General features: G+C 46.1%; 1 long non-coding RNA gene across 1 annotated transcript; it reads left to right on the forward strand.

The window, feature by feature from the left end:
* The first annotated feature begins 44,915 nt into the window (after window positions 1–44,915).
* On the forward strand, window positions 44,916–102,492 carry LOC138570457 (uncharacterized). The gene is made up of 3 exons (XR_011303549.1): window positions 44,916–44,988; window positions 99,008–99,057; window positions 99,301–102,492. It is a non-coding gene; the product is annotated as an uncharacterized lncRNA (long non-coding RNA).
* Window positions 102,493–144,179: the final 41,687 nt, after the last annotated feature.

A 144,179-nucleotide genomic window follows, 5' to 3' on the forward strand; every position in this document is an offset into this window, starting at 1 on the left:
AAGCTCTCCATCAACTAGCACAGGTTTTGGTGGTGTTAAGACTCGGGTTGCTGGTTGTACAGATTTTACAAGTGACACATGGAACACCGGATGAATTTGCATGGTTTGTGGTAAGGCTAACTTGAGGGCCACCGGACTTATCACTGATTCGATGGTATAGGGTCCTAGATATCTTGGACGAAAGGTCCGGGCACCTTTTGTGGGCACATGTTTTGATGCCAACCAGACTTCATCTCCAACTTGGTAATCGGGAGCTTTCTTTTTATGCCGATCCGAGAATGTTTTTTGTCTGTCTTTGGCTTGCAGTAAATGTTCATTTGCCCTTTTGAAGGCTTGGGTTATGCTTGTGTGTAGAGTCTTTACCGCTGGCATTTCCAAGGTCATGGTGGGGTCTAGTTCAGCGGTACCTGGATGTCTTCCGTATATTGTGTAGAATGGGCTTTGTCCCGTGCTGGTGTATGGAGTTATTGTATGCGTATTCCGCTATCCATAACAAGTCTTTCCAATTCTCTTCCACTTGATGCAGCATGCAACGTAGATACTGTTCTAATGTCTGGTTTGTTCTAACTGTTTGTCCATCTGTTTGGGGGTGATGGCTAGTGGATAATCGAACATCGATTTGGGCCATGGTACAACATTTCCTCCAGAAGTTGGATACAAATTGGCTTCCATGATCTGAGATTAGGACTGAGGGGAAACCATGCAGTTTTATAATCTGTTCAAGAAATGCTTTTGCCAGACCGGTAGCATTAGGAAGTCCTTTGAATGGAATGAAATGTGCCATTTTGGAGAACAGGTCTACAACCACCAGAATGGTATTAAAACCTTGACAGGGAGGTAAATACGTAATAAAATCAAGAGAAAGAATATGACAGGGAGCTGGTGTAATATTCAGTGGTTGTAGGAGGCCAGCTGGTTTCTGTTTTTGTGATTTATTCTGTGCACATATCCCACAGGATAGAAAGAATCGAGCAATGTCCTTACGCCAGGTTGGCCACCAATAATTCAGTTTAACCTTGGCTAGAGTCTTAGCAATTCCGGATGGCCTTCGATCAGGGAATCGTGATAACCAGACATGACCAATTCTTGCAGATCTTTACTTGGTAGATATAGTCGTTCCGTGAAGTAGGGTAATCCATCCAGAACCGTGTGATGTTCATTTTGGGAATTCCATTTCTGCAAGATCTCGGGGCTCATTAAGGTTCGAATCTTATCTTGAAGTTCACTCAGAGTCAATGTGGTGGTGAGTCCCAGTAGTTTATCACTTGGGATGATGGCAACAGGGTCCAGGGTACTGTTTGTTTTCTCTTCAACACCCATACGAGAGAAGGCATCGGCCTTCCCATTCCGAGCTCCTGGTCGGTATGATATTACGTAATCGTATTCTGTGAAGAATAGAGCCCACCGCAACTGTCGTGACGATTGTGTTTTTGCTGACTTTATTGAAGGTTTCAGTGATCTGTGGTTACTGTGATGGTATGTCTGGCACCTAATATATACTGCCGCCAGGCTTTGAAGGCAGATTTTGTTGCCAACAATTCTTTGTTTGTAATTGCATAGTTAAGTTCTGGTGGCGAGAATTTACATGAACAAAAGGCAGCGGGGTATAATTGGCCTGTCTCTGGATCTCTTTGAGAGAGAACTGCTCCCATAGCTACGCTGGAAGCATCCGTTTCCACTACATAGGGGAGATCAGGCCGAGGATGTCGTAAAATTGGCGCAGAGGTGGATCTTTTCTTGAGTTCTTGAAAAGCCTGTTCCGCCTCTTCAGTCCATTGGAATCTTTTTTTTTTTTTTCTCAGTACCAATGTGATTGGGTGGACTATCCGTGAGAAATCTGGAATAAATCGGCGATACAAATTTGCAAAGCTGAGCATGCTTTGGGTTCCTTTAAGTGAAGAAGGTGACAGCCAATTAAGGATAGCATCTACTTTGTGTAAATCCATCTTGACTCCCTTTGGCGAGAGAACAAAACCGAGGAACTCAACTTCGGTGACATGGAAGGAGAATTTCTCGAGTTTAGCGTACAGTTTGTGCTGGCAAGGTTTTGCAAGGACTGAGCGAACATGTTCCACATACTCTCTTTCAGAGGGGGAATACACCAGGATGTTGTCAGTATAGACCAGGGCACAGACATCGATTAATTCCTGTAATACATAATTCATGAAGTATTGGAACGCTGCGTGAGCGTTGCAGAGCCCGAAAGGCATTACCTGATATTTGTACATGCCATACTTGGTGCGAAACATGGTTTTCCATTCATTCCCTTTCTTAACACGTAGAAGGTGGTATGCTCCTCTGAGGTCTAGTTTGGTGTAGATTCGGGCATCCTTGACTTGGTCCAATAGTTCTGGGATAAGGGGCAAAGGGTAGCGTTTTTTTACTGTGATTTGATTAAGTGTGCGGTAATCGATGCAAGTCCTCAAATCTCCTTCCTTCTTGGGTACGAAGAATAAGGGAGAGGCTGCCGGTGACTTTGACAGGCGGATTAACCCATTAGCCAGGTATTGATCCAGATAGGACTTCAAGTGGAGATTTTCAGTTTCCGTAAGTGCATAAAATCGACCACAAGGAACCTGTGCGCCAGGTATCAGGTCGATCTGACAGTCATAGGGCCTATGTGGCGGTAATGTGTTAGCCTGTTCCTTCTGAAAAACATCTTGATAATCCTGATATTCTTTTGGTGAGGTGTCCATTGGTTCCGCGATCCCCGATGCTATTCCTTGAACAGATTTCAGGTTTGGCTGTGGCATAGATTTCAGGTAGCAAGCGTGGGCGCACTGGTCGGAAAAGGTCAGTCTCTTTGCACGCAATTCTATGTGGGGATTGTAAGTTACTAACCATGGCATCCCTAAGATCAACCGGAACTGAGGAGCTTTGATGAGGTCAAACGTGATTGCTTCTTGATGTCCATCCTGACACAGAAGGGTTAACTCTGTTGTGCATTGGGTTACTGGTCCCAAAGCAATTTCTGTACTGTCAACAGTAGTTACCTTTTCAGTTGTTGGTTTTGTGCATAAGGGAAGTCCCATTTCTGTTGGCAGATCTCGATCTATGTAGTTACCAACTGCTCCGGTCTATACATGCCTCTATGGCATGCATCCGTGACGGTCGTTGGTGATTGATCAAGGTTACTGGTAAGGCGAAATGTGAGGTCTGTGACTCATCCTTCTTGCTCGACAAGCGGACCTCTACGTAGTTTTTATTTTTTATTTTATTGCATCAATTTGTTTCCAAAAAAACTTTAAATGCATCATAAGAAAAAAAAACATTACAACAACTATATAGGGAGAAAAAGAATGAAACAAAGAAAGAAAAAAAGACCTAGTAACTAAATATCCAATTTTGTAAAAATTTCTCTCACAAAGTTCACCAAGGCCAAAGTTGTGGAAACATTTCCTCCCCATCTTAAGATTGACCACCTCTCCTGCATAGATGTAGTGCTTAAATTTTGGAAGTGTGTTCCCAACCATCTTTCTCTGGAACCCGCTAGTGGAGCACAGTTCATCACCAAGTGCTGTAGGGTTTCAACCTCCTGTCCACAGCAGCGACACGACAGACTTCGTAGCTCCCCTTTTTTAGTTCTCCTCCCTAAAACTTCTCTTGTATGGAGGAGATTTAAACAGAATTTTAAGAATTGATGCCGTTCTTTGCTTGAGGGAAATTTGTCCAGATACGGAAGCACAGTACCTCTACAGTAATGCTTGTCCATACCCTGGGTTATAGACGGGAAAGCACTAAGCCTGTCCAAAGTGACTACCCAGTCCCAGTCCAAGAGTTTCTTCTTTGCCCTAAGTGGATTTTGTATAAGGTTATCAGTGTTTAAGGCTATGTTGTTCATAATTTCTGTGCAAGTTGACTGCCATGTGTTTAACGCCGGGATCTGTTTTCTGGTCAGAGCTTCATCAATTGCCAGAAACCCGCTTCTTTCCTAGGGGTACAGACATTTGCCATAGAGGGTCAGTGATTTCCAGACCATGGAGTGAAGACAGACCCAATTCTTTCCGCACACTTTCAATCGGGATAGATGTTGGTAGACTCAACACTCTTTTCAAAAATAGGCCCTCCAACAAATTCCAGACCTCTGGGGCAAGAAAGAAATTTGCCTCAGCGGCATAGGACAAAATAGGCGATACTTTCAATTTAGAAAAGTCTATGAGAGGTCAGAGGGAAAAAGAGCAGTAGCGTCGCTTGATTAGTAGTGACTTTACTTCTAAGTCTTTCAACACCTGGACCATCTTGGATACTGTTGTTTAAAGTTATTCCCAAGTAGAGCATGGCCAGGACCACAGGTACAGCTTCTCCCGACAGGTACCACCTAAGATTCTTGACACTAGTAATTGGACCTAGTCTCAGAATCTTTGATTTCTTCGGATTAATTTGGAGACCATTTTCTTGTATATACAGCTCTAGTGTATTTAATTGTCGCTGGAGACCTACTGCAGTCTGATCTAATAGCAAAAGGTTGTCTGCGAACAGCAGCCTTCCCACGGAGGTCCCCGCGATTTTAGGGGGAAAACATCTCACCGTTCCGAAGGCTTCCTGCATGTCGGATATGAAAAGACAAAATACCGCCGGGGCCAGCCGACATCCCTGTTTCAGCCCGTTCTGGGCCTCCACACTGCTTGAAAGGGTACCCTGTCTGTCCATCCTGACTTTGAGAGTTGTACCATTGTGAAGTGCCTCCAAGGGTTCTCTCAAATTATCAGGGCAACCCCATTTCCTCAATGTATGCCACAGGATACTACGATCGACAGAGTCAAACGACTGTTCCAAATCTATGGACGCAATATAGATGGTCTTGTATTTTATTTTATTATTATTTTTTTTTTTTGCGTCCATAGATTTGGAACAGGCGTTCGGCCCTGTCGATCGTAGTATCCTGTGGCATTCCTTTCCATCATCTTCTTTCTCTGTAGCGCCTACCACTTTCCTTGGAGGTTTCACTGGGCATTCTTTGAGGTAGTGACATCATTTACTGCAGTATAGGCATAACTGTAGCTGTCTCCTCTTGTCTCTTTCAACCTTGGTTAAAGAGGGTCGTACTCCTCCAACCTGCATGGGTTCTGTGGTATTTTCTGATGGATGTTGAACATTATCTTTTGAACGTACGTACATGGCATGATTTTTGAGTCTACTTTGGTCTGTTGTTCGATCCTATAATCTGTGATCCAACTGAACCACCAGGTTAATAAACTCTGCACAGTCTTTAGGTGGGTCTACCACTTGAACAAGGACATCCTTCAGGTCTCCTTGTAGGCCCAGATGAAACAACGTGGTTCTTTTATCTTCTGGCCACCCCGTTTCTACAACCGGTCTATTAAAGGTGACAATATAAGTCAGTAAATCTTGATTCCCTTGGTGGAGGGACAGGAGTTCGTTAGCACTTGATTGTGAATGTATTATCCTCGATACAGCAGGTTTAGGCACCACAAACAGCTACATTACCCCTGCATAGCGGCTGCTACTCTGTTGTAATTTGTTGTACCCGCCTGACATTACAATGATTGCTACAAAAACAGAATAGCTGAGCCATATACTCATGGTACCCATGGCACACTATCTTTGTATGCCCTTAGTCTGTTAGTATCAATACTAGTATTGGGCTACTTGCCATACTATCTTATGGTAACCTGTTGTAGCCTGTTGCCAGACTTAACCTCATGCCTACTATTACTAAAACTTTACTAGCTCTAACCTGTTGGTGTCACACTGCAATTGCATGACCCTTCGCTTACCATCACCACACTACACTAACTAACTCTCAGGCTACACACCTGCCCTCTAGAGCCCAACCCCATACCAACACTTACTGCCTTATCGATTATGGCAGCCTCCCACCACAATCTGCCCACAGGTAACCAACTAGAAAGCTACACACACAGTTGGCACTCCAACAGCCTGCTCCCCCCACCCAGACTCAACTGAATCAGGCTTGTCCTACTGATCTAAGGAACTATAGACTAGGCACAAGACTACCTAAACCACCACAAGCCCACCCGCCTCACGGCCTACCCAAGACAGAGTCAACACACGCCAGGAGTAACACCAACAAAAGGAAACTCAGCCACAACCAAACACCCCGTACCAAATCCTCTGAAACCCTGCCCAACATGGTCCTCACTAGCGATAGTCCTAAAGCAACACACAACCTCAAGGGAGGTATCATCAATGTCAGATCTCTAATAGCCCACGCCTCTGAAATTGCTGACATCATCACCTGTAACCAACTCAACTTCCTAGCAGTCACTGAAACATGGTTGCACAAAGCTGCTGGCCCTGCCCTAATGCTTGCCATACCCCCCAACTTTACCATCTTTAGAAAAGATAGAGACACTTCCAAAGGAGGTGGCATAGCTTTTATTTGCAGAGCCAACCTTACCATCAAAGAAATAGATAGTATCACCATGCCATCAGCTGAACTACTCTCCTTAAAACTAGAAATCTCTGCCTCTCGCACCATCACGGTGCACCTTATCTACAGACCCCCTGGTCCACTAGGCACCTTTGAAGAAGACTTAACCACCCTCGTAAACACCAATGCCAAACCAGGAACACAAATAATTCTACTAGGTGATTTCAATTTAGGATACAATGACCTAAAAGACACTAATGCCTCCACCATAGTCAACACTATTTTGGAAGCAGGCCTCACTATACGGAATAACGGCCCCACGCACTCTAAAGGTCGCACACTGGACTGGGTTGCAGACATCAATTGCTTCTCCCTTATAACGGCAATTGAACCATGCATATGGACTGATCACCATCTGATCTCCTTGACCATCTCAGACCTGCCCCAACCTAAATCTACCAAACCTCATGCTCCTCCTGCCCTCACCCGCTGCAAAAAAAAAACACTATCAAACCTCCTTCCTCTGATCCAACCTATCACTAATCACTCCAGCCTGATCACTAACCCTAACAATCTAGCTGACCTGTATAACAATACCATCAACTCAGCGATAGACGCCATTGCGCCGCTGAAGCTCACCAAATCCAAACCACTTGCACATCTTAATACCTGGTTCAGCCCTACATAAAGAGAAACGACATGCTGAAGCCTGCTGGAGAAAAAAATCCTTCTCCTCACAATAAAAACCTCCTTACTGCCCTCACTAACAGCTACAAAAAACAAATCATTCAGGCAAAAAAAGAGACCTTCAACGACAGAATCAAAAAAACGAACTCCAATACCAGGGAAATCTTCTCCATCCTGAGAGAATTAGAATCCCCAATTGCACCCATATACTCTTGTATCAAAGACAAAGCCTGGTGCACAAACATTCAAAATGCCTTATGCAACAAAATTACAATGTTACAAGACAAAATATCAGCCAAAAAATCCTCCCTCCACAACATTGCCCTCTCCACGCAAGAAGCAATCCTTCAAGAACTTGCTGCCAACCAAACCAAACCTCTTAACCAATTCAATTTCAGAGCCATCTCTGTTGTGGAAACTAAGAATATCATTAAATCTCTTAAACCCTCGCGTTGTCTCAGGGACACCTGTCCAGCTCTAATTATCAAAGAAGCTGCACACGAACTAGCCCCCTTCATCACATCATTTATCAACGCATCATTTAAATCATGCTCTGTGCCCACTGCCCTTAAAGATGCTTGGATATTACCACTCCTAAAAAAATCCGACTTGGACCCCAATGTCCCAACGAACTATAGGCCCATAACAACTGTCCCGTTCCTCCTCAAAATTCTAGATAAAGCTGCATATCTACAGATCCAATCCTACCTGGAGATCAACAACCTATTAGGGTCAAGACAATCAGGATTCAGACCCAGACATGGAACCGAAACAGCACTCCTTGATCTCAAAAACCAACCAGATGAGCGCAAAGACAGAGGAGACATTTCTATTCTCTTACTCTTAGACCTATCAGCTGCATTCGACCTGGTAGATCATAAGGTACTCTGTAACCACCTCAAATCGGCTGCCAACTTCTCCTCAAAAGCCACAGCGTGGATAAACTCTTTTTTGGATAAGAGAACTATAAGAGTCTTCTCACCAACATCAGCAGCGGATCCAGTCCCTATCACTTGTGGAGTCCCTCAAGGGTCATGTGTCTCCCCCACTTTGTATAACATTTTTACAAAGCCTCTCTTTGATATTTTGGAGAAACTAGGGGTTTCATATACCAACTACGCTGATGACACCCAAATTCTTATCCCAATCCAAGGAGACTTTAACAATGACACCAGCCTCATAAATAAAATCTACCAAATCATCCAAACATGGATGGCCACACATGGCCTATGTCTTAACAACGACAAGACCGAGCTCTTAATCATCGGGTCCACCAGTACACTTAACAAATTATCCCATCTATACAAGTCCATTACCATAGATGGCATTAAAATCAAGGTAGCCAAGGAAGTTAAAACCTTAGGTTTTTACCTTGATTCAGCCCTTACCCTCGACAAGCAAGTTAATGCCACTACCTCAGCAACTAGTTACACCTGCAAACTTATTCACGCCTGTAAACCACATCTCTCCACAGACAGCTGCACCACCATAGCGCGAGCCCTCATACTCTCCAAATTAGACTACTGCAATGCACTGTACCTGGGCACCAGCAAACACAACACCAACAAACTCCAAACATTGCAGAACAACGCCCTTAGAACAGCATTAGGCATTCCCAAAGGGCAACACATATCTGATCAAAGAAGAGCCGCCAACTGGCTGGCCATCAATGACCGTATCAAACTTAAAACCCTGAATATTACACACAACTGTCTGAACAATAAAGCACCTGTATACCTCACAGAGAAATTTACAAAGTACTCCTCTGAACGACCCATCAGAAAGGCCCAATCAAATAGTATCAAAATCCCCAACTTCAAACTGAAAAGAACTGGAGGATCCAGCTTCCCAGTACTAGCAGCTCATCTTTGGAACTCCATCCCAGACTCACTTAGAGCTACTCCTTCCTTCCATGTGTTCAAAGCTAATGTCAAACTCTGGCTTCACACCAATGACTGCTAAAGGCAGAGCTCCACTAAATACTGTGTATATTTAATGTAAAATATTTAAAACTGTAACATATCCTAACTGTAATCATGTGACTTTGCAACATAAGTAATGTTTGATATGTGACCATGCAACATAAGAAATGTAATTATTTATGTAGCTGTAACCTAAGATTTATTTCTTGTAAGCGCCCAGTTGCTTAACGGCCCGGTGTGCTCTATAAATAAATAAACAATACAATACAATCAAGAGCTTGTCCATGCAAGTGTCTAGCAAATCACTTTCCCATCTCCTGTTGAAAACCCCGGAAGTTCTGCAGTAAAGGGTCATCCCGGCTCACTAAAGGTACCGACCAGTCTGCGGCACTTCCACTCAAATATAATAACACATGGCCACCCTCGCCTCGTCGTTTGGGAAAGCCCCTGGGCTACAAAGAAAAGGAAGGTGGCACTGGTTCATGAATGCTGCATACCTTCTGGGGTCTCCATTAAACCGTTCTGGTGATGCCAGGAGTACTGCTCCTGGCAACATTATCTGTACTGGATTGACTGATGATGATGTATCGACGGATGGGGCAAATCCGGGCAATGGAACCTGCCCCGCCTGTGTTTGCAGTAGCTGTTTGCTTAGTTCATCAGTACGGTCTTTTTTGACTATTAACTCTCGTCTTAAGGCATTGGTTTCCCACCGGGCTGCGTGTACCTCGGCGCGTAATTGTCCCAAAAGCTGGGCTAACTGATCAGTTTCAGATGTCTCCATGATGCCCAGGTGGATAAGGTTTAAAGGCTTCGGGTTCTGCTATGCTCACCTGATATCCCCGGGGGCGTCTGGAAGGCTCTGAGATCTGGAACCCTGGATGCGTAGTTGCCCAGTGCTAGTTATTTGTAGGGTGAGCTATCCGTCCTGCGTTTCTTGTGCAGGGGTGCTTGACATTTGTTGGTGAGCTGCCTGAGTTGCTTCACTGGTGCAGTATGCCTTCCTTGGGCCCAGGCCTGCTGTGACCCCAAATCTGCTGGTAGGCAGGTAGGTTTGTTATTTGTAAGTCTTTGTTCTGTTTATGGTGGGAGTTCGTTAATGTCTTTATCTCCTTCTTTTCAGGTACAAAGGTCTTGATGCTGGCGTGCCGGATGGAGAGGCACATTTTGTTACTCTCACCTGGTTCCCACAGGGGCGTCGATCGAACCCGGACAGCAGCAGCCTCCACCAACGTGAAGCGTAGGGCAAAGATGGCTGTCTGGACGGACCCGCCTAGTCTCGTGTACTTGACTCGTAGGAATATTCTCCTGTAGATGGAGAAAGGAATTTAGTCCCGTGGATTTGAGTGCAGACCCCTCCCCACTGCTCCCGCTCTCCCCGCTGGCCACCTCCGATATTCACACTTAGTGTCCTCACCTTATGTTTTTAATGGATGAGCTCTCCATCCTGCGTGGCTTGCAGGGGCGCGTAGATGCCAGTTACTTCACTGGTTTGGGGTATTGGAGTTCTGGAAGATTATTGACTCCGGAGTTTACCAAGTTTAAAGTGTTCAATATGTCCAATGCTCACTCTTGTACCCCTTGGTGATTTTGCGGCGACAAATACTGTCTGGAGGTTGCTGGTGGCGTTCAGGTAAGAGTCTGTATTACCCAACACTATCCGGTAAAGTTGCGTGAGTTTATCTTGTTGTTTTGTCCTCCCTTCATAGATGCAGCGTAAGAAGATGCGGCTTATTGAAGGATAATGCCTCCGGTGGTAAATCAGGTAAACCTTGTGGTAAAATGATTGTCTTTGTAGTCTCTCTAGGCTCACCTCACTATTCCTTTGTCTTTTTTCCCCAGGTGTTGAAGATCGCCGAAGAAAATGATGGAGGCAGCGCTGAGTCAAAGATGCTGTGGACTGGTGAGAATGGAGCGGTGCTGCAGCTGCAAAGCGACGCGTGTCGAAGTAATGTCCCCTCAGGCTCGGAATGGTGCAAGATCCTGAATCAGGTAAGGAATTAGATTAATGTCCGTAACCTAACCTCTTCTCCTATTTTCTCCTTTCTTCTAGGAGCTCCGGATGTGAGGCGGGCGTGGCAGAAGACTGGATGCAGGTTTGCAGGCACTGTGAATAACGCGAAGCGTGTGTTGTAGATCGGGCATGGTTTAAATAGCCTCAAAAGTAGTCCCAGGTAAAAAGTCCCTAGAACCACACCCGAGTAAAAAATAGTCCTTGCAGAAAAATAGTCCCTTCCAGGTCTCACGTTGGCCTGGATGCATGTGCAGCATGGTCTGCCTCAGGTAAGTGATGACTATGAGCCTGGCGCCTTAGGCGCCAGGACTGATTCCTACTATGAGCCTGGCGCGTAAGGCGCCAGGACTGGACCCAGATAGCCCCTAGCCGGGGCTTCTGAGGTTTTATTAAATGTCTGGATGCCTGCTTCCGGGGCAGATGGGCTTGGTCCCGATGCCCGGGGGTAGGCATCATGACAGCACTCCCCCCAAGGCCCCTCCTAAGGTCATTCTTCCTCTGGGCCCTGGTTTGTTTGGGAAGTTCCGATGGAATTTCTTCACTAACCAGGGTGCATGGATGTGGTCAATGGGTTTCCGTGACCTTTCCTGCGGTCCGTAACCTTTCCAATCGATTAAATAAAAAAGTTTAGATTTAACCATCTTAGAGTCTAGGATATTTTTTACCTCGAAATCAGGTTCTCCATCTATTAGGGTGGGGTCAGGTGGTTTGGTTAATCTTGTTCTGGGTTGAACTGGTTTTAGAAGTGAAACATGGAAGACAGGATGGATCCACATATTAGAGGGTAATTCTAATTTAACTGCTACCGGGTTGATAATGTTTTTAATGGTATAAGGTCCCAAATATCTAGGATTAAATGTTCGAGTCCCTTTTAGAGGTATGTGTCTAGTAGCCAGCCATACTTGATCTCCAATCTGGTATTGGGGAGTGTCACTCCTATGCTGATCTCTATTCTTCTTCTATTTCTCTTTTGCTTGTTTCAAATGTTCAGTTGCTTCCTTAAAGGCTTGAGTAATAGTAGAGTGCAGATAGGTCACTGCCGGCATTTCCAAGTGCTGAGGTGAATCAAGTTCTGAGGTTCGAGGATGATGACCATATATGGTATAAAAGGGGCTTTGTCCAGTTCCTGAATGTACTGAGTTATTGTATGCGTATTCAGCAATCCATAATATATCCTTCCAATTGCCTTCGGTCTGGTGTAACATGCAACGTAGGTATTGTTCAAGAGTCTGGTTGGTCCTCTCCGTCTGACCATCGGTCTGGGGATGGTGACTAGTAGATAACCTTACGTCGATTTGTGCTAGTTGACAACATTTCTTCCAGAATTGCGAAATTAATTGACTACCTCGATCAGAAACCAATACAGAAGAAAATCCATGTATTTGAACAATGTTTTCGAGAAATTTCTCGGCCAAAATTGATGCGGAAGGTAATTTCTTTAAAGGAATAAAGTGAGACATCTTGGAAAAAAGGTCTACAACAACTAGAATGGTGTTAAACCCATTACATGGAGGTAGATCGGTAATAAAGTCTAGGGACAAAGTGTGCCATGGTGCAGGTGGAACATCCAAAGGTTGTAAAAGGCTGGCTGGTTTTTTCTTCTGACTTTTGTTTTGGGCGCAAATACCACAAGACAGCACAAATGACTTTACGTCTTTTCGCCAGGTGGGCCAGAATTGTCTTTTAATTTTAGCTTCAGTCTTGGCAAAACCTGGGTGTCCTTCCATCAGAGCATCATGGTAATTGGAGATTACTAGTTCTTGTAGATCTTTGTGTGGGAGAAATAGACGCCCTTGATAGTAGGGTAACTTACTGATGACTGAATAATCTGGGCCCTTTTTCACCCAGTCCTGCAGGGCTGCTATATCGAAAAGTTGTTGGATCCTTAAGTAAATATCTTCCAAAGTCTGTAGAGTAGTTATGCCAAGGATTCTTTGACCTGGAATTATAGGCACTGGTTCTGGGTTCGAAAAGGCATCTCCCATCCCTATTGGGGATAAGGCATCTGCTTTAGCATTCTTGCAACCTGGTCGATAAGTAATCACAAAGTCGAATTCGGCGAAGAACAATGCCCATCGAAGTTGACGGGATGATTGGGCCTTGGCTGTTTTTAAATACTGCCGGTTCCTGTGATCGGTGATTACAGTAATGGTGTGCCTAGCACAGAGAAGATAATGTCACCAAGCATTGAAGGCGGATTTGATGGCTAACAACTCCTTATTGGTAACCACATCATTTAACTCGGGGGCCGAAAACTTTCTGGACCAAAAGGCCACAGGATGAAGTTGACCGGTTTCGGGATTCTTCTGGGACAGGACAGCTCCCATGGCTAAACTGGATGCATCGGTTTCGACTATGTATGGGAGCTCGGGGCGTGGATGCTTCAAGACAGGTGCCGACGTGAATCTCAACTTCAGCTCTTGGAAGGCCTTTTCGGCATCTTCGGTCCACAAGAAGCGTTTGTTTTTTTGCAAAAGTGCAGTGACGGGGTGTACGACCTTTGAGAAGTCTGGAATAAATCTACGGTAGAAATTAGCAAATCCGAGCATTCTTTGAACTCCTTTAACTGAATTGGGTGATGGCCATTTGAGAATTGCATCCACTTTTCGAGAGTCCATTCGGACTCCTTTTGGAGTCAGGATAAATCCCAGGAATTCAACTTCAGTAGTATGAAAAACACATTTTTCCAATTTCGCATATAACTTGTGCTGACGTAGTTTCTGAAGGACTACATGAACGTGCTTAACATGATCTGATTCTGAGGAAGAGTACACTACAATACCGTCGATGTATACGACGGCACAGACGTCGATGTGTTCACGAAGGCCATCGTTCATAAAATACTGGAAGGCTGCTGGTGCATTGCACAACCCGAAGGGCATCACCTAATATTCGAACAACCCGTATTTGGTACGAAAGGCAGTCTTCCATTTGTCGCCTTTCTTTACACGTACCAAATGATACACCCCTCTGAGATCTAATTTAGTGTAGATGCAAGCATCTTTTACTTGGTATAGTAACTCGGGGATCAAAGGCAATGGGTATCGGTTCTTCACAGTAATCTGATTTAATGCGCGGTAGTCTATACATGTTCTAAGGTCACCTTCCTTTTTAGGTACGAAGAACAAAGCTGAGGAAACAGGGGACTTGGATGGGTGAATGAAGCCATTAGCAAGGTATTGGTCTAAGTATTGTCGTAGGTGCAGGTTTTCGGGTTCCGTAAGGGCGTAGATCCTGCTGCATGGAGGTTGTGCACGGGTATGAGGTCGATTTGACAATCGTATGATCTGTGTGGCGGTAAGGTGTTTGCCTGTTCTTTTTGGAAAACGTCCTGGAATTCTTGGTATTCCTGAGGTAACTGCACGATGGGATTAGTGACTGTGGCCAGGCCTTTGTTCAAGGTCTTTTCCAGATAACAGGTGTGTGCACACTCCGGGAAGGTTATTCTCTTCTCTCGCCAATCAATACAAGGATTATGTGTTTCTAACCAAGCTATCCCCAGTATTATTTGGAACTGCGGGGCTTTGATTAAATCAAACACAATAGTCTCTCGATGCCCATTCTGACCCAGCAGTGTCATCTCTGTAGTGGAATGAGTTACAGGCCCAGAGGCAATTTCAGTTCCGTCGACAGTGGTGATGACATCCGAAGTGGTCTTTTTACAGAGAGGTAGATTCATCCTAGAAGCCAATTTATGGTCCAAATAGTTTCCTACGGCCCCGCTATCGATGTATGCCCTTGCTGCGTGCATATGTGATGGGAGCCTTGGGTCAATAAGGACCATTGGTATGATTAAATGCAAGGTCTGAGTGTCCTTCTTCAAGCTCGGCAAGCGGACCTCTATGCTTGTCGGGCGTGGTAGTTTCCCGATTCAGGCTCTGTTTGATTTTTAACAGCTACTCCGGCCACCTTCTTGGATGGTTTTATAGGACAATACCGTAGAAAATGTCCTGAAGCCCCACAGTAAAGACACAATTGCATCTGTCGTCTTTTTTCTCTTTCCTTTTGCGTTAAAGGTCCCTTAACCCCCCCGATCTGCATAGGTTCTGATGCGTCTGTTCCTTTGGAGCTAACATTTGGTTTAACCAATACTCGATTCTCGAATTTAGCTTGATCAGCCTTTCTATTCTGAAGTCGGTGGTCTAACTGGACTACTAAGTCTATATATTCTGCGCAATCCTGGGGTGGGTTCACAACCTGGGCCAAAACATCTTTGAGCTCACCCCGCAGCCCACAGTGAAATAATGTAATTCGTTTTTCCTCTGCCCAGCCGGTTTCCACCACTAAGCTATTGAAGATTGCGATATAGGTCAGCAGATCCTGAGTGCCTTGTCACAGGGATAAAAGTTTGTTATCCAGGGCCTGACCCTGTGAATGTCTGGCAAATAGTTTTTCCATGCTCAGTTGAAAACCTTGAAAATCCCGAAGAAGAGGGTCATCCTGGTTGACCAGCGGGATGGACCAATCTGCTGCGCTGCCACTAAGGTATGATAGTACAAAGGCTACTTTGGCTTGGTCGTTTGGGAAAGCCCCAGGTCTGCATAGAAAGTGCAATTGGCACTGGTTCATGAACACTGCAAACCTTTTCAGGTCCCCAGCAAAACATTCGGGTGGAGCTAAAGGAATGCTCCCGGGTAGCACCACTTGCACAGGATTGCTCGATGAGACAGGAGTTGGATTCCCCCCCGAGTCCAGGTAGTGGTGTTTGGCCAGCTTGGCTTTGCAGCAGTTGTCTAGCAAGACCATCAGTGCGTTCCTTTGACATAATCAGTTCTCTCCTGAGGGCATTAGTTTCTTGGCGTGCGGAGTGCACCTCTGCCCTAAGTTCCCCTAACAATTGGGCTAGTTGGTCGGTTTCAGAGGTTTCCATTACGCCCGGGTGGGGATTTGGAGGTAGGCTTTGCATTCTGTTACGCTCACCTGGTTCCCACAGGGGCGTCGATCGAACCCGGACAGCAGCGGCCTCCACCAACGTGAAGCGTAGGGCAAAGATGGCTGTCTGGACGGACCCGCCTAGTCTCGTGTACTTGACTCGTAGGAATATTTTCCTGTAGATGGAGAAAGGAATTTAGTCACATGGATTTCAGTGCAGACCCCTCCCCACTGCTCCCGCTCTCCCCGCTGGTCACCTCCGATATTCCCACTTAGTGTCCGCACCTTATGTTTTTAATGGATGAGCTCTCCATCCTGCGTGGCTTGCAGGGGCGCGTAAATACCAGTTACTTCACTGGTTTGGGGTATTGGAGTTCTGGAAGATTATTGACTCCGGTGTTTACCAAGTTTAAAGAGTTCAATATGTCCAATGTTCACTCTTGTACCCCTTGGTGATTTTGCAGCGACAAATACTGTCTGGAGGTTGCTGGTGGCGTTCAGGTAAGAGGCTGTATTACCCAACACTATCCGGTAAAGTTGCGTGAGTTTAATTTGTTGTTTTGTCCTCCCTTCATAGATGCGGCGTAAGAAGATGCGGCGTATTGAAGGATAATGCCTCCGGTGGTAAATCAGGTAAGCCTTGTGGTAAAATGATTGTCTTTGTAGTCTCTCTAGGCTCACCTCACTATTCCTTTGTCTTTTTTCCCCAGGTGTTGAAGATCGCCGAAGAAAATGATGGAGGCAGCGCCGAGTCGAAGATGCTGTGGACTGGTGAGAATGGAGTGGCGCTGCAGCTGCGAAACGACGCATGTCGAACTAATGTCCCTCCAGGCTCGGAATGGTGCAAGATCCTCAATCAGGTAAGGAATTAGATTAATGTCCGTAACCTAACCTCTTCTCCTATTTTCCCCTTTCTTCTAGGAGCTCCGGATGCGAGGCGGGCGTGGCAGAAGACTGGATGCAGGTTCGCAGGCACGGTGAGCGTTACGCTGCAGAATGCAGAATAACGCGAAGTGTGTGTTATAGATCGGGCCTGGTTTAAATAGCCTCAAAAGTAGTCCCAGGTAAGAAGTTCCTAGAACCACACCCGAGAAAAAAATAGTCCTTGCAGAAAAATAGTCCCTTCCAGGTCTCACGTTGGCCTGGATGCATGTGCAGCATGGTCTGCCTGAGGTAAGTGACGACTATGAGCCTGGCGCCTTAGGCGCCAGGACTGATTCCTACTGTGAGCCTGGCGCCTAAGGCGCCAGGACTGGACCCAGATAGCCCCTAGCCGGGGCTTCTGAGGTATTATTAAATGTCTGGATGCCTGCTTCCGGGGCGGATGGGCTTGGTCCCGATGCCCGGGGTAGGCATCATGACACATTTCTAGGTAAGAGAAAGCGCGAAGCACAGTGCCTTTATTGTCTATTGAAGCTAACCTGTGTTTTCTTCTTCTTCTCCTCACAGGCCACTGTGGTGCTGCAAGTGGATGAGAGCGCGATGAAAAACAAGGCCTGGATTCCGTTAAGGTAGGACAGTGCTGTGCGGTTGTTTAATATAGAAAGCAAACCTGAATATGTCTCTTTTCCTTTGCAGGTGTTGGTTTGGTGCTCCGGATGGAAGCGTGGCGTAGCGCAATGGAATTCAGGTAAGACTGTTGGAATTTGATGTTTTGGAAGCACGCGTTCTAACATTGTTTTTCCCTTTCTCGTTATTGCAAGTCGCAAAGTTCGAACAGCAGCTGTGGTAGCGGTTCACCAGAAGTCCTTAAGCTAGTACTCACAGGTGAGTGATGTTTCTTCTTCTCTCGGTTTCCACAGATTGCAGCCCAGTTGAGATGCTGAGTGCTGGATGGTGTTTTCTCATGTAAGACAGAATAATCTTGTTCTTGTTCTTGCAGGATTACAGGAAGATGCTGAAGACCAGGAGCTGGACACGGTGAGCGCCAAGCTGCTGGTTGCAGAATAACACGAAGCATGTTCTGCATTCAGGGTGTGGTTTATATAGCCCAGGTAAAGTAGTACCAGGGAAAGTAGTTCCAGGCCTGCCACACCCAAATCACTACACCACATGGCTTGGTTCTTAGAACTAGACTGTGTGAGTGCTTCCATGTGGGATTTAAAGGGCCATGTACATAAATGGGTCCTAGTTTGAACAGCCTTTCCTTCCTACATATGAGCCTGGTGCCAAAGGCGCCAGGACTGTCTCCAGGAGCCCTTTTGCAGTGGTTTTAAGGCCCTCAGGGTTCTGGTGGGAGCCTGCTTGTGGCACAACTGGTCATGACACCTAGGCAATTCTCAATCTGTGTCCTATCTCCCTTTTGCACCGTGTGTTCCTTCTGCACTGGGTGGTCTATGCCTGTTTTCTGATTCCCTAAATGGTTGTTATGGATCTCCACTGTCTTTAAGTGGTATTACCCAAATTGACCTTTTACAATTGACCTTGATATTATTTTAGTTATTTGATATATGTATTGGGTTGGTTTTGGATTATAAATAAAATAAGGGGATTGGGTGGGGGATTGCAGGGGTTTTTGGATTGGGTGGAGTGTTGCAGTGTGTTTCCCCCCGCATATATGTCCTATTTGATCTTTAAAATTAGGTCAATTCTTCCAAAGTCAATTGTGAAAAATGTATTTAGTATACATCCCTTTAAGTCGTTGCAATGCATGTCTTTACAATATGAGGATGTATTTCCTGGTGGGATGCAGTGTATGCAGCCCAGGTGGGTACCCTGTGCAGGTAAGTGAAGGGCACTCAGGGTGTCACTGGTGGTGTGGTGTTTAGCAGGGAGTCTGGCACTGTGTGCATTCACTTTTGTTTAACTTGTTTTATGGGGCACGGGTCCAAGTTGGTGGGTGCATGTGTCACATGGTGTTCTTATGGTCATGTGTCTGTGTATGCTGTTTTCACACTGATTTCATGGTGCCACAAGTTGCGAGATCGTAGTTGTGGGAGGGCGATCTCTGTAGGGCCTTTCTTGTTGAGTTGTCAAGAGGGTGCAATGGCCAGCTGTTTGTGGGATGTGGCACGTGTTGGTGAAGATGGTGTGTGTTTCATTGTACTTTTCAGATGTGTATTGTCTGACACATAGCATCCCATTCAATGATTCACTAATATTGATTCATGAACACAGAAGACACTATTTAGCCTTTCTTGCTCAGGGTTCAACATTCCAGTTGTACAGTCCTAAGAATAATCCACATACATGACACCATTGATGCACATGTTTGGGATGCTATGTTGTCAACAGACATCAGGCACACTATATTCAGCATGGCTTGTTATTTAAAATGCTTGTGCCATGTATGGTGCACCTTGGGGACTAAAGCGGCATGTTGACAGCTGCTGGATGCATGCCAATGCTACGTTTGATTCAATGCACATTTGACCCAATGCAATTGAGTTGCTGTGAAGTCTGCATTACCTTGCACTTTCCAGTTGCCTGTTCCCTTTTGTGTGCATGTTCCTTTTTTCTCTGTTTCTCATTGCTTTGTCATGTCTGCTTGTGTGTTTCGTGCCAGTTACCTCGGTGTATAGCCTTTCAGGCGGACATCTGCCTCTGTGAAGTGCTGCCTTCTGCAAGATCCTGTCTTCAGTGCAATAGGTGAGTATTTGCTTTCAGATGTTCTTGGGCTTTGCATCATCGGCTCCCATGCCAGTGTTCACTGCACTGTCCCAGTGCTACACTGATGATGGCATGCTATGTCATGGCATGGGAAATATTGCCAGGGTGATCCAGCCTTTTATTGATCTTATTGATGTACTTTGGTGGGTCCAATCGTTGAAATGCTGACTGTTTCCAGATGCATGTGTTGAGTATGTGCCATCTGCTTGATAATGGGGTAGGTGTGACATGGACATTCACTGCATGGCACTTGGAGGTTCAGGCAGTGTGTGGGTTGTGGGTGGGTGTTTGTCAGTGTGTGCGTATTGTGTGTTGGATTTACATGCTCTGTCTGGACACATGCTTTTGGTGGGCATGTGAGTTGTTTGCATTGTTTGCATGTCACTCTGGGGGGGCACATATTGCTGTGTGTTTGGGTGCATGGATGTGTTGGCTGCACTCACATTGATTTGTCTTTCTCTGTGGATTAATTCATCATGATGTGATGGGTGATGGGATTGATGGGATACTTGCAGTCATATGCATGCATGGGAAACATGTAAGTGCATTTCTTTTGCTGTGCACTTTTGTTACTCTTTGGTTGTTAATATTCAAAATGACTACTTTGATGCCACTAAGTATTGTGTGCATTGTTGTGGTCAGGGAATGGGTGGACCAGTGTATGTGTTTTTTGTTGTTTAACGTGCATTGTGGTGCAGGGCTTTCCTTGCATGGGTTAATTGGCTTGCGGATAGTAATGTGCCTTACTACTTGTGGTCTCATGTGTGTGGTTTGGTGTCTACATGCATTACAGTTGTTGTCCACGTGACAGTCGTCAGGTAGTTAGTCTATTGTGATGTGTTGTTTGTGGTGTACTACATGTACACTGTTATTTGCAGTTGCTGTGACTGTGCTGGTTAATGGTGCAGTGCCATGCTGCTTATGGTCATGACTCACTGTTGATTTTGCTGTGGAAGGGCTATGTTACTTGCTGCATCTGTGACGGTAGCCATTTAGGTGTGTCAACCACTTTGTCTCACTTGTCAATTGTGTCCTGTTCAGTGCGTTTTTTGAGATGAGGTGCATTGTCTCCATATTGGATGCATGTATGTCACAAGTGGATCCTGACACCACTGCTTTTGCGCTCACAGCAACAAGAATACATTTGTGCCTGTCATGCACAATCTCACACAGGTGTGCAACACTATTGCATTGGCCTTATGGGGATTAGTGGAAATGATACTTTTGGAGTCCATGAATGCCTAGCTGCTCATAATTGATAGTTAGCAAGTTGATGAATTTATCGGTGGCAACAAATATTCTGGGTGATCATTTCTTGGACATTAGTGATGTTTTTGTGCCTCAGGATTGGTTTCACTCCATGCTTACCATGGGGATGCCGGTATACTCCCACATATGTGTCTTTCATTTGGCCACACCTTGTGCATGTTGTTTTATGTCATATGGATGCACACAATTTTGCCCTCCCAGGGGCACATTCTCAGGCTGTTTTAGTGTGCACGATGGATTGATCCATGGTCATCATTGAATGGCACCTGGGATGTGGCTTGATCTTGTGCACTCCACAGCGACAGGATTTTAGGTAAAGTAGGATTGCACCAGCTGGGCACATGCAGCATCTCCACGTGGCCTTTGTCCAGCCATGCGCAAGGTTCGTGCCTGTGGGGGCGGGCGGTGGCCCACCAGCTTGTCCACTGGGACACCGCACAGTGTGGCGACATTGTGCAGGACACATGCTGCCACAATGATCCTGCCCACAACTGATGGTGCATATAGCAACACACCACCAGAGTGGTGAAGGGTATCTGAAATGTGATTTAAGCACTCCGAATGGGCTCTCCACTATGCCCCTTAGTCGCTACATGGGCAATATTGTACCTTACCTCAGGTGGTGTTGTCGGATTCCGTATGGGCGTCCTCATGAATGAGCTCAGCGGGTAGGCACTGTCCCCTGTAAATGTATACATTGTTGTCATTATCATTTGTTGCCAGTGTCTATTGGTAAGTGTGCAACGTGCATGCATGTGCATGTCCATTCATACTCACTAGTGAGCCATGCGTTCCCATGCTTGCCAACTAGCAGTTTGCGGTGTAGTGGTGACATCCGGAATATATAACTGTCGTGTGTGCTTCCGGGATAGTTGGCCTACACTTCAGTTATGATGCCCTTGGCATTGCACACAACCTGAACATTGATTGACTGACAATGTTTGAGGTTGCGGTATATGTGCTCTGTCGCTCTGGAGGGACATAGCGTAACAGGTGTGCAATCTATTGCACCAAGCACTTGTGGGAAGTGCGCCACAGCATGAAAGTCCTGCATGACTATTTGCCTTTCTGCCAGTGTTCTTGGCATATAAATGTGGTGGCACACAGAAGGTTGTGCAGTTAGCCACCATGACTGTGTGGCCTGGGAGATGCTGCCTACTATGGCAGTGGTCCGCTGGAAGGATCCAGTTGGCAGGAAATGTACGACAGTGAGCACTTTATGTAGGGGGCTAAGGGCCTGAGAGCACATGGTGGGTGATGCTAGCCCATCTTCACACTCCCTGACCAGGTTTAGGATGATATGGGGGGGGGGGTGAACCTGTACCTGCCATAGACCTGGTCATCCAGCATCCCGAAGAGGGTGGTTCTTGGGTTGAAGATTCGGGCCCTGGCCATCCTCCTCCTCCTGCGGTGTCCATGCACGATTGCTCTGACAAATGCTGGATTCATTATGGCTGGATCCGTTATGTTTAGTGTGTATTTCGTGCTTTATAGAGGCTTGTTGATATTTACGCCTCCTATCAGTTGGCGGGAGTGTACCAGGATTTGCGTGATCAAGGCGTTTCTCCGCTCGCAGCGATGTGCCAGGCCTGCGCGAAATCCACGCAAGTCCAGGAAAAGTACTGTGCATTCGATTTCATGAATCGACAAAGGTGGATTTGCGCACAGTTGCGCATGCAGGTCCCGCCTTTTCCGTGCAAATAATTCCATGAATTGGGCCCTTTATTTGTAAACACATTTTACCAGCAAGGCTCCCCTTTGGTAGTAATTAGTCTGTTCTGAAAAGTATCAAATTGTAATATGTGATTGTTGGCCACATTTTCATTGCTGCCTGGACCGATTTTATGTCCCTGCCTAACCCCGTCTGTGTGCGCAAAAGCCACAGGGTGTGACCGAACCCAGCACCACAGGCTGTTCCATATGTAACAGTAACCAGCACTGCACACATGTGCCTCAGCGCACTCCATTCAGAAAAAGGTGTAACTGGGGTATTGCAAACGTTTGGAACCCGTTATAAACTGTATCCAACTTGAACCTCATTAAATATAATTACATCAGGCATTGTTCGCATCCATTAGCGGTTGGTCTGCTATGCGAGTATGCCAGATGGCACCCAGAGGGTGCCACTGGGTTATGTGTCCCTGTCAGCAGAAAGGTCAAGCATCTTGTTCAAAATGTCAAGTAGATACTTTGCTCCGCGCAGTTAGACCTGGAGAAGCTGCAGCAGCGCCCGCTTCTCACACACAAAACGTTGCCAACAACAACCCAGGCACAAGTGCGTTTTTTCACAAAATAGATCATTATTGTTCAGCTCTCAACGTTCAGGAGATTTAATAGGACCTCAAAGGGCCAGGATTTTGATGGAAAAGTAAGTCCTGACACTCCCTTCCTCAACCGCCAACAATCAACAACGATGCAACCCTCAATGACTGCGGGGGAAGGAGTGTTTCAGGGACAGGGTGGATGTTTTTTGTTGACTTAGGTGATAACATGTCATGGAGCCTGAAGACAGCGAATTTTACCAGGTGCTCTTATTTGATTCTATGGTTGCCTTTTAAAGAGTTACCCATGACTCATAGGGCCCGATTTATGGAAAAGCATTCATTTATCCCGCAATGCGTGCGCACTGAGAACGACCCCGCGTTAGCCGGCGCGCAGAAGTTACACTGCGTGCTGTGCGTATTCATTGAATCCCTCACGAAAATGAACCGTATTCGCAAGTCGCGGCCGGAACGCCCCTGACATGACCCCACGTAAAGCCAAAACAGCCAGAAACAGCTACATTTGCGGGCTCGCCAGATGCGCATATATGCACCCTGAAAACATTGCATGGGTCCCCTACAAGCAGGCCTGCCCCTCGGGTACCTTTTGCAGGGTCCCCCGCAACTGTCATCGGCACCCCGTCAGCATGTGTAAGAGTTATCGTAACTCGGTTATCACGCAGGAAAATCTGTGTGTGTACCCCTGTAAACCATTCCTGCACCCCACTACGCTGCATACACGCACCCCTAACTACGATCGGGACCCCGTCTGCGTGCACACACCCCTAAATCCGACATGCAACCCCACCTTGCAAATCCTCTGGGCAAGTCTGTATGCCTACTTCTGGATGGCGGAGAGATCGAGGGGTTTGCATGGGTATTTTGCAAGCGAGAGATTGAACACGCTTTGTCGTGCGCACTTGTGGGCGTGCCATGGACTGCCTGCGCGCCGTCCCTTGTAACGCCGACTTTTTGGCATGTTGTTCCCCATTTTCTGTGTTGCGCCCAGAAGTCCGCCCTCTGCGTAGGCCTCACCCACGCCCTGCCTGGTCTCTTGAGCAAGGCACTTGGCCGCTCGCAAAGAAGCGCAGAGCATGTTGGCAATCCACACAAGTTGGCAAAATATCCCGTGCAGTCGATTCCATGAATCGACGGATGGGATTCGCATGCATTTCGTCACGCAAATCTGGACTTTTACAGGCAAATAATTCCATGAATCTGGACCTTAATCTGTTTGTAGCTATATTTTCAACATTCGTTCGGTGATAGGGCTATAACACACCATTTGCGTGGGTCTGTAATATAAGCTATTGGATCTTTGGAGGTTGGCTTGTGTGACGCCGAAGGCACTGCTGATAGCACTAATATAAGGCAGTCTGCAGAAAAATAACTGCACGGCAGACTTTCTTTCTATGAGCACTCTCATTTATTTTCTGATTTGCTAGTTTATCATCTCTTTTGATTGATAAGTAGGTTTTATTTAATCTCTTTTGCCAAGTTGTCCAACACTCATTTCACTGTGGAGAAAAGAATCTACCGATTTGAATCCGCGGGGTTTACTGAGAGATTATCCAGTTTGTATGCATTCTGTTCTGCTCCTTTCTCCCGCCAGAGTGCAACGTGCTTGTTCTTCCAAACATCTTTTCCTAGAGATTTCTTATAGCTGGAATTGCCATGTTTTTTGGTGTTTTGTCATGCAATTCTATTTTTTTGAGTACTGCATGAGCCCTTGAAAGACAACAATGCCGAAAGTATTATGCAATGGCTTAAGTCTTAAGACAATGGATCACGGGTCACTCACGTCATAAAATATTATCTTGGTAAAAAATCAATTTACTTCACAGTGTCGCTAAAACTGTGAGCACCCACACGCCATTTTGTTAAGTGTGCATTATAAAAACTCCTCCATTTGTCATTGTTACTCCATATATGGAGAAAGTGCAGAGTGCTGGTCTCTTAGCCCACTCATGGCAACTTGCGAGTCAGAGTTCTCTCACAGAAAGGTCAGGTATATGATATGATGATATGGTATGATAGTGTAGTTATATAGCGCCTATACACAATATGATGGAGCACTAGAACCCGTTGTGCGTGGGGGAGAGGGATCGGCAAGACTCAACAAACATAACAAACATAATTGAAAGAGATGTTGCAGTCTGCCCTCAGAGTAAACAAAGAACATATTATCAATGATTTCTAATGATTTGAGAGTGTGGGGTGGGTGGGTGGGTTGGTATTGAGCTTACTTTCTATGACTTTTGAATTTTATGTAAAACTCTTGTAGGATGATATATATATAAGCACAGCTTACCCACTTAAACAAGTGTGTGATCCTGGGCAAATCACCATTTGGAAATGGAGTGGTGCATTTGGGCTCATTACACCATGCGCTGGTGTTGTTGAATCGTGTCCATGGGCCACTTAATTGTAATTGCCCCCCGGCCCGAAAGTTGCCAGGCCTCTCCCACCAGTAAAGCTTTTTTCTGACTATGGTATATCTCACGTTGAACCGTCGTGCTTCATTCAAACGACCAGGATACACCCACTCCTAATATGGATTACCACATTGCAAAAATGGTTGCTTTTTGTTAGATACATTTAATACATGACATGGATTAGTAATCAAAATAAAACATATTACAGGAAACTCAATCATTTACAGACAATGACATGCTGGAAAAAGAAAGCTGAAGAATAAAGGACACAAGAAAACAAGGACATATGTATTAAGAACGTATAAGACTATTGGGGAAAAGTAACACAAATAGCATGAGACACGATTCAAAGCTAAATATAGCCATAGAATCTTTGGTGATATTCCCTTTCAGTGTAATTCCCCATCTTCTCCCTTTCTCCTCCTCTCTTCCTAAAATAGGATTGAAAACAAGAGAAGCATTTTTTCTATCTATCTTGGTATTTTTTCTTAACATTGATTTCTTGTCCACCTTAATCTCACTCAGATGTTTATTTAGTTGTTGAACACCTTCCACTAATTAGTTAATTGAAAGGGAATATTTTCTAATAATATAATCATTTGCAATGTGCTTTTTCTTTCCATTGGTGAAAAAGGCCACAATGCGAGTTCATTTCTACATGTTGCCGATTTCCCAAGCAGTAATGTTAGGAAATATAGGACACTATTTGAAAACTTTGTTTTAAGGAATTTTTTTATTATGAACAGTTTGCAATGTTATAACATACAATTGGATCCCACAACATGAAGGACCCACACACCACAGTCATGTTAGGATTTCCATTACAAATAAGGCAAAAGCACGAGGATCAAGACCCTCCTGGATGCTCACTTCCCAAAAATGTGTGTGTGTGTGTGTGTAGGGGGTGGGGGGAGTCGGAAACAAAAGAGAGATAGCGCACGCCTATAAACTCTTCATAAATCTACAATACAAGGATGGGGAGGGAGACATAAGGTGGGCCAAGGAGAAAGCCCCAACCCCGGCCCCAGAAGGTACACTGCCCTCCCTTAACAGAGGCCACAAACATAATAGGCCCAACTCAAACCCACCCCAGCAAAGCCCGGACCCTCAGGGAACTACTGATTGGGAACTGTATTAAAACTCTGATATTTATAGGCAGTCCACTCCGAGGTCGCAGTCTTCTACAGATTCAGCCATCCTCCGCTGACCACTCTGGTATCGCTTTAAGGAGCCCTTCCGCCTTCTCAGCATCCCAGAAAATGTACTCATTGCCCTTCCACGTGACCTCGAGTTTGGCAGGATGCACAAACGCTCATGTAAGATTAAAATGTTACCTTTTCCTATTTTAAATGGCTGGTGGGAGTGGTTTAGATCAACTACCGTGATTTTTTGCCACCGCTACCAACGGTAGCTCAAAATCAAGGGTAGCCATGTTTTTCAATATGGCGCCTCAGACTTATCTGTACAAACAGACACCGGTCATCTTTTTTCGCCATTTCTTTTAGGAAAAGTCCTTCTTGTGTGTAACTCTGTGCACCAAACCAGGTTTGATCCCTTTGTTCATGTCCTTTGGCGGGCTTCTGTGCTGAAGCTCACCTCTGGTGCCAGAGTGTCTGGGGTGGACAGGATGTGAGGGAGGTGCCCAAAACTCCCTGTGCTTAGTCTCCTAGGAGACCTGAATGCACTCTGATGTGATTGGCTGGCTGACTGTCCGGCAAGGACAGCCACCCTGCTGGGTGAGTGACAGCCAGGCTGAATGAATGGGGGGGGAAACTGTTTAAAAGCAGGTCTCTGGGACTTGGAAAGCAGAGTCAACCACTGGAATGAAAGAACCTAAGAGAAGAGGAAGGAAGAGGACTGCTGCAACTCCTGGACGACCGGTGAAGCCAGGTCCGAATTGCCTGAAACTCCGACAACAGAGAAGCCCTTCAAGGTTAACTGCTTCCCTTGAGTTTGGTGGGACCAACCAACTCGCAAGCCACCTGGACACCGTACTATTCTGGTTGAATTTTCTTCAGAGTGCTGTTGAAAACCGGATAGCCAGAGGGAAGGAAACCAGGGGGACTTTAAGACACTCACACCTTAAACTGACGTCTTGCTACAGCTTTTGGCCTCTTCCCTGGGCAGTGCAGGAACCTCCCGACGTACTCCTTCTTGTCCCCATGACTGAAGCACAGGAACAGTGAGATCTGCTCGAACTGCCAGGAACAACTGCCTCAGCTACAGCTTTCTTCATTTAAAAAGGTACTGTGCAAATGCGTTCCGGAAATCTTTTCTGCCATCGAGAAAGTGCGTAAAACTTTTCTGAACTACGAAGGCTTGTCCTTCCCTAAATATTCGTCAAACTTTTCGCCTAGCCAAATTCTTTGAAAATCTGTAGCTAAGACTTAACCGTTGTATACCAGAACTGTGCTATCCTATACTATAAAAGACTCTGAACCATTGACTTTGGCCCATGCCTATTGAGAAGAATTGCTGGTTGTATTTAACTGAAACTCTTTGGCCTGCCTACGAATGTATTTGGGCTGTCTATTCTCATAACCTTGTCTTTTCCTCCCTTTTCTAAGTATCTGAAGTGCCATTTTGCTCCTATGTCATTTTTGAGCTAAACTTGTTCAGTTACTTACCGGTTGGATTTTTTTGGTGTATTAGTGTGTGATACTGAGCTGCTTATGCTGGTGCAATGTTTTATAAATGATTGAGTAAATACATGTATATTCTTTTACTAAGAAACCTTGAGTAAGTGTTTACTTGAATCACTGTATTGGTTGGTCCTTTGTGTAACTACTGCTCACTTGAACTCTTGAGATAAGTCTGGCTGCTCAGCCATCGCTACCACTTTACTGTGTAGTACAGGCTTGTACCAAAGATGAAATTGTGCTTACACTTGTAGTCCCAATTGTCTGTAGTGTTCCCAAAGGGTACTGCAGGTGATTCTGCCTAACACATGGTCATCATTGAATGGCACCTGGGATGTGGCTTGATCTTGTGCACTCCAGAGGGGCAGGATTTTAGGTAAAGTAGGATTGCACCAGCTGGGTATGTGCAGCCTCTCCATGTGCCCTTTGGCCAGCCCTGCGGAAGGGCCGTGCCTGTGGGTGCGGGCAGTGGCCACCAGAATGTCCACTGGGACACCACAGTGTAGCAACATTGTGCAGGACACATGCTGGCACAATGATCCTGCACACAACTGGTGGTGCATATAGCAACACATCACCAGAGTGGTCAAGGGTGCTGGAAATGTGACTTAAGCACTGCGAATGTGCGCTCCGCTATGCCCCTAGTCGCTCCATGGGCAGTATTGTACCTTACCTCAGGTGGTGTTGTCGGATTCCGTATGGGTGTCCTCATGAATGTGCTCAGCGGGTAGGCACTGTCCCCTGTAAATGTATACAGGGTTGTCATTATCATTTGTTGCCAGTGTCTATTGGTAAGTGTGCAATATGCATGCATGTGCATGGCCGTCCATACTCACCAATGAGCCATGCCCTTCCATGCTTGCCAGATAGCAGGTTCCGGTGTAGTTGTGACATCCGGAATGTATAACTGTTGTGTGTGCTTCCGGGATAGTTGGCATACACTTCAGTTATGATGCCCTTGGCATTGCACACAACCTGAACATTGATTGACTGCCAAGGTTTGAGGTTGTGGTATATGTGCTCTGTCGCTCTGGGGGGACATTCCGTAACAGGTGTGCAATGTATTGCACCAAGCACTTGTGGGAAGCGCACCACAGCATAAAAGTCCTCTATGACTATTTGCCTTTCTGCCGGTGTTCTTGGCATATAAATGTGACGTGTACAGAAGGTTGTCCAGTTATACACGCCGGCACCCTGTGTAAGCAGCGCGACATGTTTGGCCTGCGGGATGCTGCCTACTAAGGCAGTGGTCCACTGGAAGGATCCAGTTGCCAGGAAATGTAAGGCATTGGGCACTTTATGTAGGGGACTAAGGGCCTGGGAGCACATGGTGGGTGATGTTAGCCCATCTTCCCACTCCATGACCAGGTCTATGATGATATGGGGGGGAACCTGTACCTGCCATAGACCTGGTCATACAGCTTCACGAAGGGGGTAGTTCGTGGGTTGAAGATTTGGGCCCTGGCCATCCTCCTCCTCCTGCGGTGTCCATGCACGATCACTCCGACAAATGTTGGATTAATCATGGCTGCATCCGTTATGTTGAGTGGGTATTGTGTGCTTTATAGAGGCACTTTGATGTTTCTGCCTCATATCAGGTGGCAGGAGTATGCCAGGATTTGTCTGAACTTTTTTGCGACCAGACGTTCAGAGTTCGAAACCATGAATACATTTTTATCTGTGCTGGTATGGGCATGTGATTGCTTGACCATGCTCCGTCCCTCAACATGCCCACATTTCCACGTCTTATTGCTCATTCTGCATTTTCTGCCCCTATTTTGCTTGCTTCATAGCCCCGGCCCACACTCTGCTTGGAGTCACGTGCAAGGCGTTCCTCCGCTCGCAGCGACGTGCCAGGCTAGCACAAAACCCACGCAAGTCCAGGAAAAGTACTGTGCATTCGATTCCATGAATCGACGAGGGCGGATTTGCGCACACAAGTCCCCTATTTTCCATGCAGATAATTACATGAATTGGGCCTTTTATTTGTAACACATTTTATTTGTAACCTCATTATATATAATGACACCAGGCATCGTTCGCATCCATTAGCGGTTGGTCTGCTATGCGAGTATGCCAGAGGGCACCCTGAGGGTGCCACTGGGTTATGTGTCCCTGTGTCAAATCCTGAGGGCCACGTGGATTAGTATACCTCCGTCCCCAAGCACCCGTCAGAGAGGGGCAAAGTACTCGCTGACCGGTTATTGGAGCCACAGGTGGGGAAAACAGGAAACTCCAGGTCCCGGGTGGCTGCAAAGAAAATACCAGGTTAGCTAATGGCTACACGGTATTCACAACAAGCATAAACAAATACTAAGAAAGACCTACCCTGGAGGTAAATGATGAATGACTTGAATCTAAGTGAGTTTTCCCCAAGGGTCAGATGAGTAGTGCAGAGGGGATAACGGGACCACGGGATCTAAAGGGAGAGGAGAGGGCTTGATTGTAGGTGCACAGTTCTTGACAAAGTTCCAAGAGGTAACTGAAGGTTTATCAAGCGCCAAATCCAAAGGTCAATCCACAAACAATCCAGGAAAACAGTTCAAAGTTCAGATAATCCAAAGTTCCAAGAGGTAACTGAAGGTTTATCAAGCGCCAAATCCAAAGGTCAATCCACAAACAATCCAGGAAAACAGTTCAAAGTTCAGATAATCCAGTAATACAGGTCAGAAGAAATCCAAGCGCCAAAATTTGAGGGTAATCCAGAAGAAAAAAACAAAGTCCAAAATCCAAGAAATTCGATAAGCATGAAGTTCAAAACACAGGAAACTGCTAAACGCCGAGAGATCAGCTGAGAAGCAATGTGTGCAAAGGCCAAGCCCCTTTTATTGCAGTCTTCCTGATTCGTTGGTCAATCAGGGACGGTTTCCTGGTCACATGATCTTTCACTTGGTCACATGATCCATTTTCCTGGTCACGTGATCTTTCACTTGGTCACATGATCCATATTCCTGGTCACGTGATCTTTCACTTGGTCACATGATCCAGTGGTTCATTTGATGCCTGTTTCCTGGAAGCCATGTCACATGACCCCTTCTTCATGACGAATCGCGTCGAGCGGGGGACCGCAGTATGGAGTGGTGATCTCCTCCGCGCTTGCAATCTCCAAGGCAATCCCCACTGCAGGCGTGGAAATCGACGCCAGGGATGCTACAGAGTGTAGTGTCCCACTAACGATCGAGCAGAGGTGATCGCGGGAGGGGTCCATGTTTCTCTCCGCCGCCTGCATATCACCCGGTCGTGATTGGATGAGTCTGAAAGCATGACACCCTGTCAGCAGAAAGGTAAAGCATCTTGTTCAAAATGGCAAGTAGATACTTTGCTCCGCGCAATTAGACCTGGAGAAGCTGCAGCAGCGCCCGCTTCCCACACACAAAACGTTGCCAACAACAACCCAGGCACAAGTGCGTTTTTTCCACAAAATAGATCATTATTGTTGAGCTCTCAGCGTTCAGAAGATTTAATATGACGTCAAAGGACCAGGATTTTGATGAATAACTAAGTCCTCGCACTCCCTTCCTCAACTGCCAACAATCAACAAAGATGCTACCCTCAATGACTGCGGGGGAAGGAGTGTTTCAGGGACAGGGTGGATGTTTTTTGTTGACTTGGGTGATAACATGTCATGGAGCCTGAAGTCAGCGAACTTTACCAGGTGCTCTTATTTGAGTCTATGGTTGTCTTTTAAAGAGTTACCCATGACACACATGGCCCGATTTATGGAAAAGCATTCATTTATCCCGCAATGCCTGCACACCGAGAATGACCCTGCGTGAGCCGGCACGCAGAAGTTACACTGCGTGCTGTGCGTATTCATGTAATCCCTCACGCAAATGAACCGTATTCGCAAGTCGTGGCCAGAATGACCTTGACACGCCCCCACGCAAAGCCAAAACATCCAGAAACAGCTACATTTGCGTGCTCCCCAGATGCACATATATGCACACTGTAAAAATTGCATGGGGTCCCCTGCAAGCAGGCCTGCACCTCGATTATCGGTCGCAGGGTCCCTCGCAACTGTCATCGGCACCCTGACAGCATGCATAAGAGTTATCGTAACTCGGTTATCACGCAGGAAAATCTGTGTGTGAACCCCTGCAAACCATTGCTGTACCCCGTTATGCTGCATACGCGCACCCCTAACTACGACCGGGACCCCGTCTGCGTGCACACACCCATAAATCCGACATGCAAACTCACCTCCAAAGTTGCAAATCCTCTGGGCAAGTCTGTATGCCTGCTTCTGGATGACAGAGAGATCGAGGGGTTTGCGTGGGCATTTAGCAAGTGAGAGATTGCGCGGTCACCTCCATGAATACGCTTTGTCATGCGCACTTGTGGGCGTGCCATGGACTGCCTGCGTGCCGTCCCTTGTAACGCCCACTTTTTGGCATGTTGTTCCCCATTTTCTGTGTTCCGCCCACAAGTCCGCCCTCTGCGTAGGCCTCACCCCTGCCCTGCCTGGTCTCTTGAGCAAGGCACTTGGCCGCTCGCATAGATGCGCAGAGCTTGTTGGCAAACCACGCAAGTTGGCAAAATATCCCGTCCGTCGTTTCTTTTACGCGCAAATAATTCCATGAATCGGGCCCTTAATCTGTTTGTAGCTATATTTTCAACATTGATTCAGTGATAGGCCGATAACACACCATTTGTGTGGGTCTGTAATATAAGCTATTGGATCTTTGGAGGTTGGCTTGTGTGACGCCGAAGGCACTGCTGATAGCACTAATATAAGCCAGTCTCATTTATTTCCTGATTTGCTAGTTTATCATCTCTTTTGATTGATAAGTAGGTTTTATTTAATCTCTTTTGCCAAGTTGTCCAACACTCATTTCACTGTGGAGAAAAGAATCTCCCGATTTGAATCCGCGGGGTTTACTGAGAGATTATCCAGTTTGTATGCATTCTGTTCTGCTCCTTTCTCCCGCCAGAGTGCAACGTGCTTGTTCTTCCAAACATCTTTTCCTAGAGATTTCGTATAGCTGGAATTGCCATGTTTTTTGGTGTTTTGTCATGCAATTCTATTTTTTTGAGTACTGCATGAGCCCTTGAAAGACAACAATGCCGAAAGTATTATGCAATGGCTTAAGTCTTAAGACAATGGATCACGGGTCACTCACGTCATAAAATATTATCTTGGTAAAAAATCAATTTACTTCACAGTGTCGCAAAAACTGTGAGCACCCACACGCCATTTTGTTAAGTGTGCATTATAAAAACTCCTCCATTTGTCATTGTTACTCCATATATGGAGAAAGTGCAGAGTGCTGGTCTCTTAGCCCACTCATGGCAACTTGCGAGTCAGAGTTCTCTCACAGAAAGGTCAGGTATATGATATGATGATATGGTATCATAGTGTAGTTATATAGCGCCTATACACAATATGATGGAGCACTAGAACCCGTTGTGCGTAGGGGAGAGGGATCGGCAAGACTCAACAAACATAACTGAAAGAGATGTTGCAACCTGCCCTCAGAGTAAACAAAGAACATATTATCAATGATTTTTAATGATTTGAGAGTGTGGGGTGGTTGGGTTGGTATTGAGCTTACTTTCTATGACTTTTGAATTTTATGTAAAACTCTTGTAGGATAAAATATATAAGCGCAGCTTACCCACTTAAACAAGTGTGTGATTCTGGGAAATCACCATTTGGAAATGGAATGGTGCATTTGGGACCCTTAGACCATGCGCTGGTGTTGTTGAACCATGTCCATGGGCCACTAAATTGTAATTGCCCCCCGGCCCGAAAGTTACCAGGCCTCTCCCACCAGTAAAGCTTTTTTGTGTGACTATGGCATATCTCACGTTGAACCGTCGTGCTTCATTCAAACGACCAGGATAGACATTTTCTGACACCGTGAAGAAGACAGACATTTTGTACAATTTCTCAGTTTCAGCTCTCAAGTTCCAGAAAAAAAGCACTCCACTTGGGACACTGCCGTCAAGTGAAGGTCATGTCAACTAACAAGCCCTGGTGGAGATTATTTTTTAATCTATACAGAACGTGTCCATAAACAGAGTAATCTCTGTAATAGTGCTCTGAGACCTTCGGGCATGTAGCGCTATACAAACATTAAAATAAATAAATAATCAATATACCAGAAGCTCAACACGTGAACATTTACACTCAGCACGTAGCATACGCCCATTGTGGCGGGCACCACGTTCACAAAACATAGTTTTAAAAAAAATGTATTTACATAAAACAAATATCTTCAGAACAACTCTTAGCAGTCTCCTTATGTGGAGCATTGTCCGCCCCCCTCTGGTCTATAAACTGTTCATAATTTAATCAAGAGAAAGCAAGACCAAATGTCCTCATCTAGTTCCAACTTCCTATGTCTTTGTGCAAAGCTCCTTCCATCAATGCGATTCTGTGTAGGTCAGACACCCATTCATGCGTAGACGGGCTCGCGCTGTCTTCCATCTTCCACACGGTTGTCTTCTGTCTATAAATTCAATACATCTAATGAGCAGGGTCACAGAACCCAATACACCCACTCCTAATATGGATTACCACATTGCAAAAATGGTTGCTTTTTGTTAGACACATTGAATACATGACATGGATTAGTAATCAAAATAAAACATATTACAGGAAGCTCAATCATTTACAGACAATGACATGCTGGAAAAGGAAAGCTGAAGAATAAAGGAGATATGTATTAAGAACGTATAAGACTATTGGGGAAAAGTAACACAAATAGCATGAGACACGATTCAAAGCTAAATATAACCATAGAATCTTTGGTGATATTCCCTTTCAGTGTAATTCCCCATCTTCTCCCTTTCTCCTCCTCTCTTCCTAAAATAGGATTGAAAACAAGAGAAGCATTTTTTCTATCTATCTTGGTATTTCTCCTAACATTGATTTCTTGTCCACCTTAATCTCACTCAGATGTTTATTTAGTTGTTGAACACCTTCCACTAATTAGTTAATTGAAAGGGAATATTTTCTAAAAATATAATCACTTGTGAAAAAGGCCACAATGCGAGTTCATTTCTACATGCTGCCGATTTCCCAAGCAATAATGTTAGGAAATAAAGGACACTAATTGAAAACTTTGTTTTAAGGATTTTTTTTTATTAACAGTTTACAATGTTATAACATACAATTGGAGCCCACAACATGAAGGACTCACAAACCACAGTCATGTTAAGATTTCCATTACAAATAAGGCAAAAGCACGAGGATCAAGGTCCTCCTGGATGCCCACTTCGGGGGTCACCAAAGTCGGAAACAAAAGAGAGATAGCGCACACCTATAAACTCTTCATAAATCTACAATACAAGGATGGGGAGGGAGACAAAAAGGTGGGCCAAGGAGAAAGCCCCAACCCCGGCCCCAGAAGGTACACTGCCCTCCCTTAACAGAGGCCACAAACATAATAGGCCCAACTCAAACCCACCCCAGCAAAGCCCGGACCCTCAGGGAACTACTGATTGGGAACTGTATTAAAACTCTGATATTTATAGGCATTCCACTCCGAGGTCGCAGTCTTCTACAGATTCAGCCATCCTCTGCTGACCACTCTCGTATCGCTTTAAGGACCTCTTCCGCCTTCTCAGCATCCCAGAAAATGTACTCATTGCCCTTCCACGTGACCTCGAGTTTGGCAGGACGCACAATGCCCACCTTTCCTCCAGGTGCAAGGAAACGTTTCTTCAGGGTACTCAATACTTTCCTTCTTTTTGCGGCCTCGGGGGCCAGATCGGGAAAAGAAGGATCCGTTTTTGTTGAAATTCCAGTTTCTCTTTAACGTTAGCTGCTTTCAGAATCCGTTCTTTGTTCCTAGAATCTGAGAGTTTGTTGATAAGTGCTGGCCCAACCTCTTAGTCTTTCGGTTTTCCCTCTAACCCTATTTGATTCTATGGCATTTCTCATTCCTCTATATTAAGACCCAATGCCTCAGAAAGCCACACGGTGGCGAACGCTATCGGGTCCTCCCCTGCAGTGCCTCCAGGCGTCCCAATCGCCGGTCCAGTGACTGGCTACACCGATGTACCGCCTCAAGCTCCTTACTCATCTGCTTCACAGATGGGGCTGTCTGAGAACATTGGTTTTATATTTCTGGGCTATTTTGTTCCAAGCGACGTTCTGATGTCCAGCTCTGCCACTTTCTCGCACAGGCGGTCAAATTTGTCCTCAAGTTGTGGCACTGTTTTATCGGTTATTATTATTATTTATTTTTTATAACGTGCCACATGTCCATGGGCCTCCGATGTGGCTCAGCATTGAAGCAAGACTTTCTTGGGTAGGTCAGGAAGCTCTAGAAGATTGATCAGGGGTGGACCGTTTGCTCCTTGCGAGGCCATCGTGGAGACGAGTCAATCCCAGGAGCAAGGTTGGACCTCCCCCAGCTGGCATGGACCCCACTTCTAAAGCGCTCACTCTCCCATGCCAATTTGGATCACATTGGTAGACACCGCCTCAAACAAGGTGACTGCCCAACGATTAGTAATACCATTAGTACTGTGGTTGGCTTGACCTGTTTATCGGTTCCAGTTGCTTCCCTTAAATAAAATTGGCCCCTAGAGAACAGTCCATCACCCTTTCATCTACCTCGTCCTCACCGCTGCACTGTTAATCACCCGGCTTCAGACGTCGCATGTTCGCCAGCCACTTCTTTGCTAGGAGCACTTTATACCATATGTACCTCAGTGTACTGCCTCCCATTGACTCCCCACTGTGTAACTGGCTGCTGAAAGGAATACACTGATCACTGTTCAGGACCCACCTGTTTAAACACAGTTTTAAGCATTGCCCCCATTAGGACTGCAGAGCTAGAGTACTTTAGCCCTCATTGCTTCTACGACCGCATCGGGAGAACCATCCTTTCTAGGCCCTTCAGGCGCTTTCTGCAGCCAGAAAGCTTGGGTCTTTACACTCCTGCCAGTTCGTTCCTCCTCTGGTCGCAGCCTGTGTCAGCACATGATCCCTGCTACCGATTATTGTCCTCTTTATCATTCGTGTATATGCTAGTCTTGGTCCCTTGCATCCCGACATCCATATCACACTGTCCAGGTGAGACCGTCCAGGAGAGTCACCTTCGAGACACACCACATCCACTCCAGGCTCCAGTGTGCGCTCAATTCTCTCTGAACCAACCAGCAATCAAGGCGGCATCATTCGGCCAATGCGGACCCGCTCAAGCTCGCCTCTCTATGTGCCACGACAAGTGAGCCTGCCACTTGGGTGTCCCTTCTCCAGAGAATTCCAACACCTCCGATCTGTTCTCGTCTATGTCTCAGCTGGGCGTCAGCCACAGAACTGTCCTTGATTCATCAGGCGCACTCCAGCTGTAGCATCCCTGCCTCGCTGTGCAGTTTGCCTGGGCGCCTTGCCATATACTTTATGGGTCCTGATATCTCAACCCCAGTGGGGCCAAAGATGTCCAGATCTGCACTGCCACTGCTTGCGATCATCAGCAGCCCACTGATCCACCAGGGAGATCATCCGGGGAAACACTCCCTTGTGCACCCTCTTCTTAAGAAACCTTCTGCCAACCCGTCCTGCCCAGCTAACTATCGTCCAATCTCCATCATTCCTTTCCTGGGCAAACTCCTGGAAAAGCTGGCCATCTCCCAGCTTAATCTTCACACTGAATCTGTTGGTTGTCTCCATGACCATCAGGTCGGCTTCAGAGCTGCCAGAAGCACGGAAACTGCTCTCCTGGACATCCTTAAAGACCTGCTCTCCAATCTTGATTCCAACATTCCCTTTGTCCTCATCTTACTTGATCTCTCTTCTACCGTTGACACCGTCAAACATGCCATCCTGCTCAACCGTCTCTGCGATAACCTGGATATCACTGATCAGGCCCTGGCTTGGCTGACTTCTTTCCTTTCTGATCGACCCTCCCAGGTCCAACTCGGGTCCTTCCTCTCCTCTATCTTTATCTCTACATGTGGTGTTCCCCAGGGATCTAACCTCTCCCTGGATGTTCAACCAATACCTGGCACTTCTTGCCCAACTAATTGCTGCTCTGCCCTAACTTTCAGTGCTGGATGATACTCAACTCATTTTCAAGCTCCCTTCCGCCACCTCTTCTCCTTCTCTCATCTCTGACTTCTGTCTTCTATCAGGAGTGGTGTGCCACCAATGATCTCTGTCTTAATGCCAGTAAGACTGAGATTCGCCTCATCGGCACACCTGCTGCCTCCTTTCCTCTCACTCTCTGGCCAGCCTCTCTTGGCCCTCTTCCTGCTCCCACCTGTGAGGCTAACAACCTTGGGGTCATCTTCGACTCCACACTCTCCTTCTCTCCTCACATCTCTGACGTCTCTAAGACGTCACACAACCAGCTGCACCTCTTCAGAGGTATTCTTCCTTCCCCCAGAAGCTCACTGTCTCCAGAGCTCTAGTTCTCTCTAGGCTGAACTACTGCAACAGCCTCTTTCTAAATCTACCTGCCTTAGGACTGTAAGACTTGTCCTTGGCCTCAAGCCCAGGGATCGTATCTCTCCAGGACTCAAAATATCTGCACATGCTCCCAGTGGCGGTGAGGATTAAGTTCAAACCCCTCTGCATTGTCCACAAGGCCTTCTGGGGTCTGGTGCCTCAATACCTTCAACTCTTTCTTCCTAAATATCTTCCTTCTCGAGCTCTTCGCTCATCCGCCTCCAACTATCCCAGGGTCAATCGCTTCTCCAAGCAACAAGGTGGTGGTAGATCTCTTTCTTCGGTTGGGGCCTCCCTCTGGAATAGCCTCCCTGCCTCTCTGAAACTTGAGGAGAACCATGTCCGGTTCCGGAAGCACCTCAAGGCCTTCCTCTTTGCTTCTACTTTCTCTCCGCCTCTCCCCTGCTGATCTCCTGGCTGAAACTGAAACTGCACTGGTTACCTGGCTACCCTGTGATCTCTGGCCCAGGTTCCCCCGCCAGTTGCACACCTGCACTACCCGCCTGGCAACCCTTGCACTTGGGGGCTGTTTCTGTATCCCTACAGCCCCCTACCAGCACTTGACACCCAATGACTGCTCTTACCCTTGCACTTGCCACCAGCTGGCTGTACTTTTATTTATTGTTTTATTGTTTTATCTATCGTTTTATACATTTTTTCATTTATTTATTGTTTTTATTTATTTTACTGTTTATCCTATGTACTGCACTGCCCCCTCACCCTTTCCCCCTGCACTTTTTCCCCTCCCCTGCACTTGCACAATCTCAATGTCAGCTGGCCTAGTAAGATCATTGTCTCTATCTTCCCTTTGTTCCCCCTCACTTGCCTCGGCGCGCCTTGAAACACTTGTGTATAGGCACGTTATAAGTGCCATATCGTATCATATCCAACGATCGGAAGTGGCCATAACTCGCATTGGCCATAGCTTTGTATCGGGAGTTTCACATTAAGGTGGCCATCTTCTTCGGGATCTTGAGTGCCCCCCTGCCATATGAACATTTGACCACTCCTACAAAGTGCTTATGCATTTTATTGTGGATGTCATTTTGTTATAAAATGCTCATTAAACGCTCCTATTTTTACATTTTGTATAAGTCTGGTACAATACATTATAACCAAAAAGTGATGGGTGAAAGGTTTTAAATACATTTAAACCCACTGGCACTGCTCTGGGCAACCTTCCACACCACCCGTGTTGGGGATGCATGTATGTGGTCTCGTGCATAAGGGATGCGACCAAGTAGTTAGGGCTGGGATGCTCTTTTTGGGGTGGGACCAAGATTTGCATATGCTCCTTCCCCCTTTTTAATGGCTTGGCAGGTGAAGAAGGATGGTCTCAAGGGTTGCCCAGAGCAATGCCAGAGGATAAGATTGATTCTAAACCTTCCAGTCATCACCTCTTTTGTTTTGCTATGCTACAATAAATTGACATTTTTAAAGCATTTTAATTTCGATGTGTATTTACAGTGTTATTTAAATAAATAAATAAATAAATAACTACATTTCTGTTAAAAAGCAACACCTGTGCAATATATTGTGCTCAACATGTTCTGTGCCTTCCTCAATGATGATGGATAATTTTATTGCACCATTCAACAATGCCTTTCATGCCAGTACCAAATTAATATAACAGATAAAGGTATGGCTTAATGCAGTAGAGACATTTCAGTTGCTACCTTATTCTTTGTATACAGAGTTTCAAATGCCACCACCTTGCTTATTAAGAAGCAGTGTCCAAAGTGTACGAAAAGAAGTAGTAGTACTATGTTCTCTGCTGGCCTGCCTCCGCTCCCCACAAATTGTGACCTGGCGGTAATTCCGCCAGACCAAATGGCAGTAACGGTAATTCCGCGTGGCCGTATTGCAGCAGAATACTACCCAACTATACTTGCTATCATGAATATAAAGACATAATGAGCACTGACTATGATGCACAGCATACTTGAAACGGATCCGCTAATAAGCTCTCTGGCCCACCTTCACCTCTCCCGAGTTCCAAATCAGGCAGAGGGTGAGGTCAGCATTCTGAACCCACCCTCAGCCTTACTCAGGCAGGGCATGGGAGTGGGGAAGAGATCTTCACTGTATTCAACTGGAAGCCATTTTCAGCAGCCATTACGCACAGGCCTCCGGGTCTCTCTGCGTAGGGTATGCCGCATGTGCCGCATGCAACAATCTTCATATGCGTCATATAAGAGGGGCTCATTCCCGCCAGTCAGCGTGCTGGCGAGGAGCAAACCTTTACAAAAAAAATCAAGTGCCAGTGGTTTAGAAGCGAGGCAAACCGTTCTGAGGAGGCGGCCATGTTCCAATATCTCCTCGATCATGGAGGACAAGGGCTGACGCCATGAGGCTGAATAATGTACAGGTCCAAGCAAGGGGGGGGGGTGCTTGGAGAGCTCAGTGGGCCGCATGTATATATGAGTTCATCACCAAAACTGTGGGCACTAACGTAGGGTCTCAGGTTGCAGAGGAAGTAACTATTCAAGACCTGCCTTGTCCCTCCATTGCAAGGGCCTTTCACACTGTTGTGGTGAGAGGGTGGGCTGCATCACGCTAAGCAGCATTCCCACAGTGTGCTGGAAAGTGACAGTGGCCACAAAGTGCAGCACCAACACAAGCTTCAGGAGTGCTGGGCTGGCTGCCCTAGTGCTGGATGGTGATCCTGCTCTCTTGCTCTGCCTGTATCAGGGTGAGTTTCTCAGCTATGGCCTCCCTGTGCAGGCGGTGCATTGCAATTTTAGCGGCCCTTCTGTAAGTGCCCAGGGTGATACCCTGACCCGGGGAATGGGTGCTTTTCTTGCCTGGGTGCATGTTGTGTGATGTGATGCTGTCTTTGCAGCTCAGCGGACATCAGGCAGGGTCGTTAGCTCAGACGATGCTTCTGCTGGTGGTTCGCCGATGTTTGGAAGTGTGTGTGGGTAAGTTGGGACCCGATATGCCCTTTCATTTTCATCACCTAAATGTGTTTACCTTTTCCTTTTGGGTTGGGGTAACTGCACGGTGTTTTTGGTGGAAGTACTGCGCTTTTTCACAGTAGTTCACCTCGTAATATGGTGGAATTTTCATTTTATGTTCTGCTGCTAATAGGGCGGTATTTACTTCCTTAGGAATGACCACTGGTTCCTGTCGATCCTGTCTCTAGTTCCAATTCCTCCAGCCAAATTAGCGCTGGAGAAATGACCCATATTCAGTTGCCTCTATTTCGCTGGAGCAGTAAAAGTGGGGGGAATTCCGTTTCCATACTTTTTGCCCGTACCACCATATTCATACTGAGGCCCACTGACCTAACACGGTTGTAGGTCAATTGGTTGAATCTAAATGGTCGACAGGACAAATGGTCGACACCAAAAGGTCGACAGGCCAAATGATTGCATCTTTATTTTTTTAAGTTTTTTCACATTTTCTTTTTTTGGGGGGTCACCCCTACCCCCTTTTTTTTTTTGCTAAAAACCCCCTTTTTCCCTAAACGAAAACCTAAAAAATATATATAGAAATAAAAAAAATTTGATCATTTGTCTTGTAGACCAAATTGTGTTGACCATGTGTCTGTCGACCATTTGACTAGACACCACCTAACACTACATGGAGCTACACACCACACCTTTATACTGTGTTTGGAAACCTGGGATGCAGTTTCATTGGAATAAGATTTGTTTTCTTAAATGGGAACTGTTTTCACACTTTTATGTGTGCTCCTTGCTTACATGCGGTTTTAAAAAAAAATAGTTTTAATAAATGTTCCATTACCACACCCAACAATAACCAAAAACAACAGTGCCATAATCATGTGATTCACCATTGCTTCAAACGGTTCCCTATTTAACTCCCCACCCCCCTCCCTCCTTGCCTATTCAGTCTATTAATTTTATTAATTCTGCCATAGTGTACCCAACTTCCGCTTGTGTGCCTTGGGTGGCACCGTCCATGTCCTGTTGATCAAACAATGTTACAGGTAAAGCAATCCACCTGAGAATAATGTCAGTTCCAAGTTCTTGTCTTTGTACCCCCAGCTCCCCCCCCCCCCCTCTGCTATTGACCACTACATCCGTTTTATGGTGTTTTAGATACACAGGAAATTCCGGACCTGCGTTCCATGCCTACTATTCCTTCAGCCAAAGATTTGTAAAATGCTCTTTTTTTCGCTTTTAGAATGAACTGTCCTGTGTGGTTTTTCTCTACCAGTCATTCCGCTCTGCACCATCCGATGAAGAAGCCTACGTGACTTGAAAACTCATGCATTTTATTATTATTTTACTTTTGCATTTATAGCAGCGCGTCAAGCTCTGAGGCATCTGGGCGCTAGTTACAATGAGTGTGGCGTTACAAGATTTGATAAGTAAAAGGCAGTTGCATGAGCAGCACCAGGCTGCAAAAGTCCTTATGGGTGAGTTACAAGTAGTTGCACACGCAGCAGAAGGCTACATAAGTCATAATAAGTGAGGTACATGTAGTTGCATTAACAGCACCAGGCTGCAAACGTCCTTATGGGTGAGTTACAAGTAGTTGCACACGCAGCAGAATGCTACACAAGTCATAATGGACGAGGTACATGTAGCTGCATGAGCGGCACCAGGCTGCAAAAGTCCTTATAGGTGAGTTACACGTTGTTGTGAACGCAGCAGAAGGCTACATAAGTCATAATAAGTGAGGTACATGCAGTTGCATGAGCAGCACCAGGCTGCAAACGTCCTTATGGGTGAGTTACAAGTAGTTGCACACGCAGCAGAATGCTACACAAGTCATAATGGACGAGGTACATGTAGCTGCATGAGCGGCACCAGGCTGCAAAAGTCCTTATAGGTGAGTTACACGTTGTTGTGAACGCAGCACAAGGCCACACAAGTCATAAGCTATGACTTACTCTATCAGAATTGTCCCTGGACCTAATATGATAGCAACCTTGTCTGTTTCCTCCACCCTCCCATTACTGTTTTTTTTCCTCCCTACCCCCCCCTCCAGCACTATCTGAAATGTCGTCAGGCCTAGTACGGTAGTTGCCTGTCTGTTTCCATTTCCTTCCCACTCTCCCCCTCCCTTCCTTATCTGTGTCTTAGCTCTTGCACTATCTGAAATGTCGTCAGGACGAGTACGATAGTCGCTTGTTTTGTTCCTCCCCACCCTTTAAGCACCCCTCTCCCTCACCTCTTATTTTTCTCCGGCTCTACCAGAAATGTCATCAGGCCTAGTACGGTAGTCGCCTGTCTGTTTCCATTTCCTTCCCACTCTCCCCCTCCCTTCCTTATCTGTGTCTTAGCTCTTGCACTATCTGAAATGTCTTCAGGCCGAGTACGATACTTAATTTCACATCCTTACTCATCATGGCCTATAGGAATGTCATTGTATTTTCGCTTGTTCCCTCCCTTGCCTTGAAGCACTTTGAAACACATTGTGTATAGGTGCTATATTAATAAACTATCATATATCATAATAGGTGAGGCACATGTAGCTGCATGACCGGCACCAGGCTGCAAAAGTCGTTATAGGTGAGTTTCAAGTAGTTGCACACGCAGCAGAGGGCTGCACGAGTCATGATTGGTAGGTTACGGGCCAATTGCAAGCAGTATAGCAATAGGTTTGCACATACCGGAAAAGCCTCACCCCATGAAGAAGGGGGCAACATCGGCCGCATTGGTGTAAAGTGAAGTGCTTCAAGTGCGATAGTTGTTATGAAGTTAGGGAATAGGTACCAATGCGTGAGGATAGTAATGAGCAAGGCTTAGGGCCACCCCAGCGTAAACACTTGGGTCGTAAGGAGTAAATAGTTGCAGTGATAGGAGAGTTAGTAGGTACTAAGGAGTCTGAGAGAGGACAGCTTTTGGAGGGAACAAAATGAGGCACAGATGGTGCAGATTAGGCACCTGTCGCAGCAAGTGGAGTAGGGACCTGCTAGGAATGGGCAGGTGGTTAATCAAAAAGTCAGGCTGAAGTAGGTAAGTGCGGTCTGCTTTTGGTGCATACGGCGCAGATAAAATAAGTGATTCAGTTAGCAGCGAATGGGGGAATATGACGAGGGACCAGAGCTGATTTGAAAGGGCAAGGAGGCTAGCCAATAGAAGTGACACAGTGGTAGAGGGGAGGCATAATAGTAGTGCAGGGAGAATGAGACAGGGGTTCTAATCCCCTTACCTCCCCAATGTGGACGATTGCACCGTGGTTAAAGCAGCATTGGTCGTGGATTCCGTTGTAGGCTGTCAGAGTCACGAAGGCATGGTAGTTGTAAGCACGTCTGAGAAGAGGGGAATTTTGCTCCAGAGCACTGTACGTACCACGACAGGTCCAGACAGGAATGTTGGCCGTTAGGTGTGGGCTTTGGAGGGGGAGGCAGCTTCTCCAGCCGCCGCCCTCCGATAGGCTCTTTCAGTTGTAGAGGCGTCCAATCCGCCATCGGTGCAGGTGGAAACAGGTCATCACAGGGCCCAGGGCTCACGGGGGATTCAAAGGCCGCCATTTTAGCAAGCCAACGATACGCCAAGCAGAGCGCTTTCCACTGCCTGGAACAGGTGATATTGTTATCGCAGTGAGTGAGGCACAGAGCGCTGCTTTATTTATTTTTGCATTTATAAAGCGCAGCTAACCCATAGGCATCTAGGCGCTTAACTAACATAGTAGTACACAAGTTACACAGAAAGGATCATTGCTAAGTGGTACTTTACATTACATTACAGTCTTTGTGTTGGTTACATTATTTGTTACAAGTACAGGTATACATATGTGGAGAGTATTCATTGGGTTACATAGCATGATTACATAGGTTGGTGTCAAGGGCCTTTGTGAAAAAGTGAGGCTTCAATTGTTTGCGGAATTTCCAGAATGATTTTTCAGATCTGAGATAAGGTGGTAGGGCATTCCAATGTTTTGCCGCTAGCGTGGGGAAACCGCTTCCACCTGCTTTGTGTAGGTTAAATCTGGGTGTGGCTAGCAGGTTCTGATTGGCTGATCGAGTGTGCCTGTTAGTCTGGGATCTAGCTCATTTGTCAGCGATATAGGTAGGTGCAGTTTTGTTTAAACGTTTGTGAGTGGGAGAGTTTTCAATTGAATACACTCCTGTATAGGTGGCCAGTGCGCATCTTGTCTAAAGTGAGAGATGTGGGAGGTTTTTGGAATGCTGAGAGCCGCCCGCAAGGCATTATTTTGAAGTACTTGGAGTTTTTTGATGTTTTGCATCTTGGAGCCGGCATACAAGGCGTTACAATAATGCAGTCTTTACATGGGCTCTGGCCAGTGAAATACGGCTGTCAGTAGTCAGGAAATGTTTGGCTGGCATTCCTGGCTATAATGTGTAGTCTTTCTCAGGGACGTCATTTGGGGGTCGCCAGAGGTCGCAACTGCGACCTCTGAGGTCTCCCTTGCGACCTCTGTGGTCACCCTTGCGACCTCTAGAAAAAAAAAAGAAAAAAAAATGATTTTTTTTTTAAAATAAATTTACAAACTTTTTTTTTTTTGCAATGCAAACTCATGGGCTGTGGCCAGCACCATGTGGCTCTTTAGTTTTGGAGTGGCTGGCTTTCTTGTTAAAGCACCTTAAAAAAAAGAAGAAAAAGAAGAAAAGGATTGACACAAGTCTAACGCTTTCAGCACTGACCCTAAATAAGAAAGATTAGGAATACCAAATAAAGTCTTTCTGGAATTCTATACAATAATTGATACTCATTAAAGGTTTATTTCAGGCACACTTCAGGCGGTGAGTCACCGATTTAGTCTGTTCTTAAGCGTAAGTGCTATATAACAACACATCATCATTTGGTCATGGTGCTTGCATTCACAGTAATTTGGTAATATGGACCTATACACACTGATCTTAACGATACATATGGCGATCCATTCTTGTATGAAATGTACATCACATTATAGTGATATCGTAACCATATTTTTTGTAGTGTACAATGCTATGCGATAGCACTTCCTGTTTTGTCAATGGGTGAAAGGTCGCGTTCCATCGCATCCCGCGATATCACTTCGGGGTGGGATCAAATTACATCACTTCCTGTGATGTCACCAGGGGGTCAAGGGTCGTGTGATGTCACTTCCGCTACCCCTGGCATTTTGGTGAAATGACGTCCCTGGTCTTTCTTCTCATTCTCTCCACTGAAATATGCTTCAGTTCATCTGCTGAGCCTCTGCTACAATGTAACAGTGTCCATCTTTTTAATTCATTCGGACTTATGCCTGCGGGCCAGGTGCGCAATGCAAATAAAATAAATAGAAATACAAATTATACAAAATATAGTGTACTTCTTTCCAATGGAAAACCCCCAATGCACTTCACGTTTCCATTAATAGTATTGCAATATCCCCTCATTGAATAAAATAGATTGGAACGTTTCACTGTTGGAAAGGATCAGTAGCTGAATGAACTGCAGCATATATCAGTGGAGAGAAAGCGGGGAGAGCGCATACATTATATCCAGTTGGACCGTCGTGGTATATAAGCTCAATAGAAGGCATCAAAACGTGGCTGCTTTTAACCAGGCTGATAGAGGATGAGCTTCACAGGCCCATCTGACCTGACAAGTTCCCTGCCTCATTTAATGACCTGGACTTTGTCTCCAGCTCATTCTTTACTCTTCCATTTTGATTACTAGGCGGGGTCTGCCCCAAGTATGGGCGTAATTTTAGGGGGGGACAAGGGTGTTTGTCCCCCCAACTTTAGTGGCAGACCATTCTGCCCCACTCATTTGGTATAGGGCCCCTTTCGTTTAGATGTCATGTCCCCCCCAACATTTTCAGCAAAGTTACTCCACTGCCCCAAGAGTTCTCAAATTCTGCTCCAGAATTTGCCGCTACCGCATGCTCGTGCTGGGAGTTGGCTCCAGACATTTACCAGTGTTTCTGTGAAGCCACTTACACCAACTTTGACTCTCTCCTGAGGAAGTTTTATGACCTGACTCCCGACAGCTCCTCAAACAAGAGTTTTTGGGTCGCAGTTCTGTTGGCAGGCGACAGATGTCCTCAGAAGAGATCACAATGAGAAAGATGCATTCATGTTAATTCCTTACTTGCAATCCCTCCTCCTCAGTACTACGGGCCTCATTACAAGTATGGCGGTGCAGTATAAAATGTCGTAATATGGCTGTAATTCCGTTACTGCCATTTTACCGCACTGCTGTACTACAGGTGTGATGGTGAGGTGCAGGATTTTCCTCCAGCAAGGACTGCCAAAAAATCTGCAGAATTACCGCTGGTGGTAATTCTGCCAAAATCCCCATGGAGCCCTATGGACTCCAAAAAATGGGGATTTACACCATTTGTGATATGGCAGTAATTCCCCAGGACCAAATGGCGGTAACAGTAATTCCGCGTGGCCGTATTGCGGCAGAATACTACCCAACTATACTTGTTATCATGAATATAAAGACATAATGAGCAGTGAATATGATGCAAAGCTTACTTAATATTTAAGGATACACAATTAACTACAAATTCCAATAAACACATGAGGCGATAAGAAAAACAAAAATGTGTTTATTCTTCCGAGAACACAACCGGGGCATGTCTGATTCCACAATGAACTGTGGGTATGCATTTATTGGCCAGAGCATTCTGTCTGCGAATCATGGGTATTTAGATATTGTGCCATGGAAAGAAAAACGTTCAGATGTTGTTTTGAGCCTGCGTGTGTATGTCTGTGTGTGGCTACATATCTGCTTGTGGATATGTAGTGGCCTATGTGAGTGTGAATACATTGTGGGTGTGTGGGCATGTTTGAGTACCCGCTAATGTATGCTATATGCGTGCATTTCTGCGTGTGTGTGTGTGTGTGTGTGTATATATACGAGCGTGCGTGCGTGCACGCCCTCATGTGTGTGTGTGCGCATTCACATGTGTGGGAGAGAGTGGGTACATCTGTATACATGGGCATTTCATGGCAATGTCTGCTAGATGAGGGGACTTCCTGGGAATAACATGAATTCCTGGGCATGTGAGTGGAGTATCAGTACCAGAAAAGAAATATCAGTATAGGGAGAGAGTACCTGTACATAAAATGGCAGTACTTGGTGTGTGGTGCTTGACATGGGCATCTGATGGAAATACCTGGCATAAAGCGTGAATACCAGGTGATATCATGAAATCACCCTACATGTGTAAGTAGCTAGGGGACGACCTTCCTTATATTGCCCTACATCTGGGATAATGTATGGCGGGAGTATCTGGACATTCAATGCATTTGGGCCCTAGGCATGTTATCCTTGCTTCTGGCATGTAAGAGGTTGCCCACAGAGAGCACAATGTGAGAATATAGTTCCGTTTGCACGCTGCAGCACTGAGTCCACATTCATAAAGCGCTCGACCAATACATACATCCACTCATGTCTAAATCATGCACCGAAAAATCCACGCACTGACACTCCAAAAGACATTCAAAAGCGCACACCTATCGACTCTCCATGATATGATATGATGAGGCATTTATAACGCGCCTATATACAAGTGTTTCGAGCCGTGACGATGCAAGGGAGGGGGAACAGAGGGAAGACAGACAGCGATCTTACTAGGCCAGGTGTCATTCAAACCGCACAAGTACATGGGTAGGGGGATGGACAGTGCAGTACATGGATAATAGAATAAATAAACAATGAGTAAAAGTACGGCCAGCAGGTGGCAAGTGCAGACAACAGGTGTCAAGTGCTGGTAGTGGGACTGTAGGGATACAGAAACAGTCCCCAAGTGCGGGGGTTGCCAGGAAGGCAGTGCAGGTGTGCGACTGGCGGGGGAGGAGACCTGGGCCCGAGATCAGAAGGTGGTCAGGTAAACAGTTCAGATTCAGCCAGGAAGTCAGCAGGGGAGAGGAGGAGAAAAAGCAGAAGCAAAGAGAAAGGTTTTGAGGTGCTTCCAGAACCGAAGATGATTCTCCTCAAGTTTCAGGGAGGCAAAGAGGCTGTTCCAGAGGGAGACCCCAGCCGAAGAAAGAGATCTACCACCAACTTGTTGCTTGGAGAAGCGACTGACCCTGAGGGAGTTGGAGGCGGATGAGCGAAGAGCTTGAGGTGGAAGATATTTAGGAAGAGAGAGTTGAAGGTATTGAGGCCCCAGATCCCAGAAGGCCTTGTGGACCATGCAGAGGATTTTGAACTTAATCCTCACTGCGACTGGGAGCCAATGGAGAGATTTCAGTCCTGAGAGATACAATCCCTTGGCTTGAGGCCAAGGATAAGCCTTGCAGTCCTGTTTTGGATGAGTTGCAGAGGGCTGAGAGTAGAAACAGGCAGATTTAGAAAGAGGCTGGTGCAGTAGTCCAGCCTAGAAGGAACCAAAGCTCTGGAGACAGTGAGCATCTGGGGGAAGGAGAGGGAGGGAATAATACCCCTGAGGAGGTGCAGCTGGTAGTGTGACTCTGGCCTATAGAATACAGGCCAGACATATTGGCTTTGGCAATGCTTTATAAATTGTCCCTGCAACAATGTTCCTTTCTTCTTTTGTTCCCTTTTCTTCACCCTTTATAGGGTGGCAAGTCTTCTCTGCTTTGCTTGCTCTTGGAGGGGGTGGGGTAATTATTAGAAGGATTTTCTTACACCCAATGTTTAGGGGCGAGGAAGACCTATTCACGCCTCAGTTGCAGGGCTTCTAGGTATGTAGTCTGACTCTCCAAAGTGTAGCTTTGACAGAGTAGTTAAGGCTGTGCTCCCAAGAGGGTTGCAGTGCGCAGAGAAGTTCCATGGTAGACAATAGCATCAGCTGTGGCTTCGGATAACATTTTAGAGGACACGATTCCCAATGGCTTCAGAATTGTGAGGTTTGGTCAGACCAATCAGCGATGAGGTGGGATTCTTTCATACACCCTGCTTCACTTAAGACCACAGTAAATAATGCACTTTCACCGTCGTTATGTGAATGTCTAGCGACTGAGGTCACCGCGTGCAGTGAATGCAGGATTGACATGTTGCTATCCCACAGCCCCCCATGGACGAAATTCTAAGTGCCTAACAACCTTGAATGAGTCTGGCCCGGAAAACTGTCTGAGCAGCAAACACTACATTTCGGTAGGAGACTTTGATGTTAGCACTGACGCTGGGCGAGACCAAATAGTCTCCAGCCTTCTTGACTTGTGTTATGCTCCTTATCAAGTGCAAAACACTCAAGGCCTCACCCACACGGGAGGTCATACAAGTGGCCTGCTTTTTGCCACCAACCAAATAGTCAGATTTCTTCTCAAGCGAGCCCGACCTTGCGTTAGGGCTGTTTCGTGTTTCAGATCCTACTTCCTAACGTGTGTCGACAACCTTTCCACTCTAATCAAATGTGAAACGGAACACCTGGATGCCAGATTGTTCATGATTGCTGGCCACTTTTGGAACCTAGCGTGGCCCACGGTGTGTTGTAATCTTCAGCTTGACCTCCTCACTGGTGTAGTCAATATAACAATTAAGAAGGATGCTCCAATGAGCCAGTGTCAGTCCCACTCAGCACCATGCTATACACTCAAACTGCTAAAACAGAAGTGCAGGCAGGCGAGCGAACATGGAGAAAAATCTATGATGCCCACTGTAAAAACATATTAAGAGCCACTGTAAAGCTATACCCTCAAGCCATTTAGACAGCAAAAGAAGTCGCAGACGGCAGCAAACGTCGACGTAAATTATTCCTAAACTTCTTCCTTCAAGTTTTTAGAACCTGACCCATTTGCTTCCTCGCAGCTTTTTCAAGAGCTGGCTGATAATTTGCTCAGAAAGGTCAGAAAGCAAGGGAGGGACTCTGTGTGCACGTTAAGCCTGATGCACACCCGAATGCATCACCCCATGGTGTGAACTTTGATGATGTTTCCTAGCACTTTCCATTCATTCAAGAGGCCGCTGTTGGTTAGGCTCTGCAGTCAAAGGATGGTTCTGTCCCTGAGTGGACACGAAAGGTCTATGCAGTGCACATGGACCCATTGTGCCGAGCAACACCGATGGCTCACTGCGGGCGGAGGTCCTTCCCAGGGCTTTTGAAATGGGATTAAGAAGACCAGTCTTGAAAAATCCCTCAAAAGACTCTGATATTCACAATACCTACCACCCTATTACTGTTCTCTTTCCCTTATCTAAAATGTTGGGGAGTGAGGATGTGAGACAGCGTCATGTCTCTTGGTGGATTTTAAACTCCTTCGCCCCTTCCAATCAAGGTTCATGCCTTGGCATGGCATGGGGTGCCCTGTAAGAGATCCAGGACAATCTATTGGCTCTGGCTGCTTTAGATGTTGCCAGAATATAGAAGTTGCTCAACTCAGCCTTTGCTTTCAATACAACTGATTTTTCCATCATACGGTCTTGCTTGTCAGAATGTTTGTCGGGATGTTGGCTTGGACACTCTCAAAGAGTTTACATAATTTCTGGATCACAGGGCGTCAGTGGTTAAACAGTGGGTCAATTATGGAGCCTCATCTGGTCTCGGCACACCTTTACTGGTGGGGTGTTTCAGGATTCCCCACTTCTCCCATCCGATTTAACATCTATAAATGCCCACTCGTTTCATTGTGGCATGTTGTTCGGTTCTATGTCATTTCATCACCCGTTTTTACGACAGGTGTTTTTTCGTTGAATTGTTGCAGAAAATCTTTTTGAATTTTTTTGTCACATTATTTTTGCGGGGTACCCCAGCCCCTGTCATCTACCTGTGTTTTATTCCTGCCCCCCCACCCTTTATATGCCCTTTGCCACCCCCAGTGGTGGAAATGGAAAAAATCTGGTGGGGGTCCCACAAGGGATGGGGTGGAGGTGGAGTTTCAGGGGGTGGGAAGGCAGTGTCCGAGGAGGCAGGGTTTTGAGGGGGCCAGAGCTGGAAGTTGACCTCTGATCAAAGGAAATGTCCAAAATAATAGTTTAAAATAGCAATATCAAACATTTGGGCACAAAAGGAATGAATAGCCATGTGCAACTCTGGCCCACTTTTGCATTGGAGCCGAGTATTTTATGCCCCAGTCCGACCCTGGCAGCCAGTATGCAGAAACATTTGCCCACAGCATTACTCACAAACCACACTTTCACTCCACGCACGAACCTAAACAAGACAAATTACACAGGGTCACCGGAGTCAGCACACATTAAAATCTGGGATCTAAGATATGCAGCACATTACATAATATATAACGTATCTGATGCACTGCATTTCTTAGAGAACAATTTGAATGTGTGCTGGCTCCATGTCTCTCTGGTGTTTGTTCTTAGTTGTATAACCAACTAAGAATAAACACCAGAGAGACAAAGAAAATGTGTGTACAATGAAAGTTAAAGCACCCGAGCGGAGAATACAACATAACAAAAGGGCTCTGTGCAGTGTGCACAGTCCGCTTGCACTGTGGGGCAGATTAGACTCCGAGCCCACCATCTAATCTGCCCTGTGCGAGAACTGTGCACAAAGAGAACAGAGCAGAATAGATCGTGGGGCTCGTCAAGGGGCTGCGCCGCCCCCTACTCATACCGTCGTGGGCCCTTTCTTCTTTTTTTTTTTAAGTAACCCAGCGCAGAGCATGGGTTTTTGCGGCTGACTCTGATCGGATCCCGAGATCCGGCTACACATCTGGGGCCGGATCTTGGATCCAGCAAGAGCCGGCCCAATGACCAGCACTGGCCACCCCCCCCCCAAAAAAAGCAGAAAGGTTTTTTCAGCAAAGATTCCGAGGAAAAACACCCATCGTAAAAACGGCTGTTGATGAAAGGACATCGTACCTGTTGTGAGAGTTTTACGCAACAGTTCCACTTTTTCGGGGGAGTGGATGTGGTGTAATTAGTTTCAACTAAACTCGAGTAAATGTGTGGTTTTTTGTGCGTTTGCCGAGGGTGCTCCAGCAACGTCAATCATGTGATAACTTTTAGGCCTTCTTTCCGAATGACATATCTAGTAAGACTACCCCAAATAATTCAGGGCTTATACTGGATGCAGGGATGCCCAGGGCTGGCCAGGACCCATCAGTGGTGAAAGCTGTCTTCAAAATTTCACAGGTTGAGACACATGCTTCAATGTAGTGCCAAATCCGACACAGCACACATGGTTGGAGCGTTTAGCAATTCGGTACTTGATTACTGCAACACTCATTATGCAAAAATAGGCCAAGGCCTTCTGGCGATGCCACAAATCGCCCAGAAGGGTGCAATAAGACTAGTGGGTTTGCTTAGCAGGAAATATCACATTTCCGCTGTCAGGGGGTTGCTGCATTTGGGCCCTAACGAAGCCTGAGGTAGTTAATTCCACAGGAGTATGCCTTACACATTTATTGCATTCATCAATTTGTTCATTCACAACAACACAATAAGGGAATATCCACATTGCAGCTATGTTAAAATAGACTCTTTATAGAGTCTTATGTGGTGAATCCTTGGATGTCGTCCCTACTCCCTGAGGGGTGCCCCTGTCCATGAGGTCAGGGTGGTGAGGCTGCTACCCAATAGTTCCCCTGGGGGTGGTACTCACCGGGAGGATCTCATGGGGAGGGACCACCCATATAGGACTAGGGACGACTATCCAGGTAGAACACAGTATACTTTCCATCAATCCCCCTCACCTAGCCCTCCTTTACCTTGCCATCCCATGTACATGTGTCAGGTACATGGTGGCGGCAGTACAGGAGACAAAGAAAAGTCAGGCCCACCTTAGAGAGACCTGTCAGGGAAATACTGGGATGAGGAGGAGGTACAGAGGTATGGAGAGTGATCCTCAAAGCACTATGTAGCAATCTAGTGTTTCAAAAGCCCAGATTGGCAAAAACCAATACAAAATAGAAGAGGAAAAACCAAGCAAGGAGTCAGAAGCTCCCAGGAGGATCTGTGATCCTGGAGGATATCCAGTGTGGAACAGAGAGGAAGCTGCTGACCGGGACGCGAGAACAGCAGAAGAGGTGTCCATACCTGGTCTGCAGTATCCCGGTCGACAAGAGTTCTGGAAGAGCGGAAGCCCGATGGAGTAGACGCGTCAGACAGCGTAGTCATGGAGAGACTCACCACTTGCCCAGCACCAAACCCTGCAGAACCGCTGTATTAGTCGTGCAAGCAGGGAGAGAGTGCATGGTAAGCCGAGCAGAGCAACAGTAGTGCTTGCAACCGCCGAACAAGACCCAATAGAGACCCAAAAGGTACAAGGGTTGTTGGCGGAAGGAAGCAGGGAAAGGGAAGCCTGGAAACCGGGGTCAGGGACCCATACATAACTTTAGAGACTGCCTTAAGTAATTTGAGACACAATAGTACCTTGCAGAGTAGTGAACCAGGTCTATCCCCAACATGTCATAAAGAGGAGAGAAGGATCTTGGACCCGCAACGCAACAGAGAGGTGGTCAGAACCACTCTTCCTAGTTGCAGTACCTGGCAAGGAAGTAAACCAGGTCTGCCAATACATGTCTGGGACCCGCAGCCAAAATAAGAGTGGAAAGGGCCGGTGGAAAGGAGTCATTCCCTCAGGCTTTGTGAACTGTGACAAAGAGCCTGGGAAGGGCCTGGGGAAGGGAGTCATTCCGCCAGCCTTTGTGAACGCTGCTAAAGAGCCTAAGAGACACTGCTGTAGCGGGGGCCCCTGCAGCCCCTGCAGTGGGGGGGCCACACCAGCACATGTTCTACAAGGGGGCCCCACTTGGAGAAAGAAAAGAATAACATTTTTTAAACATTTTTCTTTTTTTCTTTTTCTTTTTGAATTCACTCTGCATTCATAAAGAAATCATTTCTTTAACAGAAAATATTTTTTTATGACGGCAGAGTGACTACAAAAAGAAACTTTCTTTTTGACGTCCGAGGGCTCCCCCCAACCCATGCCATGGAAAAACCTAGGCTGTGGGCCTCCATGTCATGAGGTGAAGGGGAGCCCTATGACTTCAAATATAAATATTTTATTTTTGAAGTCACTCTGCCTTCAAAAAGAAATGATTTCCGTTATGGTTCGGTCCTTAACTGAAATAATTTCTTAATGAAATCAGAGTGACTTCAAAAAGAATCAATTTCTTTTTGAAGTAATAGGGCTCCCCTCAACTTCATGACGTGTGCATGGTGTATGGTGAAAGGGTGCACATTTAAATGTATAGGTGGCTGCCTGGGTGAGTGTATGGTGAAAGGGTGCACATAAATGTATAGATGGATGGGTGTGCTTGTGTGCGTACCGTGAAAGAGGTGCACACTTAAATGTATGGGTGGCTGCCTGAGTGTGCCTGTATGGTGAAAGGGTGAACACTTAAATGTATGGGTGGGTGCCTGGGTGTGTGTGTGCCTGTACAGTGAAATAATGCACACTTAAAGGTATGGATGGCTGGGTGTGCATGTGTGTTTATGCTGAATGGTGTGTGTGCTTGTGTTCAGGGGTGCAAGAAAAGCTACATTATTGGGGCTAACCCTTCAAATGTTGGTAGACGCGCTAACTTCACGGGCGGTGGGGGAGGGGCAAACTTATTTTTGTGGGGTCATTTAACTTCTTTACACATTTTAATGAGACTCATCTAGTGCAGCTTCAATGTAACAAGCAGTCAACTCTCTCCTTTAAGTCTGAAAGCACCCACTTATGGACTGCTGTGAGAATGAGTGGTCTCCTGTTCCCTCTCTAACTTTGCAATTACTCCCCTTTGCAATTACTCCCTTAGCATGCAAGTACTAAACCCACATCACAATTTCAATTGCCTAAAGAATGTGCCATTTGAATGCATGTACTACGAATGAAATGCTTTACGTTAGTAATTGCTGGGCCCTTGTTAACAGCGAAACCCAGGTGCTGTCTAACATCTGTGTCCTGTTCTGCCCAGCAACTGCTCTGAAGGTGAGCCTGGTTGAGTCAACATAGCCCAAAATATCAGGGGGTAGAGTGTTGAAGCCCAGTCAACTCAATAGTGTTGCGCGACTACTTGTGTTTAATGCCTTGATTATTTATTGGTACTCTTCATTACTCCTAGCCCTATTTGTCCTCGTCCCAGTACTTTTGTATTAGGCAGTACTTCTGTATGAGGCACTATGCCTCATACACAAGTACTAGGATGAGGCACATGGAGGTAATACCTGACCTAGCTACCTGTAATCTTCATTACTTCTAGTCCCACTCTTCCTCATCCCAGTACATACATGTGAGGCAAAGAGCCTCATACGTAAGCTCTGGGACAAGCAAGAGGGACATGAAGGGCCAAGGAGCTGATTTTGGAGGTTGGGGTAGGGGGTGGGAGGGAGAGGGGATGTGTGGGAGGAGGGAGGACAAGACAAACGATTTTACTAGGCCTTGTGTCATTCAGATCGTGCGAGAATGAGAAGTGCAAGGGGAAAGGGAGGGGGGAGTGCAAGGAAGAGGGGAGGGGAAGAAAGGGCAGTAATGCTCTGAGTAAGTGCAGCCAGGGCAGTGCGGTTCTGAGTAGTGCAAGCAGAACAAGGGACTGGAGGGTTACAGTTACAGCCCCTAAGTGTGTAGTAGGCCCGGAGGCAGTGCAAGGGTGACTGATCAAGAAAGAGCCTGGACTCAGTGAGACTCTGAGGGTAGCCAAGCAACCAGTCGGTACAGCAGATAGGTAGGTCAGGTAGGTCAACAGGGGAGAGAGAAAGAGAAAGCAGAGGAGAAGAGGAAAGTTTTCAGCTGCTTCCACAACGTCAGGTCGTCCGGCTCAAGTTGGACAGGGGCAGGGAGGCCATTCCAGATGGAGGAACCTGCAGCGGAGAGAGATCTATCCCCCACTCTCTGCCTGGAGAAGCGTCTAACCCTTAGAGAGTTGGAGGTAGCCGAGTGATGTGCTCGAGAAGGAAGGTATTTTGGAAGAGAGCGCTGGATGTAGTGCAAGCCTCGGCCCCAGAAAGCCTTGTGGACAATGCAAAGGATCTTGAACTTGATCCTTGCAGCCACCGGGAGCAAGTGGAGAGATTTCAGGGCTGGAGGGATATGATCCCTGGGCTTGAGGCCAAGGGTAAGTCTCGCAGTCCTGTTCTGGATTACTTGAAGAGGGTGGATAGTAGAGGAAGGCAGATTGAGAAAGAGGCTGTTGCAGTAATCCATCCTAGAGATAACCAGGGCTCTGGAGATAATGAGCTTCTGGGGGAAAGTGAGCTGGTAGTGGGACGTCTTGGCGATGTACGAGATCTGAGCTGAGAAAGAGAGAGTGGAGTCGAAGATGACACCAAGGTTTTCTGCCTCGCAGGAAGGTGAAGCAAGAGGGCCCAAGGCAGCCAGCCAGAGTGAGAGAGGGAAAGCAGGGGCAGGGTCCCAATGAGAAGGATCTTCATCCTACTGGCATTAAGGCAGAGATCATTGGAGGCGCACCAATCCTGAATCACAGATAGACAGTCAGGAATGAGCGAGAGAGGAGAGGAGCCTGAAGGAAAGCTGAGTGTCACCGGCATAACACTGAACGTTAGAGGAGCAGGTAGAGACCAGATGGGCCAAAGGGGCCAAGTAGAGGTGTGGAAACAGAGAAATTGATATGAGGCCGGGAAGCCCGAGAGGAAACACACCAACACAGGTTACAAAGGACATACAAAGCGCTTTATTTCAAAGTTACAAAGTTACCAAAGTCAATTGACACACGAATAGCTATTCGGCCCTCTGACTAACACAAGAACCTTCAACGTTAGGTTCGCACTGAAAGTGGGAGAGACCGATCATCGGAATGCTTGGGTTTTTATACGTTTTGTCCTGCATTGGCCAGCCCTCTCGCAAGTTAACCATTCTTTGAACTGTGGCTAGGGTTCGTAGCCAGGTCGAACACACAATTTACATAATTTGATCAGTTCCGCTGATACAGTTACATATTTACACATAGGTTAAAGAGAGGACAAGGTCTTAGTTCGTGACCCTAACAAGTGGCCTGCGGACATATTATTTATTCACGTGTGCGGAGGTCACCATGGCCGGAGTCTTACTCAAAATGTCATTCGGCCTCCATTTTGTGATTCAGGGTGACTTCCACACTGCAAGAGTACCTAAAATCGCGGCTAGATCCAAGATGGCGGCTTACACAATACAATAAGGTCAGGACCTTGCCGCGGAACCTATGTACATGGTATTCTTTAGACAACTTGGCGTAGGCCAACATACATTCAAACAATGCGATTGGGGTCACAATATTATATCGATTTCCACAGACCCTCCTTTTTGGCCTATGCCAAGTGCTAATACATCATTTCCTAATGCTTTCGAGAATAACTGAAGGCATCATCATCCATAGGTTCCGCATCATTGTCCGAAATGTCAATAGCCATAAAGTTGTTCATAAGAACGTCTTGCAACATGAACTCTTTAGATGCTGTCTTCGGGGTGTATATCTTATGCCCTATTGCGCTCATTACCTGAGCACAACATCCCCCCATCATTCCACATATACTCGGGAGGCATTGAAAACAACAACAAAGAACTAACAGAATCCCTAAAATACCTAAAATGACAGAAAGCACCTTCCACCCCCAAGATCGTAAGGAATCCCAAAACCAAGTACTAAGGTTCCAGTCTCCTACAGGGATATGGACTTCAGAACTGAGAGTGTGTAAATTCTGAATTGCTTTAAAAATTGTTGGCGAAGAATCTGGTACGAAAACACAACAAGCGGACCCCACTAATTTACATACTCCACCTCGTTCAGCTAAAATGACATCTAATGCCATTCGATTTTGAAGTGCTACCAATCTTATCGCTTTTTGCTCTAAGGTCATATTGTAAAGTATGTCCGTGGTCCGGTTGATCGTTTTCTCCAACACCCTCGCTAATCCCCTAATGTTTTCTGAATTTGCTATTTGTCCCCAAAAGGGCACTACTGATTTGGCTATATCCCCGAACACTTGTCCGGGGGTATCTCCATTACTATCCCGTCGCGGGCGAGCCTTAGATACCTCTAAGGTACTGACTATAAATACACCTGGTAACAATATCCCTAAATAACAAGTCCCCTGCCAATCCTTGGGCAACCAGGGAAAAGCTAAACTACCACAAACAAAATAAACGGGTCCCCCTACATACAAAGGCCTATTTTCCCCAGTCAAGTTTACAGTATTTACACAAGGCTCGAAGTCTCCCATTGGCCTAGTACCATTTCTTTGTACACAGAAGGGAACTGAATCAGGACTATGATTCACAGAATAAGAAGGAGGCATGGCATCCTTATTGCCTATCGGAGCCATCTTAAAAGAAACTAGATTTTGGAAAGGAAAAGATAGTTTATCAGATGGCCTAATAGAAGCGACGTTAGGTTTACTTCTATTTGCGAAAAGCGAGCATCCCAGGGGAGTCAATTCACGTTTTTCAAATTCATTCAAATTAGTCCCATCGAAATTCCCTGAGATGCTATCATTCCATCGGCCAAAGAAGAGTGCTCTAAGAGAGGCATAGCAAGAAGTTGTTAAAGGTAAGGGCTGTATATACCATCCCAGTCCCTTGTTCCCATGTTGTGGTAAGTGGGTGCAGATCCAACAATTACTCTTATTCAAAATAGCATGCGTAGCATTCATCACTATCATCAAAGTGTTATTATGATATTTCTGTCTATGCCGAGAGTCTCTAGGGGACAGAGTGTGAAGGTGTACAGAGGGAGTCAAAACAGTTGGTACAATTTTGGTCGGTAACAGAGGCTTCAAAGGATAAATTTCTTCAAAATACCAAAGCCCCACGGCAGCAGTTGCAAAAGTAACAATAATCAGAACGAGAACACAACAGTATGTTTTCGGGGCCCAGGCACATTGTTCATTGTTCGATTTGGTCACCTCCTTACCTAATAGTTCAATACGGGGAGCAGCGGTGAAGGCGGCAGGCATCATGGTCATCCCGATCGACGGCCCCAATGTTCGTTGCTGGCGGCACTTCGGCCGCGCGATTTCTTAGTCCTTCCCAACCCTAGCCAACAGAACCCTCCTTTCCTTCGTTCGAAAAAAAGGAAAGACAACAGTACTTCAATCACTCTTTTCCTTCCAGATGCACGACACTCGTGCCATAGTCCTATTTCCGTGGTCGAAGGTTGTACCTGATGGTACCCAAGTTTGTTGAATCCAAAAGCAAAGTATCGTCGTGTCGGTGGCGACGGAAGTCGCAGAGCTCGAAACAAGATTTTCCGGAAGTGATTGATCAAGAGAGTGCGGAGACAAAATGGACGGCTCCCCGAGCTCCTCAGGCTCAGAGAATTTCTCCGACGCACTCACAATGCTGCCTGCTACTCCGAGATCAGAGATTGTAGCACCAGCGAAAGGTTCTGTTTCTTCTGTAGCGTGTGGCGTCGGGTGAGGGATCTTCTTAACGTGTGTTGCATGTATCCAGTTCTTCTTTCCTGCCACCCGCACTGCCGTCCTGGTGACCAATTATACCTGGTAGGGTCCGCGCCAGCGAGGCGCAAGACAGGAAGACCTTTCGTAGGCCTTCACCAGGATCCAGCTACCGGGTAGTATATCGTGTCCTGGGCCTGTAAACCGTACAGGTAAGGCGGCATTCACCTGATGGTAAATGAAATACAGATTTTTAGTCAATTGATTACAGTAATCTATGAGCAATACATTATCCACATCCCTCAGGGCTTTAGGTTTAGGGAGACCCCAAATATTAGCAGGCCTTCCCATTACCACCTCGAACGGAGAGAGCCCAGTTCTAGTCTGGGGTGTGGTGCGCATAGCTAACAACACAATAGGTAAAGCGTCGGGCCATTTTAGCTTAGTGTCGGCACATGTTTTTGCAGGTTTGTTTTTCAAAATACCGTTGTGTCTCTCTACCAACCCCGCACTTTGAGGGTGCCTAGCTGAATGAAAACATTTCTCAATCCCTAGGGCAATACATATTTGCAACATTACGGCTGCGGTGAAATGGGGGCCGTTGTCCGACCAAATTATCCTCGGGAGCCCAAATCGAGGGAAGTACTCTTTCACCAGGATCTTTGCGTTGGTCATAGCGGTAGCATCTTTGACAGGGAAGGCCTCGACCCATTTGCTAAAAGCACAAATGATGACAAGAACATATTTCAAGTTATTACATCGCTCCATTTCAATAAAATCAAGGTGAATGGTTTCAAAGGGGACAGAGGGGGGCCCGAAACTTCCCCTTGGAGTCACTGTCCCTTTACCCACATTGTGCTGCAGGCAAATCATGCAATTCTGAACATGTCTCCTTGCAGTTTCCAAAATTTTATCATTCACCCAAACCTGCTGTAATATCTTCGTAATTTGCTGGGCACACACATGCGTTGGACCGTGTGCCATTGTAACCATTGCTAACACATAAGAATCAGGAAGCAACCATTTCCCGTTGGATGCGTCCACCCAACACCCTTCGTCATCCAATTTTCCCATGCCTTCAGCCCATTTCCGAGACTCTTCAACTGAGGCATCAGTCTGCATGTCTCGCACAGACCCAATGCCTTCATCTATTATACAAACATCTCTCACTTCCCTCGAGGTGTACATGTCTGTGCTAAGGTCTGTGGCTGTTTGTCTAGCTATCAAATCTGCAAAAGCATTTCCTCTGCCCACATTGTCTATGACCTTGCGATGTGCTGCACATTTCATGATCGCTAATTGTTCAGGGAGTGAGAGCGCTGAAAGTAGTTGTACTATTAAGGGACCATGCTGAATCTTGGTCCCATGTGAGGTCAGAAACCCTCTTTCCGACCACAGTTTTCCGAAGTTGTGAGCCACCTCAAAGGCGTACTGGCTATCCGTATAAATATTGACTCTATGCCCTTGGGAGAGCTCACAAGCGCGGGTCAACGCTATAATCTCCGCGGCCTGCGCGGAGTTATGCGGAATCCTTTTAGTTTCAACAATCTTGTTCAAAGTAGTAACTGCATAAGCAGCTGTAGATGTGCCATTCGGAAGTTTGAAGCAGGAGCCATCGCAAAACAGCTCCCCTTCCGCATTCTCTAAAGGAGTATCTGAGAGGTCTATCCTGCCCTTCGTTTCTTGTTCGGTGGCATACAGGCAGTCATGTGATCCTTCATCACCGCAAACGATATTTTGCGGGAGAGGTAAGAGTTCAGCCGGATTGAGAACACAACATCTTTTAATTTGGATATGAGGAGCAAATAGGACTAATTCGTACCTTGTCAACCGGGCAGAGGTAAGGTGTTGCGTTTGAGTTTTATTCAATAGAATATCAACATAGTGAGGTACCATCAAAATTAAATCGTGGCCTAAGACCATCCCCTCACTCTGTTTTACAGACGCAGCGGCAGAAGCAACAGCGCGCAGACATCGCGGCAAAGCGCATGCAACAGGATAGAGGGCGGAGGAATAATAGCCGCACGGCCTATTCTTCCCTCCATGTTCCAGTGTTAACACAGACAAAGAACATCCATCACATTCATGCACAAACAACACAAAGGCCTTATTGTAATTTGGTGTACCCAGAACCGGTACTGAACACAGCGCGGTTTTGAGAAGCTCAAATGATCGTTGATGTTCCGATTCCCATGGCAGTGGCAGAAAAATGCCCTTCTTCGTCAAAGCCAACATCGGTTTTACCACTAGGGCAAAATTCGGGATCCACAGTCTACAGTAGGATGCCATCCCTATCAGGGCTCTGACTTCCTTCTGTGTTTTTGGGACAGACATGGCAGAAATGTGTTTTATTCGTTCAGGTGTCAATCTTCTCCCCTCCTTTGACAGGAGGTAGCCTAAATAGGCAACCTCCTGGCAACAATATTGAAATTTTTTAAGTGAAGCTTGGTGACCATTTTCAGCTAAATGAACAAGCAACAATATAGTGCCTTCCTTACAAGCTTTCTCAGAGTCTGCAGCCAAGAGCAAATCGTCTACATATTGAAGCAGCGTGCAAGTAGGTGGCAATTCAAGGGTGTCGAGCTGCTCCTTTAAGGCTCTACTATAGATACTAGGACTTTCAGTATACCCTTGAGGTGCTCTTGTGAATGTAAACGAGCGTCCCCCCAAGGTGAACGCGAACAAATACCTGCTCTCCTCATGTATCGGAATACTAAAGAAGGCGTTTTTCAAATCTACTACACTAAAGTGTGTAGCAGGGATCATTGTTAAGATCGTTGTTACATCAGGCACGATTGGAAATTGTGGGGCTACCACCCGGTTAATAGCACGAAGATCTATTATAAACCGGTACGGAATTGCATTGTCGCCTTTCTTATATACTGGCAAGATCGGACTATTACATAAGCTACCTGTTATCTCTTCGATCACTCCACGATGTACAAAATCGGAGACAATGTATTTCAGAGCACGCTCACCTTCAATTGAAATTTTATATTGCGGAATGCGCGGTAGCTTAACCCCATGTTTCAAGACTATCTTAACAGGCTCGATGTGTAATATCCCGACATCATTGTCGTCTATTGCCCACAAACATTCCGGGACAATGTCAAACTCGGGAGGTAGAGGTCGGGTCAAGTACTGGGAGTTAAAGGGTTGCTGTGGTGAAACTGTTAATCTTATTCCGTCAGGGGAACAATGAATCACTGCATTTAGTTTCTTTAACAAATTCAACCCTAGCAAATTTTCTCCGCAGTTTGAAGTAAGAAGAAAAGGGCACTGGTCTGTGAAAGGACCCAAAGAAACAGATACCGGCGCAGAAACCGGACAAACAGTTGGTATACCAGAGAACCCTATAGAAACGTTTGTTTGCCCTGACAGTGGGATGTTTGGAACCCTTGAATGGTCAATGGAGCACTTTTGTGCTCCAGTGTCAATCAAGAACTGGTGTTTCCTATTCCCCACCAATAATTCAACGTAGGGGCCCTTCTGAATAACGGGAATAGGTAAAGGTTCCAAACGCTGCTTCGGGCAATCCTAGTAAGGCAGAACTTCGTCAAAGGGAAGTTCTTCGGAAAGATAGGCAGCAGAAGGGTGATCAAATATATTTCTCGAGTCCATACTTGGAGTCTGATTTTCCCGTGAAAAAGGTTGCTGTGGATCTTGTAGAAGCTGACCCCTATCAGGGCCCCCTGCTCCGAGGCGGCCCCTTGGTCGCCTACCCATACCTCCAAATGTGCCTCCTGACCTCTGACGAAGGGCAGGGCACTGTGCTCGCCAGTGACCTTCCTGGCGGCAATAAGCACACTGATTAATATTTATAGAATTCAGAGGAGTATTTCCTCTTGGAATGTACTGACCTCTAGTCTGTGTCGTACCTCCTCTGGGGTTTCTGACAATTTGCTGCAACAATACCTTAGTCTTTAAGTCGCCCCTTCTTTTTTCGATTTTCTCTTTTTCATTATTAACCCGATTCTCATAATACTGAGCCATATGCAAAACTTCTGACTGAGATTTTGCCTGCCAAGCGCTCTCTGAGGACATAATTTGTGACTGGATGTCGGGCAACAATCCACGTACAAATTTGTCCACAAACAACCTCTTCCCCGACTCTGTGCCTAAATCCTGTCCACTGAAGTCAGAGAACACCTGTTCAAATCTATTAAAGAATTCAGTAGTACCTTCAGTTTTCCCTTGGACGCAGGCCGTAAGCTTGTCCCAAATAATTCTTTTTTCTGGGATTATAGTTTTTAGTTTAGCAACTATTCTATCGGGTAAGGTAAGTATTACCTGGGGTGGTTTCTCACCAGCTGGCCGTTCCCCATCTATTCTAATCAGATTTACCCATGTATCCCCTAGCCCCGGCACATCATCTACTGTCCGTATCTGTTTCCATTTATCAACTGGTAAAAGCACTGGAAACAATAAGTCCATGTCACTTAAGGTGAACACAGAAGACTGTAGGACGGATTCTATCTCTTTATAAAACCCTGTCGGGTTTTTCCTAATATCAGGGACTGATTGTCTAATCGTGTTCACTTCCTGTCGAGAGAACGGGACGTGAACAAACTGCGATACGTAATGTGCAGGGATATCCACCGCGGGAGTACCAGCCGCCGCGTCGGCGGGGATTTCTGCTTTTGGGACAAGGGTTGGAGGGACCTCTCTCATAGGCAACTGAGATATAGGGACCTCCGACCGCTTACTGAGCAATAGGGCCAAATTGAGCGCTAAAGCAGCTGTAGAAGTGTCGGGTGAAAAAGCTCTTTTACAAATATCTAATAACTCTATGGGGCAACCAACCTTCTTCCTTATACATTCCTCCTGTAAGTGTTGTACCATCACTTGGATTACCTTTCTTTGCATCTCTACCGTGTATTGACTGTATGTGTCATACACCTCATCTGGCGGTATCGATGAATCCGAGATCCATCGAATCGCGTCTTTGGTACAAATTCGTACTTCCTCAGGTGCTGATCTCCGGCACGAAAGGAACCGTTTCTGTACATATATCCTATCGTCCTCATCATCCTTGTTTTGTAATCTTTCAAAATCCCTCCTAAACTCAAACAACCTATCAACATGTCCATATACTTTCTGCTCTGTGTCCCTCGAAAGTGCCAAAGCATTCAGATCTCTCACCCCTTGTGGGAGATCTGAAGTCTGCAATCTACCCCACATTACCCCTAAGTGAATCCCCAGTCCTTCAATAAAAACATTTTTCTCGGGAAAATCGAGCAAATTAGATAATGTTGAAAATGCATCAGTTTGATCATCTTTTTCCATGCAATGCTTAGCCCAAGCAAATAGTTCCTGTTTCCTGCCCGCAGGAACAGTACTACGAGTCACAATTGTTGACCCTGCACCGGGATCTGTTTTAACGAACACGGGGCTCCCCGGAATCGAAAGTGCAGGTGGACTTAACAAGGGTGCAGGGGAGAGAGGCAGAGTAATAGACAAAGGAGCGACAACCAAAGAACTAGGAGCAGTAGGCTGTGCAGGGGGAGTAGGAATAGCAACGGGAACAATAGCAGGAACGGGCAAAGTGCCCACAACAGGAGCATACGGAGGTGGCGCTGAAGAATCAGGCCTCCGTTCGTTCAATATTTTCTCAATAAACTCCTCGGAAACATGGAAATCTTTAGAGGGGTAAATTTTCTGGACCTCGAGCGAGAAAGCTCTATCCTTTTTCTGAGCTTCTTCTAATCGTTTTTCCTTGTCATACAACAATGCTTTTTCGGCATTTGTTTTATGACGACGTGTATGTTTATCCCTACTTTTAAGCTGCTGCAATGCTTCCTTTTTCCAATTTTGTAATACATCAAAGGCTGCTGGCCTAGACTTTTTCTTAAGCAAGATCGATTCTAAGTATTCAATACGGGGGATCTCAAAACTACCATTGATTGGCCACTGAAATTCGGAGGCATTTCTGGTCTGTCTGTGCCAAATGTCATTAAATACAATACTACCAATGCCATACTTACAGTACATAGTACACGCCGGCGACCCCTCCTGTGGTGCCGGACGGCTAAATTCCAAAGATTGTCGATCGCTGCGCAACAGAGCCCTAAGGCAGCTAGACAATTTCCCAGGCATTTCTCAAAGAATTGGTGCTACCTGGTCCAATAATTGTGTCTGCAGATACAATACGCCAAATTCAAATTGTCAGGGTTAAATTAAGAGCCGGGTCACGACTGCACCTGACCAAACCTAAGGAGGACCGTACGGTTTACAAAGGACTTCAACTAACAAATTTTACCTGCGTTCAGTGGTTTCGGCAAATCTGCCCGCCTCGGATTTGGACCCTCGTCAAGATGCCGTGTCAGACCGCATGACTATCGCCCAAGGATCGGATTGTGCAGCGCTGCCGAGGTATCGCGTCTCGATCGGTCGGGCCCGCAGAATCACACCGTCCGATCCCGATTCGATAGTCTGCGTCAACCTTCAATGATCCGGCATCAATCTTGAGGGTCCCTATTCGGGCGCCAACTGTGGAAACAGAGAAATTGATATGAGGCCGGGAAGCCCGAGAGGAAACACACCAACACAGGTTACAAAGGACATACAAAGCGCTTTATTTCAAAGTTACAAAGTTACCAAAGTCAATTGACACACGAATAGCTATTCGGCCCTCTGACTAACACAAGAACCTTCAACGTTAGGTTCGCACTGAAAGTGGGAGAGACCGATCATCGGGATGCTTGGGTTTTTATACGTTTTGTCCTGCATTGGCCAGCCCTCTCGCAAGTTAACCATTCTTTGAACTGTGGCTAGGGTTCGTAGCCAGGTCGAACACACAATTTACATAATTTGATCAGTTCCGCTGATACAGTTACATATTTACACATAGGTTAAAGAGAGGACAAGGTCTTAGTTCGTGACCCTAACAAGTGGCCTGCGGACATATTATTTATTCACGTGTGCGGAGGTCACCATGGCCGGAGTCTTACTCAAAATGTCATTCGGCCTCCATTTTGTGATTCAGGGTGACTTCCACACTGCAAGAGTACCTAAAATGGCGGCTAGATCCAAGATGGCGGCTTACACAATACAATAAGGTCAGGACCTTGCCGCGGAACCTATGTACATGGTATTCTTTAGACAACTTGGCGTAGGCCAACATACATTCAAACAATGCGATTGGGGTCACAATATTATATCGATTTCCACAGAGGTTGAAAAATCAGGGTGAGAGGCTAGAGCCCTGGGGGAGGCAGAGAGAGAGGTGGCGGACAGAAAGGGACCAAGTTGGACCTAGCAGTGGCAGTCCAGGAGGAAGGAGGTCAGCCACTCCAGGGCCTGATCCATGATGCCCAGGTTCTCAGGTAGTCGATTGATCAGGATGGCGTGGTTGACCGTGTCGAAAGCAGAGGAAAGATCAAGGAGGATGAGGACAGAAGGAATGCTGGAATCAAGTTTAGAGAGCAGATCTTTACAATTTCCGTGCCTCTGGCAGCTTTGAAGCCAGACTGATGCTCATGAAGACAACCAACAGGTTCAGTGTGGAGAGTACACTTGGATTGGTCTCTGCAATGGTGACAGTATTTAAATGGCAGCGCCAGGAGTGCAGCGACCGAGTGCAGCCCAAAGTCAGGCCAAAGTCTGGCCTGTCTGCGTTCGTCCGCGCTGAGTCTGTGCTCTGGGCACATAATGATATCAGTAAGTTTGTTACGCATAGGGAAATTCTCACTTTAGCACCATCTCAGACTGTTTTTCCAGCTGGATGTCAGGAAATGCAGGAGAAGATGTTGCCTGCCCCTGGTCCCTCCACCCACTTGTATGCATGCCCGATTAATGCACGATCACTTGTGGTGCATAGACTTGAGATGCATTCCTTTTTATAATCCCACTGCCCCGATTTTGTGTTGGTCACGGAAACGTGGCTGACGGAATGTTCTGGTCCTGATATTATTCAAATGCTTCCACTGGTCTATGCTATCCTTCAGGTGGACCGCGGGGCTAAATCCCCAGGAGGGGGTGGGGGTTGCGCTGGTTCATAACATGCAATATAAATGTTCGTTGCTGCCTAATATTATGGAGGCAGACATGGAACCTCCTACTGGTTAGAATCATAGTAAATGCATCCTGGGTGTGTCATCTCTTGCTAGGCTACATCTACTAATCTTGTCGCCTTCTCTAGAGCCTTTGTGGCTGATGCTTTAAATTGAGCATTTCACTTTAAAAACTTAATTATTCTAGGTGATTTCAATTTTTGGTGGTGGGGGAGCAGCCAAAGACAATAAAGCTCTTCTAAAAACTATGAAACAAGCACAATTAGTACAACAAGTTATGGGCCCCACGGACGTCAAAGGCCACACTTTGGACTTGATATTAACATCCTCTGCACTTGTGAGTGTTTTTCTGAGTCAACCCCTTACATAGTCAGACCACCTTGTGATCTCTTGCAGTAGGGAAACCCAAACAAGGTTCTAACCCCAATGTCCCCACTTTAATATGTAATTGGGCGAGAATAGATCCCGCACTGGTTTCTCTGAAGTTGCGTGGTGTTATACTAAGGTTTCTCTCTACCCGGGTCTTCTACCATCAGATATATCCAGATTGACAAGTACTATGGAGGCAGTGACAGATGAGTTAGCGCCTTTCCAAATGATAGCTAAATCGGTCTCACACGGTGCCCCCTGGTATATGCCTAAGGTACGTGCACTGCGCCTCGAGACCCGACAGATAAAGCGCATATGGAGGAAGCACTATGATGCTAAAATGCGAGAAGACTTTGAAAAACAACACCTAGTGAAAGAAAGAAGCTAAATCATTGTATTTTGCTGATACTATCCAATCAGCAATGAATGCCTAAAAAAGACCTTTTGAAATAATAAAAATCCTAACTAAACCTGGTGCTAATATTGATCGGTCTAACTAGCAATCTTTGTGTGATGATCTTTCCGGTTTCTGTATTGATAAAATTGAAACAATCAGAAAGGAGATTATGAATAGACTGGTGGCGGAACAAAATATAAATAAGGCTTTTGATAGTGGGATCTCAACATTTTCTATTCTAGGGAACATGGCCATTTGTTTCTCTGTTTTTAGTCCTACAAATAAAGAGGAAATGAGTGAGATAGTAACACATCTTAAACCAGCCTCCCCTCTTGATGACATTTCCCTGCACTTATTAAAACTGGCACCGCAGGATTTCTTTGGGACGTTGGCTGAAGCAGTAAATTCGTCTTTAGCCTGGGGTCAAATCCCCAAAAAAGTATAAGAGGCTCTGGTAATACTCCTATTGAAAAAAGCATCCTTGGACGCTTCAACTTTGGCGAATTATCGCCCTACCTCGCTGCTACCCTTCCTTATGAAGGTCCCGGAAGCAGTAGTCACTCCTCAATTGAGGGACTTTCTGGAAGGACAGAATATCCTGGATAGCTGCCAGATGGGCTTTCGGCTGATGATGAGCACTGAATAAATTCTCCTGTCAGTACTTGATTACCTTACATGATCAGAGACGAGGGGGGCACGGCAGGTCTTATTTTAATGGACCTGTCGGCTGCCTTTGACACTATTGATCATGGGATCTTGCTATCTTGGCTGAAGGAAGCAGGGTTCTCTGGGGCGGTTCTGGACTGTTTTGGAGATTTTTTGGTTTTTTGCCTTCAAACAGTTTCTCTTCCCCCCTGGTTGCAGTGATATGTGGGGTGCCACAGGGGCCAGCTTTGTCTCCTCTACTTTTCAATGTATATATTTGCTCTTTGATGGCACTTATCCGCTCATTTGCCTTCAGGGTTTTCTCCTACGCGGAAGACACCCACATTTTTTTTTAAGACTACAGTCGGACCCGCCAGAAATTGGTGAGAGTTCAAAAAATTGCCTGGATTTAATCCGTTGCTGAGTTTGCCCACTTCGGCCAGGTTACCATTTTCCCATAACGGTTGTACCAGGGTTACCCTATTATCCCAATCGATGTGCTTGTGTACCTCTCTCCATATTGCTGTGGTGTGCTTCGCCATTGTCTGTGGGGAAGATCTGGTTAAGGGTTGATAGAGGTTCATGAGTGGCGACATATCTTGTAATCCCAACAACTCTGCTCTGATATGCGTCAGTTCTCGGTCTCCATGTAGTATATTATTAATGACCATCATTTGGCTCGCTCAGTAGTACGATTGAAGACATGGAAGCCCTGTACCCCCTTCACAGACTGAGCGTTGTAATGTGCGGATGGCGAGTCACGGTTGTCCGCCCCCCCACAGGAGATTCCTGAGGATACCATCAATCCTGCAAAATTCAAAGTCAGGGATTCGCAAAGGGACATTTTGCAGGATGTATGAAAAGCATGATAGTGCAAGCATCTTAAAAAGGGCTGCCCTACCTAGTAGGGTCAATGGAAGTAGTGTCCAGTGGTGGGAATCAGTAGAGAACCGTTCAATAACTGAGTGTAGGTTATGAGTGAGATACTCCGAGAGCTCAGCCGAGATCCTGATCCCCAAATAGCAGAAATATTCTCGTTCAATAAGGTATGGGCTGTTTGATGGGATTGTGTGCTCTCCACCCTTAAGTGGGAAGAAGACAGATTTACCCCAGTTCACCCTCAGTCTGCTAAAAGCTCCATATTGTTCTAATATAAAGTGTATCTTCTCTGCCGTCAGGCCATCTAAATCCCAACCATGTTCCGATCTGGCGGAGCAGCTGACCAAGAGGCTCAATGGCAATTGCGAACAGAAAGGGAGATGGGGGGCATCCCTGGCGCATCTCCCTGCCCAGGGAGAAGATCTTGGAGGGCCACCCATTAACCCGAACCTCCGCCTGCAGGGCTTCATATAACAATCAAACCCAACTGAGAAAAGTCTCCCCGAAACCCATTTTTTGCATGATTCCCCAGAGACTCTGACATATCACTGAGTCAAATGCCTTCCCAATAAATCTGTTCAGCATAAAGCCACATTGATCCGGCTGAACTAGGGAGGAGATCACTGTCTGCAGTCTAGCTGCAAGCACCTTCGCCAAGATTTTCGCTTCCCCATGTATCAATGAGATTGGCCTGCATAATTCAGGAGGCTTCCCGGGTTTGGGAATAACCACGATGTTAGCTTTGTGTAAGTCCGGAGAAAAAACACCCTGTTCATTGCAGTGGACAAACATTTTGTGAAGAGGCGCCGCAATTTCTCCCCTCCCAGTTTTTTCCATGTTTCCGCAGGGAGACCATTAGGGCCAGGTGACTTGCCCAAGTGGAGTTGGGCAATAGCTTCAGCGATTTCCATTTCCGTAACATTTACATCCAGTTGTATGCGTTGCGCATCAGACAGACAGGGGAGCGTGACTTTCCCAAGTATAGCATCATCTATTGGGTAATCTGGACCCTTAAATAGTGCGACATAATACTCTGCAAAAGCCTCTGCAATCTCATAATCTGTCTGAGCCACCCTGTTCTGTGATTGCTTTATTTCCCTACACCTGACAGTGCCCTTTGTCTTTTCTTTCAAGCCAGGCCAACATCTTACCAGCCTTATCCCCATTTTGATAAATGTGCGCACGCGCTTCCCAGTGAGCACGTTTGGCGTTTTCTAGTGTAAGATTTTTAAGGCGTTCCCTGGCCGTGAGGCTATGTGTATCAGGAGTTCCACTAAGTACATATTTGGTTTCCCATTCATCTACCTCTTTCTCTTACTCCAATACCTTCTGTGAATGTGATTTTTTCTTTGCAGGAATCCAGGAGATCATTTCCCCTCAGAGCACTGTTTGTAGGGTTCCCATGTTATCGCTACACTGTCGACGGAAGTAGTGTTAATTTCAAAATATTAGGCAGTCTAACCCCGAATATGTTCTACGAACTCCAGAAAGCCAAGATAGTAACTGTTAAGTCGCCACGATGTGGGGGGAGCAGGTCTATTCATCTTGATCCCCATCAACAGGGGTGAGTGATCAGAGATGCCTCAGGAAAAAAGTGTCACTGCAATCGCCCTACATGCGTCTGGGTTCAGGAGAAAGAAATAGTCCAATCTATATAGAGAGGCATGAGCCCCAGAGTGAAATTAATAGCCACAGACCTGTGGGTGGAGCTCTCGCCACACGTCACACAGTCTGAGTGCGGATGCAAAGGTTGCTAACTTGGTGGGTCCATTAGGGTTTCTAGTTCGCATATGTGTGAGATCTAGTGTTACATACATGAAATTGTTAAAATCACCACCCAAGATCCATAAATCTGGTCAGTGTTAGGCAACTATCGTCACTGCTTCATCAAACAATTATGCAATGAGCGACGGTGGAGCGTATATAGCCAATATACCTATGGATTCCCCCAAAATCGTACCTTGTAGCATCACAAATCTGCCCTTGGGATCTTGTTCTACCGGAATTAGTGTGAGTGGGAGCCGTTTGTGTATTAAAACCAAGACACCTTGGGAACCCATGGAGAAGACAGCATGTAGTGCCGTTCGATAGTTTGTCCTACGAAAGAGGGTACATGGTGTACCTACCACATGTGTCTCAGTTAGAAGGGCAATATCAGGGGAGTACCTGTTAAGAAATTGGATAGCAAGACAGTGTTTGATCTCTGACCAAAATTTGTTGACATTCCATGTGATTAATCCCAGGGATTTATCATCATTACTATTCCTTGCTATAACCTAATTGTGAAGCCTGGGCACATCTGGGTGCTTGGCGGTGTGTAGGCAGCGTCAACTGCGCATGCATCTCTATATGGATCAGTGAATGTATACCTATTCCAATCAAACCAACAAGAAACCAAGAACCATAACAAAAAACCCTGCATCCCCCCACCCCATACTCCTTCCCAACACAAAGCATCTGTCCCCCAAACGTTTGCTTGCGGCTGGGAGAAAATGCCGAAAGCTTAAACCAAAAACACAATTCACCCCAGGGAATTGACCGGTGACATAGTATACATCAACCAGTTGACTAGTGTTTATTGATACTATCAAACCCTAGGTGGAGGGGGGGGCTGCACCGGGCTGCACAACAGGTGTTCAGGCCCTAGCAGCTCTGTGGGTCTTTCATTGCCAAGCCTCGAAGAGTGTCAGAGCGTTTGTCCACCTAGGTTGTGTTGCCACTACCCCTTCTTCCTCAAACTTGTTTTAAGTATCCAACTCAGGTATTTCCTACGGATTTGGCCATATCTGAGTCTTGCAGGGTTGGTATCTGCCCACAGGGGCCTTGGTTGGGGCATATCCCCCTTTTACCATTTGCTCCTTTTTTTCCGGTCTCCAGTCAACCTCTCTGTGTTGCTCGGCCCATCTCCAAGCCTCTTGGGGGTCGGTAAAGTGCACTATGGTGCCTTTGTGGTAGATCTTCAGCTGTGCTGGAAACAACAGAGCATATTTCACATTCATTGATTGAAGCCGTCGCTTCAGTTGATCAAAAGATTTCTGGCCCACTGCACCTCCCGGGTGTAGTCAGGAAAGAAGACGATTCAAGAACCAGTGTATGTGATCGATCCTTTCGCATGAGCCATATGGAGTAGTGCATCCCGGTCTGTGTAATTCAACAGTTTAGCAATAACTGTATAGGTTGATGCTCCTGGGGTAAACCTTCCCGATGGCATACGATGAGCTCTCTCCACCGAGAAAAATTTAGAAAATGTCTCGGGCGCGAAGACGTCCACCAGCCATTGTTCCTGGAAGAGCTCCATACTAGGTCTTTCCGCTTTCTCGGGGAGCCCTTGGATGCATACATTATTGCAGCACGACCTGCCCTCTCCCTCGTTGACGCAGGCTTCCATTGATTTAAATCATGTCAACACCCTTGAAATCTGATCTGCTGGTCCATATTTCTAAGTCCGTCTTCTGCCCCAGAGATGCGATGTTCGGCCTCTCCAGTACGGGAGGACAGTATTTGTAAATCGTGCCGGAGGAAAGACATCTCTGTGGTGATACTGTCCACTTTCTTCTCAATAGAGGAGCGGGAGTTGCCTATAGCGGCCATCACGTCCTTCATGGAGATGGGCTCCTCCGTTAAAGAAGTATCGGATTGTGTCATTTGCTCTACAGGGGGAGTGGTCACATTTGTCGCATACTGTTCCATTTTGCTTTGCGTGGTTGACTTCTTTTTTTTCTCTTTGACCATGTTGTGTGGATGAGACAGCAGAGCACAGCACCCCAACCTATGTATAGTGTGGGCGGAGTCACCCCAATCGATGTACAAATAAACACCTTTAATATGTAGTTGGACGATGGACTTTGTCAGTGGAGGACAGTTCAGAGAGCTCCAGAGATCGACAGCGCTCACAGCATTATGTTATGGTTAAGTTTCTCTGTTATCCATCCTACAGAAGAAGAGGTTTCACCATGAGGTGGGGTCCAGCCAGGTGTGTTGTCGGGTAGAGGTTTGTCGCAGGGGCGGTAAATTTAGGGTCATCCACCGCCTGCTCTCCGCGGTTATTGACTTAGGTTGCCTGCCCACTGCATTCCTGCTTTGCATTAGAGCCTTGTCCGAGAAGCGATTTTGTCTCTCAGTGCCTTCCTCTTCCGGGGTCTTGACTCCCCCTTGGGCCACCAGAGTGACCAGGCACTAAATGATCTGGTGTCACCGTGCAGGTCTTGCGTTGGGCAGAGCTGCACCCTTTATGGTCCTGCAGCGCCGGCGGGTTCCCCCTCCTACTGTAGCCGCAGTCAGGTAGCCAGAGGGCCTGCACCGGCCGCCCAGAGGGCCCCGCGGGCCCAGCCGTTATGGTTGGATGATCCGAGCACCCACTGCATGTGTCAGTAGCAGGCTGTGTAGCACATGCTCCAGTAACTGAAAATGCCAGGAGTTGAGCACTAGGCAATATGCGAGGAACAGAGTGTTGGAGCTGGGTACTATATTGAGGTCAGGAGGACGGATAGATGCTCCTTCTTCAGACCCTGGGCAGCGTTGTCACCAATGCAGTTCATATGCCTGCTGTGGGCCATACAATACGTCGAGGCTGTGCTGTGACCGGCTCTCCTTACCTCCAGACACCAAGACGGCTTAAAACCGCCTCCCCACCTATGTAGTATCTTTGCTGAAGCGTTAATTGGTTCCACACTGCAGTCCTGTTCCACCTTCACCGGGTCCGCGGAACGCCGTCTCCGCCGGCCAATGTGCCCACCCCCCAGCTGCGGCTCGGGAAGGCACATGTACAAAGCCCCGAGCCGCATCCCGTGCTGATTGGTTCTCCTGCTAGCTCGTTCAGAGATCCGGGAAATGGCCCCTCTGCACACGTCCACTGTGGGGAGAGTGCCGCTCCTACTGCAGTCACCGGGAAGTCTTCATTCTCCGCAGGTCTGACTTATGGAAGCCTGGTTGAGCCAGTTTGTTCCTTAACTTGGCGACGGTCGGAAATTCACCTGTAGAGATGCCCAGGCGGCAGCCGGCAGTGTTCCGGCTACCAAACCTGCAACACCGGAGTCACGGACCCGCCGGTGCCTCAGTTCAGTCTGCCATGCTGTGAGTCTCACCCCCTCCACGTTCAGGGGAAGACCTGCAGTTCGTAGTGTTGCGCCCTCCAGGCGAGCCCCAGCTCCAATACGCCTTACATAATGGCGGTGAAGCAGGCCGATCCTCCGTCTACTCGTTGCCAGCCATCTCCTTCTTACTTGACCTTAGTATATGCAGTACATGCTAGCCAATGTTTCTCCTGTTCAGCGCCCCCATTCCCCTCGCACCAGGTTGGCGACTACATGCAAATGCAGTCATATAACCGCTGGTGATGTCACTTCCTATATTTGGGCACACCCGGGAAATTCATAAATCGGCTTCCCTGCTACTAGGCCAGGTGACATTGAGATTGCGCAAGTGCAGGGGAAAGGGAAAAGTTCAGGGGGCAGTGCAGTACATAGGATAACAGTAAAATATATCAAGGCAATAAATAAGACAATAAATAAAGATGGCCAGGTAGTGGCAAGTGCAGGGGTAAGAGCGGACTTCAGGGGTCAGTGCTGGTAGGGGCTGAAGGGATACAGAACAGTCCCAAGTGCAAGGGTTGCCGGGGGGCAGTGCAGGTGTGCAACTGACGGGGAGGGGAACTGGGCCCGAGATCAGAGGGTAGCCAGGTAACCAGTGCCAATTCAGGTTCAGCCAGGAGATCAGCAGGGGAGAGGAAGAGAGAAAGCAGAAGCAAAGAGGAAGGTCTTGAGGTGCTTCCGGAACCAGAGATGGTTCTCCTCAAGTTCCAGAGGGAGGCCCCTGCAGAAGAAAGAGATCTACCTTCAACTCGCTGCTTGGAGAAACGACTGACCCTGAGGGAGTTGGAGGCGGATGAGCGAAGAGCTCGCAAAGGAAGATATTTAGGAAGAGAGAGTTTAAGGTATTGAGGTCCCAGGCCCCAGAAGGCCTTGTGGACAATGCAGAGGATTTTGAACTTTATCCTCACTGCCACTGGGAGCCAGTGAAGAGATTTCAGTCCTGGAGAGATACGATCCCTGTGCTTGAGGCCATGGACAAGTCTCGCAGTCCTGTTTTAGATGAGTTACAGAGGGCGGAGAGTAGAGGCAAGCAGATTTGGAAAGAGGCTGTTGCAGTAGTCCAGCCTAGAAAGAACCAGAGCTCTGGAGACAATGAGCTTCTGAGGGAAAGGAAGAATACCTCTGAGGAGGTGCAGCTGGTAGTGTGACTTCTTAGAGGCATCAGAGATGTGAGGAGAGAAGGAAAGTGTGGAGTCGATGACCCCAAGGTTTTTAGCCTCACAGGTGGGAGCAGGAAGAGGGCCAAGAGAGGAAAGGAGGGAGTGGGTGTGTCGATGAGGAAAATCTCAGTCTTACTAGCATTAAGGCAGAGATTGTTGGCGGCACACCACTACTGATACTAAACAGCAATAATAATGTTAGCACCGTAGAAAAGTAGACTCAGGAGATGAATAACAGTTTGTGGGGTGAAATAACCCTGAACGCCATAACTAAAGGCCGGAGTCAGTGGGGGGACATGCCCCTCAGTAAAAGGCCTGCTTTGAATTAACATGGAAATAAGGCCCTGCAATTTCCAAAACGAAAAGGTGAGCAATAAAGCAGAAAAATGTGGAGATGCCTAAACCTGTCCATCGCCTCACATGAGGGAAAGACCCGAGAAAACATTTGCAAACCGTTTTGGGAAGCTAAAGTCATATTGGCAGAAACGGCAGGATCCAGGATTTAAATAAAAGTGCCAAGATTGTGTGCAAGCCGGCACAGCAGAAAGGAGCTTTTCACTGTGACAGAACTAATTACATGTAAAAATCAATTCTACCTTTCAATTAAAGATATGCTCCTTAAACACGATGCAAGAGGTGCAACAAATGAACTGGAGTTCTGTTCATAAGGAGCTTATCACAGAAGAATTCTTTAAGTTACAAGAATCTACCAGGAAATTTGAAATTGCAACATAATGAAAGGTTTCACAGCTGGAACTTTCCCCAGTAACATTGTAATTATGCCTTTAACATTAACACTTTAAGCATTAAGCATTCAAAGGCCCAGCTAAAGTCTTTATACATATATATATATATATATATATATATGTATATATATATATATATATATATATATATATATATATATATATATATATATATATATATTGCCCTTCTGTAATCACTGTCTGCAGGTAACCACTGTGCAAGGGTTTTACATGTTGGAATTGTGCAAATCTAAGAGTTGATTTTAGAGTAAAATGCTTGCAGTGGGGAGAAATGGCAAAGTATTGGTTTCATTTCTGCTGTGGATTTCTCAAGTTTTAAACTAAGATTTCAAAGGCACCATTGTCATCGAGACGAGATGAGGAATTCTCCTGCTCCCCAAGTTTTATGGCTAAAACCACTTAGGCCGTCATAAAGCAGGCCCTCGCCCTTTGAAGCTTTGGGCTAACCTAAACAAAAGCCTCCCTCTTGACATCAGAGCTAAAACCAGATCTCTTCTATGTGTGGGGGCAGAGTTAAGGAGGAGTTTCACACCCTTTGCACAGAATAGCATATATGCTGTTTAAGGGATAACTTGGGAAATATTAATCACACAGCGATTCATGTTCAGATTTCTGAAAAGCTGTCAGTGAGCTGAATCTGGTGAGCCAAAAACGATTTTGGTGACACCAACATACCAAAAGGTAGGAGGAAAAATGTGATTGTGATCTCTGAATAAATGTGAGAATCATAAAAATTTGAGTAAATATGTAAAATGGTACCCATATTCCCCCCTTCCGAATGCCATTTTTTTCATTCATATAGTTCGGGCACAAACGAGAAAATACTGCAGCTTCACACCAGTAAGTCGCAAAGACATCAAACAAGGTTTATGTGATCCCCAGAATAATATAGTATTAGAAAATACTGGCATATGTGGCATAATATGATGAAAAAGGGCATTTGCCATACTGTGAGATTTCCATGTACAAAAACCAGAACCAACCCCCTGTCCCAGTTAGATGATGGATGGGGCATACTCCCTTGGCTTCCCAGAACCCTGCCATTTTCATTGGACCTATTGGCCCGCAGACAGGAGGGAACCCTTGAACATTGCCCTATCAATTTGCAAGAAAGATGACACATCGGTGATGTAATTTGCCTTATAAATAGGTCACTCTGCCTCAAATGAGGACTCGCCCTACCAAATGCGAGGTGTGCAGCTGACCAAATCTGAAACCATTCTTGCAGAAAGGGGCCTAAATCTTGGAGTAAAGCCAGGAGCTGTAGTGGCTGGAGCAGGTCCCTTTAGGAGGACAGAGAGAGGCCTTGACTGACCCCCTCTATTGTCCTTGCAGTGAGTCCCTGGCTCCCCTTGATGTCCATCAAGCCCTTTCCTTGTAAGTATATACATCACCAACAATAGATTGAATACGCCCTATATTCTTCAGCATTGCCATAGAGATTCCCCATGGAAAAACACCCTATTTTCTTTGTTTGTGTAATTCAGTCTTTTTCCCATTGAGAAATATTCCATTTGTTTGTGTATTGTAGTAATTGTTCCCATTGAAAATCCTTTATTTGTGTGTAATTCAGTCATTTTCCCATTGAGAAATATTTCTCTTGTTTGTGCATTGTAGTAATTGTTCCCATTGAAAATCCTTTGCTTGCCCATATATTTCTGCCATTTCCCATTGAAGAATCTCCCGTTGCTTGGGTAAATCCCTAGTATATTTTGTTCAGTAAATGAATTCATTTCCACATTATTTCATGGAATCGGGAAACTTAGAATTCAAAACAAACTCTCTCTTCCCAGTGTCTTATGAGTCACATAGTCATAAATTGCTTCCCCAAAGAATTTAGTTCATTGGGCCTCATTCCGAGTTCGGAGGTAACCACGCCGCTATTTGTGGCATGGCTGCCTCCGAACTCGTCCAAACTCTGGCCTGGTGAATGGAGTAATTACCGGTCCATTCTGAGGTCGGAGAGACCGGTAATTCTCCATTCACCAGGGCCATTCCCCATTCCCATTTGAGCCCCCATAGGGCTCAATGGGAAGGGGGAAGGCGACAATAACGGTACCGTAAATTACGGTACCGTTATTGACCCTGGAGTCCCTTTTCGGGTCCCATTCTTAACACCTGCTAAAAGCAAGCGTTAAGGAAGGACCCGCAAAGGGAACTCGTAGTAGGGCGGTAAGGGTTTAACGGCACCGGTCTCGTTACCCGTGACCGTTAACCCTTACCGCCCTACTCGGAATGAGGCCAATTATGAGCTAAAAGCAATTGTGTCTGTGTGTTTAAATGGGGTTTTACCAAACAAATTCCCATTTGAATCTGTCATTTTAAACCCAAACCGATTTTATTATTGTGAGTAATCCCTTTGCCCATCGTCTACCTGTTATGTGCCTTTGGCATTTCAACTGGAAACTGAGTTTCCTGTCGTCCTTTTCCCCTTGTTTAAAGCTTTCCTGTCAATTGCAGACGTAAGTGAAAACGAGTGTCATGTGCAGCCTTAATAAAAACGAGTGTCATTTGCATTTTCGTTTTCTAGGTAATTTCACTTAACCTTTTAAAACCTGTTTTTTCTACTCTATCCCTTTTCCCCTACTATATTTTGATAACGGATTTCCGATTGCATTCTCTTTTCATTTTTTGTTCATGTGTTGCATGTATTAAAACTGAGTTTCCTATTGTGTGTTAGCTAGCCTGTTCTGAAGCCCTATTTGCCTTCAAGTCCAAGCAGCATGAACTACCCTTGTGTGCTGTCCCATAGAAATTGTCCTAACTCAGTAAATACCAATTTCATCTGGTGTAGAAAACAAAGTGTCCCATTCATTGCTGTTCCCATTGTGTTTCTGAAAACCCCATTCAAAATCTGATTTTAACCTGGTGTCCCCAGTCCTTGCCACTGCCTTCCCTTCAAAGCTGACAAGCCTAGTGGAGGTCTGGGGGGTAGGGGGGAGGGTTGCTGGGACTCCAGAAACCTATTTGTGTGCATGCACTTTCCTGTGGGTTGCATTCATTTTTATGGTGTTTTGAACTGTTGATAGTAGCAGTGAAATCAGTAAAGGAAATCTGTGTGCCATCCATGTTTGAGTTGTCTTAGTGTGCCATTAGACTAAAAGTACTCTGAAGTCTGTGTTACCACACCTTGGTGGTTATTGTAACTGTTCATTCAATTTTCCATTAAATCACAAATTAATAAAATATCCATTGATAACACACCGGCCTGGTTCCTGGTCTGCTGTGATATAGGGTGCTGGTGGAGGTTGGGTGCGAGACGGGTTGGAGGCCTCCATAAAAAAATCTGGTTGTAAAAATAATAAGCAGTTTGATTGTTCGCCGCATTCATTTGCAAGGGAAAGAGATCCCTTGCTTGCTTGTGCCGCATAATATTGTGACAAACTTGGGGGCCCATAGTCCGGGATTAAGAAGTGTTTCCACCTGTGACAGTGTAGCACGGCAGACTAGCCCCTTGAAGGCATTGGGCCTCATTACGACCCAGGCGGTAAGCGGTTAATGGCGCCGTAAAAGTTGGTGGCGCCGTTTCACCCCTTACCGCCTAATTACGAGGTCCCTTTGCGGGTCCCCACCTTAACGGCTGGTTTTACCAGCCATTAAGGAAGGAACCCGCTAAGGGACTTTCGAGGTAATTACGGTACCGCAATTTGCGGTACCGTAATTACCGCCTTCCCCATTCCCATTGAGCCCTATGGGGGCAAAAATGGGAATGGGGAAGGGACAATGGTGAATGGGGAATTAACGCCCCGCCAACCTTGGAATGGGGCGGCATCCACCATGGCGCAATCGGTAAAATACCGGTGTCAACCATGGCGCTAACAGCGCCATGGTTAACGCCTGGGTCATAACGACCCCCATTGTTACATTTCGTGGATGGTAAGCTGTGTTACACTGTGAAGACGCCAGCCAAACTTGTACCCTGGGTGTCAGGGCGGTGTGTCTAAATAAAATATTGTAAACAAAAACTAGGCAGGAGCAGGGTTGAGATTTTGCCCTTGCATAGATAACCCACCAGGTGCAAAACACTTTCACAATGAGCGCAGTGGAAATTAACATGTCTAGGAAGCACTTTCTGTTCAAATTGTTCATTAAAGGGTAATGGGCAGAACAGAGACATGAAGCCTCGCAATCTAGAATGATGCAACAGGTGACCGCTATAAATATGGATGTGTGGCAAGACAGTGGACTGTTACATCAACCCCTGACAGATTTTTACATGATGCAGACCAGCAAAGATGAGCAAACTAAAATGGTCCAACTCACTGCAAATATGTACTTTCACATGATGAATATGGACGAAAGGTACCTGGAGAGTGTAGCCTCTGTTCAAAATCAATCTGAGTTATTGGAGCAAGCATAGAGAGATATAAGGCAAGCAATTTGCCCAAACCTCTAGACGAGTGCGCACAAATAGTAGAGAGTTTACTAATACCTATTTTCATGCCCTCCCTAAATACATCATGACACAGCTGGTTAGGGACTTCCACGATGAAAGGACAAACGAGAAGTAGAGAAGACCTTCTGACCAGTCCCAACTGGGTGGTTGCCAGGCAGGGTACCCCACATATGTGTCACCTGACTCTGCCACCTACATTAGCCTGAGGTACAAGTGGAACAGACCCATCTTCGGGTACATATGGACTCCCCCAGCTCAAGGATGGGAGCCAATCAGGTAAGCACAGCCCCAGGAAACTTTCCTCCAAACTTCCCACAAAACCTCCCTCAGGAGGTCAGTCATATTCCACCCTCCAATTTAAGTTCCTTCCCTAGGTACCACCCAAATCACAACCTTCATAACAATCCTTATCTCTCTCCCTACTTTCAGGATTCTAGATCACCAAATCAGGGAGAAAGGAGACCAAGAATGGAGGGCTCCCAGGTAAACCCTCAATACCCCGTCTACTTGGGGAGAAGGGACAGTTACCCTTCCCAAGAGCAGCAAAGGTTTGATCCTAGACCCCCATATCAACCATATAGGGTGTTACAACTGGAGTGCCAGGTCCAGAACTTGACCCAAGACCTAAGTGGAATGTTGAAGGCTCAGCAGAGCCCTCAAATGAACATGGCTGCCCAGAACTGCTCGAACCCAGGGTCTGCCACCACGGAGCAATGACAGGGAGAACGCCCCGACAACCAACAGGTTCCAGAGGAGGAGGCGCAGGGGGAAGGGGAATGCAAAGCCCTAGAGGAAACTTCCTTCCTCACCTGTGAAAAGCCCCTAGAAACCTCTGAACCCGAGCCTAAATCTCCTACCCCTGAAAAGCTGCAACCTAGGCAACAGAGGATAAGTAGGAGAAACAAAGGGACAAAGAAAACCCATTTTGTGGAGGAAGTCCGAATCCTCCAGTCTGAAGGGGAAGAATCCCTGTTGGATTTAGGGAAGAAAGTCTTCTCTTTAAAGGATGGGGGGATTCCTCCCAAAGAAAAATGGGTCCCAAAAGGACTCAGAAATCAGAGCGGGATCCTCCCCCCCAACTGGTTCAAGTGACTGTCCCCAGGAAAAGGGGGACAGAACAGAATCAGAGGAAAAAGGGGATTCCCAAATCCTCCAAATCTCAGCATGCCAAATCTTGTTTACCGGTTACCGAACTCCGACACAGAAAGCTGCCCAAGATTCCACAGTGTTGGAGTTCAACATAAAGAAATTAACTGCTCAGCTGGCCCAAAATGCACATTTCCTTTTCCTCCTTGAGGAGAAAGAAGGCTGGTGTTATGCCCCATTAAGATACAAGGCCAGTGCGCATTTTCAGCGCTGGTGGATACAGGATCCCAAGCCACCCTTCTGTCCAAAAAGGCATTTGATCAAATCAATTAAGGAAGGGGGGAGAGTCACCAAGTTCCCCTCACACCTCTTCTTGGGCAACTCCAGAACTTCGAGGGAAATTATATTCCTGTCGAAGGGACTGCGGATCTGGAGATCAAAATTGGGTGACATAGGGTGAAACACCCGGTCATAGTCATCACTCCAGAGGGCACACCCTGTCTCCTAGGGAATGACCGTCTTCGGAGGTTGTCACCCCTAATATACTGTGTGAACAAAGTCCTCTGGATACAGACTAACCGGCCAATAACACTAAAACAGAGCACCAACCATGTAAGTCTAAATGGCACATGCCATATGGTTGAGCAGCGGTCTGACCAAATTGAATTCCACCTTAGGAACAGTCAAGTGCCCAACATAACTGTAGTCTCTGTAGGGGAACAAACTGGTGATGGGAACCCTTCTCCATTTCTGAAAATCAACCTTCCTCCCAGCTTCAAGTGGCATTCCACGCTGGAAGGAAATGCCCTGAAATTTCATACTGATCCACAATTTGAAGAGAACCCAAATCCCATGATAAAAGGTGATGAAAAGCCTACTCAAAGCTTGGCTGATATTCAGAAAAAGTGTGGACAGACGTACCTCCCCATTCAGGTAAATGAGGGGGGTGGGCCTGTTCTCACCAGAGTATGCCTGAATAGTGGAAAAAAAGCGTCATCAGCGAAGTGTTATTCAGGAAACTCCCAAAAGATCATACCGTTCCCACATTTAAGCTGGTTGAAAAGTGGGAAATGTGTCTGGAAATTCCCAATTCCATACATCTCCTGCCTAGCAGGTGCATGCTAAAAATGTCCATTGGTGTTAAAAGCATAGATCATAATTGTTGGGTTGCGTGAGATGTCCCCTCTGCCTTTTACTTAGGCAGTGACATTCTCAATCGATTCGCAAATTATTTTGGACCTCATTAATTACAAAGTCTGGTCCCGACTGGGGGATTACCCCATGGGCTTTGACAATTCTGAAAAAGCATTTTGGTCAGCTCTATTTCTGCCCTATGCAGTTGAAGTTCAAACTGGAGAAGAGGTCACCATCCCGGGACTGGTCCGACAATTCACCATCCCATGACAGGACAGAAACTCCAAAATCCACACGCTTATGGAAATCTAAATTATCACCTCCAACAGCAGGGGTTGTATTTGAACCCAACACCACTAGTTGACCTAGAACACAACACATTTGAATATTGAAGGATAACAGCGACCCTGTGAGTATCACTCTGGGCCCAGACACCTTCATTGGAATGGCGGTTGATGCCCAACATTTCTCCATTGACTTAGGGAATGAAATCACGGGACAGATCCCCAATGACTGCTGTGATTATGACGATGACTTACCTCCAGAAAATGTTTCACCTGACAAGGGGAGAATTTCTTGGTGTACTGTTCCTGCCCTTATGGAGGGGAAGAGGTGACCTGCGGCATCAGGAAGAATCAGATGGTATTACAGGTCAACAGTAACTGCCTCTCCTACTTGAAACCTCCTGTCCAGGCCAACACCATAACCAGAGATCTCTCCACGCAACTGGAGGATACCGCAGAAATAGCAAAACCTGAGGTATTTCCAGATTTCAGGCAGATGGTTTAGGGATGAATCAACCAAACTGATGCCTCTAAGACCGAGGAGCAAAAGCAGAAGCTGAAACAGGTGTTTCTGGATTTTCAAGAAATCTTTGCCGTGGACTTGTACGACTGTGGTCGCACCGAGATACAGTCTACATCCCTACCCATGGACCCTGGGAGGGCTCCCGTATTCGTGAAGCAATATCGGTTTCCTCCCACGTCTATGGAGTCACTCACAGAGATGATGAAGAATTTAGAGTACTGTGGGATAATTTGTCCAGTCCACAGGACCTTTAATAACCCTGTACTGGGGATACTAAAACCCAATGATCAATGGAGACTATGCACAGACCTTAGGGAGTTAAACAAATGGGTCCACATGTCTCAATGGCTTCTTCCCTAGATTGACCAGGGACAGTCTGCAGGTTGTGCGTTAAGGCCCAGTCCAGTTGGTTGCCTTGTGGGGTTGTGGGTTCGTTGTTAATAACAACGCAATCAAGATTTGTTAAGGTCTTCTCGAGAGAGATGGCTTCTTTATCCACCTTATTACCTCGCCAGTGGTTAAAGTCTCCTACTAACAATGTAGACGAATTAGATGATTTTAAGTTTATGAGTTGTGAGCTAAGCTCATTTGCAAAGTCTGAGACTAACGATGGAGGTCTATAAATGACTATTCTGTTCATGCAGTCGTTAGGTGTAAACGTGAATTTGAGCTGTAGGGTTTCACATCTGTGACAACTGAAATTTGCTTTGAATAGTTTCAACGACTCTCTCGCTACAATAGCCACACCCCCACCATGGATACCTTCCCTGTTAGTATTATACACTGTGTATTCCTCTGGTACATCAATGTCACAGATGGGACCTATTGGGTCTTTAAGCCATGTTTCAGTAATACAAAGTAGATCAATTTCCTTCTCCGTGATCAGCTCATGTATGCTGAGTGCGTGTTTGCACATGGATCTGGTGTTTAGCAATCCTACCTTAATTGTATGGTGTAGCAGGGAGTGGGATGAAATGCCCACCGGGGGATCATCTCTCTCCCTTTGTTTAAGGTCCCAGCACCCTTTAGACATCTCACCGTTTATATTGTTGTCCAGGAGCAACATTAATTATGGATGTAAAAGGATTTTCTGTCCAGAATACAGGGGACGTGTAGCTGCTCCTTCACTCCTTCCACAGACTGTAGCAGACTGCACCTGGTTTGGGGGAAGTAGCTGCCTAGAACTACACTCCTTCTGGGGATTGTAGTTCTTGCCTATAGTCACACGTACAGAGAAGAAACTCTCTGATTCAAATTGCAGATACTGTCAAAAGCACTGCAATTCAATTTCAATCAAGTCAGGTATTATTTTCACTGAGTTTAAACAGCAGCACAAGCAAGAATGGAAGTTACAGGTACAATATTAATGTACAATGTTTAAAAAGCACAAGCTGCAATATTAAAGTACAATGTTTTTAAAACAGCGCAAGTTGCAATTACAATGTTAAAAGCGGTACTGGAGATGGTGTTCTCAAATACTTGCTTAACAGCAGTATTATATCAGAAGAATGACAAGGTCAACAATGTCATCTCCTATGCGAGTAAGACTTTGTCCTCTGTGGAGGAAAAATTCAACGATTGTGAGAAGGCACTCCTGGCAATGGTGTGGGCATTGAATAATTTATCCAGGGGTGCACATCATTGTTGAGACTCCTCACTAGCCTTTGCAATACCTCCAAAGTGACAGAATCCGGGCTGGGAATGTGAGCAATTCCAGAATTACTTCCTGGATTCTGTCCATGCAAGGCTTTCTTGTGGAGGTCAGATATGGCCAAAACAAGAAGAGTCCCCTTGTGCAAGGTTTGGTTGACTTGCATGATTGTGCTGGAGAAAACTGTGTTGAGGACGAAGGTCTAAAAAGACAAGAAAACATGGAGGCGTACCTGACTTCCCCGCACAAAGTCTGTGAGGAAGACACGTGCCAGGGGATGCCCAAGGTTTATGTGGATGGGTGCTCCTACCATGTTGATAACGCGGAAAAAGAACTGGTGGCCCCAGAGCCCTCAGCTTGGTACAAGATCGGTCCCGAAGTAGTCAGGTGGCGGAGTTGATGGCGGTTCATTAGGGCATCCTCACTGCCCTGCAACACCAACTCCATGAACTCGTCATAATCACTGATTCAGATTATGTCAGGAATGGGTTTGTGGAACACTTGATAAATTGGAAAGCCCGAGGCATGCTGTGTGCAAACAACAAACCACTCAAGCATGGGAAACAAATACAATCCATTGACAACTGGTCATCTCTGATGAGATGACCATCTACTGGAAGAGGATCAAGGGCCATTCCAGAATAGAGGGACCAGACAAAACCGGAAATGACCTGGCTGATCAGTTGGCCAAAACCAGAGCCATCAATGGGGATCTCATAGAGATTGAGTGCCTGTTGGGGGGAAATACAGGTCGCTTCTGTCACCAGAACTCAAACACTTGCCCAAAACAAACTCTCAACTGCTGTAACGCTCACCTGATTCCCACGGAGGCGCTGACCCAAACTGGACTGCTACAGTTGCTTCTATGACTATGATGATGTGTAGAACTCGGAAGACGCTCTGGGCAGGACCTCCGAATATTGACTGTCTGGCTTGTAAGGTGAGTTTTCTGCAGGTGGAAGAAAAAGGGGTAATTACAAGCTGGTTGGATAGTTCTCCCACCAATCATCTGCTTTTCCCACTTCTTGGTTCTCGACTGGTCTCCACGAACTCTCACCTTTGGTTTAGTAAAGCCGAGCTCTCCATCCTGCTTCTGGTGCCGGGGCGCGTGGAATCCAGTTACGTCACTGGATGATTTCAGTGTTTAGGCTCAGTGTCCTTTTGTGGCTTGTAATAGTCCTTCAGGTGCCAAGGAGCTGTTGGCGACACCACCACTGCTGTGCAAGAAGAGGCTCGTGAGTATAGAAGATCTGAGGCCGCTTCTGAAGGAGCACCCTTTTATAATGTCCTTTTCTGTCTTTCAGGTGCCGAGATGCTGTGGGCGATGCCGCCGCTGTTGCACGTGCGGTGGCACGTAAGTATAACTGAATTGTGGCCGTTTCCAAATGGGCGCCTCTGAAAATGTCTTTTCCTTCCTTTCAGGTGACGAAATGCTGAGGGCGATGCTGCCACTGTTGCACATGTGGTGGCACGTAAGTATAACTGAATTGTGGCCGTTTCCAAATGGGCGCCTCTGATAAAGTCTTTTCCTTCCTTTCAGGTGCCGAAATGCTGAGGGCGATGCTGCCGCTGCTGCGCGTGAAGAAGCGCGTAAGTATCACTGAATTGTGGCCACTTCAAAATGGGCACCTCTAATAATGTCTTTTGTCTTCCAGGTGCTGGGATGCTGCCGAAGCGAAGGCCGCGATGAACTCCGGTGTGATCACGGATGGATAAGGTAAGCGACCGCAGCTGCGAGCGTGTTGCCCTTATATCTTTATTTGCAGGTTGTCGGAGACTGGACTCTTGTGGCTGAATTCTGGTGAGTAGATGTTCCTGTGCCTTTTCTTCATCCACAAGTTGCTGCTCGAGAAGCTGAGGGTGTGTCTGGACCTGGAATGCAGGAGCCGACTCGGTGAGCGTCCTGCTGCTGTTGCAGAATAACGCGAAGCACGTGAATTCTATCGGGCATGGTTTAAATAGTGGAGAAGTGCTTTGGTGTGTATTCTTCCTCCAGCCTCACCCAGGTAAGAAAAGAGTTCCAGTGTCAGAGGATTAGCATCAGCCCCACCCAGGTAAGAAAAGAGTTCCTGTAACAGAGGATTGGTCCCTCCCAGCCAGTGGCTGGGACTTCACCCAGCTTGGATTGTTCTAGGTGAGTATGCAGCATGGTCTGCCACAGGTAAGTCCACCCAATCACTACTGCACACTTTAAGAATATGAGCCCGGCGCCCATGGCGCCGGGACTGTGGTTCCTTATGAGCCTGGCGCCAGAGGCACCAGGACATGGTCCAAAGGGCCCCTGTAGGGGTCTGCTGGAACCGGGGGTGTGGATGATGAGCCTGCTTCCGGGGCTGCTGGGCCAGTCTTGGCTCCTCAGGAGTAGCGCTCATGATAGCACCCCCTCTCAAGGCCCCTCCCAAACTTGTCCTCCCCGGGGGTTTTGGTTTATCGGGAAAGGTTCGGTGGAATTTCCTGACTAGACGAGGAGCATGGACATAGTCATAGGGTTCCCAGGATCTTTCCTGGGGTCCGTAGCCTTTCCAGTCGATTAGGTAGAATAGTTTTGATTTGATGATCTTGGAGTCCAAAATGTTTTTAACTTCAAATTGGGGCTCTCCATTCACCTGAATGGGTTCTGGAGGTTTGGTCAATCTGGTTCCAGGTTGCATGGGTTTCAAAAGAGATACGTGAAACACAGGATGTATTCTCATATGGGTTGGCAAATCTAATTTAACGGCCACTGGATTAATTATGGCCGTAATTGAATATGGTCCCAGGTATTTGGGGTTGAAGGTGCGAGGTCCTTTTAGCGATAAATGTTTGGTGGACAACCAGACTTGATCCCCAACCTGGTACTGAGGGGCACCGCTTCAGTGTTGGTCTGCTCCTTTTTTGTACCTTTCTTTAGCTTGTTGTAGATGTGCAGTTGCTTCCTTGAAAGCTTGGGTAATAACAGAGTGCAACTGATCTACGGCGGGTGTTCCAAGATCTTGAGGTGGGTCGAGGTTGCAGGTTCGAGGGTGAATTCCATACAAGATAAAGAAGGGACTCTTCCCGGTTCCCGAATGAACTGAATTGTTGTATGCATATTCAGCTATCCAAAGGATGTCCTTCCAGTTGCTTTCAGACTGTTGTAGCATGCATCGTAAATATTGTTCGAGAGTCTGGTTTGTTCTCTCGGTTTGCCCGTCGGTCTGGGGGTGATGGCTGGTTGAAAGTCTTACATCGATTTGAGCTGACCGACAACAACTACGCCAAAAGTGAGAAATAAACTGGCTTCCTCTATCAGAGATTAGTACCGACGGGAAGCTGTGTAACCGGACAATGTTTTCAAGGAATTCTCTGGCTAGTACTGAAGCTGAAGGTAAGCCTTTTAGCGAATGAAGTGGGCCATTTTAGAAAACAAATCCACAATAACGAGAATAGTGTTGTACCCGGAACAAGATGGTAAGTCTGTGATGAAGTCCATGGAAAGGGTATGCCAGGGACACGGTGGAATGTCTAATGGTTGCAGAAGACCAGCCGGCCTTTTCTTTTGACCCTTGTTTTGAGCGCACACACCACAGGACATCACAAATTCTTTTATGTCTTTTCTCCATGAAGGCCACCAGAAGTGTCTCTTCACTTTTTCTGTGGTTTTGGCGATGCCAGGGTGACCCTCCATTAATGAATCATGATAACACGAGATTACCTGTTTTTGTAAATCGGCGTGTGGTAGGAATAATCGTCCTTGGAAATAAGGCAAGTCATTGTTTACGGTGAAGTTCTCTCCTCTTTGTAACCAGCTCTGTAAGTCTGATGGGGTCACAAGTTGTTTAGTTTTTGCCTCAATATCCTCGATGGATTGCGAAGAAATCAGACCCAAGATCCTTTGTTCATTAATTATTGGTACGGGTTCGGGATTGACAACGTTATCTCCCATTCCAATTCGGGAAAGAGCATCCGCTTTGCCATTCTTGTTGCCCGGGCGGTAAGTGATCACGAAGTCAAATTCAGCAAAGAATAGAGCCCAGCAAAGCTGTCTGGAGGATTGAGCTTTGGCGGTTTTCAGATACTGTAGATTTCGATGATCGGTGATCACCGTAACGGTGTGTTTGGCCCCGAGGAGATAATGCCGCCAGGCCTTAAAGGCGGATTTAATAGCTAAAAGCTCTTTGTCCGTGATGGTGTAATTAATCTCAGGCGCCGAGAACTTTCGAGACCAAAACGCCACAGGATGCAGTTGGTTAGTCTCTGGATCCCTTTGTGATAGAACTGCTCCCATTGCTAAGCTGGAGGCGTCTGTTTCAACGATGTAAGGGAGATCCGGGCGTGGGTGTTTCAGAATTGGCGCCGAGGTGACTTGGCCTTTAGCTCTTGGAAGGCTTGTTCAGCTTCTGCAGAACATTCAAAGCGCTTATTTTTTCTTAAGAGGGATGTGATGGGTTGTACCACTTGTGAAAACTCTGGAATAAATCTGCGGTAAAAATTGGCAAAGCCTAGCATGCTTTGAACGCCTTTCCCGGAAGTAGGAGATGGCCATTTGAGGATTGCGTCAACTTTTCTCGAGTCCATGTGGACTCCTTTGGGTGTCAGAATAAATCCCAGAAATTCGACCTCGGTGACATGAAAAGCACATTTCTCGAGCTTGGCAAAGAGTTTATGTTGGCGAAGTTTTTCAAGGACCGCCCTAACATGATTTCGATGATCAGCTTCCAAAGATGAGTACACAAGAATGTCGTCTATGTAGACGACAACACAGACATCAATGAGCTCTCTGAGGACGTCATTCATGAAATATTGGAAGGCGGCCGGCGCTTTGCATAGTCCGAAGGGCATCACTTGGTATTCAAATAGCCCATACTTAGTGCGAAATGTCGTCTTCCATTCATCACCTTCCTTGATCCGTACCAAATGATAAGCTCCCCGGAGATCAAGCTTGGTATGAATACAGGTGTTTTTCACCTGGTCGAGGAGTTCCGGGATCAGAGGTAAGGGGTATCTGTTTTTTTACTGTTATCTGATTCAGAGCACGGTAATCAATACAGGTTCTGAGGTCACCTTCTTTTTTTGGTACGAAGAACAGAGCCGAGGATGCAGGAGACTTTGACGGACGGATAAAGCCATTGCCCAGATACTGGTCTAAATACTGTCGCAGATGAAGGTTCTCAGGCTCGGTGAGGGCGTAAATCCTACTGCAAGAGGGAGTTACACCGGGTAGCAGATCTATCTGACAATCATATGATCTGTGAGGTGGCAAGGTGTTAGCCTGTTCCTTTTGAAAAACAACTTGGAACTCTCGATACTCTTGAGGTAATTGTGGACCGTAAGTCATTGCTAACGCTAGGCCAATGCTGGGTCGTGGATAGCAGGTTGATGCACACTCAGGGAACATTATCGTCTTTGCTCGCCAATCAATCTGAGGGTTGTGTTTCTCCAACCAAGGGATTCCTAGGATTACTTGGAATTGAGGAGCCTTGATCACGTCGAACACAATTACCTCCCGATGCCCGTCTTGGCCTAGTAACGTCACTTCAGCAGTGGTATGGGTTACCGGTCCGGAGGCGATTTCGGTCCCATCCACCGTAGTAATGACGTCTTTAACCGCCTTTGGACAAAGAGGTAGGTTCATCTTGGAAGCCAATTCGCGGTCCATGTAATTTCCTATTGCTCCACTATCAATGTATGCCTTAATAGCATGCAAACGTTCTGGTTGCTTTGGGTTTACGAGGACCATAGGCATTATGAAGTGCGAGGTCAAAGAACTGGTTTTTAAGCTCGGCAAGCGGACCTCTACACTTGTCGGGCGAGGTCGTTTCCCGGCTCAGGCTTTTCAGAGTTCTTGTCAGAAGCTCCTACTGTCTTCTTAGGTGGTTTTACCGGCCAATCTCGAGGAAAATGTCCAGAGTTTCCACAATAGAGGCACAATTGCATTTGTCGTCTTCTGTCACTCTCTTTCTGGGTTAAGGGACCCTTTACGGCCCCAATCTGCATAGGTTCAACGGTGTCAACCCCTTTGGCGTTGCTTTGTGTTTTCGTGAATACTCGGGTTTCAAACCTGGATCGGTCCGCCTTTCTGTTTTGGAGCCTATGATCCAATTGGACCACCAAATCAATATATTCCGAACAGTCCTGAGGAGGATTCACGACCTGGGCAAGGACGTCTTTAAGTTCACCATGCAGACCTCTGTGAAATAGCGTGATCCTTTTATCCTCGGGCCATCTAGTTTCCACGATTAACCTATTAAAAGATGCAATGTAGGCTAAGAGGTCCTGGTTGCCCTGTCGCAGGGAGAGGAGTTCGTTGTCCAGGGCCTGCCCTTGGGAATGTCTTGCAAAAAGTCTCTCCATACTCGCCTGGAAGGCTGAGAAGTTCCGAAGAATTGGGTCATCCTGTGTAACCAGAGGGATCGACCAATCAGCGGTGCTGCCGCTAAAATATGAAAGTACAAAGGCTACCTTGGTCTGGTCAGTTGGAAAGGCTGTGGGTCTACAAAGAAAGTGCAGTCGGCATTGATTTATAAACACTGCAAATCTTTTAGGGTCACTAGAAAAGCGTTCAGGTGGTGCCAATGGCACATTTCCAGGTAGGTTGATTTGAACGGGATTAGTTGAAGTAACTGGGGTATAATTCCCCCCTGAGTTAGGTAGAGGAGTTTGCCCCGCTTGACTCTGTAATAACTGTCTGGCGAGATCGTCAGTTCGTTCTTTTGACATTATCAATTCCCTCTTAAGGGTGTTCGTTTCCTGGCGAGCAGCATGGACTTCAGCTCTTAATTCCCCCAACAACTGGGCCAATTGGTCTGTGTCGGAAGTTTCCATAGCGCCTGGCTAGGAGATTATGGGTAGGCTTCGCGTTCTGTATCGCTCACCTGATTCCCACGGAGGCGCTGACCCAAACTGGACTGCTACAGTTGCTTCTATGACTATGATGAGGCGTAGAACTCGGAAGACGCTCTGGGCAGGACCTCCGAATATTGACTGTCTGGCTTGTAAGGTGAGTTTTCTGCAGGTGGAAGAAAAAGGGGTAATTACAAGCTGGTTGGATAAGTTCTCCCACCAATCTTCTGCTTTTCCCATTTCTTGGTTCCCGACTGGTCTCCACGAACTCTCACCTTTGGTTTAGTAAAGCCGAGCTCTCCATCCTGCTTCTGGTGCAGGGGCGCGTGGAATCCAGTTACGTCACTGGATGATTTCAGTGTTTAGGCTCAGTGTCCTTTTGTGGCTTGTAATAGTCCTTCAGGTGCCGAGGAGCTGTTGGCGACACCACCACTGCTGTGCAAGAAGAGGCTTGTGAGTATAGAAGATCTGAGGCCGCTTCTGAAGGAGCACCCTTTTATAATGTCCTTTTCTGTCTTTCACGTGCCGGGATGCTGTGGGCGATGCCGCCGCTGTTGCACGTGCGGTGGCACGTAAGTATAACTGAATTGTGGCCGTTTCCAAATGGGCGCCTCTGATAATGTCTTTTCCTTCCTTTCAGGTGACGAAATGCTGAGGGCGATGCTGCCGCTGTTGCACGTGCGGTGGCACGTAAGTATAACTGAATTGTGGCCGTTTCCAAATGGGCGCCTCTGATAATGTCTTTTCCTTCCTTTCAGGTGCTGAAATGCTGAGGGCGATGCTGCCGCTGCTGCGCGTGAAGAAGCGCGTAAGTATTACTGAATTGTGGCCACTTCAAAATGGGCACCTCTAATAATGTCTTTTGCCTTCCAGGTGCTGGGATGCTGCCGAAGCGAAGGCCGCGATGAACTCCGGTGTGATCACGGATGGATAAGGTAAGCGAGCGCAGCTGCGAGCGTGTTGCCCGTTTTCTAACCTTATGTCTTTATTTGCAGGTTGTCGGAGACCGGACTCTTGTGGCTGAATTCTGGTGAGTAGATGTTCCTGTGCCTTTTCTTCATCCACAGGTTGCTGCTCGAGAAGCTGAGGGTGTGTCTGGACCTGGAATGCAGGAGCCGACTCGGTGAGCGTCCTGCTGCTGTTGCAGAATAACGCGAAGCACGTGAATTCTATCGGGCGTGGTTTAAATAGTGGAGAAGTGCTTTGGTGCGTATTCTTCCTCCAGCCTCACCCAGGTAAGAAAAGAGTTCCAGTGTCAGAGGATTAGCATCAGCCCCACCCAGGTAAGAAAATAGTTCCTGTAACAGAGGATTGGTCCCTCCCAGCTAGTGGCTGGGACTTCACCCAGCTTGGATTGTTCTAGGTGAGTATGCAGCATGGTCTGCCACAGGTAAGTCCACCCAATCACTACTGCACACTTTAAGAATATGAGCCCGGCACCCATGGTGCCGGGACTGTGGTTCCTTATGATCCTGGCGCCAGAGGCGCCAGGACATGGTCCAAAGGGCCCCTGTAGGGGTCTGCTGGAACCGGGGGTGTGGATGATGAGCCTGCTTCCGGGGACGCTGGGCCAGTCTTGGCTCCTCGGGAGTAGCGCTCATGACAACTGCCCAGTGGAGTAAGGAGATCCCAAGACCTCGACCAATACTTGAAGGGGTGTCTGGTGTGTGCACAATTTCAGCCAAGTTCCCTCCCACACCAAGCTCCCTTACAGAAAAGTGGGATGACACTGCCTTGGCCAAATTTACAATTAGATTTCATTGGGCCCATGATTCACTCCTCTAGAGGAAACAAGTACATGTTAACTGTAACATGCTTGTTTACCAAGTGGGTGGAATGTCACCCGGCCCCAAATTGCAAGGCAGAAACAGCAGCTTCCATGATGATCAACCACATTTTCTGACATTTCGGCCTCCTCCAAAGGATTTAGTTGGACCGAGGAAGTCACTTTACCAGCGAGGTGATGACAAAGATGTGGGAGATACTTGAAGTAAAGAGGAAACTCCATATTGCCTACCACATAGCCTCTAGTGGGGGAGTTGAGAGGTACAATAAAACGAGTGTGGCCATTCTAAAGAAGTTTGTGGCAGACTCTGAGCCTAGTTGGGTCATCCAACTACCACTTATCCTGATGGCCATCATGTCTACACCATCTTCTGCAACAAAAATGTCTCCATTCGCGCTAAGGACTGGATGAAAAACGGTGCTACCTCAGAATCTGCTCTACAGAACACAAGAGCAGACCCTGATTAACGCATCCACGACACATGAATATATTGAGAATTTGCAAAAACACCTTCAGCAGGCTTTTGCGTATGCTCAACAAAATCTGGAAAAATCGGCAGAGTGGATGAAAACCCACTATGATTTACCCACCACTAAAAAAGAATACCAAGTAGGAGACAGGGTCTACTTGTACAATTTTCAAAGGAACCAGATCAAGGAGTGGAAGTTCCTTCCCTCCTGGCGTGGCCCCTTTGAAATTGGAGACAAAATCTCACCTGTCGTCTTTAAGATCTACTTCCCTAAAGGAGATCAAACGGAAGAGAAATGGGTGCACATCAATCAGTTGAAGTACTGTCATCCCACAAACAAACACCTGTGGGGAGGTAAGAGGATTATGAGCCCTCTTTTTGGCACATCCTCTATACATTTAGGCAAAACCTAGAACAACAAACAAAACAGTGCCAAGGGGGTTGATTTGATCCCTTTTCAATTAGTGTCCCAATGCTTGCAGCATTAATCACCAGTTATAGATTAAATTCCAAACGAGTTTACAAAAAATATATATCATTTATTAGTTTTCATCATCATTATTAGTTTTCATCATCATCAAAAAACTTTGAGTTTGTTCATAGTCAACATTAAAAACTTCAATAACCAGATAACTGGTATAAAGTGCAAATGCTAACAACATGTACCTCTTCACAATTGGAGGTAAAACAGCAGAATAAACAGAAGAAATATAGAATAATCACCACAGATACCAAAAAATAGTAATGAACCTTTTGAAAACCAGGAGTGAATAAAGGTTGAGATCACTCCGGGGTAGTGTTGTGCAAATGTCACCAGAATCAACCTATTCACTCACTACATTCGTTCTAATTCAAATTCAGACATACCCATTCATACATTCATCACTTTCCCAACATGTTTCTTTCTGAACGTGTGTGTAAACAAAGTAAACAGAAATTCTTCAGGGGTAGTCTGCCGTCTACCAAAACCAAAAATAACCCACTAATGATATTGATGAGGGTACATATCATATAGTAACAGCTACAATCAGATTATTGCAGATTATTGCAGATTCAAACAGGTAAAATAACACAATGGCAAAATGCTTTAAGCACATGTTCATGTGAATTAATATTTCAAACTCTTCTCGTCCTGTGAATGGTCCACAACTTGTTTGAGACTAAACAGCAAGAGAGGGACTCCATATCTGAAAAGGGAACAGATCAGGGTAAAAAATAAGTAATACCCTGTTTATTCATTCTCTAGTGAATAAAAAGAAATGAACATTAAAGGTCGACCTAATTTATGAATAATGGTCAACAAATGATATAACTGCCTAAACTGGTAAGTATATCACTTTAAGTGGTCTAAAAAGAAAAGGAAACAGTGACACTCAGTATGGATGGAAATACTCATGAGAGTAAAGATTGAGGCCCCAACAAATACAAAGTAGTGGCACTGTACAGAATAGATGTAATACACTGCTCAAAGTGCTACCTCAAACAGGAATAAATGAATAGGAAACTCTTTAGGATACATTTGTGCATCACGGTACTAGAGCTCGAAGTCAGAATCATCACTTACATCAAAAATGGAGGTTCACGAGGGAATACAAGAAAGATCATCCGAGTTGGTCGGTCTTTAATTCCATGTTGGTGCAGTCTGGGGTTACACAGAGCACCGTTGGTTATTCTGCATCAGAGAGACAAGGGGGAACAAAAAACGAGTTGCATCTCTGTCAGTATGTTCTGCAGGCATTATAGATGTAAGCATTTAGTGGTGGAGTATGCTGCTTACCATTCCTTATACACTCATAGTTGCTCAATGGAGGAAATCGTATAATTTCCTTTTCCGTCGTGTTTGAAATGTTGAAGCTTCTATCCGTGTTTCATAAACTGGACTCAGTTTAAAAATCCTGTGACGTTCCTTTGTTCACAAATAGCTGCTAATGTGCTACGGGTGCCGATTAATGGCCTCTAAACAATAAAGGCATAAGATGCGTTTATGTGACCACGAGGCGTGAAGGGAAGCATAATCTCACAACTGCCTATGCTAATTGAAACTTAACGAGGCCCAAGTTACAGGGAGAGAGGGTCAGGTCAAAGTCGCTGTGCACGAATGAGCAAAAGGGAATGAGCAGCTATTATAGCTCATTAGATACGGCACTCCATTTAGCATGAATGGAAGTCCGTATTCAACTAGATTAAAGGGCTACAGGTAGCCAAATCGTATGCCAAAGGTTCTGAGTCTGGGTGTATATGTTTCTTCCAGTGGTTCTCCCTCCGTGCTCACATTGCCGTTGCTGGAGTGTTCAGTAGATCACATGATTTATATACCTGAAAAGATGTGTCTCAGAACGTCTCGCATATCATGTGATTTGAGTGCTCACGTGTCGTGTGGTTAGAGCATACGTCAAACTAGTACATTTAGCTAGTGGTGTATATATATAGCAAGTCCCTCCTTTGTTTCCTTAAACAATGTTCGTCAGTGTTACAACACGCAACTTAGGGGCGACCCCCATTGGAAAGAGAACTGTCAACCACACGCAGTGTTGATAAGTCAAACTATGTTTGTGATATTCGGTTACATTTCGTTTTTAGTGTTTGAATAACAATTTACAGATTCCAATCTACTTTCTCATTGAGCCCAGTCCTGGAGCTGTTGGTTAAAAAAATAAGTTGTTGTTCCTTTTTTAGAAGGATCGTTTTATCCCTGTTGGAGTCCATACTGGGAGTCAGTTTATAGAGCACTGTCCATTTCAGGTCTTCCACTGTGTGTTGATGTTCTATCCAGTGTTCGACCATGGGTGCGTTTTTAGTTCGATTTTTTAGGCAGCTTTTGTGTTCGCCAATGCGGAGTTTCACCTTCCGGTCCGTTTTGCCAATGTAGATTTTTTCACATGTGCACCAGATGGCATAAACTACCAAGGTGGAGTTGCAAATGGTATGTGATTTTTGTTGCCATTTAGAATTCATCCCTATGTCTACTTCTGTACTCTTTGTCATTCCAGGCAGAACTTGTGACTGATTGAAGAACCCAGGAATCCTCCGAAGAGTAAAGGTAAGGAATCGGAACCTGGATGAATAAAATCATACACTTACAGGGAGTAGAACAATTATTCTTATTTTGAAAAGATAATGAAGTAGTAAAATGTGTGTTTAAATAAGTATATGTACGAAAAATGTTTATTGGAAATGTATATTTTGTATGTATCTCTCCTGCTGTTTTATTGTCCATTTTCACATCTCTATCTGGGAAAGTGGTATTAAATGAAATACTTAATCTCTCCATTCTTTTTGGCAGATGCACTAACTCCTTGCCTCTACAGGCCGGAGGGGAGCCGCCATAGGGGGAGAGGCCCAGGACCCACAACCTAATGGAAAAATTGAAATCCGAAGAGAGTGGGGGCAAACTAGTGCACCACTCCATCAGGACCAGGAATAGAGCAGACATGCTCTGAAGAAGAGTCCTGGAATGAACCCAGGAGCAGCCACACTTTAAAAGAGCTCCCTGGGATGAACCCAGGCAAGCATAAAATGAACACCCCACTCTCTCCTAGCTCTTCTCTCAGAATAAAGTTACCAAAGAGCTAGGAAGCTTGTGGGGTAGAAATAACCCTTAATGCCATAACTAAAGGCTGGAGTCAGTGGGGGGACATGCTCCTCAGTAAAAGGCCTGCTTTGAATTAACATGGAAATAAGGCCCTGCAAATTCCAAAATGAAAAGGTGCGAAATTAAGCAGAAAAACCTGGAGATGCCTAAAAATGTTCTTTGCTTCACATGAGAGAGAGACACGAGAAAACCATTTGCAAAAGGTTTTGGGAAGCTAAAGTTATATTGGCAGAAATGGCAGGATCCAGCATGTAAATAAAAGTGTCAAAATTGTGTGCAAGGCGGCACAGCAGAAAGGAGCTTTTCACTGTGACAGAACCAATTACATGTAAAAATCTGTTTCCCTTTCAATTAAAGATATGCTCCTTAAAAATGTATGAAAGAGGTGCAACAAATTAACTGGAGTTCTCGGGCTTATCACAGAAGAATACTTTAAGTTAAAAGAATCTACCAGGAAATGTGAAATTGCAACAAAATGAAAGGTTTCACAGCTGCAACTTTCCCCAATAACATTGTAATTGTGCATTTAACATTAACACTTTAAGTATTCAAAGGCCCAGCTAAAGTCTTGACATATATATGTATGTTGCCCTTCTGTAATCACTGTCTGGGGGTTTTACATGTTGGAATTGTGCAACTCTAAGAGTTGATTTTAGAGTAAAATGTTTGCAGTGGGGTGTAATGCTGAAGTCTTGGTTTCATTTCTGCTGTGGGTTCCTCAAGTGTGAAACTAAGATTTCAAAGGCACCGTTGTCAGCGAGACGAGACGAGGAATTCTCCTACTCCCCAGGCTTTATTGCTAAACCCAAATAGGCCATCATAAAGCAGGCCCTCAGCCTTTGAAGCTTTGGGCTACCCTAAACAAAAGCCTCCCTCTAGCCATCAGAGCTAAAACCAGATCTCTTCTATGCGGGGGGTGGGGGTTGCAGAGTTAAGGAGGAGTTTCACACCCATTGCACAGAATAGGAACTATGCTGTTTAAGGGATAACTTGGGAAATATTAATCGCCCAATGATTAATGTTCAGATTTCTGGAAAAGCTGTCAGTGAGCTGCATCTGGTGAGCCAAAAATGATGTTGGTGATACCAACATACCAACAGTTAGGAGGAAAAATGTGACTGTGATTTCTGCATGAATGCGAGAATCATAAAAAGTTGAGGAAATATGTACAAAAATCAGACCCAACCCCCAGACCCAGTTAGATGATGGAGGGGGTATGCTCCCTTGGCATCCCAGAACACTCCCATTTTCTTTGGACCTATCGGCCTGCAGATGGGAGGGAACCCTTGAACATTGTCCTATCCATTTTGCAAGAAAGATGACACATTCCGATGTCATTTGCCTTATAAATAGGTCACTCCACCTCAAATGGGGACTCTTTGGACCTATCGGCCCTCAGATGGGAGGGAACCCTTGAACATTGCCCTATCAATTTTGCAAGAAAGATGACACATCAGTGTTAGGCAGAATCCTGTGCAGTGCCCTTATGGACCACCACACACAATTAAGACTACAAGGGGTAATACAAGTTCATCTTTGGTACAAGCCTGTACTACTATGTTAAAGTGGTAGCAGTAGGGGAGCAGCCAGGCTTATCTCAAGAGTATATGAGCAGTAGCAGAGATTACACAAAGGGACCACAATTACTGTGACTCAAGCAAACACTGACTCAAAGTTTAAGGTAAAAAATATAAGTACATTTAGTTTTAAACCATCTGTTATAAAACACAACACTTCTATAAATTCAAAACCACACATAACATACACTACACACAACCAATTCACTTGGTACAGTATAACTCAAGGTAAGTACCCTATGTTTTAACAGACCGGTGTTGTGAAACAAAAGACGTTACTGGGAATACATATGCTATCACTTTTTGACAGTAATGACAGTTCGGTCTTACTAAAGATACGCGTATCCGCGGCAAGAAATGTTACCGAGGCAAAAACACACTTAGCACCTGAGTTAACCAGAGAGAGTTGGGGGGCAAAAATCATAGGCAATACGTTTGTCAGGGCAGACAGAATCAGAGAACACTCGTTGACAGAAATACAAGAGTCAATAGGCCAGAGCCAGTGTCAAGTGGAACCGGGTTCCTGTTGTCGAGGATCACACAGTCGGACAGTTCAAGATTCAACATAGCCAGGAGTACTTAGATATCGTCAAACAGAGTAAGCAAAAGTTATAAGAAGGAGGGAAGATTAGGACAAGCCTTGGAAGAGGAGAAAAGGGATTCACCCTAGTTCCCCAAAGAAGGACACAGTAACTTATTCAAGGGAGGAGCTGGTGCCACGGCAGTTGTTCCTGGTAGTTTCCTGAAGACACACAGTTCCTGGTGCTTCGGTCGTGGTGACGAGAAGGAGGACGTCTGGAGGGGTCTGCACCACACAGGGATGATGCCAGCGGCAGTGATGGTGAATACAAGGTGCGCTCCTTTAAAACAGGAGAGGCTCTTCAGGTGGCTATCCGGACCACTACAGCAGTGTGCAGTGATTTCGACCACAAAGAGGATCCTCTGACTGTGGAAGATGAGCTGGTTGACCCCACCAGACTCAAGGGAAGAAGACTCCGGACTGGATCTTCTCTGGTCGTCGAAGGACTGCAGCAGGGCTTCACCGGGACAGGGTAGTTGCAGCAGCCGTCTTCTCTCTGCTTCTGTTTGGTTCTCTTCGGTTCCTTGTAGTTCCAGTGGCGACTCTGACTTCCAGCCCAAGAGTCCTGCCTTTTATGCAAAAATCCCCCATTCACACAGCCTGGCTGTCAATCACGCAGCAAGGGGGTTGTCCAGCCCGGACAACCACCTCAGCCAATCATGGCAAAGTGTGACTTGGGTTTCCTAGGATACCCTGTGCAGGGGGTGACTACACACCTCCCTCACATTCAGCCCACCTAGACACCCAGGTGCCTAGAGGAGGGCTTCTTGGCAGATGCCCACCAAAAGACAGTGAACAAAGGAGGTAAACCTGGTTTGCCACAAGAAGGACTTTAACAAAAAGAAATCGCGACTAAACCCGACCGGAGCCAAAAGAAAGAGTATTTGGTGAAGCGGGTTTATGTTCGAGGCTAATATAATAGCCTAAAACAGTACCATGTTTATATAGTATAAACGCGGTAGAAATGTTAGGGTAGATACCACTGCCACCAGCCAAGTCAAAATGTTAAAAGAGCAAAACAAGGCTCTAGGAGGTAAAGATAAAAAGGGCTAAGGAGTAACCCTTTCCAGTACTCCATGTAAGATGGGGTGTACTGGATCTGTGGTTGAATGACTAGGTAAAGTTAATGGCAACTTTACCCTTTTCTGGGGGACAGTAGTCAGCTCCAGAAATTGAGTTGGTGGGAAGTCTAAAAGACAACCCTGTGTTACTGCACTGAAGGTGCTGTGTAACACACAAAAGAAGGGGCTACTGAAGTGGTGTACTCCAGAGTCCACAATCACAAAAACAGATGAAATACACATGGCAAAACATGGGTAAGAGTGGGGGAAAAGCTCTCACTCTTACCCAGTGGAAAGAATTACTTCAGAAATCCAGCAAAACTGCTGGGGGACTCACTAGGTAAGGGAAATTAGCCATTGGATGAGAATTCTCCCTAACAATCATTGATGTCATTTGCCTTATAAATAGGTCACTCCAGCTCTAATGGGGACTCTCCCTACCAAATCCGAGGTGTGCAGCTAACCAAATCTGGAACCATACTGCAGAGAGTGGCCTAAATCTTGGAGAGAAGCCAGGAGCTGTAGTAACTGGAGCAAGACTTTTTTTTGGAGGACAGAGAGAGGCCTTGACTGACCCCCTTGATTGTCCCTGCAGTGAGGCCCTGGTGCCGCTTGATGTCCATCAACATCAGGCCCTTTCCTTGTGAGTATATACAAGTCAAGTCAAACAAGTTTATTCGGAATTTTCAAAGAAATCCATCAAACACAAAAAAAAATGCAGAAACATCACAAATAGGCAATTACAATCACTACTCCCGAATAGAAACAATAACTCCACAGTTCATTAAATCCCTAATTCTGTCCCAAAATGACCCTTTACGGTGGCCTCTCCACCAAGGTACTTGACCGATCACGACCCAGAGGGATAAGGTTAGCGCCGGACAGTGAAGATGACCTCACAATTGGCCACCAGGTGCACCCAGACCCTGTATCCGGATATGGACTAATTAAGATCCCACTCCTGGGTGTCCTGCCAGCTCCCTCACGTTGTCCCAGGACTTTGTTTGCTACACTCGGGTCCCTAAAGGCCAATTCCACAGTATCCCAGGGCTGATTCCCCCCACTAGGTACTCTGACACAACCCACCATGGATTCCCTATGCACTGAAGCACAACCTTTAGTGGACCGTAGCCAGTGTAAGGTTTTATTTAACAGGGCATCCTTTGATTCATACACATCCCTCGCCAGTTTAGGAACCCCATGAAGGAACACCCTAGCGTGTTTGAACTGATAATGAGGTAGGGGCTGGAAGGGAGCCCCACTACCCCGTGGACCATACACTCTCTTTTTCCCTAGGTAGGTACATTGTGGGCCCTCTCTTTGTGGAACATAGACCCGCAAGGGGGTAGGCTTTGCCTTGGGGTCGGGCGACCTGTGGGGCTCTTTAAATTTAGCACTTCTTGCACTGGGGTTGATGGCAATTGCTGGTCCCGCGTTCCCCAGCCCCAAGCTAAGGGAGGCGATTGTAGGAATTACAGTTACAGGGCTCAGGGTAGCCTGTTCCCCCTTATATACCCGTGGAGGATCGGGGGGACCCTTGCCCATGTTTGGAGTAATCAGAGGCACCCCATCCCTCAAAGCCCACCCCTTAGATTCTAAGAGGGATGAGAGCAAAGTTCTGATAGCTGCTAGCTCCACCAGCACTTGATTACATTTACAGCCGGCCCCCCTAGGTATAGAGACACCCCCGGCTGGGGTGTCAGTACAGTTCCAATGTCAATGCTAGTGCTACTACATGGTCGATCGATGGTCCTGAGTGGGGAGAGATGGAGATAAGGGCTGGCTACTGAACAGGATGAAGACCCTTGCTCATTACAAGGGTTACGAGAGCGGAGGGGATGGTTATGCATGGAGCCGTCGATAGGCTGTCCCTCCTCTGTGGGAACGGGGGCAGGAGAGGAACTGGACAAACCCACAAACATTCCAGAGCCAAAGTTACAGTCGCAGTCCTCTACAACATCCTCTTCAACATCCAAAGCATGTGCAAGTTCTGGACAAAACGCACCCAATGAGGTACCAGGGGAAATGCCAAAGGAGAGGCTGGATGGTTGACAGCCACTGGTAAACTCTGAATGTCGAACCAGTTCCCCCTCCGTCCCCGGGCATGGTTCACCAAAGGCAGGAAGCGGAAATGATGGGCAAGATGTCATAGTGGGGGCCCGGAAATTCCCCTGCAGCGGGGGTTGGACAAACTAACGTGCCGCCCTTGTTTGGGGCTATGTCTGCGAAGTATCCCAAACTCAGCCGTCCATCCGTGGTAACTTCTATGGTTAGAGATGGCTCCTTGGTTAAAACCTTAGTTGCTATACCCCCTCCTCCCTCGAGTAGGTGAGACAGGCCAGCCTGACCACCAGCCTCTCTATCACCTCCAACACAAAGACCTTCCAGATCAGTTTTGCTGTCCCTTATGTCTTGGAGAGTTTGCTGGGCTTCTATTTCTGGCGAGAGAGAAGTGAGGTGGCTAGAAGAAGTCACTTCCCCGACAACAGGGGCAGTGTCAATGAGCGAGGAGACTGCAGTAAGGGCCTTGGCTCCAGTTGTTCCTCCTTGGTGGCTCAGTCTCTTAATAACCACAATTTTACGTGCTGATGACTGCTCAATACTAATAGGGGCGGGCTCAGAGCAGCACAGGAGTGGGGTGAGAGGCAAGTTGGGTGAGGGTTTCTTGAGTAAAACATGGCCCTTGTGGGACCTTAATGACTTTAGTAGGCGCATGGCGGATCCCCCCCAAGCCAAGACCTCAAACACAAAACAGTTCCGGCCTTTTACTCCTTTACTCCTTCGGGCACAGTCACAGAAGCACTCCCCTGCACTTACTTTCTCCCCAGCCGCGCCTGGAAAGGGCCTCCCACCACGAACGCCGAACACCTGCAGCGCAAACACCGCGCCCTTGCCCCGCCGCGGGCTTCACCACCGCGGGGCCGTGGAGGAAAGTTTATGAGCCTGGGGGTGTGGCCTTGGAATCAGGAAGCAGCTGGAGGTCCGTGGCGCCAAACACTGCGCCCTTGCCCCGCCGCGGGCTTCACCGCTGCGGGGCCGTGGAAGAAAGTTTATGAGCCTGGGGGCGTGGCCTGGGAATCAGGAAGCAGCTGGAGGTCCGCGGCGCCAAACACCGCGCCCTTGCCCCGCCGCGAGTATATACATCCCCAGCAAAAGATTGAATAAACCCTATATTCTTCAGCATTGCTATAGAGATTCCCCATGGAAAAAACGCCATTTTCTTGGTTTGTGTAATTCAGTCATTTTCCTATTGAGAAATATTGCCCTTGTTTGCGCATTGTAGTAATTGTTCCCATTGAAAATCCTTTGTTTGCCCGTGCATTTCTGCCATTTCCCATTGAAGAATGTCCCATTCCTTGTGTAAGTCCCTATTATATTTTGTTCAGTGAATCAATGATTTTCCACATTATTTCACGGGATCGAGAAAGTTAGAATTCGAAACTAACTCTCTCTTACCAGTGTCTTGTGAGTCATATAGTCATAAATTGCTTCCCCAAAGAATTAAATTCATTATTAGCTAAAAACGAATTTGTCTGTGTGTTTAAATGGTGTTTTACAAAACAATTCCCATTTGCATCTGTCATTTTAAACCCAAACCGATTTTATTATTGTGAGTATTCCCTTTGCCCAGAGTCTACCTGTTATGTGCGTTTGTCATTTCAACTGAAAACCGAGTTTCCTATCGTCCTTTTCCCCTTGTTTAAAGCGTGCCTGTCAATTGCAGCCATGAGTGAAAACGAGTGTCATTTGCAGCCTTAGTAAAAATGTGTCATTTGCATTTTTGTTTTCTTGGAAATTTTGCGTAACCTTTGGAAAAACGTTTTTTCCGACTCTATCCCGCTAGCCCTACAATAACGGATTTCCGATTGCATTCCCTTTTTATTTTTTGTTCATGCGTTCATGTGTTGCATGTTTTAAAAGCGAGTTTCCTATTGTGTGTTAGCTAGCCTATTTGCTTTCAAGTCCAAGCAGCATGAACTACCCTTGTGTGCTGTCCCATAGAAATTGTCCTAACTCAGTAAAAACCATTTCCATCTGGTGCAGAAAACGAAGTGTCCCATTCATTGCTGTTCCCATTGGGTTTCTGAAAACTCCATTCATAAATCTGATTTTAACCTGGTGTCCCCAGTCCTTGCCACTGCCTTCCCTTCAAAGCTGACAAGCCTAGTGGAGGTCTGGGGGGTAGGGGGGAGGGTTGCTGGGACTCCAAAATCCTTTGTGTGCGGGTTTCATTCATTTTTATGGTGTTTTGAACTGTTGATAGTAGCAGTGAAATCAGTAAAGAAAATCTGTGTGCCATCCATGTTTGAGTTGTCTTAGTGTGCCATTAGACTAAAGTGCTTTGAAGCCTGTGTTACCACACCTTGGTGGTTATTGTAACGGTTCATTCAATTTTCCATTAAATCACCAATTAATAAAATATCCATTGATACCACACCGGCCTCGTTCCTGGTCTACTGTGATACAGGGTGCTTGTGGAGAGGTTGGGTGTGAGACGGGTTGGAGGCCTCCTTAAAAGAAGCTGATTGTAAAGATAAAAGGCAGTTTTATTGTGCGCTACATTCATTTGCAAGGGAAAGAGATCCCTTGCTTGCTTGTACTGCATAATATATTGGGACAAAATGATGTTGGTATCCAATTGCTGTGTATTACATGGGTTAAAGTACCACCAACCTTATAAGGATATTGTAAATCACAAAGGAGTTCCATGACAAACTATAAACTCACAACATTCTGAAATGAGTTGCAATACCGTTTTTATGCATGGTAATGTATTTTATTCCTTATAATACATGGAGTCACGCTGTCAACCCCTTTAATCGTTGGCCTCTTTCTTAATTTATTATAAGAGATCTTACAGTTGACAAATAATGTAAGCAACGCAAAGCGCAAATCTGTTTGCGTTGAAAAGTCACTATTAGGAAATTTGGTAATGTGTTGCTTGACATTTGTTTAAGCAGTTTATCGAATCCCTGTAATACATTGTGTGGTAATAGCAGGTTCTTGCTCTGCCATGTTAAACTTCAGCAGTGCACAAAATAAGCAGACTACCGTAAAAAAAGTTCCTTATCATGTAATGGCTCCAAAAGGCCCCAAAGATATTTTAGAAAACAGGAGTTTCAAAAGCTCGCTCGTCACTGCTTTAAATGAGCGTTGCAGTGACAGCTGAAATTCTTCTAAGTGCTTAGTGATTACACTTGCGGTAGTGGTTTCATTTTATTTTTAAAGGCCAGTCGTGATTTCTCAAGTGGTCTGTAATAAGAAAACTACTTTATACGGGTATTGCAGGCTGCCATGAATCATCGAAATGATTCGCGTCTGAGAATATCATTGTGTTGACATGTTTCAAGCACTGCCTGGGGAAGCAGTAATGCCCCTCATCACCTGGCAGCTCAAGTCATGAATGATTCCTTCGACCTGAAGACCTTCCTCTGCTCCTGCTCATTATGAAGCGATGCAGCAGCATGGTGGCCGCTGGTCATGTTAATTAACCACCCATGCAGGATGTGCCAGCATCCTGGCGATAGGGACATTTTTTGGCAAATCTGTTGTTCACGTTATTTTAATACACCATTCCCCCCCCCTTCATCCATATCCAGATGTCCATTTCTCGATTGTATGATATAGCCCAGCTGCATTGTTTGAATCACTACTTTGAGCATCTTTCGTGAATTCAAATTGGATTTGTGCACCTCTCACTGGTGCACTTTTGTGAAAATGCCACATCCATCTGGAATGGCCTATAGGGAACTCTGGAGATTTCCCGGTGGGCCTCTGCACATTGGGCCTCTTTTGTGTGGCATTTCTAAATTTTCTCATAGGAATAGCATTGGGCTTGCTAAAAAAGTGTCATATTGGGCCACTTTGAACATTATTTCCAGGGCCTCTTTCGGTCCCCAGTAATTATTTCCAGGGCCTCTTTCGGTCCCCAGTAATTATTTCCAGAGCCTCTTTTAATTCCCGGTCTACCCCATGCCGGGTGTGAGATGTCCTTGTGATTTTTATTTTCAGATGCGCAGTGGGTGTTTTTCAGGGTTCATCTTGGGAATTCAGTGGTTGAGAGAAAGCATCTCGATCAATAGCCAATGAAATACGATGGTGGGTGTAACACTGCTGCACTGAGTCGTGTGCAAATCCCATTCTCAATATTGATTCCCCACCGGGACAACTCACCCAGGGACGTCATTTAGGGGTCGCCAGAGGTTGCAACTGCTACCTCCGAGGTCTCCCTTGCAACCTCTTTTTTATTGCATGCTCCTGGGCTGTGGCCAGCACCATGTGGCTCTTTACTTCTGGAGTGGCTGGCTTTCTTGTTCAGGCCCCTTAAAAAAAGAAGAAAAATAAGAACAGGAGCGCCACAAGTCTAACACTTTCAGCAGTGACCCTAAATAAGAAAGAATAGGAAAACCAAATAATGTGTCTTTCCGGAATTCTATACAATGATTGCTAAACTCATTAAAGGTTTATTTCAGGCACACTTCAGGGGGTGAGTCACTGATTTACTTTGTTCTTAAACGCCTCAACTCAGCCTTTCATCCTTCTGAGGTCGATAAGTGAGTACCAACACAGGTTGGGTGATATTGGGTGTATATTTTTTCTATATAAAGCGCTTAAGCGTAAGTGCTATATAATAACACATCATTATCATTTGGTCATGGACGTCTGCTTGCATTCACAGTTATTTGGTAATATGGGCCTATTCACACTGATCTTAACAATACATATGGCGATCCATTCTTGTATGAAATGTACATCACATTATAGTGATATCGTAACCATATTTTTCGTAGTGTACAATGCTATGTGATGCCACTTCCTGTTTTGTCAATGGGTGAAAGGTCATGTTCCATCGCTTCCAGCGATATTACTTCGGGGTGGTGTCAAATGAGAGCACTTCCTGTGATGTCATTAGGGGTCAAGTGTCGGGTGATGTCACTTCCACTACCCCAGGCATTTTGGTGAAATGACATCCCTGAACTCACCCTGTCTTCCTTTCAAAGTGAATCCAAATGTACACTGGTGGCTCTCAGCAATTTGGAAAGGTGCATCACCATAGTGGGTTGTGAGATTAGGGTCTCAAATTACATACATTTAGGGTGGTCTTGGGGATGGGGTTAAAGTGTGCCATGCAACTTATTTTGAAGGATTGCTGCAAATCACATTTAAAACACATATTTAGTCCAGTATAAAAGAGCATGAACACAGTACCAACGACTACATCTGTCTTTAGTCACATTTAGTGCAGTTAGTGGTGTTGCATTTCCACACTTTCATGTTACTTGCACCCAAAGACTATCATTGGGATCACGAGCCTTGCCTTACCAACATAGACCAGGGCTACCCCCATTATCACTACGATGCGTGGTGTTGTGTGACTGTCTATACCTACCTGATTTTGCCTGTTAGTAAACCTGAGGTAGTCCTTGTACCATGAGGCGTGGCTACGCCAGACTGCACCTACCGGATCTTGCCTGCTAGCATACCTGATGAAGCCCCCCGCACCATGAGCCGTGGCTACGCTAAACTGTACTTACCTGATTTTGCCTGCTAGTATACCTGATGTAGCCCCCCGCACCATGAAGCGTGGCTACGCCAGACTGTACCTACCTGATTTTGCTGGCGAGTATACCTGATGTAGCCCCGCCCGCACCATGAGGTATGGCTACGCTAGACTGTATCTACCTGATTTTGCCTGCTAGCATACCTGATGTAGCCCCCCCGCACCATGAGCCGTGGCTATGCTAAACTGTTCTTACCTGATTTTGCCTGCTAGTATACCTGATGTAGCCCCCCGCACCATGAAGCGTGGCTACGCCAGACTGTACCTACCTGATTTTGCTGGCTAGTATAACTGATGTAGCCCCCCCCCGCACCATGAGCCGTGGCTATGCTAAACTGTTCTTACCTGATTTTGTCTGCTAGTATACCTGATGTAGCCCCCTGCACCATGAGTCGTTGCTACGCCATACTCTACCTACCTGACTTTGCCGGCTAGTATACCTGATGTAGCCCCCTGCACCATGAGGCGTGGCTACGCTAGACTCTATCTACCTGATTTTGCCTGCTATCATACCTGATGTAGCCCCCCGCACCATGAGGCGTGGCTACGCTAGACTGGATCTACCTGATTTTGCCTGCTAGCATACCTAATGCACCCCCCGCGCCATGAGGCGTGGCTACGCTAGACTGTACATACCTGATGTTGCTTGCTCGTATACCTGATTTAGCCCCAAGCACCATGAGGTGTGTTGTGCCAGAGTATACATCTCAATAACCACTTGCACTTTGTACCCTATGGAATAGTATTACACTTTCTCGAAACTTCATTGCTCATTCATTGTAACTAGCGCCCTGATGCCTGAGGTTCTGGTGCGCTGCTATACATGTAAAAATAAAAATAAAATAAATTATCAACAATGTGTGCCCTAAGAACATTTTAAACCCTGTCCACGAAATATGCGCCAGCACCTTTTCATGTGATGAGAAACTGGCCTTCAAAACAGGACACAAAGGGAGACTTTTGTGAATGGGGCATGCTTGGTTGTGTCCAAGGGACTGAGTTAGACAGACCACGAAGATTATAATGATTTTGAGCTTGCAACAAAAAAAAGCACTCAATGTGTAATTTTTATGTGGCACAACATTTCTAAAAAGCTGCAAAAAGGGCACAAAATATAGTATTTTCTCCATCTGCTGCACTACCATTAGTCTGATCGACAAATCAGCATCAGTTTCTGATATCCAGTGCCCCAGTGCCCATAGCACCAGTGGCCCCGCACTTACCTGAAGGAACTCCCTTTGGGACAGATGGTTTTCAATCTGGAGGCACTATAAAAGCATCAGGAATGGACTTGTGTAAGCTTAGTAGCTACCTGCAACTATTTTAGTTAAGCGTAAATGTTGCCGCAAGAGTATCCTATTCTTGACATCAAACTCGGAAACCAATGCTCCTATGTCTTTTGGGCTCTGTTTAGGCGCTATCCTCAAATCTCTGCCTATCTATGCTTGCCAAAGGCAGAGGTGTCTGTGAGCGCCAACTAATGGGAATTCCACTACTTATGTTTTTTATTGTTGACTGTTCCACGACTTTTTACAACAATTTTCACAGGGAACTTTTCTTTTTGCAGTTAAAGCATACCTGTTCTTTTGACTTGATAGGCTCGTTGAAACCAGTCACTTTGCCTGGGATCCTGCTGAGCTACTAAGCAGCAAACCAATGTATAGGACCATGGCATGGGCTGCTTTCTAGTTCCTTCCTGGGTGTGGATGGAGACTCAGGGAGTCCCTGCTCAGTTTAAACAGGCACATTGTGTGGTCCCTCCCATGTTTTAGGTCTCAAAGTTGCTAACATTTATAGTTCACACGAACACAGCTACTCCTTATTCGGCATCTTCCAGAGCCTGTTCAGAGAGAGACGGCCATTTTGAAAAAGGCATTGTATCTTACTAACCAGTTAGGACTTGCCCTTTTACCCCTATATTTAGATCTGTTTTGGAAAACAAAGGGAACTGTACCACTGATATTATTTACACATAAACATTCAACTTATTTTTTTTTTAAGTTGTGCAACAATATAAAATAAAATGCCATATTATGGTTGAAACGAAAGAAAAATCAAAACGGTCATCTTCAGCGCATTTCTAGAATTTCAAGAATATGCATGAGGAAAACCTCCAAAACCCTTCCTAGAAGTTACATCTAAACTGACATCTGTTTCAGCCAGTGAGACAAAATTGAATCCAGGTGACCCCTGCCTTTGGTCCGTCCCACCCACTTGGCCATTTACCTGTCCCACTGCCCACTTCATGGCACACATGACTCCATTAACCCACACTAGCCCCTCCTATCTCCACCAAGGCCACAGTTCCATGTCTTTTCTGTAATACCTCTGCCATCAAAGGTCATTGGTACTGGAGAGTATAATTATTCTTTTTTTTTGTCACCTGTTCATACAAACTTAAACACATTACATTTTCATTATTTTATTTTCATACATTTCTTCATATTATTTATTTTCCCCATATAATACATTTCTGTATATGACAACCACCCACAATTAAAACATTCATCATTTTAAAAATCTGACCAGCCTAAAATAGAAATGCCATCTCTTATTAATGCATCTAATCCTCTTCACCGAAACATGTATTAATAGTTACGTTGCCCCATTTCGGTTAGTCTTAGCCTGAATGGCATTTCCCAATCAAGGACATTGTTTTGGCTGCTTGTTGCCTTCTAGAGTGACCTTGTGCATAGCTCCCGCTTTACATGCAGCGTTGCTTGTAAGGCCACCAGTCTTTACCATGCTCGAGGGTAGTGGCTTAGGATTGGAGGGACCTTTTATAGCTCCAGGGAGCCACTTAATGCCAATTCACTCTTCTCCACTTTGATTGGCCTCCACACCTGACGCACACTCTTCATTTACAACCCAAGAGCTCAAGCACTATTCTCCGCGTCCAATGTCCTGGATCTCTTCCTCCATTTCTCTTTCTCTCCCCAGGCCTTCTTCATTCAAACTTCAATTGACCTCCGCGTTTCCAGCTACTATTTGCCATGTGAGGAATGGTAATATGCTCATTGTGTTTGGTCTTGCTTTACATTTTTGTTCCCTTTGCCATCCTTTTTTTTTGAGGATGTGTATAAATCGCACCATATCAGCGGGAATGAAGATAACAGTATCCTTACAAATATTGTATGAAAACCATCTCTTACAAATCAGAGTTTAACATATAAATGAGGATATACGTGTGAAGAGTTAATCAGTGAAAAGCATAGTGTATCATGTAGAAACATCAAGGTTTGTGTTGTATGCAACCTGCCAGTGTTACTTTCCAGCAGTCTTCTGAGAGTTTATGCATTAATAGTGCATGCAAATGAGTTGTTGTAATTAAAGTAAGACAGATGTGTGTTCTTGCATCCGTTCCTTGCACTTGCGTCCAAGTACTAACAAAAAATATAATGTAGGATTTGGTACAGGTAATGGATGACAGTGCTTGGGAAATGTCTATTTCTTGATCTCTAGCTACATCTATCATGTAGTAATATCAAGTGTGTGTTACATAAGGCCTGCACGTGTTATTTTTAAGCAGTCTTTTGATATTTAATGCCTTAATTGTGCATGTAAATGAGTTCTTGTTCTAATAGGATGAAAACATAACTTTGCCCTTGAATCTGTTTCTTGCACTTAAGTTCTGTTAAAAACCATTGCTAACAGAGGTAGAGTTTTTTGCTTTTGTATAGGTATTGTGTAATGTAAGTGGTCTTGTATAGTGCCCGTCTGCCACTATTGGTGGCCTCGCTGTGCTTGGCTCTGTAAGAAAAAAAGTGTGGGGTCCATTAGTGGGACAGTGGGAAAGGCTAATGGGAAACCTGTGGTGTTCATGGGGGCAGGTCAGAAATACTCGGTTGCTGAGTACCATTCTTCTTTCTAGGAGTTTGGTGGCAATACTTGAGAGTATGTCATCCATGGGGAAGATCCAAAGATCTGTTAGACTACAGTGCTTTGGGTTGGATAGCCGCTGATGCGGGAGAGCGCTACACGGCTAAAGAGGAGAGCTAAGTTGTGGCTCAGTTAGTGTTGATGTGCTCAAGGCTAGGCTTGTGTTGGCCATCTCTGGGGGGGATGTATAGTGTAAGGTGGTAAGAGATGTTAGATCGAGAGGGTTAGTTGGACGAACAGGGGGTTTGAGGGGAGTAAGCCTTACAAGAAAAAGCAACCTGTAATCTACACGCCCACCACTGGCCTCTTGCATACAGGTTCCATTTCACTAGTTCACACTGGCCCTGTCAAACCTTTTCTCTCTCCCTCTCTCTGTCTCTCTCTCACATCGACACATCGATGCATGGCTACATTGTACATATTTATGTGTTGATGTAATGTACATCTCTCTGGGGCAGGTGAATTTGTGGACGAAGCATCACATTTCCAATGAGAACAGTTTGACGCCACACTTCACCAAATTAAATCTTTCAGGTAGCACCCTCATCCGTATACTCCTTGGATACTGAGGAACCACTTTTGTACCTAAACAATATCTCCTTGTAAAGTTGTATTCCCAAAGTATGTTGTGTTACGTACTCCAATTTTGATGAGAATTTTGAGCTTCACTGAGTCACCCTGTTAAGATGTCCTTCCTCATTAGGACAGTCTGCTGATAATGTGGCGGGGCTACTTTTGGACCCCCAAAATGATTTCCTCTTATAGAGGTCTATGTTCTTTTCATGTTCTGTTACTCGACTATTATTGTGAATTTATCAGAATCCCACTTTTCAGGCCTCCTTCTTAGAAGTGGTCAATGGCAGAAGCAGCCCCTTGACGGAGTAGGCCTCTGCATGCTGGGAGAAGACGCAAAGATCTCATGGAAGAGTTTCTGCGCAACTGGAGCGGAGCCAAGTAGAGGAGGGATGAAGATAATGGTATTACCTCTGGATGGTGAAGGTAGATTGTTCTTCAGCTGCTTTTCCAATCACGTCTGGTGTTTGCCATGACATATTATCAATGTTATCTAGCAGCCCCATGAGGGAGGATTAGAGAATGGAAACTCAGCTGATCCTCTATCAGGATGGGGCAGCCCGCCAACAGTGGTACGAGCAACACATTTAGAACTATTTCCACCCTTTTGGGCTTCATTACGAGTATGGTGGCGTGGTAAAGACGGCAGTAAGGTGGTGGTAAATCCGTTACCACCACTCTACCACCGCATTACTGGACAGCCATGGTATGGCTTTGGATGAATAGTAGCTCCCCCAAAACTCAGCAAAGTAGATTTACCATGCGGAATTACCTACCGCTTATTGTTAATCTGATACAAATCCCTAGGGATTGTTATGGACTCCAAAAATGGGACTTTACACTGCCATACCTCTACTTTTAATCTCGTGCTAATGTCACGGGACCAAGTGGCAGTAACAGTAAACATGTTTGGCGGTTATTCCATAGAAAGTATTTTATTCGCCACTCGTCTTCAAAATACTGCCCAATTTTTTATTTGGATTGCATGATATGTTTCACAACTCAAATTGAGGTGGAATTTAAAATATCAAGTTTTTAACATTACCACCATTCTCCTAAAAAGGCCATAGGCATACATTGCTTTGGCAAACTAGTACATGGACAATATTTATTTATTTGCATTTGTATTGCGCACTTGCAGCCCAGAGGCATAATATATCATACTCTCCTTCCTGGCAGGACTGTAGGCAGCAGTACATGCTGGAGAAGTAGGCCACGAATTAAGGCTCAATAGGTCTCCTTTGGGGATCGAAGGATTTACCGTAAGAGTTTTAGCCACTGTACTGGTCATGTAAGATCTCTACGTCACAGTGAAATATTTTCCACTTTTAGGCTCGGGCCAAGGGTGGAGTCATTGGAAGTGAACACTGTCATTGTCTTATCTTTCTAGAAGATTTTAACCCCCCGTGACCAAGTAGAGGGATGGCACCAGGGCATTTCAACCTTTGCAGCTGAAATGGGCCCCGAGCCTCAGGGGAGCCCAGATATTGTCAGTCTTAGAATAATACAACTCCTTTAATTCAGTAGATTAAATGTGCCCTGTGCGACGTGCAAAGTACAGGCTGCCTTTGCTGCCATCATCAGGCCGCCCAATCCCATAGGGCATTTGTTGTTATCACTTTGTTGCCAAAGAGAGTTGCGTAGCTTTTTTAAGTGGCCATTTGGTGTTTCAGCCCCCCTCTCCTGGCCACCTTTCTTTGTTCTGTCTGCAGAAGCCAATAAACCTGTCTTGTGATAACTTGCAGCTGTGCACACCCTCCCTCCATTCTGTGTCAATGTAATTGTGTACTTGCTGACCGAAGACAGTCTTTTACAAAAGGTGCTAGCTTGTCACAGACTGGCAAGGGGGCCACGGAAATTCATTTTTGAAAAGCTCCCATGCATCTACAGCCAGTCCTGGTGGGAAATGTTCTCGAGCATTGGGTCATTGCCTTTGCCCTGACCCTTCCCCACACCAAAGCTTTTTTTAAAAAAAAAACATTGGCCATATAACATCCATCCAACTCCTTCTCCTAAGCATTCTACTTCCGAATATTTTCATCCCTCTCCAAATTCGGATACAAGTTTTTATTTAATATTACTTTGTAACGCCAGCCAGAGTGGGGATCAAAAGCAAGCTTAGAAAACCCTTTCATCGCATAACCAATGAGAGCAGCATCGCAGATGCGTAATTACAGTGGGTGCACTAGGACCTGTACATGAGTTGGCATAGAACATTGACTTCCACGTCCCGCGTAGCCAGTCATGTAGCCAGTCATGTATTGCTCTGCCTGTATGCTTACTCCAAGAATTGTGTACAAAACTATTGGGCCTTGTTGCAGAGTTGTATCAGCCTCCGGGCGCCATCCCGTGGCTATGCCCAACCCCCGTACCTGGACAGATTCGCAGACACAGGTCTGCTTGGTACGGGCTCCGGCGCACTCCGTCGCGCTCCGGAACGCCCCTTTATTTTGCGCATGCGCGACGGCCAAACGTCACTACGTCACATCCCTCCTTTTTCATAGCAAAACAATTCTTAGCATCATCATCATTAACTTGGTGTCAACGTGACACGAAACATGAGTCTAATGTAAAACAAACAGTGGTACCGCCCAATCTGGGCAACTGCCGTCCTCTCACGGTCTTCGTTAGCTCGGGTCCACAATGTAGTCTTTGAATCTGACCGGACACCTCCGGCCCTCGCGTCGGGGAAATCTCTCTCCGCCTTGTTCCCTGCCAGGGCTGTGTCGCACAGGTTCAGGGTCATCCGCGTCCACCTCGAGAGTCGGTCCACTCGGCGTTGGCTCAACTGGGGATACCCCACCCGCAGGTTCCGACCGGGTTTTTCTCGTGGCAATCTTCTTGAAGAAACATGAATTTCTGGTGACAGTCCCCGTTGATCAGCTGCCGTCACCATGGACCTGTTGACATGGGTATTTCGTGGGTTTCCTTCAAGATGTCGGTTCCTCACCAGGACGGTGTCTCCTACCTCAATGTCCGATTGTCGCAATCGCCGCCTGGCGTTCTCTCTCTCATTGTGCACCCTTCGGTCTTCCAGTGTCTTCTGATCATCAATGACACCTGGTGCTTGGCCATCGGTTTCAGGTATTAGCCCCACTCGGGCAACGGCTGAATAGGGCTTCGGCTGGGGCCACCTCTGTAGATTGATGGGGCGTGGATCGATATTCCCAGACAAATTGATACAAGTTTCTCTTCAGCTCCCCTCCTTGATTTTGGGAAATTCTAAATATCTTGTTCAGGGTACGCATGAAGCGCTCCGCTTCCCCATTGGCACTTGGCCATACTGGAGTGACCTTTCAGTGAATAATGTCATAGTCCTGTATGAATTTCACAAACTGTCTGCCGTGGAATGGCGGCCCATTGTCTGAGCACACCACACGCGGAAGACCATGGGTTGCGAAGATCTTCTCCATTGCCTGTATCTTGTGGTTACTTTACGTGGATTCCACAATCTCCACCTCTGGATAGCATGACCACTGGTCTATGAGCACTAGGAAGTGTATGCTCCTTCCAGTGATCCGAAATCCATGAGCACTATGCACCAGGGAATATCGCTCCGCTGCATCGAGTTTATTCACTGTAGCGGCCGCTTTGCAACAGACACATTGTCGAACGTATTCTTTGACCTTTAACTCTAGTTCGGGGACCCACACCTTGGTCCTCAATTGCACCTTGGTCTTTGCGGTGCCCTGGCGGCCACTGTGGGCTAGTCCAAGCACCCTCCCGACCAGTCTCGGGGGTACCACTATTCGTCTTCCTCGGAGTAACAGGCCTTCGTCTGACCTTGACAGCTCGTGTCGAGAACGCCACAATGATTGTAGGTCACGCTGGGTGTCGTTGTCCCTGCGGGACATGTCTGACAGTGCAGCTTTCCAGTCACCTCCTTTGACGGGACTCTGGACAAGTTGAAAACATTTATCCGCCTGTGAGGCCTCAGCCAGTTCGCTGAGCGTCAGGGCCGTTGGTGTGGCCACCTCGACTAACTGACGGACGTAGCCCTCACAGTCTGCTATTGCCTTTGCCTCTTCAGAGTTATTATCCCTGGGGTGGCGAGATGAACTGTCTGCCGGGTTGTGGGTCCCCGGCCTGTATTGCAACTTGACCCCATACTCCTTGAGGGCGAGCATCTACCTCTCTATCCTCGGTGGTGGTTTTGAGGAGGTCCCTGTTAGAATGGGGAAGTAGAGGTTTGTGGTCCATGATGACTGAGACTGGCTTGCTCAAGATGTAGATTCGAAAGTGTTTGCAGCCCCACAATATGGCCAACGCTTCTCTTTTGATTTGTGAATATCTTTGCTCAGTGTCTGTCAATGCCTTGCTGGCGTATTCAATGGGTTTCATCTGTCCATGTGAATCAGGTTGGAGTAGCACCGCTCCCAGTCCCACGGGACTCGCATCTACAACCAGTTATGATTACTTGACGGGGTCAAAAAACGCCATGGTCTCGTCTCCTGTTAGGGCGGCTTTGATGTTGGCGAAGGCTGCTTGTTCGACTGTGGACCATGTCCAGGCGGTGTCCTTTTTGGTTAGCGCTTGGAGAGGCTCCGAGAGTGAGGCCAGGTTTTGGATAAAACATCCAAAATAAGTTACCATGGGCCTCATCACGAGTTGGGCGGTAACGCTGGTGCTAATAGTGCTGGCGTTACCTGCCATACCGCCAAACCCACTGGCGCTATTAGCGCCGGTTCACGGGTTTGGTGGAACGGGAAATCCCCATTCCCCATTGAGCCCATTCAGGAATGCCCCATTCCCCACTGGGCTCAATGGGGTAATTTCGCACTCTTACCGCCGGCGGATTTCCCGCCGGAGGTATGAGTGCAAAATTTCAGCAGACTTCCCCCCAGCTCAGAGCTGGGGGGAAATCAGCCGATGCCGTGATTTGGCGGACCCTTAAATGCGGCGGTAATAGCGCTACCGCCGAATTTAAGGGTTACCGCCAAACTCGTGATGAGGCCTCATGTCTAAGAAACTCCTCACTTCAGAGGGATTCTCTGGAGGCTTGGCATCCCAAATGTCTCTCACCTTCTGTGGGTCTGGAGATATACCACCGGCATGGAATGTGAATCCACAAAACTCAATGCTTCCTTTCAGAAATTCACATTTTTCTCATTGCAAAGTCAGACCCAGGTCCCGGATTCTTTCCAATGCCTTTTTCAGCCTTATCATGTGTTCAGTTTCTGAGGTTGCGTATACTAGAATATCGTCACTTAGATTGATTGCGCCCTCCAGGCCAGCAAGGGTGCCCCTGATAACATTTTGGAACACTTCGGCGGCCGATGAAATTCCAAAGCTCAGCCTTTTGTACTGGTATAGGCCATTGTGCGTTGTAAACGTAGTTATATATCTGGACTTGGGGTGTAGTTCGAGTTGGTGATAACCAGAACGCAAGTCTAGTTTCGAAAAGACGCTGGTGCCCTGTAGTTCACCGACCACATCGTCCAGCATAGGTGTGAGATGAGGTTCCCTTTAGATAGCCATGTTGGGTTGCCTCATGTCCATGCATATGCGTATGCACCAGGCTGTTTGGGTTTGGCTGCCACGACGATTGGGGTGGGGCTGTCAACTTTCGCGATGATATCTGCGTTTAAGAGATCTTGGAGCTCCTGCTCAACTTGTGATCGTAGATGAAAGTGTATGCACATGTGTTGTAGCGTTGTTGGGCGCACCGATTAATCTATATACAGTCTGATTGGCTCTCCTTTTGGCTTTCCGACTCCCTGGAAGATGTCTGCAAACCTGGTAATGATATCTTGGATGTCCGCTTCGTATACCGAGAGCGCGAAATGCACTATGTTGAGGGCCTCGGATACGGGGCAACTCAGGAGGGAGTGCGGGCTGACATCGGTCACAAAAAATCTCACCTTGATGGTGTTGTGGGCGTGGGTGACTGGAGCCACAAACATTAATCGGTGTGGAAGTTGATGTTCTCTGCCAAACAAGTATATCTTTGCTCTGGTTTCCCCAAGTGTTGGTGGATCTGGTAGCAACTCGTAGTGTCTTGTCGCCAGCACACACACAGATGCGCCTGTGTCTATTAGCACAGGAGCAGGAGTTTCAAAAATGTCTACCACGCAAGTGGGCTGCCTCCTTTTCTTGGTCTTGGCGTTGATGTTTGAAATGAAAAATACTTCATCTTCTTCTTCTTCCTCAGCCATCTGCAGCTCTTGGAAGTCCTGTTGTAGCGTGGCTACATTTCTTGACCTCCGCTGTCCTGCATTACTGGCCCTGCTAGGACCTTTGGGGATAGTGACTGGGTTAGCGGCTTTGCACATTCTGGCGAAATGGCCCGGACTCCCACATTGCCCTGTGGGATGTTTCAACCCACTAGTCCAGGCCCTGCAACATTCCTGTGCGCTGCTTGCATCAGGAACATCAGAATGACCGCCGGAAAGCATGCTGCTCGCTAAAAATCACCCAAAAGTGTGCAGTAAAAATCTGAAAAATAGGCCGCCATCCACTTTTGCCTATGTCAGTGGTAACACAGGAGACCACTGCCAAAACCCATCACTTGGCTGCCCACAGAGAAAGGCTGATTGCAAAAGAAACACAGAGCTGAGTGAAAATCCGTTTTTTGTTGGTTGTCAAATTTTCACAAATCATGGCTCACAAACCACCCAAAAGATCCAACCTCCTGTTGGGTGTTGAACATCATTCTACTTCAACAATCCACATAAATATAATGTCAGCAGAAGTATATGTTATCTGAACAAAGTCCACTTTTGAAGATGGTTGCTGGAAAGAAATCTGTCAAAAATGGGTGCAATACCGTTACTCGTCTCTGTCAGACGCTGGCGATTTCTAAATTTGACAGGAGAAACTGTGTCTCAAAAGCTAAATATGCCAAGGAAGGAACTTCCATCAAATGCGATATAGGGTGCCACACATTGATTTTCTTGTTGAAAAAGACTTGAATTGAAGATGTGTTTGCTTATTTTAAATTTGTAACTGTAATTTTGCACAAGGGACAATGTTAAAATAGGTAACCTGAATCAGCTAAAACTTCAAAGAGGCTTTCTTCCCCTGAGAACACCCCACCTTGTTCCTTCCCACCGAAAGGAGAGGATATCGCATTGGGATGCTAATGAAAAGGGGAGGAGACTTCCTCTGCTGTTCTGGGAAAGAGACAATGGAGTCCTTGAACTGAATGGAAATGCTAATTCAGGTGTGACTGACATCAACTGCCCTGGCAGGAAGACAAGCCATGTGACTCTCTGACTCAGCCAAGCTTTGGAGGTGGGCCAGACTGAAAATGTGGATTTGAAATTGGACTAAATATATGTTTAAGGAAAAGACTTATAAAATATTGTGCCGAACTGACAAAAATATGAAATTTAGAGATTATTAAAATTAAGAATTCACTCACAGTTTAAAACTAATCTGGAATCTGTGTGACATTCAGAGACAGAACCACAACATTTTTAATATTGTAGCTATTGTGATTATGCTAGGAACATGAAAAATGATAGGAATATGCCCAGATGGTATGTGCAGGTATGTGTAAAAAAATTGTCCAGATCCGAAAATGTGTAACCAACCAAAAGCGCATAGGAAGATAAGATTTGGACAGAACGTACGTTAGTCAATCTGTCATGTAATTATGTATTATGAACTGGTTGTGCATATGGGAAATATGTTTTTGGGGAAAAATAGATTTGCTGGGTAAAAGCAAAGGGGAGGTTCTTCCCTAGATTGTAAATGGCAGCATCACTCTGACACATGATGACACCTCATGACACACTGTTCCTTTCTCAAATCAGGGGACATGGAATTCTCTGACCTATCAGATCCTTAGAGGGTTGGGCATAGACAATCAACCTCCCCACCCACTTCGGAAAATGGATAAATAGGGACTGCTGAGGACAGGCAAGACACACACTTTCACTCATCAACTGATCCACTGGCGAAGCACCCTGCGGGAAGATCCAGGGCCTCATTATACGGTAGGCGGTAAGGGTTTACCGGTACCAGTATTTTACCGGTACCGGTAAACCCTTACCGCCTTACTACGAGGTCCCTTTGCGGGTTGGGGAATTTAACGCCTGCTTTTTGCAGGTGTTAAAAACCAACCCGCAAAGGGACCAGGGAGCTAATTACGGTACCACAATTTGCAGTGCCGTAATTAGCACCTTCCTCATTCCCATTATGCCCTATGGGGCAAAAATGGGAATGGCGAAGGGCAATGGGGGAAGGAGGAATTACCGCCCCACCAACCTTGGAATAGGGTGGTAATTCCCCTTTCCACCAAGGCGGTGCCGGTATTTTACCGGCATGGACCAAGGTGCTAATAGCACCTTGGTCCACCGCCATCCGTGTAATGAGGCCCCCAGATTCCAGAACCAGACTCCAGATCCAGACTCTAGAACAAGACTCTAGAACCCTGAAGCAGAGGCCTAATCCAAAAAGCTGAACCCTTTTCAGCAGGCCTTTAAAAAATCTTGCAAACCTGATTTAACCCCTAACTTCCACGGGTCCTAACCTAACTGATCCAACAGCCTGGCTAAGCTGTTCTGCTGATACTTGCCAAGAACCGTGCTAGAACCCAAGATCCAGATCAGTCCAGCAGAGCTGTAACCCAGAACCCGTCAGACCTAGTCCAAGAGGCCGTGCAGACCAGAGTGCCTTGCTGAGAGCAGAACCCAGCACCTGAGACCTGTCCGGTGGCGAGCGGAGTCCAAGCCAAACCTTTGACCACATCTTTGACAGGTCCATTGCATTTTAAACCAGAGTTGTGAGTATTTAGCATAGAACTGTCCATAGTCATCTCTTAGTTTAAAGTAATCCATCAAACCCATTCAAACATATCCAGACTGCATTGTAGAATCTCTTTTGTCCATTCTGAATCCTTTCTCATCCATCTAATCCTGTGATAATTGTGATGTATCTTGGTGTGGCTAGGACACAGGCAGGAACCACACCAGAGCAAGGATTATCAAAAGGTAAAGTCTTCTTTATTGTTCCAGTTACAGTGGGAAAGTAAGACAGGAGATAAGATGATGTGCTTCTGCTTTCCTTGGCTCTCTCCCTGCCAGTCCCCCAACCGTCCTTTCCTGGAACCCTTACACTCACCCCATTCCAGGCCTCGCACCAATATTCCAAGCTCCACTGCTCACTCACAGACACACAGCATACATTTAGCGTAGAACTGTCCATAGTCATCTCTTAGTTTAAAGTAATCCATCCAACCCATTCCATATCCAGACTGCATTGTAGAATCTCTTTTTTCCATTCTGAATCCTTTCTCATCCATCTAATCCTGTGATAATTGTTAGTGTAAGCCAACCTGTTGGTAATTCAAAGTGCAAATTCATTTGAAATATTGACTCCTTTGAGAAAAATCTACCTTCACTAAAACCTCTGTAACCTTTGACACGTATGTGGTAGGAACGAAATTTAAATGTCATTTTGAAGCTAACATCCTCAGGTTACAAACGAACACAAAACAACAGGCATTCCACTTCCTTATAGTTTTTCCATAATCGCGTTTCTCGCACGCGGAAAAGTTGCTGCGAATTTGCATTTGGCTCAATTTCATTCCATGTAAAACAGCTATTTCTTGCTTTCAGCTTCTGTATTTCGTTTTCCAGCTGCTAATCATTCTATAATCATTGCTAGTGTTGACCTGACCCAATCCAAAGCAAGTCTCACTTGTTCTGAATTCAATTTAGTGAATTAAAATCATGTTAGCATTTTTCCCATTCAATTCAAACCACATTTAAAAGCAATTGACCTGTTTAAAATCATTACTGTTCTCTCTAAGCTTGCTGGGGGGAATCAGGATTGCAACTGCAATTGTTGTTATTCCTGATACCTGTATACCCGATAACTCATTAATCTCTTCATATTGCATATTGGGGGGAGTGAGTAACAACAGGGGGAAAGAGTGATTATATTGTCTTTGGTTGAATTCATATCAAGTTTCCTTCTGTGTTGTATTCTTTCCTATCATTGCATTTCCTTGAACCACACAAAGTTATTCTCTGCTGCATTATTCTTTCTATTCCTACTCCTAATTGATTAAAGAGATTATTGATATTGTAATATTACCCATTGCTGATCATTGTTCATATTCATAAGTGTGATATTCAGATATTATCCATATTTATAAAAGTGTGATATATATATTGTTCAATTCTTCAAATAAATCTTTTAATTTGCAAAACAAACCTATTTCTTGGTTCAGTGAGACCGGGGAATTCAAAGAGAGGGGCGTTATATAAGGATACATCATCCAAAATTGAAAGAACTTTTGACATAAAAATATATAAATATGGGTTTCCATTGGGCATCCCATACTAGGCATTGACTTAGTTGGAGTGCTGGATTGAAATCACTTACAGCCTGCACACCCTGCCTTTCGCTGGGCACTCACTTGAGTGAGGGAGGTCGTATCCACATTTCTGACACGGCTGAGGTATATCTGTCTTCTTCGGGGGCCACCTTGGGCGTGACGGGCCGGTATTCGCTGATCGTCCAATAGCACATGCCTCTTCTCCTTTCCCTGACTCGATGGCATCTTTTCTGGTAGCGCGGCTTTCGGCTAACTCGTAGGATCGGCCCAAGTCGAGGATGTGTGTTAATGTGAGCCCAGGTTCCCTAAGTATATGTCGCCTCAGCTTCCCTGAGCTACAGCCTTGTATCAGTTGGTTTCGAACCATCCCCTACTTGTTTTCCCACTGGCATGTGCAGGCCTGTAGGCGCAGTCTTCCACAGAAGTGGTCTAGTGATTCGTCCTCGCGCAGCTTTTCGCTGCACATAACAAAGCGTTTGAAGTCTAAGTTGGCCAGGGGGAGGGAATGTTCTCTAAATGCGTCTTTCACAGCTTGGTAGGAGGCAGCAGGCATGTTCAAGGACTCGAAGATTCGATGTACTTCAGCCCCTGCTGCATACAGTAGTGTCGCCACCTTAGCCTCATCGTCAGTCTCACCTGTGGCCCTAAAATACATCTCCAGTTTCTTGACCCATAGCAGCCATTTCGGGCTCAGCTTTGATGGAGGGCCAGACAAGTCGAATTCTGGCATGGGGGCTAGCATACCTTGATGTCGAGGTGTATTTCTGACTGGAGGCGGTGCACCTGCCCCTTGGGCATCAGCTGCGGGATTACTCATGGCTGTAGACCGCACAAGCACCTTTTTGTTTTTGTTAAAGGCCGCTTGTCTGCAGGGCGATGACTTCTTGTGGTTCCCGTTGTTCTAGGTCCTGCTTTCAAATGGCACTTATCCTTGGCAGGTGTGGCGAGGCGGTTGTATGTAAAAATCTCCCTGTACTAGGGACCATGGGTGAAAAAGGGTGAAACACACAAGCTTTCTTCACTGGTGTCTCCACCTTTGTATGTCCTTGTTTACTCAGTTTAGTAGAGGAACAGAATGTCTGGCTGCAACAGCAGACTAGATACTGCCTTCTTCCCCTTTTGTTTCTACACTTTTTTTTTTTAGCCTCTGGAAGGCTCCAATAATTGTCATTGGAGAGCGCATGAGCATCCCATGTGGGGCTGCAACTATCCGCGATATTAAAATGGCAGTCAGAGTTGCACCGCGTGTGTGACGCACCTGATGGACGGCCAGATGACATTAGCGAGACCGATTCCGGCGTCAGAAGATGTCTCCCCCATCCAGTGGTGTCCTCCTCGCCAGTGTTGTGTAGTTGTATCAGCCCACGGGCCCCCTTCCGTGGCTATGCCCAACCCCCGTACCTGGACGGATACGCGGATGTGCTTGGTATGGGCTCCGGCGTACTCCGTCACGCTCCGGAACGGCCCTTAATTTTGCGCTTGCCCGACGGCCAAACGTGCCATCGCGCTCATATGACCTACTACGTCACAGGCCTCAGTATGAGTTTGAGGTGTGGTGAAAAACGGCAGTAAATGGGAATTAATTAAGTTTCCATCACTTTACTGCCTCATTACTGCACCACCAAATTCTGAGTTTGGGTGTCAAGTAGAGGATTCACCTTAATCAAAAAGCTCAGGATGGATCCTCCGCTTTCACTCATTTACCTTGTGGTAATATCGCTTGCTGTAAATCCACCAAAAATCCCTGTGGAGCTCTATGGACTGCAAAAATGGGCATTTAAATCGCAACGCTGCCACTGGTTAGCCTGTAATCATTTTATGGGATTGAGAAGCGTTAGCAGTAAATGATTTTGGTGGCAAATGGACAGATGTACCACCCAACTGGTAATGAGGCCCGTTGTTTTAAGAGCCCGTTTGGAAGAAGAGCTCATGAAGTAATCCAAACACCAAGACCTATTAGAGTATGAACACACATGATTCCTCCAAAGCGGCACATTTAGTAATGCTTCTCTCTGATAACTGTGTGCCAGTCAATAAATGGTGTCTACGGGGCAGAGTGTAGAGCAGCAAAATAAATGCCCACCACAAATCCTGTACTCGGGCAAATAACATTAGAGGCCTGATTACGACTTTGCTGGAAAATCACCAAAAAGAAAATGTCCATAATTCTGAATCATGTTATTCCCCATTTTGAGTCCCACAGGACTTGAGGGCAAAATGTCATATTACTGCTTGCGGAAGCACCCCATGTGGTAACATTGCATCCAATAATGCTCATGTGTGGCAGTAATTACCGCCACACAAAAACAGGTGGCACTGTGGAGTTTCAGTTTTGGAAAGCGGAATTTGGCATAGATGATAATAAAATATGGCATTTCAAAATAATGCATGTTTTAAAGTTACCGGCACATTGGTAAAGCCCCTTGTTTTGAATACTGGGCAAGAAGATCTGAAGGTCGGTACCCAAAGAATTGCATTTGTGTGAGCCAAGTACGTGCAGTATAGGCAAGTTATGATTGGAAACATCTGAAAGTGCATTTATGTCCAAAGCAATTTGCGTGTGCTACATTTTTCACATGTTATGTTACGTTATGTTCGGAAAACTTGTAGAGCACACGTTCACCCTAAGGTATCATGGTGCTAGGATACTAGGGACGGACCAACCCATCGTTCTAAAAGAAGAGAGTTTTTAAAAGACAACGAAATTGCAGGTAATTCTGAATACTCCACGGGGTCTTAGGCAGATCGTTCCAAAGAGTTCCTGCTACCACAGAGACTGCCGCACCTCCAATACGTGTTTTCTGAAAAGTGGGAATGACAGGCCCGAGTCCAGCACGGGGACAGGTGGGCCAGGCCCCCCTGGAGCTAGCCTTCGGACCCCCCCCAAAAAGGAGGCCATGTCAGTGGTGTTATACACCACTGGTAACCGAGGGAGTGGGGGTGGATGTCACTCTAAACATTCAGCAGTAACCTCAGAGACATCATTCTGAGAAGCTGAATTTCAGGAGGCCCAGCCAGGATTTGTTTTCTTGCCCTAGACAATGATTTATGACCCACAGCCATAAAAGTCAACTGACCAGGGAGATGGAGGGCCAGTCACACCTCTAAGTGAGGTAGCACACTTATTCAAGCAGGCTGCCTACAACTATTTTGTCAAACCTAAAATCACAATGTTGGTTTCTGTAATTTAAAGTGTTTTTATTTTTTGTGGGAATATAGTGTTTTTTCACATCGTGCTTAATAAAATGCTTAACTATATCAAACAATAAATGACAGGTAAAGTTGCTTGAACACAGATTTCTGCAGAAGGTGAGTCAACTCACTGGGCCCCCTGACAAATTCCATTCAGAATATATATTCTGCTGCATTAACTACTTGAGTATAAGTGAAAAGATAAGGTTGGTAGTAAAAGAAATGTAATTCTGTATGGGAGAATGTAGTAAAATCAAAAAGTGATAGATGCAAGGCTTTGAAACACTGTTGCTCTTCGCAACATTCCATGCCATATTTATGTAGTATGTCTGTGCAATTAGAGAAGGGGACAAGCCATTGTCAAATGACTTTTGTTGCTGGCACCAAAAGGTGCAGTTCAATCTGTATTGCTAGGCCTTGTTCCCTCTCCACTGAAACACAAGCAACCACACACATTTTTAGGCCCTGTGGTCTAGCAGTTTGGGAATGGCTTCTGACATTAGTGACAGGGCTAAGGCTGATCTGCAAAGTATGGAAGGCTGGCCAGAGCAATGGCAATGACGGGGGTTCTAATTTATTCAGAGAATATTTACCTATTAGATACAACCAGAAAACATTCTGTGGAACACAGATAGGATGGCAATGAAATGTGAGGCAAAACACACATCCTATGGGTGTCTGGTCATTTGGCCACCTAACGACTAGCCATGGCTATGTCAATACCTCACCACCAAAACCTAACCTTTCTAGAACTCTTTGAGCAAGCTCTATCACAAAGTAACACCAAACGTGTTGCTGTATAGGGCCTGCCAGTGTTATATCTAAGCATTCTTTTGAGGGTTTAATTACTTAATTGCATCTGTAAATGAGCTCCTGGTTTAGTACAATTCTCTTTATGTTTTCAGCGAGTTGATTTTATAAGCAATATATTTGCCACTGCCTCTGCGACTTGCACTGAAGTCCTGTCTTAAACAAGCAATCACAAACCCAGTAGTTTTGGCTTGCGTATAGATATTAGCAGACATTTACCAGGCAATGCCATCATATGCCCAGTTACTGGCACCATTTTACAGCTGTTCGCATTTTATGGCCAGGTGGTATCCTTATGGCAGTGCTTGGCAAATGCCTATCTATGCATAATCAAAAGCCCAAGCTGGGGGCTTTGCCAATGCATGTTGGCTTCCGTTTGTCTCCCTAAGTGAATGTGCATATGCCCAGATGTGGGTGTCTTGCTTGCTATGCCTAGGGAATGAAGCTGCACCTCACTGAGCTGGTGCAACAAGGTCCTACCTGAAAATAAGGCTAGGTTGGCCAGTACTGACCAGTTTCAGATCTTTCCATGCATACTTACCAGTGGGGCTCTGACCTAAATAGAATGCAACTTTGTTTCGAAGCCTAGTCTACTCTGACTAAACATTTCATGATTCAAACTAATAAGTACTGACTTGATAACCTCATTCTTTTTGAGTAACGTTACAGAGTTTGCATGCAAACAGAATGTGTGTTGTGGGGTTTGTTTGGAAAGTATGATGTAAATCCTGGGTGCTGGATGTTTAGGCAGTGCCGGAAATGAAACATGAACACCCGTAAAATAACTAAAAAGAAGAGCGTTTTCTATAATGTTGCGGGCAAAGTATAAAAGATGTACATATTTTACTAAAAGCAGTATTTAACTATTTTCTAAAGAGTGCAATAAGAGGTGGATTTAACATTTGGACAAGGGACACATGCCAATGCCCCCCTGCTCCCCCTGCTCTACTCTCTCTCCTCAAATAAAAAGAGCCAGGGCTGATCAGACCCACCCAGTGTGATCTTATCTTTTTAACGTGTTTCAGAGACAGATTATTTACAACAGGAAGTGATTGGAGATGGGAAATGGTAAAAAGGCAGTGACCATTGCTGTGGCACTTAAAAAAAAGTATATGGGTTTTTAAGAAGCTATTTAAGTGTGATTGTTGGGTGATTAGTAAGTAAGGGGATACAGAACAAGCTCTGTGAAACAATAACCTTGTCATGCATTTCATTTCACTTTGTGTATGTATATGATTTTTTGTAAGTTATCATTAATTGCTATGCTGGAGCTTGTAGGCTTCCATTCAGGAAAGGGAAAATAATGTTACAGTCATAGGGGATCATTTTCCAGGTCAAGCGGGGTAGAAGAAGTGGCGCTAAATGCATGTATCTCCACTTTTTATGAGCTGCAGGATTTTGTATGATTTGACAGGTGAAGTTGGAGAGCAGATCGGACTTAACAAGGTCCTCCTACCAAATCAGATTGGTATTCTACCAGCATGTATTTTTACGTTGGCAGAAAACCAATAGATTCCTATGGGACCTGCCTGACTTTTACACCTGGAATAAAAGCAGGCAGAGTCCAAAGGAATCCATTGTAGATGGCTCCCACAGTCGTTAATTGTGGAAGTGATTTGCACTTTTCCAGACACGTAGTGGCAAAGTAAAGAGCAAAGGTGAATTTCGCCTGTGTTTTACTCTACTCGTCCAGCACTTGGTGAAAACAATTCAAATTAATGAATTGCCCCTTTTGCAAAGAAGTGCAAACATGAGAATTCTGATCTGTGCAATTTAAGATTCAAAACAAAATGCCCCCCCCTAAACTTTTCATCAACGTGTTTCTACAATGATGAATACATTAACAGGTATCATGTGACTTGTGCATTTTTAAAGTAAACTGTATAAATTGTAGTATTGTTTTTGGTATTCAAAGCCAAACTTCAACACATATTTGTACCAACTTTAGTTCGGAAGATGTGTGATCAAGTAGCTACATTTCCAGCTAGGCTCAAATTATGGCTTTAACACTTGACCAAAGAGTGTGATCCTGGGCATATTTTTGAATTTCACTATGCCTTATCTGTTAAAATTAGGTGCCCCTAGAAGTGATTCAGTTCGCATTACAAACTATTCCAAAAAGCCTCATTCATGGTTTAATAGATGGGCAGCACAGCGATTAGGACACACACACATCTAACTTTGAAAATAGCCGGGCCACATTTATTGAACACAATTGTGTCATTCAATAGGAAATCAAAGTAAACACATCAAACAAAGAGTCATCATAGACAATTGCATATTATATAACCAGTATGTAAACAGTGTGTACCAAACAATGATGTGCAGGGGCACACCCCGCCAGGAGCGATACCAGGAGGCCACAAACCCCTCAACCAGCACTGTCTGCCTCCTGATGAAGCCCCTACAGCCCTACCACTCCCTTGCACTCTCAATTCAATTAAAATGTGCAGCACAAATGCAACAAAAAATGAGATTTTGTGTTTAAAATGTAATTTTGGACAAGAACCATTGATGGGAGACATTCAGATTGGGACTACTGTAGTGGTTCCGTTGGAAAGGAGGGGGGAGGAGGTTGTGGAATGGATGGGTGAAGGGAGGATTGAATACATGTGTATGTTATTGGAGAATATGTTGTTGTGCTCAAAATATTGTTAAGATCAACAAGACTACCTGTATTGATTGGACATGGTATGTTCTGTTCTTGAAATTTAAAGAAGTTTGAAAAAAATGTAATTTTGTAGGAAACAACATCTCCTATTCCCTGCTTGAGTATTCCCGGGTGGGGCGAGGGGGGGTCTATCTTTCACAATATGGAGGGAGCACAAGCATCTCATCTGGGGCCTGCTGGGAGTAGCCACAGTGCTCAGGGAGATATTGTTGGGCGGACACCATCTGAGTACAAAGACTGGGGACGTCACTGCTCAGCCCGATCAGAGGAGGAGGAAGAGGCAGCATCACCCTCTATTCTCCCAAGCCAGTCTACGAATGGCATACTGGGTGCTGGTGTGAATGGGCGGGAGGGGAGGTAAATGGGAACGTGACTAGGGCAGCTGAAGGAAGGTGACTGGACGGTGAAAGGTGAAAGAGGAACAGATATAACAGAAAAAGGAGAGCAGATTGGAAGGGAACATAAGTAGATTGATGTATGTGCAACACTATTTTCCTTGCTTCTCTTTTGCTATGTACAGTTTATCTGGGAAGTAATTTTTTGCTGGATCACAGATCTGGGAAATTTGGATCAACGGCAGCACTTTCTCAAGGTTACTCCTAGACCCACACCCAATGGAATGTGGGCCCCCCTGATCACAACCCTGGCCCACCCAGATGAAAATTCCTAGAGCAGGTCCTGGGGAATGACTACAAGACTGGCTGTCCCAGATCGCAGCAAATGGGTAGGAATGCAAGGTCGACATTTTGCCTGGAAGTATTGTGCCCCTTGAAGTTAGAAAGCCCGATGGACCAGTCAGAGGGTTTTGAAATGAATCATTTTGGCCACTGGCAGCCAGTGCTAAGAGCAAAGGACTGGACTGATTTGAGCACCATAGGGGGAGCCTGTGACCACCCTGGCGGCCATATTTTGCAGCCTCTGCACCTCTGGACTGGGCCCTTTGGCTGGGCCAGATAGAGAGCATTGCAGTAGTCGATGCGGCTAGTGATCAGGGACGCCACTACATGAGGGCGGAGATTCGCCGGCAGAAAGGAAGTATCGTCTGAGGACCCTGAGGGATTAGAAACCCATCTTACATACCTCACTCAACTGTATGGCTATTGACAGGGAAGAGGATAGATAGACCCCCATATTTTTAGTTGAGGAGACCGGGGTAGGAAGGTCCCCATGAACAGATGGCCAGCAAGAGGAACACCACAGAGTGATCTTCAAAGAACCCACCACCCGTACCTCCATTTTGTCCCGATTCAGCTTTAGCCAGTTGCTGTCCATCCAGTTCCTCATGGTCACCAGACACTTGCCCAGTTGTGTCGACACCTCTGCCTGGTCTTGGTCAATCCTAACTAACATTTGGGTGTCATCTGCATAGGCTTCGCATCTGAAGCCGTGGGAGCGGATGAGAGAAACTAGTGGCTGTACATAGAGATTGAACAACATAGGGGATAGGGCGGAGCCTTGAGGAACACCACAGGATAGAGAATGTGAGCTAGAGTGAAATGGAGGTAGAAAGAGTGTGGTGGTGGTCGGATAGAAAAGAGGAAAACCAGTCCAGGACTGTACGGGTGATGCCTGCAGGAGCAAGCTGAGCAAGAAGGATGTCGTGGTTGACCGTATCGAATGCTGCCCATAAATCCAGCAGTATCAAGGCACCCATACCACCTTGGTCAACCAGCATGGTATGGTGGTCAAGAACCGATATCAGGACACTCTTGGTGCCTCGCCTGATTGAAACTGATCTAGGCCTGAGGATTGTTCAAGGAAAGACGAGAGAAGAGGGGCTGCCAGAGACTCCAAGAGTTTCATAAAGAAGGAGAGCAATTAGATAGGCCTATAGTTAGCAAGACTAAGATGATCAAGAGGGGGCTTTTTCAGGAGGGGCTAGAACAGTGGCATGCTTGAGCTCTTGCAGCATGGTACCTCGTTTACAGGAGTTGCTTACTGCCGTTGTGTCCCAGGTGATTATTGCTGGAAGAATCTCCTGTAGGACCATCACTGGGATCGGGTCTGACTGGGCAGCAGATTTCAACAAGCTAATCTCCCTTGCGACCTCAGCCGTGGAGAATTCCGGGGAACATGACCAGTATTGCTGGACCTCTTCACTCACGGTGCCGCAGACAGCTATGCTATCAATGAAAACATTCCGCTGTATGTGATCCCAAGCGTCCAGGACGTTGGCCACAAAGAAGTTAGCCACTGAGTCACATAAAGTTTGAGATGGTGTTAGTCTGGGTGCTATATCAGCTGTGGATGAAAAAGACTTTACTACGGCGAACAGCTATTTAGATTTATTAAGAGCTGACTTGGCCCTATCTGTGAAGAACCGCTGTTTCGCTGATTGATTAGAGGCATGTTAGGAATTAGTCAGCTTCTGACAAAGGCTTTCTTCCAGCAAGCTGTAGGAATGCCGTCGCTTACGTTCTACCTGTCTGACCTTAAGGCGGGCGGCTTTCGACTCCGCTGAGAACCAAGGAGCGGAGGGACGCTTATGGGACCGAAGGAGCTTGAGTTTAGAGACTGAATCAGCAGCTTGTTCTAGAATCTGAGCTAGCGACCAGAGATTAGGAGGAGGTATTGCTAGACAGTCATTAGTGAGCCTAGCCGTAAATGTGTTATGGTCGGCTGCGTTACGACGTTAAGTGGCAGTGAGAGGTGGCTTAGGAGCAGAATTGTTAGTCCTCAGCAGAAAAGAAACGAGGTAATGATCTGATCAGAGACCAGGGCTAATCGCTTTTATAGAGATATTGGGATCAGAAGCATTCTGGATCATAAGATCCAGAATGCCTCCCTGAAGATGAGTAGGCTCCGTTACCAGCTGAGTCAGTCCCAGATCTGCCAGAGACCCGAAGAACTGAGTGTGACCAGAGTCCTGGGGAAGATTATATCTAATACTGAAATCACCTAGGACTAATACATTCGAAAAATCAGATTGAAGGCCTGCAACAAGATCAGCAAAGGTGTCTACAAAACCATGCAATGTGCGGGGGATTAATGGGGGGGGGGTTGGATGGGGGGCGATACACAATCAAATAATTCATAGTGTATGACAGTGACGTTTTAAAAAGGATGTGTACAAGTGTTTGCTGTGATTTTAAAACAATCGCGACCCCTCCCCCTGGCTGGGAGGGTTCCCTATCTGAGTGGAGAACATTATACCCCGGAGGGAGAGCAGAAATGAGAGTGGGAGATGATGCCTTCGACAGCCAAGTCTCAGGAAGACAGAGAATTGGGACTGATTGACAAAAAAAGTTTAGGAAAACCATGTGCAGGTCACTGCAACAGAAAAGAAAGCAGGTGAACATTGAACTACTTTCAAAAGAAAAACAATTTTTTTAAAGATAGATTTGACCTGAATCTGACTGGTTGAGACAGGGGGACGTTGCTCCAGGAGCACATTTCCTGCATATGCCGAGAGGGTGTGCCTGAGGCGTAGACATTCTAGGGGGCTGAGCGGGCAAGGCCCACCCAAGATCTGTAAATGCCCACTCAGCAGCTCTGTGTGGGCATTTACAGATGTTAATGCCACAGCAGTGGAGCCAACTACATTAGCTTCAGGCCCCACTTGTTAGACAACCCTGGCTACGCCTAAACCCTGTGTCAGCAAATGAAGTCACGGGTACGCCGGTTTTCTTGGTGGCGAGTTGCAAATGGTCTTTTCCACAGTTTTGTTCATCAGGTCAAATTTGAACCACCTTCAATTTGCACATCTTACTCGTCGGTCATGCATTTGCAGCCACAAGAATGCTTTGCGATTTGGCTCCATAATCGCGATCACTTTTTTTACGGTATATGTGAACATCACTGCCATAGTGTGCAACAGACAGAGGAGTTGCTGGGGTGGGGCGTTTTGGAGGGGTTATAGCCCTGGGTCTTTTTTTGTTGTTGTAGCCCGAGATAGAAGCTCAGGGGCTACAACCAAAAGGCTAGCTAGCCCTGTGTCCCCACAGTCCCGACATTAGTGTAGCCCCGGATCTTTTCCAGACCTAGCAACACCCCTGGCCACAGAGCTGCCATTACATAAGGGAGTGCTGCTCAGAAATGGCAGGGCAATGACAAGGATCGGAGGGGATAGGATCGGAGGGGATTGATCAGTTATGACAGGGATGTTTCTAAATTATTCCTAGGGGCAGCTCACTTATATCAGTGACCTAAGTAGTCCCAATTCTGCCAGGGTGTTGCTGTTATTCTGGCGCCATAGATCAGTTATGCCAGTGATGCTTCTCAGTTATGCCCCTGCTGCTTCTCACTTATGCTAGCGGAAGCCTCTATTTTGCCATTGGAGTTGGCTGTCCAATTATGCCATTGGGGAGAGCCTCTCCATTATGCTAGTAGTGCTTGCAGCTCATTTGCACAAGTGGACTACTCTGTTATGCAAGGTGTTCGTTCAATTATACCAGTGGAGTGGTCAGTCGGGGCAATGGCACTGCCATGCTGCCTTGGCTTCCCCCAACTAGCTTTCTAACCCCAGAAGCCTATTCTGGACCTTTGACCATCTATATGCCTTGCAATCGCCTAGAGAATTATACATATATGACCATTCCTGCATACTGAGTCCTTCATGTCATACCTTGTGTCCAACATCCACTACAGGGGCCTGTGTCACATGTTTCAATCCCGGCAGAGCCTCTCAGCCCTTCATCCTTCCCAGGTCGATAAAATGAGTGCCATTAAGTTGGGAAACAATGAACTTGTGTTATCTGTCAATAGCGCCAAGCTACCCCTCTGGGAGTGAATGGGCGCTCTACAAATACACCTGTTAGGTTAGGCACAAAACCATAATATTCAGTGCAAGAGTAATCTTACATACAGTTGGGTCTCTGCACTTGAGTGTCTAGACTTTCCATTCAGTGACCGCCAGTGCCCATCAAGACAGGTGCATGACCATAAAGAGCAAATAACTACCCGAAAAGGGGCAAAACATGGGAGAAATTCATTTTGATAACACAATTTGAATTGGAGAAAAAAAATGGGGGTAACGGTATTAGATATAGGTGGATAGTGATACCCCCTGTCCAATAAAAGCAAAGCGAAGTTGCACATTTCAACCAGTCAAAGAGCCAAGGAGGTTCGGAATGTTCAGCCAGTATACACAGGGGTCTGCAACCTTTGGAATGTTCATGGGTCTGCAACCGTTGGATTGTTCAGGGATCTGCTACCTTTAGAATGTTCAGGGGCCTGCAACCTTTGGATTGTTCAGGGATCTGCTACCTTTGGAATGTTCAGGGATCTGCAACCTTTGGAATGTTCAGGGGTCTGCAACCTTTGGATTGTTCAGGGATCTGCTACCTTTGGAATGTTCAGGGATCTGCAACCTTTGGAATGTTCAGGGGTCTGCAACCTTTGGAATGTTCAGGGGTCTGCAACCTTTGGATTGTTCAGGGATCTGCTACCTTTGGAATGTTCAGGGGTCTGCAACCTTTGGAATGTTCAGGGGTCTGCAACCTTTGGAATGTTCAGGGGTCTGCAACCTTTGGATTGTTCAGGGATCTGCTACCTTTGGAATGTTCAGGGATATGCAACCTTTGGAATGTTCAGGGGTCTGCAACCTTTGGATTGTTCAGGGGTCTGCTACCTTTGGAATGTTCAGGGATCTGCAACCTTTGGAATGTTCAGGGGTCTGCAACCTTTGGAATGTTCAGGGGTCTGCAACCTTTGGAATGTTCAGGGGTCTGCAACCTTTGGATTGTTCAGGGATCTGCTACCTTTGGAATGTTCAGGGGTCTGCAACCTTTGGAATGTTCAGAGGTCTGCAACCTCTGGCTCGCCGGATACTTTTTAACTGCTTTTCCCATTAGTCTTTGCCATTGGCTAAGCTGGCTAGCAATGATGAGAGTTGTAGTCGAAGACATCTAGAGAGCCAGAGGTTGCAGACCAGTATAGGGGCAGCCTGTGGGGTTCTAGGCTGTGTCGGCCAGAGCTGAAGGGGCTTCCTGCCGTGTTGTTGGAGCTGTGATTGACAGCTCTTTTGTCTGATATAGGCTGCTCAGAGGACTGCAATTAATGGGTAATGAGTCATGGGGCATATTCACCTTCAGTGACCCTTTCATGTCCATAATTCCAACACTTCATGCAAAGTGCTAATGTTAGGGCTGTTCATTTTGATAGTCCAAATGCATTTTAAAGCCAAGTCCAGACAACAGGTCTCTCCAACAATTTGTTTTGTTAAAAAAAAGGTCAGTTGTATATTTTATAAAAGTTCACAAAGTTGCCTGCTTGAGAGCAATACACTGCACATTTTATTCTTACATATCCAAAACAATATGCTGGATGCCTGTTTTCAATAATGAAAAATAAGCAAAGCTTATTAATACTGCAACCAACCCACAGTACACTTCAGACACCTTGAGTTTTTGCATTCTCGCATGTGGCTAGGGCATCCAGGCCTGCCTCCTTTATTGCATTCTGTCACTTACAGCTCTGCGAGGATACATGAAAAGCAAAACTACAAATACCAGAATGCAATGAAACACCCAGCAGAGGATGTACTACTCACACCTGCCCGACATGGCGCGAGGGAGTATACATCTCTGCTTCACAGCCACAATAGAGCGTGGTCAGTGGTGCGAAGGAAGCTGACTAGTGGTCAGTGTTCGCTTTCTAGCCAGTGCCAACTTGCATTAGATTTGAGGTACACGCATTTGCGCAAAGCTAAACTAATGCAAGCCAAAGTAGAATGTACAGCTGGATGAGAAGAAATTAATTTATTTGGAAAACATAATCCATTCACAAACGATGAAGCAGCCACATACATAAAAAGAATAATTACAAATTGTTAATTAAAATGCTTGGCATCACTCAATTTAATGAAACTCTCTAACAAGGGCCCGATTCGCAGAGCGTTTTCCAATGGGATTTCATCATTGTAAAATGCTTCTGTGAATCTGGCCCTAAAACATCTGGCGAGGTTATATTACAAGATTCCTTCTTCTACAAATGTCTATAAAAGCATCCTTGATTAAAAAAACTCCTACATCTAATAAAAATGTCACATCATTGTTATACATAAAAAAAAGGTCAGAGCCCCCCGCACATATCCTTATAATACTCCTAATATACTGGGGTTTGAGCCCCTGCTTCGTTCAATTGTTTAAAAACCTGCAGATCGTGAAAACATGTAGAATCTTCCACGCGATCCAAAGCGCACGCAGGCATATCTTACTCTAGCTAGGACATCGTAGTAATTCTATCATGGAATGCAGCCAGTTCCAACCCAGCAGCTCTTCTTTTAAGATGTGGCTTGTGCTGCGAGATCTCGAAGGGCAACCCGGAGCTGCCACATCTCCCAGCTTCCAGCGTTTCATTAGACTAATCCCTTGATTGTACCAGCTGTTGTGAGCTTTACTTGAATGGCGACATATGTCCCTCAGTACAGCATCGAGGTCTGTATTCGTGGCACTAGTAAATTGGAGGTTCGGATAGAACTCTACCAACGGCTGACAGGACGGCAGGGTAAAGCTTTGTGGGGATGTGGCCCCCTCTCTTAGATCCTATCTAGCCAACACATTTCAGCTACACCATTCTTGGCCTCCAGGCCCACACCAACTTTCAAGCCTGCTACTGGTTGAGCTGCATTTCCATTGGGAAAATTAAGCATCGCTATTGTGCACAGGAGCTAGATAGCTATAATCTTGAAATCTAGAATATCGTATTACATTGATGCGTGATATGCTTAACAAGTCTAACAACAAAGATAAAATGGGGAGATTTAATAAAAGGCAGGTCTCTGTGAAAGGCCAGGAGGAACAGGGAAAAAGTCACAAGTCCATGTATTCGGCTCAGTCACAACTGGCAAAATTAATCTAATTCTTGCGGGAAATGTTATCTGTCAGGATTTTATGATTGGCTTCGTCCTCTAAAAGCTTGGTAGGGATTGGAAAGAGTCTGCATAATGTTAGATGTGATTTAACCAGATTTTAAACTTTCTTGCTCCTACAGAATTATTTTGGTTGGGCAATATTGGTAACGTTTCTTAAAATCTGCAAAAGACCATTCTGGTATTGGTGTGCGCTTTGTAAAATGGTTAAAGATCACTCTCACCTTTCCTCTCTTTGACTTTCCTTTGGAATGTTGGCTTGGTGGGTTAATGTGCCCACTGCAGTGATTTATGTGAAAGCTGCATCTAGATCTCTGCTACAGGTTTTTAACCCAATGAGCTATTGCAAGGATTCGCTGGCATTCAAAGCTTAATGTAAAGCTCCTGGAATATTTGTACAGCTGCTGTTAAAACTAATTACGTTTTCAGAAATTAAATAGTGCCATATGTTAATCAGGTTAGTTTTGCAAGTGGGTGAAATCTCAACAGCTTGACACAGACCTGCCTAACCTCCTGGATTTGCCCAGAGGCACTGGGTTTTCGAGACCTTCTCTGGGTCTCCTGGGGAGAGAGGGAGACCCCTGGGGATTTCTGGTGTGCATAGCCATCTCAATGAGGACAGGTGAATCTATATCATATTTGTTGGTGGGCTGAAATGTCGGCCCAAAGTCGGCATATTAGTCTGGCGTGTACTGGCGATAGCGACATTTGACCAAGTCCACCTATTCGCCCTGCACAGGGCGGGGTCCAGCCCTGTGCTATCAGTATAGGCGATTTCAGGAGATTGACGATTTTGCAGTTGTTGGCTCCAGACCCATAACAGTTGGTGGGCTGATGTTTTGGCCTGAGGTCGGCAGACCAGTCTGGGGTGTACTGTTGATGGTGAAATCTGACCAACCCCACCCATTCGCCCTGTGCTATCGGTACAGGCGATTTTGGGAGTTTGCTGATTTAGCGACTTTTCCAAAAATAGGAAGTTATGGCACAATAAAACATAGACAAGTCATTAGCAGACCCCCGTGTGCATGTCAGCTACAGACCCGTGCAACGGCGGGTGGTACAGCTAGTATAGCTATAACGCATGGATACCCAAACAGGAAGCAAACCTACACTCTGCACACTCGTCAGTATGCAGCATGAGGTGAGCTTTAAATCTTAGGCTGTGTAATCACCCAGACTTCACAGCCTTACATAACACATTACTTTGCATTCTGGTCTGATAACTGCAGTCTTTCAACCAAGATGGAGGGAAAAGAAAGTTACAATGATACTTTTTGTTAAACGTATTCTCTTATTTCTATATGGGTTTATAGATTTGTTAAGTGCCATTATTTTGATTGGTGCACTTCTCAAATAAACTCTTTAAAACAGAGTATTCTTGAAATCCATACATTGAAAACAAATCTACAACTAGAAATCCTTAAATGGCCGACTGGTCCCAAAATCTTGCTTCATCATTTAACTAAATTGTGTGATGCCAGGCAAATCGGATTATCCATCCGTTCCTTATCTGTTGCATATCTAATGTGAACTGTATAAGCCCCGTCTCTACATCAATAAGACGATGATTTCATATGTATATTTCGATTTGGCCAAATGAAATGAATTAAATATGCTGATACAAACTTGCAATTCTTGCATTTTTTCCAGATAGTTAAAAATGCTGGCAAAAGTGTGTGTATACGGCGTTAATCCCCTGTTTCAAGGGCTGGAACGGGGGAAAACGGCCCGGCAGCCCAAGTTATCGGCCCGAGTGAAGCGAATGTGTATACCGAGGGCTTTGGGCCATTATCCCCCGTTCCAGCCCTGGGAATGGGGAATTAAGGCTAGTAGCCTCTTGGGTTGCCAAAGCGGTAACCCGTTTTGCTTAAAAAAAGGATTTTCATTCGTACAAGGGGACACGCGCAGCATCCCGTTGTACGGAGGAAAATCCTTTTCTGTGCAGAGGCCCTCTTCCCTTTCCATTGCGGCCTGCCGGAGGAGGGGAGTGCCGCTGCCACAGAGATACAGTAAAGGGGGGAGTGAGGGAGAGAAAAAAAAATGATGAAACATTATGAAACAGAGGTGGGGGAAGATGGCGACCGGGGGAGCCGTCGGTCAGGCGGGATAGAACGTGGGCTTTCACCAGTGGTTCATGCCTGTGTTCCTAGATACCTTGTTGGCTGGCTCCATTTTTTACCCTGCGATGCGGCAATGGCAGAATGTGTAACATTTAAGAGCAGTTTTAGATGTGTCCCTCCAACAACCGAAATCTGTATTTTTTATTTTTCAACTGTACGCAGGTCTTGCTTGACAATTACTGGATCCAATTTCGCCAGAAGCCACTCGGCTTTTCATCGTATCAAAGTCAAATCCTGTTTGGTATATAATTTAGTGAAATATCATTTTTAGCCTTATGTAATTTTTTTACTTTTTATAATGCAGATTGCTTTTTTAAAAAACGAATATAGGTTCATTAAAACAACCGCAAGCATGATTATGTGTTCTCCCAGTGCTATTGTTCTGCAGTGTTTTCAAATCTATAAAAAGGCTGTGTCATGGGGCAGGGCTTCATCAAACATGGTTTTTTCTTCAAACAAAGGTGTCAAATCTACCGCCGCTGCAATGGACCACTGGGGACTGTGCTGCTTTAATCAGTCACAGAAAAAGCAGCACAGTCCCTAGGAAGCCAGCCTGTGTGTGGGGGGGGGGTCAGATTACAGACCTGCGGTAAAAGGCTGCGGATTCCTTGCACAGAGTGAAAGCCCGTCATGCAGTACTCGGGGTCCCCCACAAGGTTCCCAGGAATAGCATATTCAAGGCAGAGGGCGCCCTGGGCAAGACTGAGAAGGGGCCGCAAGTGGGTGGGTCATGGATGCGAAGCTTAGGGTAGGAGGCGGGGATGGCTGTCGTCAACAGCACAGTGATGATCTTTAAGGAAAAATGTTCCATGATTTTTTTGTTGTCCTTTTTAATGTTGCATTTGTTTAGGGGGAGTTGCCTGCTCTCCTTTTTAAACTTTGCTGAAGTTATTTTCCTAGGATTCCTCTATTTGCTCAATTGGGAACTCCTTTTCTTTTCACTCACCACTTCCAAAACCACGTGCTCTCTCCCCCTCCCCCTCCCCTTCCAAAACCACGTGCTCTCTCCCCCTCCCCTTCCAAAACCACGTGCTCTCTCCCCCTCCCCTTCCAAAACCACGTGCTCTCTCCCCCTCCCCTTACAAAACCACGTGCTCTCTCCCCCTCCCCTTACAAAACCACGTGCTCTCTCCCCCTCCCCTTCCAAAACCACGTGCTCTCTCCCCCTCCCCTTCCAAAACCACGTGCTCTCTCCCCCTCCCCTTCCAAAACCACGTGCTCTCCCCGTCGCCTTCCAAAACCACGTGCTCTCTCCCCCTCGCCTTCCAAAACCACATGCTCTCTCCCCCTCCCCTTCAAAACCACGTGCTCTCTCCCCCTTCCAAAACCACATGCTCTCTCCCCCTCCCCTTCCAAAACCACGTGCTCTTTCCCCCTCCCCTTCCAAAACCACGTGCTCTCTCCCCCTCGCCTTCCAAAACCACGTGCTCTCTACCCCCTTCCAAAACCACATGCTCTCTCCCCCTCCCCTTCCAAAACCACGTGCTCTCTCCCCCTCCCCTTCCAAAACCACTTGCTCTCTCCCCCTCGCCTTCCAAAACCACGTGCTCTCTCCCCCTCCCCTTCCAAAACCACGTGCTCTCTCCCCTCCCCTTCCAAAACCACGTGCTCTCTCCCCCTCGCCTTCCAAAACCACATGCTCTCTCCCCCTCCCCTTCCAAAACCACGTGCTCTATCCCCCTCCCCTTCCAAAACCACGTGCTCTCTCCCCCTCCCCTTCCAAAACCACGTGCTCTCTCCCCCTCCCCTTCCAAAACCACATGCTCTCTCCCCTCCCCTTCCAAAATCACGTGCTCTCTCCCCCTCCCCTTCCAAAACCACATGCTCTCTCCCCCTCCAAAACCACGTGCTCTCTCCCCCTCGCCTTCCAAAACCACATGCTCTCTCCCCCTCCCCTTCCAAAACCACATGCTCTCTACCCCTCCCCTTCCAAAACCACATGCTCTCTCCCCCTCCAAAACCACATGCTCTCTCCCCCTCCCCTTCCAAAACCGCGTGCTCTCTCCCCCTCGCCTTCCAAAACCACATGCTCTCCCCCCCTCCCCTTCCAAAACCACGTGCTCTCTCCCCCTCCCCTTCCAAAACCACATGCTCTCTCCCCCTCCCCTTCCAAAACCACGTGCTCTCTCCCCCTCGCCTTCCAAAACCACATGCTCTCTCCCCCTCCCCTTCCAAAACCACGTGCTCTCTCCCCCTCCCCTTCCAAAACCACGTGCCCTCTCCCCCTCCCCTTCCAAAATCACATGCTCTCCCATTTCCCTTTATAAAACGTCAGTCTCTCCTCTTTTCCTTTCATGATTACACTCCCTTCCCTTACACTTCCCAAATCTTCTGCTCCCCTCTTCCTTTTCAATACACTACTTTTTAACCTTCCATGAACCCTCACCTTTCTCACCTCCCATCCACTCCCTCTTCACCTTCCACATGTGCCACCACCCCTCTTACCGT

Source organism: Ambystoma mexicanum, chromosome 1p (genome assembly GCF_040938575.1).
Source record: "Ambystoma mexicanum isolate Mex_15411 chromosome 1p, UKY_AmexF1_1, whole genome shotgun sequence".
In the NCBI taxonomy this organism is placed as follows: domain Eukaryota; kingdom Metazoa; phylum Chordata; class Amphibia; order Caudata; family Ambystomatidae; genus Ambystoma; species Ambystoma mexicanum.